General features: G+C 36.9%; 7 protein-coding genes and 1 non-coding gene across 15 annotated transcripts; 4 read left to right on the top strand and 4 right to left on the bottom strand.

The window, feature by feature from the left end:
- Nucleotides 1-4,178: 4,178 nt before the first annotated feature.
- LOC106156835 (metal-response element-binding transcription factor 2) lies at nt 4,179-15,197 on the bottom strand. 3 transcript variants are annotated; one of them, XM_013532260.2, is made up of 16 exons: nt 15,007-15,197; nt 14,450-14,583; nt 13,389-14,111; nt 12,765-12,967; nt 12,544-12,625; nt 12,080-12,172; nt 10,281-10,381; nt 9,813-9,872; nt 8,847-8,923; nt 8,558-8,610; nt 8,199-8,310; nt 7,733-7,856; nt 7,195-7,262; nt 6,510-6,683; nt 5,911-6,025; nt 4,179-5,721 (listed from the first exon to the last, which is right to left on the bottom strand). In XM_013532260.2, the coding sequence occupies exons 2-16, from the start codon at nt 14,580-14,582 to the stop codon at nt 4,912-4,914; spliced, it is 2,928 nt and encodes a 975-aa protein (XP_013387714.2). In that variant the 5' UTR covers nt 14,583; nt 15,007-15,197; the 3' UTR covers nt 4,179-4,911. The 3 variants fall into 3 exon arrangements, with proteins under 3 accessions (XP_013387714.2, XP_013387715.2, XP_086864956.1); XM_013532261.2 differs by having other exon boundaries at nt 14,450-14,595; nt 15,007-15,138; XM_087008830.1 differs by lacking the exon at nt 14,450-14,583 and having other exon boundaries at nt 15,007-15,149.
- Nucleotides 15,198-18,544: 3,347 nt separating this feature from the next.
- On the bottom strand, nt 18,545-25,184 carry LOC106174474 (uncharacterized). The gene is made up of 6 exons (XM_013556049.2): nt 25,036-25,184; nt 24,534-24,645; nt 22,631-24,121; nt 21,149-21,410; nt 20,679-20,808; nt 18,545-19,234 (listed from the first exon to the last, which is right to left on the bottom strand). The coding sequence occupies exons 2-6, from the start codon at nt 24,607-24,609 to the stop codon at nt 18,545-18,547; spliced, it is 2,649 nt and encodes an 882-aa protein (XP_013411503.2). The 5' UTR covers nt 24,610-24,645; nt 25,036-25,184.
- Nucleotides 21,858-21,939, bottom strand: Trnal-aag (transfer RNA leucine (anticodon AAG)). The gene has a single exon. It is a non-coding gene; the product is annotated as a tRNA-Leu (tRNA).
- A 1,440-nt stretch (nt 25,185-26,624) lies between the features above and the next one.
- On the bottom strand, nt 26,625-46,679 carry LOC106156837 (cubilin-like). 4 transcript variants are annotated; one of them, XM_087007499.1, is made up of 19 exons: nt 46,438-46,679; nt 40,954-40,998; nt 40,443-40,655; nt 39,873-39,971; nt 39,268-39,489; nt 38,804-38,923; nt 38,173-38,418; nt 37,746-37,844; nt 37,210-37,322; nt 36,825-36,922; nt 36,412-36,527; nt 35,987-36,097; nt 35,361-35,529; nt 35,096-35,202; nt 31,984-32,340; nt 31,368-31,542; nt 29,672-29,859; nt 29,168-29,302; nt 26,625-28,851 (listed from the first exon to the last, which is right to left on the bottom strand). In XM_087007499.1, the coding sequence occupies exons 1-19, from the start codon at nt 46,469-46,471 to the stop codon at nt 28,715-28,717; spliced, it is 2,784 nt and encodes a 927-aa protein (XP_086863625.1). In that variant the 5' UTR covers nt 46,472-46,679; the 3' UTR covers nt 26,625-28,714. The 4 variants fall into 4 exon arrangements, with proteins under 4 accessions (XP_086863625.1, XP_086863624.1, XP_086863626.1 ...); XM_087007498.1 differs by having other exon boundaries at nt 40,443-40,658; nt 46,438-46,671; XM_087007500.1 differs by lacking the exon at nt 46,438-46,679 and adding an exon at nt 41,150-41,167 and having other exon boundaries at nt 40,443-40,658.
- A 36-nt stretch (nt 46,680-46,715) lies between these two features.
- LOC106174479 (kinesin-like protein KIF14) lies at nt 46,716-69,443 on the top strand. Of its 3 annotated transcripts, none has more exons than XM_013556055.2 (31): nt 46,716-46,882; nt 47,481-47,726; nt 48,083-48,335; nt 48,736-48,861; nt 50,154-50,408; nt 50,731-50,812; nt 51,419-51,523; nt 52,300-52,383; nt 52,701-52,808; nt 53,255-53,371; nt 53,725-53,852; nt 54,327-54,499; nt 54,979-55,117; nt 55,332-55,395; nt 55,645-55,829; nt 56,224-56,361; nt 56,612-56,719; nt 60,548-60,695; nt 61,102-61,188; nt 61,553-61,618; nt 61,787-62,023; nt 62,285-62,425; nt 62,647-62,744; nt 63,038-63,153; nt 63,466-63,588; nt 64,002-64,124; nt 64,636-64,829; nt 65,179-65,361; nt 65,969-66,109; nt 66,368-66,605; nt 67,202-69,443. In XM_013556055.2, the coding sequence occupies exons 2-31, from the start codon at nt 47,507-47,509 to the stop codon at nt 67,594-67,596; spliced, it is 4,575 nt and encodes a 1,524-aa protein (XP_013411509.2). In that variant the 5' UTR covers nt 46,716-46,882; nt 47,481-47,506; the 3' UTR covers nt 67,597-69,443. The 3 variants fall into 3 exon arrangements, with proteins under 3 accessions (XP_013411509.2, XP_086863623.1, XP_013411513.2); XM_087007497.1 differs by lacking the exon at nt 46,716-46,882 and adding an exon at nt 46,932-47,076; XM_013556059.2 differs by lacking the exons at nt 46,716-46,882; nt 47,481-47,726; nt 48,083-48,335; ... (12 more) ...; nt 56,224-56,361; nt 56,612-56,719 and adding an exon at nt 57,629-60,289.
- Nucleotides 69,444-72,678: 3,235 nt separating this feature from the next.
- Nucleotides 72,679-90,738, top strand: LOC106174476 (uncharacterized). Its single transcript, XM_013556051.2, has 11 exons — nt 72,679-73,265; nt 78,156-78,320; nt 78,867-80,036; nt 81,987-82,168; nt 82,471-82,615; nt 83,207-83,823; nt 84,053-84,120; nt 84,364-84,481; nt 84,738-84,817; nt 85,704-85,818; nt 85,942-90,738. The coding sequence occupies exons 2-11, from the start codon at nt 78,179-78,181 to the stop codon at nt 89,431-89,433; spliced, it is 6,129 nt and encodes a 2,042-aa protein (XP_013411505.2). The 5' UTR covers nt 72,679-73,265; nt 78,156-78,178; the 3' UTR covers nt 89,434-90,738.
- A 1,557-nt stretch (nt 90,739-92,295) lies between these two features.
- Nucleotides 92,296-95,126, top strand: LOC147762882 (uncharacterized). Its single transcript, XM_087007921.1, has 4 exons — nt 92,296-92,476; nt 92,760-93,962; nt 94,470-94,651; nt 94,959-95,126. The coding sequence occupies exons 1-4, from the start codon at nt 92,314-92,316 to the stop codon at nt 95,124-95,126; spliced, it is 1,716 nt and encodes a 571-aa protein (XP_086864047.1). The 5' UTR covers nt 92,296-92,313.
- Nucleotides 95,127-95,788: 662 nt separating this feature from the next.
- On the top strand, nt 95,789-103,894 carry LOC147762881 (uncharacterized). The gene is made up of 6 exons (XM_087009882.1): nt 95,789-96,421; nt 97,151-97,227; nt 97,439-97,556; nt 97,967-98,049; nt 98,243-98,357; nt 98,966-103,894. Exons 1-6 carry the CDS (start codon nt 95,882-95,884, stop codon nt 102,506-102,508), a joined length of 4,476 nt encoding a protein of 1,491 aa, XP_086866008.1. The 5' UTR covers nt 95,789-95,881; the 3' UTR covers nt 102,509-103,894.
- Nucleotides 103,895-107,108: the final 3,214 nt, after the last annotated feature.

Genomic DNA, 107,108 nt, shown 5'->3' with positions numbered 1-107,108 from the left:
AGCTTAATAAATATATATGATAAGAAGCCGCCGGTTTAATGGCATAGAAGTTTACGTGAAACCTAATTTCAATTACTGTAAACCATGTTCACCATACTTTCTATCTACATGTAACTTTTGTGTAGGGGTGATGTGTGTGTGTGTACTGAGCAGTGTTAAGGTTATTCCGCCTACATTCCGTCCATATATGGAAGGAGTTGATCAAAGTTAAAGGTAAATAGCACCCAACCAGTCTTATAACATATGCACGACTATTCATAAACATGGCATGAGGAACTCTTAAGGTAAAGGCCCTACTTTGGAAATGTCCCAAGGTCATATCTTTATGTCTAAGCGTACTTCTCCTGAAACTATGTAACTGTTTCACAATTCACAAAAATGTTAATAGTGTCAATATTTCCGTCTTTAATGTAAAGAAAAACATGGCAATAAAAGTCTGTCTAGAGCTTTATTAAACAATTTAATGAATGATATAAGAAATAGAATCAAAATGCAGACTCAAGGAATGATCTGATGCAAAAAAAAAAAAAAATGCTTCCTTTCTCAAGGAAAATTTGATTGGGAGTGAAACTACGGATAAGATAACTTGAACTTTTGCCAATAAGATTGGTAGCACGCCACCTACAGGGGGGGTACCATCACTTGAGAACGAGACTCGCGGTGCTTGCCGGCTAACTGGTAAGATAAGGTCGATATAGCCACCCCGTGTTTTTATTTACTCCTCAGAAAGACTACAGATAGACTTTTGACATCCCATTCGACATGAGGTAAGAAAGTGAGCATTAGGATCTCACGGTTACTTTATTAACGTCGTACTGTCACTCCAAATTTAAAGAGTATTAAGCGGAAACGAGCGTCCACAATTAGCATGCAGCTGTCCTTTCCATTAAGGGAAATTATCAATTTTACAAATAGTGCAAATAATGCTGATATTAACTACTGCTTTTTCAATTTCAGTGATCCATTCAGTGTTTTTTCCTAGTACTACTGATACTAAGGAACATCGCTTGCGTTTACCCTGTGCTACCCCGCATTACCCAAAGGTTTAATCGGCAACAGAAAGATGACCATTTCCTTGAACATATTAGCTAAAACTAGACAAGGAGATTGCATGACGTAACAGACGAGAATTGGACCTAGATCTGGGCAACAAAAACGGCAAACTAATTTGGAAGATTGAAAACTTCGTAGAGACATCGAGAAAAGGCGTGGTCATAGAGTCCTCTTTGCTGAAGACAAGCGGCCAAGGCTATGTAGTTCGCCTGAATGTTTCGACCCTTTATCCTCGCATCATTTGACCAACCATTGACATTTGAAAAGGAACTTCATTTCAAAAATGCTGATATGAGTCAGGTCGTGTGGCAACAGCAGCCAATTTCAGAGGTAAACCCCAAAATAGATTTTGACACCATACAGACCAGCCACGTTGATGGTTAGTTGAAGGGACACTGTACGTAAAGTGGACTATCCAATGCTAAAAGAGCACTTATTATTGGCATTCTGTCCAGGACGGTTTTATCAACGCTAGGCCAATAGTTAACTGTACTTTACTGCGACTACTTTGATATTTGTATAATGGAGTTTGACGTGCCCTGCTAATCCCAAGAAATGTTAGTGAATCCGATTGACGTATTTTGAATGTATTGTGTGATAAATCGAGATATTCTCATTGCAGCAGTATTTTACTTTTCAGTTGTGAAATATAAGGTAACTAGAAAAGCACTCCGAGAGCGCATACCTCCGCCAAGGCAGCATTTTTTTATTATTATTGATTATTGATTGGGTATTGATCCAGATCACCACCAAAATCACTTCTAGGTTAACCCATTTCTGACCTACATACCCTGAAAATTTCATCAAAATCGGTCCATAACTTTTTGAGTTGTATTGATGATTGATTTTTGATTATTGATTTTTGATTGATTATTGATCCGGATCACCACCAAAAACTAATCATCTCTCCCTTGGTCCACTTCTAACAACTTCTAAAAAATTATATCAAAATCGGTCCATAACTTTTTGAGTTATGTTGATGACAAACAGAAAAACAGGAGTGAAAACAACATCCTTGGCGGAGGTAATTAATTTGAACTGGTAAAAAGGTATTTGTTCCTGATCTTAGAGATACTGGTATATTAGCCCTTGAGGTCTGCATATGTTAATAATCTTAAAAGAAGTTGCCGAAAAAAAAACACATGCCACCAATTTATACAATCTTGGACGTGTATAGATACTGTATACTTGGATCGATCAAGGTAAAGTGAAATCTATAACATTTGTGTCACTTCTTAAATACCTTTATACAACTGTTACTTTTCAATTTCTATTTAAAAAGTTATAATAATTATATTACAGTTCCTACCTTATGCGTTCATATGGCTTAAATATCCAATTTTGGAAGGGTCTTAAAAGCGCAAATTAAGGTCCTTTAGCGAGGCAAAATGTTCACGCAGTCTCTATTTATCACTATGCATCGCATGACGTAAGAAAAACCTTGTTCGACGTTAGTGACATATCCATGCAACGAAAAAAGCTCCTTTACGTTTATTGATGGTTGTAAAAAGGTTTTTCCAATGATTGCTCCAAGTTTTTTAATAATAATCGATGCAGTGCACCTTCACTATTGACTTACGTTGGGATATTAACAAAGCATTCACCTGTGCGTCGACGTCGCCACTAAAGACGGGCTATAAGGTCATGAAAATTGTACACCTTCGGCTTGTTCAAAATAAGGCGCACTCGTAAGTCTTTATTTCCATTACATAAAATCTACCAGCAACATAATAGTTGGTTTAGTTCCCTCATTTTTAAGCATAGTAATGGTATAAAATTGAAATCATGTTTAGACTGAACTATTTCTTAATCCTTCACAAATTCGATATGACATTTACTTCTCAGAAATATCAATTCTGCTTTACCTACAATTCTCCCAATATACACGAGTAGCTCTTTAATATTTAATGAAAACAACATACACTTCTTATCGATTTGTGTAGAATGTAGTACATGCCCTGATTCTATGCTGCATTATAGTAATAACTAGAAAAGCACTCCGAGAGCGCAGACCTCCGCCAAGGCAGCGATTTTTGATTATTATTGATTATTGATCCAGATCACCACCAAAAACTAATCTCTTCTAAGGTAACCCATTCCCCACCTACCCTGAAAATTCCATCGAAATCGGTCCATAACTTTTTGAGTTATGTTGTTGACAAACAGACAGACAAACAAACAGGGGTAAAAACATAACTTCCTTGGCGGAGGTAATGATTATGATTCTAAGCAAGTAGATAAAATCCAGTAATGGACCACCAGCTTTCTGTACGTATGAAGTGAAAGCATTGGTTTAATGAATAAGTTACTTGTTTTATCGCTGTTATAAAGGATAAATTATTTAAGGTTTAATTATTTAAGAGAGAGCGTGGAAGGAAGCCCTGCTAAAGAGTCAAAATTGAGGGTCTACGGGAAATTAAAAGAAGTTGGAAGATAGAATGTGTATGTTTTGTAATGAAAAAGTAGAAGATGAGTATCACTTTTTTTTCACTGCTGAGTTTATGAAATTTCAGGCAAAAATGGTATCAAAAGGGAAAATGAGCGATTGCATCTTTCCTGATCTGGAGGTGGTTAAATAGAGACCTTGAGTGCTCTTCACAGACTTTCACAGGAGCACAACAAGTTTCTCGTTAACTTCTTCCAGGTCAGAAAAGCTCTGATATAACTCATGGTAAAGCTGGTGACTTTGTAAACCCACAGGGCTTTACCGATATATATTCTTAATCATATATTATGTATCATAAATATATATATATATAATCGATACTGCAAAGGATTAAAGCTTAATATTAAACTTTTTTATAACTTACTTCACTATTTTATAACTGAACACTGATACATCATTAAAGTGAAATACACCCGATTTTAGTAATAAACGTACAAAGTATGTTAAGTACTTTAAAATGACGCTGGCTTTTCTGTACGACTGTAAAAAAATTCATTAATATTTATCTACTATAAGAAAGATAAAAGCGAGAGCCACTTCACTAGACTCTGTAATGTAAATTTGTTTATAATTGATATTACTATGAAAAGTTTCGATTTCAAATATATGCAGTGATAAAAAAGTATTCGTTCTCATGTCAATTTCTGCCTCAACGAAAATACAAATCATACTCTAATCATAAACATCGTAACAATTTTATTTTTCATTTCTTTAAAATAAAACTGATTCATTACAAATTCCTAATGTTATGATAAAAAACTGACGAACATTTTGAATTGGGGAAGTCAATTAGTCTGATGCTACTTCTGTATGGAAACATTACATTTCAGAACCGTTCACACTTTAAGAAGTTATATGGGGAAAAAAGATACTATTGCAGCTGAAATTTTAAGTTATATATTCAACTTGTACTTCACTATCTATAACTGAATACTGATACTCCATGACAGAAGTGAAATACATCCGCCTTTAACAACAGACGTACAAATTATATTTAATACTTTAAAATGACGCTGGTTTTTCTGTATTACTGTAAGAAGATTATCAATATTTATATACCATAAGAAAAGTATAAACGAGTGCCATTTCACTAGACTCTGTAATGTAAATCTGTCTATAATTGATATAACTGTGAATAGTTTCGTTTTCAAATATATGCAGTTATACGAAGTGTTCGTTCTCATGGTGAATAAGAGATCGTCAGTCCCAACCAGGTTTAAGAACTGCCACATTTTGATGCAGTACCAGAAGGTATTGTAAAAAAAAAAATGTCTGCACAATTCGTTTGGCTGCGTTAAAACATCATTAATAACAACCTTCACGGTACTTGTTTTAAGTCACAGGTCTATAGCCACTACAAAAAATCTTTGTATTGTTTTTTTTTCCAGTTAACTGTTATGGCAGTTTTTCCTTTAAGGCGCCATGCCTTCCCACTCCACGAGGTATTGCACTCTCCCATCTGGCGTCACCCTTCTGGCCAGCACAGTGAAACGCTCCCCCTTTGCCAGTCTATCCACGGCACCAAAATAGTTCTTTACACTGTTCTTTAAGTGATTGAGATTCACCTCAGTTTTGCGCACGCCGTTGATTTGAGCTGGATCCACGGCGTTGGTGAATAGCTGAGTTTGTTGTTCTCGGACAGGTGGCTGTGATAAGCTACGACAACGCCCCCTGTTGGGAGACTGTGGCACCTCTTTTGCCTGCGCCTCAAGATGAGCCAGGGCCTCGAGGCGAAGCTTCTCAGCTCGAGATTTTCGCCCGCGTTTCTTCCTTGGGCTGCCGTTTATTGAGGTAGGGGGCGTGGCGACTAGTCCATTCGTCCTGCCAGTAGCAACATACGAAGCTGACGCCATGACGGTCTGCCCGGTTTGGAGATCTGAAAAAACGGACTCCCCTTCGTCTTCCTCTTCCTGCGACTGCTCGCTCTCAGTGGCCCCATTTTGGTACCAATCTAAAATCCTCGCCTTTAATTCTATCTGCTCTATTTCTTTATTTCTCTCCACAACAGTCTTAAAAGGGTGATTGTATCCCTCGTAGCTACTGGGGCGAGGAATGAAGTAATCAAGAGCACTCTGAGATGAAGTTTCCAAATATTCGCTCTCGTCATCGTCGTTGTTGTTGGTATCAACATCCGAGTCCTCGTCATGGAAATCATACACAGACATGTTTCCGTTGTAACCTTTGTAGGTAGTGTTGGCACTGATAAACCTGCGCATATTTCCCTGAAAGTAAATGAGAATTATTTATAATCTTCAGATTTCCAGCAGCGTATAATCGGTACATGAGCTTGTTGGGTGGCCTGATATGCCAACATATTATCAAAATTGAGAACTATTCTAGGTGAATAATAATAAATAACTACTGTAACAAACCTTGGTCTACCTATCACTTTGCCATGACCTTTCACTTACCTTTGCATATGCCTTCATCAACATATCCTTGGCTAGTTTAGTTCTTGCCTCTACATCTTCACTGTCACACTTTCTTTTAGGGTGCTTTGGGTGCTTTAGGGGTATGGGCGAGTTGCTAAAAAAGGAAGGGAATATAGTAAGAAAAATGCAATAAGTTTATCCTAGATCTTATCTATTTTTAAAGGGCAACTCCATGGGATTAAAGGTTAATTTATTTTTGAATGACTGGCCAGTCAATATATCAAGTGACCAGCTTCTCAAGCTCCAATGGTAATATCAACATCAGGTATGCTCCAGAAATAATTATTTAAGGGGTTAAATCGTTTTCATTTAGTGTATGCAAGGTTTTATAAGAAGCTGTGGATGGCAAAAATAAGCAGGGGATTTTCAAACCCATGGAGAGTACCTTTTAATTCTGAAGCTGGGGTTTCTATTTCAAGTTTTGGCAAATATGTAGAGACTGTACAGAACACAAAAGAGTAATCATACAAATCTGAAAATTCAGAACATGGCTGTTTGTACATAAAATATAGAGTGTAAAGATAAAGAAATATATTTCACCATCGTCTTCTGCCAAATTTCTGATTGATTTATCATACCTTTCAATTGGCACAAAAGTTTTTGTTTTTCTGCCTTTCATTTGCAAGTTATTCATAACTTCATCTGTTATTTGTCCATCTTCTGGGAGAATAACGGTGGGAGCTGGGGGAGGGAGGCGCACCCTCAGACCCCATAAAGTCACTTTCTTCTTGATTTCACGCCCCCACGCAAACCTGAAAAAACGACAACAGCTGTATTGAATATATGGACACAGATAATTTGCCAAAATCAATGCACAGAGTACTATTAATAAAGTAAAATGGGGTTAGATTTCAAAATGGAAATTTTTATATAAAATCTACTCCTTTAATAACGTTAACACCAATTGTGAAGACAGACAACAAGAACATGTTGGCATCACCTTCTGCCCAGCAGAGTGAAACACTCCTTTTGCCAGTCTATCCAAGGCACTAAAATAGTTTTTTTTTCACTGTTTTTCAAGAGATTGAGATTCACCTCAGTTTTCAGCAAATTTTGGGTAATTCAAAAGAAAACAATCAGAGCTTGATAAAAAACTTATTCAATCCATGCCCAAATTCTAAGTTTTCACATTCAGAGAAGCTAATTATACCAATGAAAAAAAATGTTACACCAAAGTAATTCTTTAAATAAGAATTTTTAGGTAATTCTTAAAGGAGGCAATAAGCTAAATGCTCATTTTGACACCTGGTATAACTACAATACCTTGTTTTATTCCCCTGCAGTGTTTCCAGCAAGGTTCTGGCCCTCTCACCACGGGTGGTACTGTCCAGCTGGGAAGTTAATAATATAAATATAATGAGAATTTTGGATTTCTTATTTGCAGAATATTTGCCCAAAAAAATAAACCAAATGCCTATTTCTTAAGAACCATTTTTTCTTCCTATCAAGCTTACAGCATTCATAACTGCCTCAATAAATCCACAGAAACCAACATGCAAAGTGAAAGACACTGTAACAAAGACAATCATCAAACAGCAATAATTAGTCCTGAGAAAACAAAGTCACATCAACCATCACAGCATCATAATGCTATATTTTTATCAATATGTTTTTGGAATAACATATAAATATTTATTGTTTAGAAGAATTGCAAAATCTGGTTTCAAAGAGCCAATAAAAATTTCACAAAAAGCTGAAATTAATTCAATGTGGCCACCCCAATATGTTAAATCCGATACTAATATATATTATTCTTCTACAAAAGCAAGCCAAATTTTTTTAAAAATAATATCACACTCACATGGTTGACCTGTAGTCTCTCCCAGTTCTGGTTTATCCAGGGCATAAAATTCTCATCAAAGTCATAATACTTCTTATTGTGCTGCAGTGTAAGGTTGAACAAGGCAAGCTGGGCCACATCCATCCTAAAATGAGGGCAAGGTCAAAGGGTCAAGGTCAGCACTCTGATAAGTCACAGTTGAATAAAAATTAGTCAACAAATACCTTACTTTATCAAATGTTTTATCTAGATACACTAATGTACATTCATAAAACAGATGAAAAACAACACAGGCCATTTCACAAAAATAGTTATAATCTAATATATATAAATTATTATAACATATAGGCTGATGGCAGCCCATACAGTTTTCTACATAAGCTAAAATGTTCTACCTTGTCTTTAGAGAGAGAAATGTTTTATTTTACTCTAATTTGATGATTATTTTGTCTTATCACCACAAAATGGTATCAAAAGTTTTCAATACCATTTGAGTTCCAGTCTTTTGACATACTCAATGCCTCCATTACACATAGTGCAAACAAAGATGTAGAACCTGTCCCCATACAGCAAGGTGTAGCTCAAACACTGGGTACATGCTGGAATAACACAGGAATTGTGAACATAATAATAATAACAATAATAAATTTAATAATAATTTCTATAGAACTGCACCGCACAATTTGTTTCAGTGCCAACTATGTTCATCTAAAATGATCAATTTGTCAGAAAGCTTTTTTTCCAATTTATATATAACTTGCAACACCCTAGCAAAATCTATAATAAGTTACTTCAAAAGGTATTCTGAGATTTGGTTACTGCTTCACAGATGAGGTGAGCACTCACCCTCGTGGAACCACTGCCGACAACGACAGCACTGCAACATTTTCATGTACCAACTGAAAGAGAAAACATCCATTTTAATACTAATTTCGATTATTTTTGGTAACATCATTTCAACACAGACCATTATTATTTTTTCCTTGCAGGATTGTTTTCACTCATTAATAAATACAATGCCTCTTTACATTATTGTGTTGAAAAAGCTAAATCATTTTATACTTTCACATCTGACTGAAACATTCAGTGTTGCAGCATCCCAAGATACTGAAAGAAGTTTTGAGAGCAAACTTACTCCCCAGGCCCCCCACAATAACAGTATCGCTGGTCACTGTTGGTCTTGTGCTGGGTGTCCCAGTTTAATGTACTCATCTGAAAAACAACAGCATTTTCAATGACAATGTCAACAATGACAACAATATCACCCTGTGCTGGCTGTTTGACAGAGACTATATTGTCAATAAACAAGGATGACAGAGCTGGTGTGGGAAGTGGTCTTTTTAACCTTTTTTATCCCAGCAGTCTGTGATGTTAACCACTGGTCCTACACCCCCGGCCAGTAACATTTTGTTTGGACCAGTTGTTTTTTCAGAATATGTGAATTCAGTGGTTCAACATGGTCATTAGATCTTTTCTATATTTTTCAAAAGAGCTTTAGATCTGATTTAATTTATTTCTAAAACATAACTGTTACATGACTATTCTTAATGATAATAATATTATTATGTTATTGCTAAAATTAATGCAACAGGGGGTAATGACCAGTCTTATGGACAATTTTATTCAGACCAGTGAATCCTGATTGGCACTAATAGATTTTACTATACTAGTGGTTAGAATGGGTAGTAAGCTGACAAGTTTATGGCACAGACTGTTGTAGGAACTTGCTATTCGTCATCTCCTGAGAAGAGTTTTTTTTAGGTTGGCTGCCAACGGTAACAGAAATGAGGGATCAAAAATTATTGCTTCAGCTTGCAATTTGATGAATGATCTGAATATGTTCTGCAAGCCATGTTAAACTTGTTGCCAAGATAATAATGTACATCTATACTTAACTTAGGCCATCATTAGCTGATCAGCATAAAAATACAAATTCTTAAAATCAAATTGGAGATAATGACACACATTTATCCCTTAAACCTTTTTTTTATTTAAACAGTTGTCATCAAAAGCTGCTACCACAAAAACTCGAATTACCAAGTCATCAAGTCCACATTTAATGATATAGGAAACATAAGACCAAATACTATAGCCTACTTACAGCATATGGCAAAACTCTTTTCACTGGTTTCAAGGGACCTTTTCTTTGATACGTTCCTTTCTGAAATACAACCATATTGTACTTTTAACTAATAATCATATTATACTACTAAATATTTCTGTATTAGACTTACCAAAAATGCACAACAAAAACTATTTTACTTCAGAAACAGGTAAAGGAAGACATAAAAAAAAACTTTATTAAAATGTACTAGAAATATATATATATTTTTTAATTGGAAATCCTATTTTTTTTTCTTGGCATTTTTCCACCAGAAGCAACCCCCCCCCCTTCCATGATCCTTGTTTGTAAGGTTACCTTGCCACTTCTAAATACATTTTCTTATCACTCTAAATCATGCCTGAGACAAATTCATCAGAATTGTCAAGTTGTCAACAAAGTATTCATTAGATTGTTACAATTTACCAAACCAACCAAATAAAATCAGAGCCCAGTGATTTCATTTACCTTGTAACTGGTAGCAAATACGCACTGCCTACACAGCCAGGGGACATCAGGCTTCAGAATATCACTCTCTATTGGTGGGATGTGGCACTCCTGGTGATAACCTAAACAAGTCAAGAACTTCAGTACTAAAACAATTTGCAGTTAAGATCATACCGCAGAAACATCTTAAAGTGTAAATAAAAATATTTCTTAAATTTTCACTTGCATTCACTGTTATTCAAATAAATTAAGTTTTTAAGACTCATCATTTTCACTTTCTGATAAAGCAGACAAGCTCAATCTGTTCATCTGGACTATTCAATTACCTTCTAATATTATCAACAACACTAATTTAGGCAATTTTAACTTACCAATTTTCTCTACACCTGTTCATGATTAGAGAGTAATTACCTTACATACATTTCATCTAAATCACACCATTAATTCACCAGAGAATCACACCAACATAGACTAACTAGAGACACCTACCCAGATCACAGTTGTCACACAACACTAGGGACGCCTACCCAGACCACAGTTGTCACACAACACTAGAGACACCTGTTGCCGACCCATGCAGCAAAATAAGTTGAAAAGTAAAACAAGTGTATTTAGATAATAATTGTTATTATTATTACTATTTGCAATTAGGATATTATTATCAGTATTTATCATTGTTTGTTTCATTTAGGGAACAGTAGTATTGTATAAGTTTTGAGATTATATTACCAGTGACCCATTGTTATGGGCCAATTATTTTTGGGAGTAATGAGCAGATCATACTGGGGTGGAGACCACTCGTGATTTAGCAGCGGATGTGCATGGGGGCTAGCCCATCGTATGATTTTATCACAGATACGCATGGGGGCAAGCCCATCGTATATGTATACATTTTTTTTTATTTTGAATAACAGGATTTTCTCCAAGTTTATGTAGCTGCAATTCGAGTAAGTTATTATTATTTAATTATTTATTTGTTCATTATAGTATCATAAATTGTGCCTTTACTTTGCTCATGTTCACCATTAATTGTACTCCATTGTTAGCACTATCATTTTGATTTTTATTCATTGTGTTTATTTTCATTATTTTTTAGTTTCACCATTTGTCTTATGTATGATGTGATGATGTGAAATAAAGGCTACTGAGATATGAATCCCGAGTTGTTCAACAACACCTACCCAGACCACAGTTGTCACACAACACTAGAGACACCTACCCAGACCACAGCTGTCACACAGCACTAGAGACACCTACCCAGACCACAGTTGTCACACAGCACTAGAGACACCTACCCAGACCACAGATGTCACACAACACTAGAGACACCTACCCAGACCACAGTTGTCACACAGCACTAGAGACACCTACCCAGACCACAGATGTCACACAACACTAGAGGCACCTACCCAGACCACAGTTGTCACACAACACTAGAGTACCTAGACCACAGTTGTCACACAGCACTAGAGACCTACCCAGACCACAGTTGTCACACAACACTAGAGACACCTACCCAGACCACAGTTGTCACACAGCACTAGAGAAACCTACCCAGACCACAGTTGTCACACAACACTAGAGACACCTACCCAGACCACAGTTGTCACACAGCACTAGAGACACCTACCCAGACCACAGTTGTCACACAACACTAGAGACACCTACCCAGACCACAGTTGTCACACAGCACTAGAGACACCTACCCAGACTACAGCTGTCACACAACACTAGAGACACCTACCTAGACCACAGTTGTCACACAGCACTAGAGACACCTACCCAGACTACAGCTGTCACACAACACTAGAGACACCTACCTAGACCACAGTTGTCACACAGCACTATCTCGTTGGGTTGTTCGGAGGTTTCACCTTGGCAAGTACAACAATGGATCTCTCCCTGGCTGGGCCCTGTGAATTTAACTGGAATTACTTTCTATTCATTATTGTAAAATAAGTGCTGATTTACCATGTCAGCATCTAGATCAGTTTTTTTTTAGGTTTTGGTTTAGCAAAACATCTAAAATATAAGTTCATCTACAGGAATTTGTAAGCAGTTATATTCTTGTGGTTACTTTTGATTGATAAATTACTCAGGATTTGTCCAAAATTAATTTTGAAATGGCCAAATGATAAATAATAGAACCTAAACAAAAATTATGCATGATGACACTCAACTTGTAACAGAATATCTTAAATTCCTATGGAAATATTCAAAGCAAGGTGAGTCATTATAGATATTCTGTCTTGAATACCTGTGTATATTGAAGTTAAAATATTACCTCTCTGTATGTGCCTAAACAATGCCCAATAACAGGAGTCATCCTCAAACTTCACAAAACATTTCTCTACTTTGGAGTCCACCTGAAGTCCAATTAAAAGAACATATATCACTCAAGTAACAAAAATTTTCAGTTCAAATTAGACTTCAAATAAATGTGATAGCATGGCTGTGGGGCTGCCATGGCAACTATTGCCTAACATATATTATGGCAACTATTACCTTCAGTAAAGTTCCCAGATACAACAGGCCGTCACTCCAAGTCACCAACACTTCCTGTCCTTCCCAGAAAGTCTTGTCGTCCTGGGGTTTGTCTGTACTGTGCGTAGACCCAGCCTTACTCCTCCTGCGACTTTCCGACTCATTTTCAGTATCAAGCTCAGTTTCTGTGCAAGTTGTGGAGTCACCACCAACATGTTTTCCATCTATGTTTGTAAACAATTAATGGAATTAAATAGCAAATCACAAGATCTTGTTTTTGGCCAAAATCAGAAATCACAAAGGAATCCAAATATATCAAAACCTAGTGACCAAGCTGAAACTTGTACGCTGTCAATGATGCACTCTTAAACCATCTAAAAGAACATTTGAGATGAAAATGCTCAAATACTAGTAAAAAAAAAGGCAATCACGTGACTTTGAAAAAAGTAAGGACATTTTTGTCTTAATGAAAAAAAAAAAAAAAAAACAATTGATAGAACACTTAATTTTAGGCAATGTATCTTTCAAGCTATATGTTCAATCTACAGAACACATACAGATATTTTTAAGGCCTATATCTCAACGATTTAATTGTTCTTCATGTTTAATTTATTCCATATGGAAAAGTTTAGATATATTACTTACTGCACACAGATGAAATGATTCTTCTCTTACGTATTTTCTTCATGCTTGCCGAGCGCGCCATGCCCTCCGTTTTGGCTCTTCTTGTTGGTGTAACCTTCACATTTTTATCCATGTCTGATGTTCTCAATCTCTTAGCCACTGGGGATTTTGGAGAACCCTTAGATGACTTCCGCTTTTTCACTTTCACCTGAGAACGGTCTGACTTCTCATCATCATAGACAGATTCCCCATCTGATGAAGAGGAGGAATAGCTAGAAGCATTGCCATTCAAAAGATGTTTGTCAGCTCTGGACTTTGGACTTCTCCTTATGCTAGTTTTAAAGTAGATTTCTGTGGTGTCAGTGTCAGTGGACTCATCATCTCGCTCACCAGCACTGGATGTATCGGTCTTGCCAGATTTTGCCTTCATTCTCACTGGAGTTTCTCCCACCATAGAAGAAATGCTACCACCACCCTGTTTCTCTTTAAGTTTATTTGCCTTTAATGGCATTGTCCCGTTACTAGATAAGGGTGATAGATCAGTACTAATTGTAGGTGGTGCCACCTGTCGAACTTTCTGTCTGGACTGACTTAGTGGGGAAACAGCAGCTCTGGTTTCTCTCCTAGGTGGAGCAGGTGGGCTGCCCATGTCCATTTGTTTGACAGGTTTATTCAAAGCAGCTTTCAACTCAGTAAAGTTTTGACTAGGTGGGATGCTTGCTCTCTTTGTCTCCGACTTCAAACCTGGAATTTATACAGCAGCCTTAAATGAAGTAAACACGTCAATGTACATAGTTTCAGTCAATTTTACACTTTTTCAAGTACTACATAAGTTTTTGTGGTAAATTAGACAAAGCAAGTACAATATCTTCAGATACTGAAATATGACTAAAATAACTTCACCTTAAAGCATTTAGAGTAAGTGATAAAAATTTTACTTCTTCACAATTAAGTTTTGACACTTTGTGAAAGGTACCCATAGCAGGAATAAGCCACTGCCATATAGCTTTATATGTCCATATTATTACTGCCTGCCTGTATGTAAACAAATGAGCGCATATGCACAGGCCATTATGACTAACCTTTGAGGGGTGTTGGGGTGCGTGACTTGGACTCACTCCGTCGACTACGTGTAGGACTGGGAGAACCCTTCTCCCCACCACCTCTCAACCCTCCCACTCTGGCAGGGCTTGTGCTACTTTCTCTGGAACTCATTCTGCAATGAAGCCTAATTATGACTCTCTAATGAACTGTCTTGATACAAAGTGATAGAATGGATATATTTCTGTGATATAACTTGATACCCCCCCCCCCCCTCCATCGCATTCCTGCGGCACCACAGAACGCGAATAATCAAGTACATTTAGTTTCCTGCTTATATATGATATCAATCTGAATAAAGCCCAGGTCTTCCTTTTCTCCCTCTCCATCTGTACCATAAACTCGGTCCACGCTAATACCAGGCACAGAAAGGATAATGTACCGACCAAGACAACATGAGGCATTTACTTCGACAGTCTTCGTTCACAAACACCTTGCCGCCCATATATCAAAACACTCTTTAGGAAGGTCACCTCAAAACATCTCACTTAATAAATGTCAGATGACGAAATTAATCCATAGTTTTTACAAAACTTACCCGTAATACAGTCTGTCAATACGGGAGGTAGATAAAATGCTGACTATTTTCTCAATCACGGATTGAGTCGCCGTTTTCTCCCGCCATCTTTAAACTTAAACTATTCCGCTTCACGAGGCGGATGAATATTTGTATATGTATTATATGAATTTGGATATATTCAATTGAAATGCAGCCATAATCGTATTCAGACGCTACATTTTCCGCCTTACTTTGGATTTGATTCATAAATACAAACATTTGCTTGGAAATTTAAGGACTAAATTCTCTGCCCAGATGATTGAAATCGAGGCAGCAGTTGTTCGACACTTCCGTCTTAGCAAATGTGACGTACTTCTGTTGTTTGTTTATAACGTGACGACTGCACTGAATTCCTACGACACCCCCGCATACGAAGAAGCACATTGAAAAATCTAAGAACCCAGCGCCTCAGCATTGCATAGACGAGCAATGACAAACCAAGGAAAGGGGGCACAGCGGGTCGCTTAACCCCCACACCAAACCACATGATTTTCCCTGTATACCCTCTTCTCAGCCAGTAGGCCCTATAGGCCCCCTATTCTTTCCATATTTTCTACAGTAAGGCCTAAAGCCAAATGCACATTTACGTCATGATACGGAGAATATTAATCATTTTGCTTAAGTTAACATACGGAAACAATGCGACCCGCATCGAAAATAGCTTAAGTCAATACACTAACAATTTCAACTCAGATTAGATTCAGATTCTTTATTTACAAACACCTTCACATAAAGGTACAATCAATTACAATACTAGTAACTATAACATAGAACAGACAAATAAATAGATAAATAAATAAATAAATATATATATATATATATATATATATATATATATATATATATATATATATATATATATATTAGCATATGGTTGACATCAATGACTATACAAATGGATACGTCCTGTAGGCCTAACTCTCATACATGAGCACATAAAATGGCGCAACTTAAAAGTTCGGTTGATGGGTAGGCCTAAATGTTCTTTTCTGGAAGAAAACAACTGTAACGCATAAAAAAATAATAATCTTACACTTCAACGGGGTTGCGTAGCTATGAGGCCTACACAGCGAACATACCAAGCTGTTTAAATCCTCTGTAGCAACCAAGTGAAGTTCTTACAATTATTAACATATGCCTACACCTGAAATAGCCTACGAACATATTCAGTGGTCTTAAAAATATTCAACCAACCAATTTCATTAGAATCTTACCTGCTCTCCTAGTTTAGAATTTGAAATTGACGCATTCCTCAGCCGTTTCTGGTCTGCCTGGTGTAGCAGATTATCATGAAACTCAAACCATAGTTCTCGGTGTATTATTTGGCATACATTCTGCGAGTAAATATCTGTAGGCCTACAAGTATTTTACCGAAAAAAAAATTAACAAAACATACATATCCTCGGTCATATGACTCGTGGCATAAATAGTGACTGACTGCAAAATGCTTGTTTGTAGCGCTATCAACTCTCGAATATCATTTGTTGTTTCAAAGTCGGGTTTCGACATCAGATTTGAACGTTTTTGTTTTTTTTTTTTGTTTGTTTGTTTGTTTTTTTTTTTTTTTTTCTTTTTTTTGTGTTGTTGTTGTCGTCGTCGTTTTTTTTCATTTTTATTTATTTATTTTTTTTCACGAAGCAGGATTTACATCACGATAAAAAACCTCTTAATTTACAAGTTTAAATAGACAGAAGTGTACGACATATAGACTATGCAAATCGTGACGCCGACAGTAGGCCTACTTATAATTACATGTAAATTACGTGATTACGATCGAGTACGTAGGGCCTATATATAATAATTATTCCGTAGGATTGAAGATATATATATATATATATATATATATATATATATATATATATATATATATATATATATATATATATATATATATATATATAATGACAATGTTGCTTGCAGAAAGTGGGCTACTTATCTATAGGCCTACTTATTTCCTTTAATTACAAAAGACTAGCCAACAGGAACACACAAAAGAACAAAATCAAGCACAAATATTTTGGCGTTAGCTCAACTACTTTTTTGTTTTTAATAAGTTTAGGAGTGAGATATAAGGATCATTCCGCTATTGAAAAAGTTATTTAAAAGCTGTACCCGAAGTAAAACGAATTACTTCTCTCTTACCCGGTCCAATGCCATCATGTTCTCCACAGTTTCAAATAGGCCTATTTTGGTCAAAATAAATTTTTCGTTACTTTTATGCAAAATACTGTACTAGATATTCACACCTGTCAACATTTATAATTGCCAGAAAGGAAGATTTCCTCGCGCGTCATACTTATCCCGCCTCGAGACACGCGCGTGCGTGCTCCTCTCTAATCAATCTTTTTAATATTTTAATTGAAAAAAAAAAAAAGAAAAGAACACCGCCCATTGTTTAAAAATATATAAACAGTTTGCCGTACATAAGTCATAAATTATTTAAGAAAAATCAAATCGCCCAGCAAGTAATTTATTAATTTTCAACTTTATGTCTTTTAATGTTTGAAGGAAGCCTTTCACAATACTCAGTAGCATTGTTTGTTGCTCTGTTAGTAGTGATTAAATATGCGTTTAAACGTTAATTTGAGGGAGATTTGTTTGAAATTGAAAACACAATTTACAACACAAAAATGTTACTGTTACTCAAACAGCTCAAATGAGCAAATTGATCCCAATGCATTAATAACGAGAGACGTTTTTCTCATATCATGGCAATGCGTATTTCTACGTTATCTAAGCGGATAAGGAAATACATGTAGATCGTAACACACAGTTCTGCCACTACGTTATTTACCGAAAAAATATATTTATTGTAAGGTAACTTCTGCTTACCTTCTGAAGTAGAATAAATTAAAATCAGAAATTGGGAGAAGGTTTAGTTATCAAGCCTTTTCTGATGCCCAAGAGTTTCGTAGGATTCTTCAATCCTACAAAACAAGTTCGATTGTTTTTCTTTAGTATGTGGAATAAAGCAGACATGCATGCCACATATAAACCTATGTGAAGGAGATTTTTAACACGAGTAGTTTCTCTCGTAAAACAGACAGCAAATGTCCCCCTACAGTCACTTGTCCATGACTTCGCCCACTTTGCCTTAAGCAAAAAAAAAAAAATAAAATAAATAAAAATAAATAAATAAATAAATAAATAAATAATAAAATGAATAAATTTTTTTGTTTCTTTGTATTATATCGATGTCGTAGAAGTCTATTTACATATCTTTATTTTATTTCAATTGGTCAATTTTTCTTCCAGGTTGTTGATCTGAAATAGACTTGAAGCCTTGACATTATAAGAGTAAAAAAGCTAACTGAACTCTTCTTCGTAGAGGCACAATTGTCATAAATACATATAATTTGACACTGTTTCGTATTTATACTGTTCTTATAAGCATGGTTAATGCTACAGAAAGCTTAATGATATGACGTTTTCGTTATCCACTGTAATTGTTTTTGAAATTTGCTTTTCTAAAGTCTAGCTGAAAATACTGCACATATAATGTCATAAATAGTTTGGGCTATGGTCCATATCTGTGAGGTGCGCACGACAACGGCGGGAGGAGTCTACACGTGCCTGATTTACACATTGAAGCACGAGTGCAAAACCCAGTGCTCTTCTTCTCCACACATTGGTTTGCTATGAACGGGTTCAGCAGGGAAGTACAATACTGATGGAGCGTGCAGTCGGAATCGTCCTGGCAGTCAACACACCGATTTGGAAAACCGAAACATTTGTCGCTCTGGCACATCCTTCCGCGATTACACAGGGCTGTTCTGGGAAGTTTTTCGGCGCAGACGTTACACTGAAAAGCGCTGTCATTTTTACAGTACTGGTCTACCGCGCACGCTGAATCTAACGTGCACTCGACGCACACCAGCTCGTGGCATTGGTCTGTTTTGCACATGCCGTCACGTGTGCAACTGTCGCACGTTTCCTTTTTCAAAGCACACGTGCCTGAGGCAACCCTACAGTAATATCCGTCGGAACAATCTCCGTCGCTTTCACAACTCACACACCTAAAGCCCGAGCATTTGCCGCTCAAGCAGTCGCTATCACCAGTACACTGGCCCCCTACTGGTAATTTATCGGCGCAGTAATTTATATTGAATGGAGCAGCTTTGTTCTTGCAAAACTGGTGAGCCAGACAGTGGTAGTCTTCTTTGCACTCAACGCAGTGAAGTCCGTCGCACAACCCTTTCTTGCACATCTGGTAATGAAAATTATTACTGTAGAAAGATATCAACAAGAGTATTTGTATTTTTTCTTCTTGTTTTTTTCTTTTTTTTTTTTCTTTAATGTTGATGCCAGATTAATTCGGGTCTCAATTGAGCCCCATTTTCCCTTGAAGTATTTCAAACTTTTGATAATGAAATGTAAAATGCTTTTACCAGAACTCAAATAGTAAAGAAAATATTTTAAAATCACTTCTTATGATTTCTATATATGATATATATTCATACTTTTTATTTATTCTTTGCTTCATTCGTTTACACTCATTCTCAATATATAGCTCCATTTAGCTTTTTTTATTTTATTAAAAGTAAGCGAACGGAAGAATTGTTTTCCAGGTTAAACTATGCTTACATCAGTGTAGCATGTTAAAAATTAAAAAATTATTCAACAAAAACTCAATAAATAGCTTGGGTCTACTCTTGCGGTGTCGCTTTGTTTTTAAAAATTGAAGAAACCTTCGTTACGATTTGTTTGATGTTTTAAAAATATTTAAGCCATTCAATAAAATCTTCAGTTCAGTTACATCCATGATTAGATAAACGCTATAGTGGCATACTTAAATGTTTTACATGAAACACGACAAATCAGCATTCTCATTGAAAGTAATTCGCAAAACCCTCGTTACCAGGCGTTGTGACAATATGTACTTGAGGTGGAATGGAAATGTGTCAGTAAAATAAACGTACATCTCGTAATACCCTTTTAGCGCAGTCTCATTTTTGTTAGTATGAATAACGCGCAAATATTATCCAAAATGGTTGTTATTTTAAAACTTTCTCTAATAAAACAGTTTAAAATCGTTACTAAATATGAACATTTCCCCCATACTAGCAAGGTATTTTTTTTTTAATTTTCCATGATTCACACAAAAGCTAGATTTATCACTTTCCGTCACCACAGATTTAGAAAAAGTAGAATTCGCGAATATATCAATATATCTTTCACTTCTATTTTCACTTCTCTGTTTTCTTCAGATGGAACTATACATTGAGAATGAGTGTCAATTAAAAACCCTTCACCAAGCAAAGGTCCCTTTAAGTAAGGCCGCTTTCACAATAGCGGACGTACGTATGCGCGGATCAAGTATGGCCCACCCACTTCAATGCTTGTGTAATTCACGCGGTATATCTATTGTCATTAACTAGGATTATGTGACCATATTTTACCAGCGGATCTGTTAGTCCGCTGTTGTGAATGCAGCCTTAGGCAATTATAGAGTACACAGAGAGCGCAGATCCCCGTGAAGACCAAATGTAAATAATTAGAAATTAACTGCTTTTATTCCAATGAACAATTCAATTGCTTATTTCCCTTCTGAAAAGCTGTCCTGAAAAATTCAAAAAAAAAAAAAAAAAAAAAAATCACATAATTTGCGGACGTATTCTATGGTTATTTCATAAGATAAAGTATTTGTCTACCTCATCTCTGGTGCAATATTCTCCTTCCACTTTGGTCGCCCTGCACTCGTTAACCACAAGGCTGTTATTCGCAGCGTGACAGTAGGTGTTGGGCGGAGAGCACTCGGAGTCCACGGAACATCCAGCACACCTGAAACATTATTTAACAGTTACTGATTGGTAAGTCGAGAGATACAGAGGAAATATGTTGTGAATATTTTTAATCATGTGCTTTATTTCTATTTTGACTAGTACTAAATCTATTTGACCAAGAGGCTTTTTTGTTCGCACCTACAAAATTCAAAATGCATAACTTAATGTCCAAGGATGCACATATAAATTAGCTCATTATGTAATAAATTGGCGTGAATGATTGCTAAGGCCGTTGGAATTTTTAAAAAATTATTTTAAAAACGTGAATAAAAATCAACGTTATACCATTTAGGGACATTGTGCATATAGCTAGCAACGTTAACGTTGACTGAACAAACCTGAAGTCCAAACATCTTTCTTCTGTGCAGTCTGAAGAGTTTTTACACGGACTCCCTACATCTCCAACACACCCAGAAAAGGGCAGTTTCAGCAGGGCTGAATGGACCAACTTCTTGACGTCATCCTCAGTTGCTATTGTACGAGCCAAGATGGCGGACAAGCTCTGCGTGTTTGGCAAAAAATACTGCATCAGGTCTATTTCACCTGTGATCGGGTACTGCTGGGCGTTGGAGTTGAAATTACCGAATATGGTGGAGGTACCTGCAACAATTTTTATACTTTTATATGACATGACTTATTTCGCGATTTATTGAATTTCAAATTCAGCATTCATTCATTCAGTTACACATTCTGAAATTTCAAGCATTAAGCATGTTCTGTTTAAAGTAAAGCACAAAAACGGCTTATTTTTTTACCTTCGCCAAGGAGGTTATGTTTTGGTTCCGTTAGTTTGTCTGTCTGTCTGTCTATATGTCTGTCTGTTAGCAACATTACAGAAAAAGTTATGGACGGATTTTTTGGAACTGTCAGCAGTGGGCCAAGGAAGAGATTATTTTTGGTGGTGATCAGGATCATTACTAATCAATAATCAAATACTAAATCATTCTAGAATGAAAATATAGGAGAGGAGTGAAACGGCATTGGGTGGAGACTTTTCTGCCTTGGCGGAGGTCTGCGCTCTCGGAGTGCTTTTCTAGTTTAAAAATGTGGCAGCGGTGGGATTCGAACCCACGCCTCCGAAGAGACTGGTGCCTTAAACCAGCGCCTTAGACCGCTCGGCCACGCTACCTCTTGGAATGATTTCGTCAGAATAATTTTTCTGCCCAAAATCCCCGAGCCTTGCGTGACGAAGATAATATTTCAGTTCACTCACAAAACATTAATAATTATAATTCTATTTAATAGAGCTATTGTTTCATTTTGATAAGAAATCCCAAAGGCAACATCTTGCGACTGGTAAGAGACAAAAGATGTGAGAATTTTTAATTTTATTTTAAGTTATGTAAGTGGATAACTGAAACCCATGTTATCAGTAAATAGGACAGGTGATAAGTAGATGCGCCTTACACCTAGAACCCACCGAACCCTAGATTCTTCAAGTTAAAAAATAGAATAAAAATAACTGACTTAATAAATTACACAAATATGAATAAAATTTAATTACATATGGTAAAATAAATACCTAAATTGAGCAAATATTTTTTCTTTTCTAGTAGGTCTCTCTTGGCAGCGTCAGGGCAAAGACATACGGGGGAGGGGGAGATTTACATACTACATGTCCCGTAATAATGTAGAACTTCGCCTTAAAAGTAATCAACCTTTATTGCCGTAATTTAAACATGGGTTTGTCTATATTTTATGGAAAATATATACATGTTATACAAAAATAAAACATTTTGTCCATCTGCAAACCCAAATGTTGCTCCAAAAGCTGCACGTACTGACATAAACAGCATATCTTGCATTTTTTTTCTTCTTACCTTTATGGCTCCAGCTTTCAATGAACCCATCCACAGCCGAGAGAATCGCGTGGCCAAACTGATGCGCGGCAGCACGGGCAAACACTTCTTTGGCGTTATCCAAGAATGCGTACATTCTCACTGTCATCGGGAGGTTGTCCGCATGCTGTGCCGTCACCGTAAGTCTCGGGGTGTCGTAGAACTTTATCACTACTGGTTTGGAGAGGAACGGAGTCACGTGAGTATGAACCTTGACTGACCAGGACAGACCGCTGATGGTCACTGCTCTTGACCAATATTTTTCGATACCCTCCCTGGCCAACTCACAAAACTGCTCGAGGTACCCTGCTGGCGGAGGGTGAAATGTGGCAGCGATGCAGTTCAAGCGCACGTGCACGTCTACATGCCTGCAACCTTCGTAGATGACGGCGTGGATCCAGTTCAGATGGCTATAACGCAAACCGAAGTCGCACGCAGCGACGCTCCGTCTACGTCGTCTGCGCCCACTGTCACCGTCTGTGGGTGGATCAGTTGTAGAGTCGGAGGTTGAGTCTTCTTGGTCAGATAACCTCCACCATGGATCAGCTGGATCAGGACTTGTTGTTGGATTTGGAGGAGGCGTTCCGGTATACTTATATGTCTCGTTGTCTATAGTTTTAGCGTGAATAATGTTGTCTAGTTCGATCACATCCGCAGCCAGTCGGGTGGCGACCGAATTAGCCGATCTTGACTGATCACAAAGAGGATGCCAGTCAAAAAGGCTAGTCTCCGCCACCCCAAACACTTTTTCAACCACACCTGCAAAGTCTTTATTGTTATCTGGTTTGGTGCTGTCTGAGAGTGTTAAAATACTGTCACTGAAATTTGGTATATGTTTCTCGAATTCAGTACAGAATGTCTGAATTGCCAAGTCCAAATTTTCGGGATTTGAAAGCTGTCGTTTCGTTCTGGCGTGAGCACGGGTTTGGAACACTGTTTGAATTTCCCGCCTCTTGCGACCTCCGTCACTTGCATTTGCACAACTTTGGACAACGGCCAGGCATTCTGCCGTCGTTTCGTACACGTTGGGAAGACCCCCGCACTGGTCATAGCTTATGCCCTTGCAGAGGCCAGTGTCTGGATCCACGTAAAACAAGTCACCGTCCTCTGTTTTCGGACAGGCGTTCACGGCGTTCCGACTCGTGCACGGGCTCTCACACCACAGCTGACACTCGACCATCGACTCAAATAGGTTGCCGCTCTGGTCGCACCCGTCCCATTCGAAATATTCACAGGCCTTCTTCACGGAGTTGTACCCGAAGCGGGCGATGCCACCCTTGCATTTACGCACCGTGGGCACCCTCTCTGTGCATCTGTCGTTAGTTTTAACGCGCAGCTGTTCCGGGGTTGGAACAGGGGGGAACCGGTCCTGAAGATTCTGCGACAGACACTGGGTTAGATAGGTGTGGATTAGGAGACTGGTACGCGATGAGCTCTCGGCTTTCACATCGATGTCCTCCAGGCCCAGGTCAGCTGAAACACACCAGAGGAATGCCTTTAGTCGTTGTATTGGGTTGATATATTTACGAGCGCCCTTAATAGAGGCACCGGTCGTTAAAAATTTACTCATATTGTACGTTAAGCATCCCTGTTTATTAATGCCAATATGGTTCTCACCATTGTCTTAGACTAATGAGATTAAATGCAGGCAAGGATATTATCAAACAGTTACATTATTTTTGTGAAATACACATTTCATACAAATTTTGTATTGTGGAATTCAAAAGTCATCTATAGTCTGAATGGCCTAGTGTCTATACGTTAATAAATAAATAAATAAAAATTAGTTTTAAAATACATCGCATCATTTTTGTTTTCATGTGGTCTGTGAAAATTTTACAATATTTTCCACTCACAGCGTACAAAATAAGTTCTTCTGTCTTACCGTCAAAGCGAATGCCTCGCGTGACTTGAATCCAGATAATTAGTCCGATCAATAGAAGGACGTTTTTCACAGCCATTGGTAAAGTGATCGCTAATGTACGGCACACCTTTGGCTGGAATTTAAACCAATAACGGATTAATCAACGGAATAAACGTGAATTTTTGGACCTAATATATATACTGTGCATCAATGTCGACGGCATAGAGCACCTGTGTTGGGCTTTAGTTTTCCTCAGAAAAATAGGGTGAGGGCGAGCGGTTAATGATATATGTACTGGTAAAGCACAAATAAAAATTTAGAAGGATGATTATTGAAGTTCGGCTAAACCATCCATTTTCAAATAATATATTTTCAAAAGGTGGCGGTCAGAAAAATTGTGCTGTAAGTTCAGCTCAATTGTTAGAGAAGATTGCTTTAACTCTAAATAGGCAATGCTTGGTAAGTAATATTTTTACACCAAGTTTTTACTAATTTAGAGTGAAATTATCATTTTGTTTCTTACCTTTTCTATGAATGTCTGTATTGAGCACCAAAGGTCTGCTGTTGCAGTTTTAGTTATAAAATAACGTCACGACAATTTCTTTTATAAGTCAGTATCTGAAGTATTTTTAACTTTCCGCCAATAAGAGCTCTCTCCTCCACGAGCAATTTTTAACGACCGTTTAATTTTCATTTTAATGGAATTAGTGCTGAACACACTAGTTTTCCGTTTACACATTTCACTTGAGGCTCAGGTAATTTTAATATCTGAAAAGCAGTTTAACGATTTTCGTTCCGTTTCGGTGAACTGAGATGCTGCCTCTCCCATTCGACGGCGTGGATTTTGTCAGCGAGAAACCATTCTCCCACCGCGACAGTGTCGTAAATGACAACAAAATACAAAACTGCCGTGGGAATTGTAATTTTAAAAAGAAAGGTTCTCCAAAAATTGTGCATTATGTTGAAATAATCAAAAGGACATCTTAAAATCAAATTCGTGATTGCATTGAAAACAGTAGGGACTAATTATAACTTTACGATAGATGCTCTTTTTTTTTTTTTAATAATTTTTGACTTTCCGCTAACTGGGTCACAAAAAAAATACTAACTGATTTTTGGAAGACACTGTATCTTGGCAACTGAAGGGAAGCATTATGCTAATTGTGGAAAATGAAAATGAAGAAAGCAGGTAAAATCTGTCTCGGAAATGACACGCGCTTCGGAACGCTTACACCGTCTTTTACCATTTCCGTGCCCGCAACGAATTTCATTTTTACATGAAATAAAAAATTAAAATAAAAACCCAGTATATACCAGTGAGTGATGAACATCGTTATGATGATATAACGTCATAAACAGGAAACGGGACCGCATTTTACTCGATTGTCTTGTACTGTAAGTACGGTTTGGTACCGTCATTTAATTTTCCATTTTAACTGCCATTTCCTGGTATTATCCTGGCGTAATAATCTCAACTGCACCCGACGACCTCCTATTATTACGAGGACCTACTGTTTTTCTTAGGCCCCATTCAGAATAGGGGACTAACTAGTCCGAGGGTCAAATATAGCGACCCACTACAAAGCTTGCCGTCTTATCCGCTAATAGACACGGTGTAGGTATCCCGTGGGGAAGTATTCAAGTTGGTCGGCCATAATTGACCCTCGGACTAGTTAGTCCCCAATTCTGAATGAGGCCTTAGATTAAATTTCAAATTCTATTGAATCAAATTTATGAGAGGGTATCGTGTGTTCGTCTTATTAACTGACCTTTGCATATGTGTGAGACATTTTCTATTAGTTTTAAATTGTGAAAGCTTTAAATTTCATTGAACTTACGAAATTGTGTGTGAAAGTACTCTTAACATGTAGTTCGGCATAGGCAGATGTAAGTGCGACAAAGGCAGATGTGGGTCCGACAAAGGCAAATGTAGGATCTGGCATACGGAAGTGTAAGTGCAACATATTCAGATATTGGTCCGACAAAGGCAAATGTAGGATCTGGCATACGAAAGTGTAAGTGCAACATATTCAGATATTGGTCCGACAAAGGCAAGTGTGGGATCGGCATAAGGAGGTGTCGGTGCACAGCAAAACTAACATCAACCAGCAATAAAGAAATTATCCTTTATTTCCAACGACTCATTAAGAACACGTAACAATAACTGTAGGCACTATGAAAGCGCTATCTGGCAAGTGTCTGGAATGCATCGAAATTAATTTTAATCACTGCGGAATCCATTATTCCCAATCTTTAAAACGTCCCTCTAATGTAATCTCTAGCCCTGTCTTCAGAAGATTCCTCTGCTCTATTTCTTACTCTATACCTAACTCCTAATCTCTGGCCTGTTTCTTGACGAAATTTTATTTCCCTGGAAATATGAGCACTTTTCCTTTAATCACCACGGCACACTGTGGATGTCTACCGTTGACAAATTACGACATATAACCTTGCTTTTGTCTCCCAGGTATACAAATTTTGACTCACTCTTGTTATGAGGATGAAGACGGGTGAACATCAACTGAACTTCTAAAGGTAAAAATAGCAATTTAAAATTCAAAAAGGGGGTTCCAATTTAATTTTTTTCCCCTCAACTCTTTATATAGGATATAACTTGGTCATTATCGGAAAATACTAGACAATTTCAGGGAAATAAATTTTCTTGCTATATAAAGGTCTAACGAACGCCGTATTCCATCAGTAAATTAACACAAAAGCTGATGAAATACCAAATAATTCCTTAAACACTGGTAAGAAATAGACCTCTATTCATTCATTCATGGCACTGCCCCGATATGCGTCTCTATAATATCACTGACAAACGCTTCCGTAACATTCTGAAATGTCAGCTTCCATTTTATCGCCACACTTCGTATGGTTTACACGTATAAATGATGAGTTTACTGCCAGTTATAGACTAAAACAGACCAAAATTCTGTCTGGGGTAATATAGTACACGCATTCACAATAATGAAATAAAATGCATTTTCTTTTGAACATCTTACTTCATATTTATAGACCTACGAATTAGCAATTAACATTAAATTCTAAAACCTTAACAATGAAAATCAGCTTGCTAAATGGGGAAATACCAAAAATGTAAATGCCTAATATTAAACACCAAACTTGGACCTTAAAAGCATTAACAAAACGTTCAAAAATGCACCTTCATGATAATTTCTATAAGAAATACAAATCATGAACAAAAATTATGTAAAGAGCATTAATAACCTATTCAAACTTGAAAATGCAATTGTTGAGAGTAAATGATTTACATAAGTATTGCAATAACTCACAGAGAAATAAAAGTTAAAAAGTAAAATGTGAAGTTTTAAAACCCATTTCTTCTAAGCTTTAAACATATGACCACATATTTCAAACTAATTAATGATTTGAAAGGTTTGTACACATATTAAGCATAGTGCAATGATAATTGCAACAGTTGAAATTATAAATACATAAATTCAAAGTTGAAAAAAGGACTTCAGATAAAAGAAAGAATTATTTTTTAACTATTAAACTGTATCTCCTACTTGTTTCTGAGCCAAAACCATTTGTCAAATTGGATAAAGTAAATATTTTTTATAACTTAAAACATTAAGCAAATGGTTTAAACACTTTTATAGCTGCCCATGTTTATAACTCTTCATTTCACAAAGTTTTAAGTCTCAGCTGTTATCTTTTAGGAATCTACTTGGGATACAGTTATATGTCTACAGTTACAATTATAAGTGTATGTGTTGTCTGTAAATTGCAGATCTACATGTTGTCTGTATAATCCAAAAAAATCTACCTGATCTTAGAATAGATGTTTGAGTCCCCATAACTGGGGCAATGATGAATTGGAAATTTTGATTCAGTTATGCAAAAACTCTGGTCAGGTAATACCCACTCAAGTTTTGAATAATGTGAAAAAAAATGTTCCACAAAATATGTTTGTAATATACAATAATTCACACAATAGGATAATGTGCTATGTGGAGTCTGTCATCTCTTTTAATATTATCTTGTTTATATTTTCTCGTTTAAATAGCAACAGCTTGAACAAACAATCTCATTTCAGCAAATTTGAAATGTTGAAGAAAAAAATCCTTCTTTCACTCTCATCAGATCCTCTCTTCTTCATGTGCGCTACAATAAAATCTCACTCCAAGCAATTGAAAATCATGCAAATTTTCATAGTCTTCAGATCTTTCTTTTGATTAGGTGGGGACTGGTGACAACAACTCACTGTATCGAGCAAACCTGTAGCGCTTGTAGCAGTAAGGAATGAGGCAAGCTATCAGGAATCCAGCCACCAGTGACCCAAGGATGGACAAGGCCAGAGCCAGGTAGGACACTGTAATGGACATGACAAGATACATGGTCAGCATTCGATTTCATATTAATTTTATCAGTTCTGATTGTTCAGGGTACAAAGGGGGTTGCATCAGGTTTTCAGATGGAGAACCATTATATAAAATTAAAGTGCAATGCTTAAAGATAATAAGTCAATGAGGTAATAAGAGCAGTGACAAATTTTTAAATAGCATCTTTTAGTTTACATCTTATATTGATGACAAGGTTACTCCTAATTCTTTTCCAATATCAATCCACCTACTCTCAAACCCCTTATTCATGCGCGCGCACACACACACACAGAAACTTTCACATACCTGCTCCTGAGCTGAGTGTGCCAGGTTTGGCACAGCCTTTCTCGTCTGATCTGTCCTGACACTGGTAGATGCCGTCACACTTCCAGTCAGCATGAATACATTTACCATTGTCACACTGATCTGACAGGGGACATTCTGAAAGAGACATTTGAATGAGGGGTAGTGAGAATGTTATGACAGCCAAAAGACTGTTCACCTCTTTGATCACTGGAACATAAGTATATGGACTTACAATGTAAGGTAATATCAATATCTTACTATCTACTACATGCACTGACTAACACTGTAATTACAAATATCCAGATGAATCAAGGAAAAAAAATTCCAGAATATCTAATCACCAAAGGATAAGTGCATTTTGATTTTATCATTGTTTCTTTGCAAAATGATTCTTTTTTTTATTTCCAGAATATCTAATCACCAAAGAATAAGTGCATTTTGATTTTATCATTGTTACTTTGCAAAATGATTCTTTTCTTTTTTAAAGTTTTTAGAACAACTTACCTTTTATTTTATAATCCATCCTGAAGGCAAATCCTGCTGGTACTTCTGGGCCACTTAAATGCTGATATCTGTACTTAATCCACAGTACATTACTAGTGGACAGGATAGATGGACTTTTGCCATTCTTGTAATTCATCTGGACCAGTGGAGACTGGGAGGAACCACCATCACGGATTTCAAACAGGTTTCTGCATACAGTATTCAATTATTGGTTAAGATGAATGTTTAGAAAAATAATCACAGTCATGACCTCAATAAAGGGAACCGGAGAAGATCAGCATTGGTCAGAATTGTGCCGGAAGTGACGTGCAGTGGTGTTAGAAATGAAGCTGAGTGGTCATTTTAACATAGAGGTGAACGGCAGTGAAGACGGGTTGTCGGAGGAAAAAGAAGTTTTCTAAACAACATGGTAAGATAACTCTCTTTTTTTACGCATTTTGGGCAGAGAAAACTTGTAGAAATAATAAATGCATGATATGAAAACGTGACACGGAACTTGAAGGTGCAAAATCGTGACGAATTTTTAGATCTTTATATGTCCATCTGGCATGAAATTCCACACACATGATCACACTGATATACCTTTTACACTGGGGAAGGCGCTAATCAGAAACAAATGCCAAGACAAAGGTGACATTCTGACAGCCTCTTATCTGAGTTAAAAATCACTGACAAAAGAGACTGGCAATCAATTTCCTCAGGCTGGCAATCATTAGCCTATAGAAATTGGTCATGTTACATCTTATCTACCTGTGAGAATCGTTTTACCAACTGAGTATTGCGTAATAATGTCAATTATTAGTACTTTGAGCTAGTCTTAATTACCTGTCAGCTCACCTGAATTCTCTTTTTGTCTTTTTGGGAAGATCCAGTCGGAGATCGGTACATTTCACTTGTTAGTTACGAACTACTTCCTGGTTTTCACAAGGTCCTTCAAGACCTCTAAAACATCGTTGTAATTGCAGCCCATACCATAAAACACCCAAAAATACTTAGATATGGACATATCGGATTATATTAATGCCAAATTTCCACATGACAACGATTTATAGACTCCCGGGAATTATTTCCCCTTTACGCTTTTTGTCGCGCTGGCGGTCGACGCAGCATTTATTTCTAAACAAGTTGACCGCAAATTAAGCACGATTTTGCACCTTCAAGTTCCGTGTCACGTTTTCATATCATGCATTTATTATTTCTACAAGTTTTCTCTGCCCAAAATGCTTAAAAAAAGAGAGTTATCTTACCATGTTGTTTAGAAAACTTCTTTTTCCTCCGACAACCCGTCTTCACTGCCGTTCACCTCTATGTTAAAATGACCACTCAGCTTCGTTTCTAACACCACTGCACGTCACTTCCGGCACAATTCTGACCAATGCTGATCTTCTCCGGTTCCCTTTATTGAATGCTGTCTATTATCATTATGTGGACAGATTTTAATGTCCTGAGTATGTATGTATGTGTCTTAGGGGTTGTTGTATCCAGGATTTTGATAAGAGGGGTCAGGGGCACATACACAGAGATATTGCTGGTTTTGTCTTGTTATCCTTGGTATACCTTTTTTTGATCTTAGCTAAGACAAGTGTATAAGGCTACTGTACCCCCATCCTAGACCAGTCATTGCTCGAAAAAAAAAAAAAAAATTACTGAAGAAAAAGATATCACTTAGATATTCAAAGAGTTGACTGTTACTCACCCAGTCGCATTCATAAAGTTATGAATCTCATAGTCAAAGGAGATGATGTTCACTGTGGAGTTCCCAGTTTTTGGAGGCAGAGTAACAATCCACACACATGTGGTATTCTTCGAGACTGGTTTTGGATAACCAGGTGTTGCAATTTCTGAGATCTTTGTTATATTTCCACCGCAATCTGAAATGGAGCATGATTATAATCCAGTAAAACTTTGAGTCTTAAATTACTTTGTTTCACTTAAAAAATATTTGTGTGAATGCAATGTCAAATGTTTATTTTAAGTCATATCTGTTAAAGCAAAAATGTTCATTGGCTTGGTAGTTGGATCATATAGTAGTTATTATTTAGCACAGGCTGGGATTTTTCCTCACAGTTAGCCTACTGCAAACCTGGTCAGAGACTGACTGATGAGAGTACATGTTGTTACTCACAAGGTGACATTTATTGTACAGTCCTGGCTACAATACAACCCAGTGATTTGACTAGCCATTAATAAAGTTTATGTAATCTTCCCAATACTATCTGCATGGATTGAACTTGGGGGTTTAAAAATGACTGAGTATAAATTTACAATCCCCCCCCCCCAAAAAAAAAAACCAGTTTGAAGTCAATACTCACCAATCAATTCATAAGAAACATTCACTCCTTGCTTTACTGATGTACTCTTACTCTTTGACAAAAACCACACCCACAACTCTTCTCCCGAACTGATCACATCATTGGGTATGACATCACCATTATATTGACCAATCGTATCAGGTTCGCTTCCATTGGTGCCGTTCTGATGTACGGCTCTCATGACCTTCACATAATGGGGAGTAGCCAGGTGAAAGGTATCAAAGCTGAGGTGGACAAGCTTTTCTTTCTGGTCAGTTAACTTAATGACCCACAGACACCAGGCATTGAGAGGATAGGAGTCAGGAAAGTTTGGACTGGTGAAAGTTCCACTTTTGCCATCTAAGACTGCATTACAGGCTAAGATAATAATAATAATAATAGATTTATATATACTGTACTTGTCTGTTACTTGAAAATTATACAATTTTGTTCATTATTAAATAATACTTTCCATTACAAATTTATTTGCCTAAAGTTGGTTAATAATTGCATTTATTTGTTAAGCCATGTAATACTTCTAACTATTTCATTTACTTGTCATTCCCATTTTTTGTATGGCCATCAAAGCAAAGGCTTGGTATGACGGAAAATTAATAGTAACTAGAGGATCAGAGAGGCGATACCGCCTCCGAATATTGTACCACCAGCTGGAGCAAGCGCATTCGTATAGACCCCCACATACACAAAATAAGGGACACAGCCACCAGTTTTGTGCTTGACAAGCTGTAAAAATGCAATCAACAAGAATTTTTAAACTATTGCAAAAAATATATATGGTACAATCAAATTTAAGTTCTTCGTAAGGTAGGTCAAGGGTCAATTTCAAGGTCACAGTAAATTGCCAGTATATGACTTCCTATTCAAGTTCAAGAGTATTTATGGACCTATCTCTGTCAAGTTTGAAGTTAAAAGAGAAAGAAATTAGCAGAGTTCAGTTCATGATAAAAAGTAGGTCAAAGGTCAATTTCAAGGTCACATTTAGATTGCCAGTATATGACTTCCTATTCAAGTTCAATAGTAACTATGGACCTATCTCTGCCAGTTTTGGAGATAAAAGGGAAGCAAAATTTGCAAAGTTCAGTTTATGGTGAAAAGTAGGACAAAGGTCAATTTTAATGTCACATTTATAATGCCAGTATATGACTTCCTATTCAAGTTCAATAGTAACTACGGACCTATCTCAGCCAGGTTTGGAGATAAAAGGAAAGCAAAATTTGCAAAATTCAGTTCATGGTGTAAAGTAGGTCAAAGGTCAATTTCAAGGTCACATTTAGATTGCCAGTATATGACTTCCTATTCAAGTTCAATAGTAACTATGGACCTATCTCTGCCAGTTTTGGAGATAAAAGGGAAGCAAAATTTGCAAAGTTCAGTTTATGGTGAAAAGTAGGTCAAAGGTCAATTTTGAGGTCACATTTAGATTGCCAGTATATGACTTCCTATTCAAGTTCAATAGTAACTACGGACCTATCTCAGCCAGTTTTGGAGATAAAAGGAAAGCAAAATTTGCAAAATTCAGTTCATGGTGTAAAGTAGGTCAAAGGTCAATTTTAAGGTCACATTTAGATTGCCAGTATATGACTTCCTATTCAAGTTAAATAGTAACTATGGACCTATCTCTGCCAGTTTTGGAGAGAAAAGGAAAGCAAAATTTGCAAAATTCAGTTCATGGTGTAAAGTAGGTCAAAGGTCAATTTTAAGGTCACATTTTGATTGCCAGTATATGACTTCCTATTCAAGTTCAATAGTAACTATGGACCTATCTCTGCCAGTTTTGGAGATAAAAGGGAAGCAAATTTTGCAAAATTCAGTTTATGGTGAAAAGTAGGTCAAAGGTCAATTTTAAGGTCACATTTAGATTGCCAGTATATGACTTCCTATTCAACTTCAATAGTAACTATGGACCTATCTCTGCCAGTTTTGGAGATAAAAGGGAAGAAAAATTTGCAAAGTTCAGTTCATGGTGAAAAGTAGGTCAAAGGTCACTTTCAAGGTCATAGTAAGATTGCCAGTATATGACTTCCTATTCAACTTCAATAGTAACTATGGACCTATCTCTGCCAGTTTTGGAGATATAAGGGACTAAATGTTATAATTTTGGAGTTACCATAATGTGCCTTAAATTTCGTACAGAAAAAATTAATTAAAATAAAGAAAATGTCATTTTGGTCAAAATTCTTGAAATAGGAGGTGCTCTGAAGTTTCAGAAGTTCAAATTTGATGAAATAATGTCATTTTTGAACACAAGTTGTCTGCTTTGCCAAGCCTTATGTTTTATTTTTCCAGAGTTCAAAATTTATTATCCATTACCGTACTGCACATTTTGCTTTTACCACCAATATGTACTTTTTGATACAGCGTAACTCGAAAACCGTATGGAATACAAAAAAACCGAGACCACCTCCAGTGTTGGGCTTTCCATGCTCCACAAAATGCAAAAAAGAATGGGTCTCTAGCATTAACGGTTCCCGAATTAGAGACAGTTTTCAGTTTCGGTATCTTATGGCCGCTACTCCCGTGAAAATGCACCGATTGACCCCAAATTCATGGAGATGAAAGATGACCTGAAGGGTAACACCTTCCAATAATATTATTGGTTAAGTCTGTGTGGTGTCTGAATAACAGGGCAAAAAAAATTTTTTTCGTAAAAAATTTCATTTTTTTGAAAATTTTGGCCCATTTGACCTTGAAGTAAAGGTCAAAGGTCAAATCCAAGGGTATTTTTGAAATCTACACATATGACTTTTGGAAAGCCGTCTATAGAAATTTTTCCCATAACTCCTTCCGTAGGGTAGATAATTAGCATTTAATTTTGCCATTTTTAGACAAGGGTGCATTGCAATGAGTGCCACACCCAGACCCCAATACCGACAAAGCCCAAATTTTACGTGGAACGAGTTGAGATTATAGATGACCTAAATCCATGAGATGGGTACGGGGGCCCTTACCGTCTAGGAGGAGAAGCGGTAACGGTAGCCGTCCGGCGGAGCCAACGGAGCCGGCGGAGCCGGCGGAGCCGGCGGAGCCGGCGGAACGATCCGGATGGGACCGAAACCATGTGTACCGCCAGCGCTAACGCTGGTGGTACAATAACCAAAACAATACAAAGTACCTGGTGCAGTTCTGTAAGAGGCAGTAAAAAGGAGTTGTGGGGTAACAGAGGTGTCTTCATCTGTTGAATTCACACTCGAGTTGGTCGCCATCTGCATGTAATCTAACCTGAAAGATATACCAATAAAGAGAATTTTTAACAAGATCAGGAAAAAAATATTACACCACAATAAAAAATATTAATGCTATTATGAGTTAAGCATTTCATCAATTCTCTTTTGATTTTTGAGTTACAATAAACGTATCTCATTCATATAAAATCTCACCTTGCTCCATCAGAAGATGAGACAGCAATCTCAGGTGCCCACTGTTGGTCCTCCCCTCTCAGTGTAAACAGTACTGGACTCTCATCTGAGATTCCCCGTCTGACGGTCAACACACTGTCCCGAGGCAAGGACAGACTGGACAGCTTTATGGTCTTAATCATGGTGACATCTGCCAAAATAATAATCATTTGACTAATGATATTGGATCTGAACTCCATCATGTTAGCTTTAAGGTTAGGACCATATTCTTCCAGAGAAAAATTTTATCAAATTTACTAATTTAAAATAAAAAGAAAACCTTCAACTAACTATTAAGTCAAGATAAAAAATCTTTTTATGTTTAACTAACTTTATATCTTATATTTAAGGGTCAAATACACATTTGTAATGTGGCCATAAAGGATTCCTTAGTTTTTCCAAAATATATTTTGGCATGGCAGTTATTTCTTAGAAAATCTGCAGGTCCTTCATTTAAACACAAAAAGATACGAAAACATAAATAACTTCAAATTAATGAAAAAATAATGATGACAATAATAATAATTATTATTATGAAATACAAAATATTATTTAAATCAATTTATTCTAAAACAAGAAGACCACTGATAGTATTATATTATCCTTACTTCCACTGTCAGGTATTGGGTGGATGAGCCAGGTGGCGTTCATAGAGGCGTTGGTGGCTGGTGCCTGAAGTTGATAAGTGTCATCAGCACTAGTGGAGTGTTTGTTGGTGCCTGAAACAAGTCAGTTGGAAAGCACCTTAAACACAAATGACAGAAACAAGGGTAAACATTAATTGAAAGGTAAGATTTTATGAATTTATGTAGTTGAACAATAGATAATCTCACATTAAAAAATAAAAAATAGATTCTACCAAATATTCATTTTCTTCCAAAAAGCAAAATAGCTTGTCCATTTTCTCTTGTAATTTATTATAACAGGTTGAAAAACATTAACTGAAACACCAACATTTGAATGTAAAACTCTGGAAATTTTGAGGTTATGAGATCTAACAAATTTATAATGGATATATGTCTCCACTTCTCACCAGCAGGTGCAGAGGTGAAATTAGCCATCAAGAACTGCCGGGGCCCCTCAACATTCTGTATAACTACAAACAGATTTTGTCCACTTGAAAACACTGGATGGAACTCCACATGGGAACTATAAAAAAGCAAGGCAACTCTAGACATAAATTGCTGCCTTTCATGTACTTTGCTTTCTATAATCCTGTTTTTTTTTTTTTTTTTGCTAACATTCATACACATCAACCATTGTTGAGAAATTTTGGTCATAAGTCTACAGCTGAAAAAATCAAACTTTATTTCTTTTATGAATTAGATCAAGATTATAAATTTAATTTCAGTAAAACAAGAGGTAAAACCACTTTTGTATGATGCTAGCATCATAAAGTGAAAGTTTCTTTTTTAATAGTTTTTCTATCTTTACATTATTCTTTACCTAAAATTCCCTACCACAGGGTCAGTAGTCTGTGTGCCATCATGACAAATGATTGATGCAGCTGGGAAGAGATACTTTTCAGTAATCTTAAACACAACCTAAAATGATTAACAAAGAAGAAACTGCAAACAAATTTGCATCGATTATAGTTTTAAAATCTGCCCATGTTTTGTAATGTATCATACTATCTGCCAATAAATCTACAAATTAAAAGAATAGAGGGCCCACTGACAGGGAGAGTTCAAAACAGTGACCTTGAGGATAATGTCAAAAATTACTTAAAGTGACCTAATCTGATCATTGATGTAGTGGCTGGAGAGAGAGAAAGAGAGAGAGAGGAGCATTCAGCATTGTAAAAAACAGATACAATACTATCCAATACTACCTGTTTGCCTTCCTCTACTGAGAGCAAATAATAAATTGGGTTTGTTGTGTTGACAGTCATGGAGTAATTCTGTACTTTAATGTGGCCAGATCCTCTCAGGACACCTCCAACAGCTAAAACACAAAGAACATGCTAACAAATGAAGATTAACATATTTCTATAATACAGTGCACACATATTTTATTGTCACTTAATTGTACTAAAAAAAGTCTGCCGTGGGCTATATTGGCCTAGTTCTGCAAGATTAAGATTAATTTTAAGACTTAAGTCCTGCTTTACTGAATAGCAGGTTTAAAGATACGTGTATGCCCTTGCAAATGTTACAGACAATTTAATTCCTTATTAGATTTGACTACCATTCAAATATTTGCTATGAGTTGATTTATGAAAGTCTATATTATTTTTGAAATAATTCCTTTGATGATGACAATATTCCAACAATCAAATAGGCTGAACATATGCCAGTGCTAATAAGTCACAAAAGGAATCCGCACAAAATATCCATAAATTTGCAGTTCTGCCAACATGCGGTTTACCTTGTGGTCTTACTGTAAAATGTACACCTCTGCCTGTTTGTGTTTCATCAGTTTTAAACATCATCCACAATTTTCCCGTACTGCTCACCAACACAGAACCTAGAAAAATTACAAATATGAATGGCAAATGGTTGTAATTAAACATCATCTAATCAGCAAGTTGTTTTAGTGAATAAGCAAAAATTAACCTTACGTTTCCAACTGAAAGAATGAATTTGAAGATTCTCTTAATCTGAAATGAATTCTAGTCTATTTTAGCTGGACCCCAGCTCTGAGATCACCAGCTGTTCAGTATTCTACTCAATGCCAGGAAGAGGTGCATATATCTGTTTATCTGATTGCATTCTGCGAGATTCCCTGCAGAGTTGGATCAATCTACATTGAAAGATTGGGAATGAGCCCTAAAAATTTATCTACCACTACAAACCTGCTGTTGTTCCTCTCTTCCATGTTGTAAGTGTTGGGGAAAACCTTGAACCACCATCATTCACAACAATGGTGTCATAGTCATCACCTAGATCAAGACTATTCAATATCAAGGTCAATGAAAAGCGTTGTTTCATCGTGTCGTTCAGGTAGGCCATTCCTCTGCAGTCAAGATTATTAGAGTAGTTTCCAAATGGCGGGATGAAAAATGGTGTTTCTTCACCAATTTCATAAATACCACTGCAACCTGAAAATTAAAATATAAATTATGAAGAATGCTATTCAGAAAACATTCAATTTAACTCATTGTAATAAGGATATATACTAAATTAATTTATGATCTTCCTCCTTTTTCCTTTTCATCGGGCTGATTGGAAAATCCACCAGCAAAATATCAAAATTTAATTGAACAATTGACTCATTGGTACATACTAGAAAGTGAGCTTTTCAAGTCCGTTCAATAAAATGGATATCTTGCAAAAATAAATTATATAAATATATAAATATAAATAAATAAATAAATATATATATATATATAAATATATATATATATATATATATATATATATATATATATATATATATCGAAGCAGATGAGGTGCTTAAAACTAAACAGAAAATGCCATACTCACTCTGACTGACAGAGGCATAGCTTGCAACAAAGCCAGTCTGCTTCTGTGCAAGAGGGAGAGTTAGTTGAATGGTCATAGTATTGGCAAAGCTCATGATGTCATCAGGCCTGCTAGACTGTCCTGGAGGAAATAACAATCTTTAAAATACCATAAACATTGTTGATATCTAACTTAATTTTTTCTCAACTTGTGTATGTGTACCAAACACGGTGAAGGGATGTGACTTTAAAATATAACAATTTTTTTACTAGTAGTTAAGCATTTAATTGGAAGAAAAACGTTTTATATAATATAATCATTTAAAATTGTTTACAAGTAAAATATAGACATTTTTAGAAGAAAATTATGTCTTTTCTTTTGTAAATTTTAATGAGTAGTTTTCATGTCAAGTATGGAAAACCAACATCATTAACTCTAAAATTGTAATTCCAGCTGTGAAATTCTAAATTCTAAACCATTATCACCTGTCAAATTTTTCAGAAGATCATCAGAGCTACTTGACGCAGGACTCTTTTTCCCAAAAACCTCCATGGTCATCTTGGTGAAGTCAAAAACAGAGAATGATAAGAATGGAAAGCTAGCATTGTCTGTTTTTATGGTATACTGACAAGATACTGAACCACTATCAACTGGAACATATGGAGATCGTATGGTGGCTGCATCCCAGCTGACTGTCTGACTGCATTCTATACATGAAAATTAGAATGAAAAAAATAAATAGTGTGAAATTTAGTACTACTAAGTTCTATAAAACATATGGTTACTTTGTCTTTCTGAATTTTCACAAAATTATTCTGTGTCTTTTGAAACAGAGAAAAAATAATGCAATTACTCTACTGATTACAAAAATTAATTCAAACTTCAATGCTTCCAAACATAAGTAAAGATTTTTGACATACTGTTGATTCAGAGCTTCAGAATAGAACATTGAAGTTTTTTATTCCATGTTATGCACCCAAGAAGTGTAAAATACCACAACAATTAAAAAATTGCAATCCACAGTCAATTTTTCAAAATAGTAACATTTTAAAAAAATGCTAACAATGCTATTCACAACTTGTTGTCTTACTTGTGGTTGAGTAGGTCATCCCAAAATAGGAGGGTGAATTGCCATTTTGAAACATGATGGTCGCGTTGTCTGGTTTTGTTATTACAGCCAAAAATTCATCTGAATTACAACAACAGACAATATTAACAACTGGTAATTCTAGATTAATTTATATTGTCAATAGTAAACAACCTGATTCTTTATAAGATTAATGATAAACTCAAAAGTTCAATTCTAAAAAAAAATAAATAAAATAAAAAAATTTTAAAAAAAGGAAAAGATTTAAACTCAGTTAATTCTATTCTAGTCAGGAACTCATCTAAAATATCTCATATTAATTATAACAATAGACTTACACCTGAACCAGGAAGTCCCCAGTGAAATATTTTACACATTCATTAGAACACCTATGCATTTAAGGCTTAAATAAGGAGGAACCATACTAAGATAATGCCAACAGTAGATTTTCAATAAATAACATAAATTCAAATACTCCCATGCCTGTACATGGCAGAACCCACTGTGTCAAATACATGCCAGAAATGATAACAAATCCAAGATAATTCATTCAAAAGAAAAGAAAAGACTTGCCTTGTGGTCCAGTAAGAGTAGCAATGGGTTTATTGTCTCCATTCAGAATTTGCAGAGCGGCACCTAGGCCGATTGAAAAAGTGTGCTTAAAATTGATATAAATGCTGGCATTTGAAGTCCGGTTGAATCTCCATGTACAGTTGATTCCAGGTTGAAATTTTGTTACTGGGATGCTACCAGTGGAGTTACTGAAAGTCGTCGTGCAAGCATCTGCTTCTGAAAAAATGCAAAACTTTTAAAACATCCTCTCTACTGTTATGATTCATCTGGTACATACACAATACCCAAGTACTTTATTGATATTAGACTGTAGATAAGGTAGTAACACTGAAGGGATTTAATTTAAGTGGTTTATCACTGTAAGGTAGACTAAATCTTTGCATAATGTTATCCATTTGCAGTGAAAATAGTCAATATGTACAAATGAAAAGAGAGAAAAAATCCAATGACAAAATATACAGTACTTGGTTACTCTAAATGTTTATTTTATTAATCTAAAAGGGGACCATACCTTCAGCATTTATCAATCTGGACGCACACAGTATCAGAAACACCACTAGAAAATAAAAATAAAACTATCAGCTGAATTTAAAAAAAACACTGCCCGAGTTACATTTATCAATACATGTTTATTTATAACTTTGTTTTACTTCCTGTTAGTCATCTGGTATCGTTGTGCACACAGCTATTGTTCAAGCCTCACTAACTTCCAAAAGATGTTCACCTCCAGTAACTTCTGACAGGTCAAGGTTCAGTACTAGAAAGTCAAGTGACTATGAGTATTTCTTCAGTCAGGCTGAGGTCACACGTCTTAGCAAAAGGCAAGTCCAGTCGCTGGAAGTTGGGGTAAAGCCACAGAAAAAACATGATGGATAGCATTTATTCTACGTTGAAGTCATCAGATTTGTCAGATTGTATCATACTTTACAGGGTTATGTGTAGATGACTTGCGTCAGGGAGATTGAGCCGTTAACCTGGGTGATTTTCTTCATAGGCCCCTGTAATAAGACGCTGCTTACCTTGTTAACAAATAAAATCGCCCCTAACTTCCAATCGTTATTTGCATCTGAGAATCTTAAAGCAGACTCTTTGCTTACCTGGATGAGCCTGACATGATAGACACAATACAAAGCCCAGAGCTATACCTGAAATATTATGAGTGCGAGACAATACATGAGTAATTTTCACGTACAGCTCCGTGACGAGTGTTGTATCTGAATTAAACCACGGCCTCTGATTGGCTACTACACTAGTGAGTAACAGGAGTGCAACAGACTGTGGAACGCACTCGTACATGACGTGCTTGTATGTCGAATACAGCACGACCGAGTCATTTGTTCTACATTGGTTTAAATTCATATCTCCTCAAAGAGAACATCCTCAGAAAGTTATTGATTTCATCAAGTATGGTGTCAATTGTATCAATGTATGCATGTTGATATTGCACTGCTAGTTAAAGTTATATGAACGTATGTACTGCTTTCCAGGATTTCATACCAGAAAATTGCATATTAATTAAACTGAGCTCACAAATATCATGTAGAGCTGCTAATATTTAAAATAAAATACTTGTAACACCATCTTCTCTTCAAAAGTCAGCAAGCAAGTGCTCATGCTCTCTTCTCAAGCTTGTATTAAAACACAGACCAAATAAAGCCATAAAGCCTTGATAACATTGCCCTCACCCGGCCCACTCCCTAGCACCAGGTGATTTACTCACAGTTTGGGGTGACCTTGTAATAATAGTTATTGTAATAACCTCTCAGTGTTATGCATTTTACAGGTCTTCTTAATGTTCTACTGTACATTTGAAAAAAAATTGCAATTTTGATTTCATCACCTCATATACTTAGGATACTTAGAGTTGGTGCACTTGTGTAAGCCATTGGCAGTTAAGGTCAATTTTTTTGTAAGCAGTTGCACAGTGACTCATTACAAAGGGCCTGTAAAGAAATCGCACAGGTAAATGGCTCAACCTCCCTGGCACAAGTGATGAAACCCTGTAAATTATGACATAATATGACAAAGTCTGACGACTCTCACATAAAAGTCAATGCCATCCACCTCGTTTTTTTCTGTAGAGTAACCCCAACTTCCACCATGGATTTGCCGGTTGCTTCTAAAGGCAAACGCAAAGTGCTCGGACGACCGACTGTAGAATATATAATTAGTCAATAATCACAAAATCTAAATCTGAGACCTTCCTGCAACAAAATTTCGGAAACGCTCTTTATATCTTTGAATACTGAAAATTAAGATCAAATCATAAAGACACTTGTCAAGTGTGGAAAGGTACATATTAAAGTTGTTTACATTTACAGCCTACAGTAAAATTTCCCACCCACTTTCACTTCTTTGATTTCTAAGATTGAGCTAACTGAATTCACTCAGGCCATCTCACAAATGGACATATTCTGCCTGGTAGAAACCCACTGCAAACAATCCGATAATATTTACTTAGATGGGTTTCATATCGAAATGAATGTGAGACCTAAATCCCCCAAGGCTCCTAAGGCATTTGGGGGTTTAGCAGTGGGAGTCAGAAATAATCTATTAAAAGGAATCAGCTTCCTAAAGCCCTCCAATAGTGAATTCATGTGGCTCAAACTTAACAAATCATTCTTTAATTTCCAAGATATTGCCAAATTTGACACTTTAGGTAAATGCCTCATCCTTGGTGACTTCAATGCAAAAACAAACACCAGGGCAGATTTCTTAGTAGATGATAGTTCTGATCACATTAGTGTAGGCTGTAATTATATAAGTGATGTATATTTGCCAAGGAATAGTATGGATTGTCATGAAGTAGACACATATGGAAAAAAACTTTTAGACTTGTGTAAAAGTAGTGGATTACGTATTGTTAACAGTAGAAAGTTAGGGGACACAGCTGGCTATTATACTTGTTATAATCATAGGGGTCTACCTAGTGTCATTGATTATATGTTGTGTCACTATAGTTTGCTAGATCAAGTAGAATATTTTAGGGTACACAACTTATCCCCCTTCTCGATCCACTGTATGATCTCTTGTGTCCTCAGAATCCGCATACCTATGCACCCTGCTCCCACACTTGATAACGATGTCTCTATGAATGCTCCTGGGAGGTTTTATTGGAACAGTCACTCACGTAATCTCTGATTAAAATGCCTGGCTCTGCCCCACAGTATTGATAGGATCAACAAACTCCTTTCAGTAGACTTCCAAACAGATAATAACGGAATACAGCAGTGTGTCTCAGATCTAAACCATCTCATAACTGACCTAGGCATAAAAGCAGGAATTAAACACAAGCCCCCCACCAAACCTAAGAAATCCACCAAACCCAGTAAACCTTGGTATGATAACAATTGCAGGGAACTTGGTAGGCAACTAAAACACATGTCACGACAGATAAGTAAAAACCCATCTAATGTCTCCCTACTTCATAACCTAAACAGAATAAGAAAACAATACAAAAAGATGCTGAACAAAAAGTGTAATGACTTTAGGGATAAAATCTATAATTCTATTGAAAAACTTGAAAGTGAAAACCCACAATCTTTCTGGAAATTATTTGATCAATTATGTACCAAAAAACAGCCGTCCTCTAATCCCATTGACCCCAAGCAATGGTGGGACCACTTTAACACACTTATGAATCGACACATCCCCCACAAAGACCCTAACTTTGAGAACAGCATTGAAAACTCTTTCAAATCAAATAGAGAAGTTATATTTAATGAGGTCGACTTCTCTTTCACTGTACAAGAAATCACTACTGCCGCCAAGAAGCTTAAAAATAACAAAACCCCAGGTATGGATGGTATCCCAAACGAACTACTCAGAGAGGGAATAGACTACTTGGCTCCAGTTTTATGTAAAGTTTTCAATGCCATATACATAAGCGGTTGTTTCCCAGAAGCTTGGCGGCTTAGTACCCTAACAATGCTCCACAAAAAGGGAGATAGGACAGACCCCAAAAACTATAGAGGCATTGCTATCTCAAGTAATGTTTGTAAACTTTTTTGTCAAATTCTTAACAGTAGGATCAACAAATTTATTTATAAGAACCGCATTATACCTGAAAACCAAATTGGCTTTACAAAAGGCGCCCGTACCAGTGACCATCTACTAACTCTAAAGACCCTCATAGACAAATACATAAACAAGGCCTCCAAATCCAAATTTTATGTTTGTTTTGTTGACTTCTCTTCAGCATTTGACACGGTCTGGAGAAATGCCCTACTCCACAAACTTATCCTTTCCAATTTTAGTTCTAAATTTATAAATATAATCCATAGCATGTACAGCTCTACTCAATTCTCTATTATCTGCAACAACAAACTAACCAAACCCATAAATTCCACGGTAGGCGTGAAACAAGGCTGTGTATTAAGTCCCTCCCTTTTCAATCTCTTCCTAAGCGACCTACCTAATATTTTCGATGTTAATAAAGAAAACGACCCTGCCTATTTAAATAACAAACCTGTAAGCTGCCTCATGTATGCTGATGACCTGGTACTCATCTCACAAAGTGCCCAAGGACTTCAACACTCTCTAAACCTACTCCACAATTACTGCACCAAATGGAAACTTATCATCAATATAGCAAAAACCAAAATCATGATATTTAATAAGGCTGGCCATCTCCTAAAAACCAACCAATTTATGTTAGGCACAAATCCAGTAGAAAACACCTCCGAATATTGTTACCTCGGCCTGACCTTCACTCCATCCGGCAAATTTACCAAGGCCATGGAGGATGTAAAAAATAAAGCACTCAAAGTATTTTTCAAATTAAGAAATCAGCTATTTTCAGCGCCCACAAAAATTGCCTTAAAGTTATTCAAATCACTCCTACTTCCAATCCTTAGCTATGGGTGCGAAATTTGGGCCCCTTACCTACTACGTAATTTGACCATTGAAAAGTTTTTAAATATATGCGAAAAGCCCCCTGCTGAACTCGTCCACCTAAAAACCTGTAAAACCATACTAGGGATTAACAAAAACTCTACTAATCATGCCGCACGTGGTGAGCTAGGCAGCTTCCCCATTCTCATCCAATTACTGTCACTGTCCATCAAATATTGGTGCCACCTGTACAAAACCATATACAATGGTCAGTCTACCTTAGTCACCGATGCTCTGATTGAGAACAGATCCCTATCCTCATCCGGTGTGTTTACATGGTCCTCTGGTATAAAAACTGTACTTAACATGAACAACCTGGGGAATTTATGGTCTAATCCAGTCTCAGTATCTGGTAAGATAGCTCAGACCTTGACCAAAAAGTCTCTGCACTCTGTATATCAGGACCAGTGGGCCACATTGATGAGCAAAACGGGCAGTGATAATAAACTAAGAACCTATGTTAAATTTAAGAAGGAATTTGTGTGTGAAAATTACACCCACATGGCCCCAAAAAATATTACGGCTAACTTCTGCAAATTACGTGTGAGCGCCCACAACCTCTCTATTGAACGGGGCAGGTACTGCAAGCCAAAAATCCCCGCAGAGTTAAGATTGTGCAAACTTTGTGATTCCAATAAAGTAGAAGATGAGTTCCACCTCCTACTAGAGTGTAAAGCGTATGACTCACTACGTGATTCCTTCAGAGGGCAGCTGTCAGATTTCCTACCCCTGGGCGACCTCAGCAATAATAAACTGTTTAATCTTCTTATGGGTGCCCAAGACATAGACATTCTTAGAATGGTTATGTGTTTTGTAAATAGATGCTTAAAACAAAGAGAACAGGCCCTCTATTAATGCATTGTACTCTCTCCAATGTACTCATTCTAATTCATCACCTTCATGTATAGATTGCCATCATACATTCCTTATATAACTTATTATAAAGTAACTTATTGATATTATGCTACATGTAAACATTGAAATCATGTATATTTATATTTATTTATATACCTGTTTGTACTGTTGTAGTTAGATGTAATTGTCTTTGTCTTTGATTGTACCTTATTTGTAAAGGTGTATCAATAAAGAATCCATTTCTTACCAGTTATCGATCTAAATTTTTCGTAGCCGGCCATGGTAACACAGATACACCAGACGTTGCAAAATATTCCTCAGATATGAAAAAAACTTGAATGCACTTGTCTGAAAACGATTGGTAAAATCAAACTCTCAAAAAGATCGACTTTGTGCGAAATATTTTCTTCACACTTCCTGTACTTTCACCCCTTGTCCACCATGTTGATATATGACGTCACCACTTTCACAGGTGCTCGTTTTTTGGTTCAGTAAAACTTTGCTGATTAAACACGTCTCTCGAATCGTTCGGCCGCAAATTACAAATTGTTGTCCTAAATTGATAAAGTGTACTACATTACCACGCAAAAGACGGAAATAGCCACAATCGTATCAAAATTAGGTCAAATATTTCTGTCAGCCAATCAAATGTCAACCCACTTGGTTCGAAATCTGTGTGATGAAAATGGAGGGTAAGGAGGCAAGGTTTTGTTGACATCCATTACTTTCACGATGACTGCTCTGCTTAGTTGCAGTTAAACTGCTTAATGACTTTGCCAACTCGAAAAAGCACCGAAAACGCATTTGTTTGCACGCTTTATGGCTTAAAGTTTGGAGTTGGTATTGATTTATCAAATTCCAAATTTGGTATTTATAACACATAACAGTAAGTTAACATGTAAAAGAGAAAAATTCTGCAGCCTAAAATATGTACGATCGAGTGCATAGTATATTTATGTATGTATGTTGGGTGTTTTGATAGAAAACAGACAGAAAGATACGTGGTATTCCCTCTGTCACAGTGTTAATTTGTAAATTGGGACCCCCCCCCCCACACACACACACACACACACACGCTGTTTGCAAATGTGCAATGCACACATCAGGTATTCTACGCTGTAGTGCATCATTCAACTTTCCATGTTGCATATCTGGTTGGTAGATGTGTTAAAAGTTGACTTAGTAGTCAACACTGGAGATATATTTTGTTGATAATTAGAAATAGAAGCTACACGTACATGCAATTATTAAATTGCATGGTTCTTGCATGCTATTGATTGTTTTTTTCAGGTATGCCAATAATGTAGAAAATAACAATGTCACATACACCACTGAGAAAAGCAGTATCTAAGAGATTCCTGGAAACCTTCAGTGAATCTGACAGTGAAACCATGGACAAACCATCACCAAAGACTGTGAAATTCAGTGACCACGCAGTAGAGACTTCCTTTGGTGGAACACAAACTCTAGCCAAGCTGAAAGGCCCAGATGGGCAGAAATCTTCATCATCAAAAAAGAAAACTGGAATAACTCCAGGTGAGTGGGGTTATAAACTGACTTTTTTTTGTAATTTTGTGAATTTGTGAGCTAAACACACATACATTTAACTAGCCTGCAAGTTGGATACAAGTACTAGTACAGTAGTTATTTCTCTATCAGTTGTCTATATTATCATGAATTTAATTTTTTGCTCAAGATTTCTCATATGAATTGAGATATGTTATTACATGATTACTAGCTAAACATCCAGTCAGTCAAAGCACCTGAAAGCATGTGCATATTTCATTTTCTAGTACTCAGTAGATGGTCTCATTCAATTTTGTATTCTAAAGTCCATGCCTTATATGCTTGCCACTGGTTACTAGTAATATGTGCATATTTTGTCTCATAAGCACGCACCTCTGCGAGCAGTCTTGCATCCACCCTGGCCCCCCAAGGGACTGGCAGGGGTCCATTACCAACAACAGCATTTTTGAAAACATCGCGGTCACGCAGCTCCTTTGACTCAGCCACGGAGTCTTCTTCTCAAAAAGTGCTGACACCTACCAAGAAGACATCTTTGCCAGAGACCTTCAAGACTCCACTGAGAAGAATAACTTTAGAGAACAGAGTTGTTGGAACTCCAGATGTTCTTATGAGCTCTAGGTAAAGAGACTTTAATCCCAGGATTCATATATGTATTATGTATAATATGAGTATTATATTTTTGCTGATGGGGGAAAGAGCTGCTCTCTATCCTGTTGAGGTGTTTATCCTGCTATTTAATACATAACATGTTTTTTTAGATCTTTTTCTATTTATCTTTAAGCCAATTTCTATTAATTTGAATAGTGTAACAAAACTGAAATTCTTTTTTTTTTTTCTAAAAAAAAATAACCACTGTCCTTTTTCTGCCTTTTCAATTAGAATATATGAAAAGAATATTCTCATATAGAAAAAAATCAGTAGAATATATGAAAAGAATATTCTCATATAGAAAAAAATCAGTAACCACTCACAAAAGAAAAATAAATAAAATAAATAAAAAGTTGAGGACCATTTTCAGGAAGGATGACCTGCAGGTACCTGCCACAAAGTTACCCCGTAGATCCAGCCTGTCTGCCCTAGAGAACTCTGGCGAGGATAGCTGTGGGGTCACTGTGGCCGTCAGGGTGAGGCCATTTAACGCCAGGTGAGAGTCTGAGATTACACATATTAAGATTGCGTAGCATATTGGGAAGTTAAAGCCCTGGTGTTAGAAAGAATTTTGATTTAAGTCTTTTTTCCTTGAATATTAGTTGAGAAATTGTTAAAAGTGACTTGAAATTTTCATGCTTGTAACTAAAGAAGAAAAATTGAAAGAGAGATAGAAGGAAAAATGAAATTATTACCCTTATAAGTTTTTACGAAAAGTTTTTGTTGCAAGTTTTGAAATTTTAGTGTAGATGTTTCATTTGATTGCCACAAAAAAAACTGTGAAGTAGTAAAGATTTAAATTTTGAAATCTTGCCAGATCTATTAATAATTACTGATGAGAAATAATTTGATACACACCTAAGAATAAAAAGAATGACTTAGAAATTTTGTTAATAATATGTAAGACCTTTAATCATTAAAGAATTATTTAGATGATTTGTTATGTTTGCTATGTAAATGATTATAATTTATGGCCCATACCTGAAAATAAGCATAATTGTTATTACTATCAGTTATTATTGTCTTGCAAATTTCTGAAATACACTTTAATGTCAGAATATCAAGTACCCACAGCTGCACTGTGGACACCTTGACTTTGCAACTATTGATTGGTCTGAGCCAAAAGGAGAAACCAGGTTAAACAGTTACTATTGTGCTTACATGCTGTATTGTGTACCAACCTTTGGTCACACTGGCATTGATTTTATTCTGGATACAGACCAAACTCTGCTCTTTACAAGTCTGTTTATACATCAGAAGGGCAACTGTTATTGATATTTCTACCTTGATTTTTTTTTTAGTTTTGCTTTGACTGAATGGTATTTCAGTTTTTACACATCTGATTCAATAAAATATTAATGAGAAGGTTACAAGTAGACTTTTGAACATCCATTTTGAAGACAAATCTGATAAATCAAAGTAAATCTTAAATCAAAGTTTGATTATAAACCAAACTCAAAAACTAGTTAGAAGGTGATTTAGAGTTTTAAGCTATGGATTTTTTGTTTACGAGGAAATCATCAGCTAATATAAGCTGCTTTTGGAGGATTGAGCAATGACTTTTGTTTAGATAAGATATTTTGCTGTAAGTTTTAGTTTTTAAAAATTTTTTTAGAGTAATGAAATCATGAGAATAGTAAATCCTTCTGTTCTTACAGTATGAAGCCGATCATTTCTGAAACAATTAAGATATATGTTTTCAGAGAGGTATATGAAAAATACTTTCTCTTACCAATTTTGCATAGAATTGACCAACCTTACAATTTTTCTTTAATTGATTATTTTCAGAGAACTTGCAGATGATAAGGTACGATGTGTAGTCAAAATGGACGAAAACGAGACCATAGTGACCCAGGAGAACGGACAGGTCAACAATTTCACATACGACTTCTCATTCTGGTCCTTTGACCAAATTCAGGGAGAGTTTGCCAGTCAGGAGTACATATACAATGTCCTGGCCCAGCCCCTGCTGGGGAAGGCATTGGAGGGGTACAACACGTGCCTGTTTGCATACGGACAGACTGGCAGTGGGAAAAGCTACAGGTTTGTTTATTTCATGTGAAAGAGGGATTTTTTGATAAAAACTCCCAATAATATCTTTTATTATTAGACAAAAGGATTAAGTTGGGACTTAAGATGAAATTCAGTTTTCTTTTTTTTTTTTTTTTTTTGTTGATATTTAAATTTACATTTTTTAAAAGTTTTTGATAAAACTGGTTGTTGTGACATAGCTGAATTGTTTATTTTAAGTATTGTTTTCTGAAGAAAAAGATACAGGATGATCAATTGTATAAGACATAATGTAAATAAAAATGAACTTTTTAGATTGGTCTTTAAATTTATTAATAATTATTTTATTTCATAGCATCATGGGCCATGGTGAAGACATTGGAATCATCCCAAGATTTAGTGAAGAACTCTTTGTCAGAATGCAGGATATGAAAGAAGTAAGTATATTATACTCTTTCAATGTTAAATAGCATTTATTGTTAACACATTAATTGTAGTACTATATTCACCTGCCTTATGTTGGATTGTATATACCTTGCGGAAAGTAGACACAAACAGAATAATTTTAAATGTAAGATAAACCTATTTAGAGAAACCATAACATGCATTTTGCTGCACTCTATTTATAATGTCTTAGAAAAATAAGCTTTTCCATCTTAAATAGTCTGGTTAAATATGTAATGCAGCTTGCTGTTTGGTGTGAAAATAAAAAAGATAAAAGACAAGGTGTTGCAATAAGTTGATTGTGTTCAGTGTAACTGGATCTTAGTGGGTAGTTGGAATCGTTTCAGCTTTGCATAAAACAAGTTTGGGTGTTGTTCAGAATGATGGGAAGTTTTCCATCTTGAATGTGGTATACTGTATAAGTGTTTCAGATTGGTTGTGAATTACAAAAGTGAGTAACAGGGTGTGAAATTTAATTTTCATTTCTTCAAAAGTTCCAAGGTTTTATGTTTTCTTTTTGTGTAAGAATTGTGGCTGTCATGTTTATCGGGTTTAAAAGTGCCTAGCTAGATACTGAGTGAGATTTCTTGTCTAATTAGGTCAGCGTGAATGTGGAAATTGGTTTCTATGAGATCTACAACGAAAGAATTCATGATCTTCTGACATCACAAACTACCAAGGACATGGGAGAGAAAAGACCTGGTGTAAGTATGCATGTCATGGAATGAAAGTTAAGTGAATTTTTTGTACTTGGTTTGTTTTTAATTGGACATGATTGTTATTTTCTTCTGTAAACTGCATCTGCAATCTGCAGCATATAACAGGTCACAGGTCCCTATTTCACATTGTTTGAACTTTGTTACTTGTATTTGCAGGAGAAAAATATAACGTTGAGAAATAAAATGCCTGTGAGTGGAGAAATACAGCAGAGCATCCGATTCATGCTTTATTTGTATTATTGTGTACTGTTAAAATTGTATTTGATTTTGATAATATCAACTATGTTCATAACACACTTATGCTAATTTATCAAATTTTGTGTTAATTTAAAATGTGTTTCTATCAGCAAAAGGATTTGGAGATTGACATAGAGGAGATCTTGTTCAGTTTTTGCTTTTGTTTGTCAAGCACTGTTGAAAATTGTGTTGAGGTTTTTCATTGTTGAAGGTTTATGTATTGTAGATTTTTTATATGTGGTAATTCAAAAAAAGGGAAATTTTTGCATTTGTATGTATTATTAGTGTTAAATTATGGTTAAAATCCTGTAAGACATGATTAATATATGGCACTAGATAATGACAACACAAAAATATGGATGTGAATTTTCAACCTGGATGTCTGAAAAAACCTGGGAATTTTTAATAAGTTTGGACCAGTAATGTATCTTTGGTAATGTATGTTTTGATTTTTAAAAATTGTTTCAAATTTTTCACTGTGAAAGACATTAATTTGATATTTTTCTTTACTGTATCAATTTCAGTTGAAAGTTAGAGAACACCCTGTGTTAGGTCCTTATGTGGAGGGCCTCTCATCTCACGTGGTCAACTCCTATGAAGATATACAGGTAAGATTTATTATTGAAAATAATATTTTGTGACCTGGTAGAACAAATTAAGCTAAATTTGTTGTTTTTACCATCTCGCCCCTTTTTGTGTGGCAAGGGGAGGGGAGAATGGTTATATCAGCATAAGATTGTACTTCCTATCTTTCCATCCATTTGCATTTTTGAAAAAGAGACAGACTGGTGTTGGTATCTATTTTTTCACAAGAAGAATCCTGACATAATGGATCCTAGATGGATAAATGGTCTAAATAATATATGCAGCATTTTTTTCCCAAAGAAACATTTGTTCTACAAATCATCTGAATATGTGTTCACAGGGCTGGATTAACCTTGGCAACAAGCAGAGAGCCACTGCTGCCACGGGGATGAACGACAAGAGCAGCAGGTCTCATTCTGTGTTCACCATTGTCATGACACAAACCAGGGTGAGTATCAGAATAATGACATATTAATGCACTTTGCAATGCTGGCCACTTGTGTAGGGCAATTTAACCAGAGTAGGTTTGGTGTCAGACTAGTTTTTGAAAGGATTAGTTTTTAATTGTCATGTCTCATTAGTGGAAATTGAAGTAGTTGAAGTGTAGACTTATGATGTGGTGTTAGAAAGAGTATTTTGCCTGTCATATGTTTTCTTTATATAGACCACTGACCTTTTAAAATGATTATGATAAAGGTTTTCTTATCCAATAGTAGGCAGTAGGCAAGATTTCATCTGGTATGTCTCAAGATGTCATTTGAAGCAAAGGTTTAAAATTTTCAGCAGGAGAGACATTTTTAATTAGTTTATAAATTAAACTGTTGAAAATGTTGGGTTTACTGTTTTGTTTTGTATTAACTGCAGCATAATTTATTATTATTATTTTCTTTTTAGAGTGATACATTGGATGGTGAAGTCCATGAACACTCAACTACAAGTAAAATCAACCTGATAGACTTAGCTGGCAGTGAGAGACAGACTACAGCTAACACATCTGGAGACAGGCTGAGAGTAAGTAGCAAAGGGCTTGTACAAAAGCTCTTAACTTCTTGGGTTAAGCGACTAAACATAGGCTACTAAAAACGGATAGCTGATTATGTAGAATCAACTGCATTATTTATAATAAGAGCTTTTGGGAATGATGGGTCCATATTAATTGTACTTGACATATCCAAATGGGCTGCTATCACCACCTTGAGCAAAAGTCGTCATCAAGAAAGCACCACTTCATTAAAAGACTGATAAAAGGAGTAAAGCAACCTCTAGGTTCTTTGTGGACTACGAGTACTTCTCAGTAGTCTTAGGTTTGAGCACAAAAAATTACTGAATCTTAACTACATTTCATCTATGTGCTTTATTTCTAGGAAGGTGCAAACATCAACCGCTCACTGCATGCCCTGGGGAAGGTGATCTCCCTGTTGTCAGAGCAGTCTATGAGTTCCAAGAAGAAGAAAACACTGTTCATACCTTACAGGGACTCGGTGCTGACATGGTAGGTCCATTGAGATCACATTGTGACACCCTGGACCTGTTGAACAAGACGTCAGAAGATTTTGGACTGTTTTAAGACTACTTTGTAATTGGCATAATGAAGTTGGTCTTAAAGAATCTTGTGAATTCAGGGGTTGTGGTCATGGCAAAGGCAATGAAGAAATCAATGAGTGGAGATATTAGATCAACAGTTGTTGTTAATAAAAAAAATACAATGTTACTGCAAGCCTGATTGTATTGAAATAGATGATGGGAGGGGAAGGCTGGTTATCGTGATTGTTTTTTATCTGGTAAATTCCATCATTTAATTTATTTAGCTCATCAATTACATAGTGGAGAAATGAGAGTAAAGGTTACTTTCAGGTCACTCCAATAACAAGAATCCTCCATTTTCCACTCCGGGGGAAAAGCATCATGTTTTTGATTTTCTTTATATATAATTTCAAATAATCAGAAAGTCTTGCCACTATTTCAGGATGTTGAAGGAGAGCCTTGGTGGTAACTCTCAGACCGCCATGATAGCCACTATAAGCCCCACCAACTATTACGTAGAGGAGACACTGAGCACACTGCGCTATGCCAAGCAGGCCAGGAATATTGTCAATGTTGTCAAGGTCAATGAGGATCCTAAAGCAAGAATTATAAGAGGTTGGTATTAATTCTCATGATCTGTGTGTTGTTGTTGTTGGTGGTGGTGGTGTTGGTAGGGAGAGTATGACTGGGCATATCCTTGATATACTAGTAAATATAATAGTAAATATAAGAAACATAAATAAGTTTGCATTTTATTGTGACAGTTTAGATTGAAATCCAGGCAGGTATGAGTAATTTTGCATAGGGGTATTCAAACTGCCTGGATTTTCATCACTGTGAAATGTACAATTGCCATGACAAATGAAATAATATTTTATTTGTATATGAATATTTATTTTATGCAATGTCTTCCTGTAATAAGATATTTGTCACATAGATGTTTTAAAAGTTTCATCAGTTTGGTGAAATATAGAAGCAAAAATACTATTTGATTGAAATATCTCATGTGAGTAATTTTTCGGCAGTTTGTGACAAAAGGGTATTATTACTATAAAGATATTTGTAACTTGAAAAAAAATTAATTGTTTGTTCAGAATTGAGAGCAGAGATTGAGAAGCTACGTGCCAAGACAGGAGTGATGGGAGAGGAGGTGGTAGATGCCAGCCTGGCAGAGGTAGCTGCACTGAAGGAACAACTGGTCATTAAGGAAAAAGAGATGGCAGAGGCTACAAAGTTAGTATTCACCAGGTTCATGCTTCTGCTAATTTTTTCAGCAGTTGCTTACGATGACTTTATTTTACTTTCAATTAAGTTGTATTATGTCACATTTTATTATGTTTCGCTACTGCTTTCTTGGTAGTTGGAAAAGGCTAGATTTGTAGTTGAAGAATTCATACTGCATTATAGCTTTGTTTCAGTAATATTTGTTTTGTCTTTGTACTTGCAGGTCTTGGCAGGAAAGGTTAAAGAGGTCTGAAGAGAAAAAGCTAGAGGAATCCAGACTGCTGGAGGTATGGTTGATATCTGATTATATTTTAGGATTTCAGTTGAGTCTTCATAATTTCAAAATAGATCTTTAACTGCAATGGGGTTGTGATGATTAAGTTGTCAGGTTTTGAAAGAAATAATCAATCAGCACTCTTTTTTGGTCGGTGTTATGTCATAAAAACAGTTTTGAAATGGCAATTCATGGAGAGTTGGTGAGTTTTTCCAAAATGATGGTAAAATCTCTCTTAAAGTCATGCACTGTTTATTTATAGAAATCTGGTGTGGCATTGAAAATAGACAACAGCATGCCTAACCTTGTTAACCTGAGCGAGGATGCGCAGCTGTCTGAACTGCTGCTCTATGTCATAAAGGAAGGTCAGACCAAGGTGGGGCGACAGAAGGAGAAGTCTAAGCATGACATTCAACTCCAGGGGGCGCTGATAGCAGATGATCACTGGTAATTTATTAACTGTTTGATAGCCTAAGTTCCACTCGACCTCGATAATGCAATTTCTCTCTATATGAAAATCTTATTCTAGACTTTGCAAAATAAGACTTTTTTTTTAATGAACCTTCTTTAATTCTCATGCCAATCCTTAAAAACAGTAAGATACAAACAAAAGAAGAAGAAACGGGAATACAACATCTTTGATATAACACTATATAATCATATATGATCATTATGTTCAGTCATTTGAATAGTTGAAGAAAAACAATGGAAGTCAAAATGAATAGTCACACTATTTCTAAATTCAGTCATCTTGATATGATTCAGTATTAGAAGTCTTCTGGGTATAGATTAATAGAAGATTTTATTTGTTGCTAAATCACAGTTTGTTTGTTACTTTCAGCACCATCAATAACGTGGAGTCTGTTATCAGCATCACTCCACATCAGGATGCCCAGACATTTGTCAATGGTGAATTAATAACGGGTCCGACCATTCTCCACCATGGGGATAGGGTTATCATGGGGGATCACTACTTCAGGTTGGTATGAAGATGGCTGTGGTTTAATTTACATATTGTACCACCAGTGCCAGCACTGGCAGTACACATGGTTTTAGTCCAGACCCGTCCTGTCTGCTAGTGCATAGTTGAAAAAATATAAAATTTTATTCAAAAGATTACAGAATTTCACTGTTTCTGTTTTTGAAATTATCGGGACATTGATGTTTCATTGTTACAGTTTGCTTTTGTGTTCAATAAAATTTCTCAAACAAAATTTTTGTGTCTACAGATTCAACCACCCCCTAGAAGTCCAGAGAGGAAGAAAAACTGCCACCTCTGGACAAATACGAGATTTTGAATTTGCCCGACAGGAGTTGATAAAAGTTCAGAATGCAAGGTAGGTTATACTGGTGTGGTTTTAAGAGGTGAGAGAGATGATGTGGAAGCTTTGTTAGTTTTAATGTATTGGCAACAAAAACATTCTCTTTCTTCCCCATCCTTCCCTCAAACAAAATAGTCCATTTAAAATGCACATTGAATGGTGACAGAAGAAAGAATATTCCAATTCTGCCATACCTGTGCAAGGTGTGGTTTCGTCACATCATGCTGGCATATTTTTACCTCCAGTGCCTTATTTATTATGCCATTAATCAGCTATCGATCCATTAATCTTACTACCTTTTAATCAGACAGCTGATTCTGTGTATAAACGTGCATTAACAATGGCTTGTATTGGAACAGTGGAGAAAATTATTGATTTCCTTCCGTAATGACATCAAAGTATTATAGTGACATAGAAGGATCTTGTATGAAACCAGAGACCACATGAAGAGTGCCTTTACCAAAATAAATAAAAAAATATATAAAAAAAGTAAAATAAATAAATTATAGATAAATAACAAATCTATGAAAAATATTAAAAGACCCAATTTTAGTTAAATTTTCAATTACTTATTTCCCTCTTAATCAATTATATATCCTGTAAATATCTTGTTGGCAAAGATAATGATTTAAATTGGTTGGCATTCATTATGTTTTGATATAACTCCATTTCGGATGCAGCAATTACATGCTTCTTGGGAATAATGAAAAACTTCTAATCTGGTGAAGTTCAGTTTTCTTTCTTACTGTGATTATCAGGCATGTAATGCTCTGCACAAGACCTGTAAACTCATTCACTGAAAAAGTTGTCTTGTTAGATACTAAACTATTGGTCCAGGAGTAAAAATAGCTTTAAATTTAGATGTATAAAAAAACTATTATTAATATTATATTTATACTGTTGTTACAAAATAAGGCTACTTACCATTGTATTTCACCTTGTGTTTTAAGAAAATGTTGATCAGGTTTATATAATAAGGCAGAATTATGAAGAATTATCTGTTTTTCTCTGTAAAAGGTTAAAAAAATCAATGTTGACTAGGTCATTAACGTTTGTGATTGTTGCTTCAAGTAATCAATTTGTCAGAAGTAAATAATATGTCTACAAGCACCCAATCTATTATGAATATGGTTTATTAATGATCGTATTGTCCAATTCTCATTAAAAATTCGACAAACAAATAAAAATCATGCATGTCTAATTTAACACATTTGATTTGCAAGATTACATCTGGTTATATCAATATGAACTATTGATTGACATATTGGTTAATCTCCCTTAGCCATATCATAGCAGGCTTTTTTTCATTACAAGCCCAGTTTATTATTGGATGAAGTATTTTATAACAGATGCCTGAAAAGTCTTTCCATGCTTGTAACAGGCTGAAGCTTGGAGCAGTTTTGGCAACTTGTTGTTTGCCAGTTAATGCATGTTGTAACCTATTCCTGTAAGTGGATATGCCAAGGAGAGCTTAATACATTGAAAATGGTCAACAGTGAAAATAGACGAGACATATTTTTAATGGTTTGAGCACTCATATTGCTTTCAACAGAGACGGCAAAAAAGAACATGAAACTGAGGAGAAGTAGGAGTGCGTCAGATATTTTCAAATCGCTCATAGGAGGGAAAGATGAGCCAGTATCAAGAACAAGTTGTCAGGGTAACAAGAGAAAGGGAGCGGGATTTCTTCAGTGGGTTCCAAGAAAAAGACAGTCTTGCTGTCAGAGTTCTGAGAATCTGGATGAAGGCAACGCTAAAGTTATTGTTAAACAAACCCTTGCAGATGAAGTGGCAGAAATCGAGAATCGTAACCAGGAAAATGAAGGAATGCTTAGCAAAGAAAGCAACGGGTTAGATATTGTGGAGTGGCATCAAGGGAGTGACAGAATTAATGATGAAGTTATTAATTTTGTGAGTGGTATCTGGGAACCTGAAGCTGAATTGTGCTGTTGCCAGGCAAAAGAAAATTTGTTGATTTTGAAATCAAATAGTTCTGGAAAGATGTGTGCGTGTACTAATCAGGTGAAACGAAGTTGGTCATTTAACTTTTAAGGAGGGCACATGTGGCATTGGCATTTTTCCTTCCATGGGAATAGAACAGTTAAAAAGGAAGACTTACCAGTCAGAGGAGGGTAGCTCTAACCAGGACAGTCCAACTCATGTTTTATTTTCAGGTGATAGATCACCTGAAAAAAAAATTGGTGAACGTTGCAGTGACTTTAATACTGCAAAATGTGTTCGTGATGAGGAAAAAGATTTAGAAGTGGAACAAATATCATCAAAATATTCTCACTGCTTCATGAAATCTTTGTCCTTTCCTGGAGAACTCCCTGCAGTTGATACACCTAACTCTCCTTTATTAATTAATCAGAAACAACCCCGGAAATTGAAAAACGGGGAAACGGATTTAATCAGTTGTGTAGCAGGTAAAAACATATTGGAAATAAAAGCTGTAACACAAAAAGGCAATAACAGCAAGCTTGTTAACGGTGAAGTAAAGGAGGATTGCCTGACAGTGTCTAAATTGGAAAAACAGAAATTCAAATTGGCCAATGGCCACCAGCTTGGTGCCAGTAGTCCTAAATGTGTGTCCAAAGATTCATTTTATTTAGAGTCAGATAGAGGGGAAGACGTTCCTGTTATTCAGATGAAAAAGAGAAATTGTCCAGACAGTCCCTCTTTAGACATGGATGATGACCTAGATTTACCCCCACTTATTTTATCAGATGGAGAAGATGCATTGAACAACTATCTTCATGGCAAAGGTACAGTTAACTACTTTACTGGATTAGGAGATGGTAATGAGAATCCTGAGTGGTGTAACAAGAACAAAGGTAAAATTTCAACCAGACGACCAAAGCATCCTGTCAAAAGATCATCCATGAATAAAATACATGTTGATGAAAGTGTGCCAGGAAACCTTGTGCTAAGTGCCCAAAGTACCTGTTTTTGTGATACGATGGAAAATGGTGATTCATCATCCAGTAGAGTGATGTCAGTGGTAAGAAGGGCAGCAGACGCTTTTCTTCGGCTCAGGAAAGGAAAGAAAACAGAAGTAGAGAGCATGATTTGTGGGAAGAAAAAACAAAGGTCTTCTTTTCGTAGTCCCAGGATATTGCCTGTAGTTGGTACAGATGCTGGTGAAAATGATGATGAAACCTCGTGTGTGTCGAAGGTCAAAGTGTTTGATATGTCATTATTTCAAGGAGATACAGAAAAACAGATCTGCCATAAAGCTGTGACTCCCTCTGGTGAGATGCAAACAAATACAGATGACATTGTGTGTGGAAAAGGTGCCAGTGAAACCAGTAGTCCTGATACGCCAGCATTAGAGTCTGGCACTATTTCGAAATCGAAAAAAAGATGCAGGAAGTCAGCTCGAAGTCCTCGCGTTTTACCATTACTGGATTTGGTTTCTCATAATAGCAATATTGAGCCCATAGCTGCTGTGTACAAAGTTTCTCAGAACGAAATTCCTATAAGTGGGAATAATATGACCAAAGACCCAGAAGAGGTTGAAGATACTGTTTGTAAAATGTGCCAAAGAGGTCAGCTTACGGAAACAGATAAAAAATGGCCTTCAAGGTGCTCTTTAACTTTTGTGATTATACTATGACAAAAATTGATAATCTGAAACTGAATGACATTTTATTGAATGAAAAGGATTATTATATATTATTTCATTAATTGTCAAAAGTTCTAGCATCTAAAAGATTGCATTTGTGTCATGCTTATGCTTTTAAGATAATGATCATAAAACCCTTTTATCTCTTATCTTTTTCGTGTTTACATAAATTCAGTGAAGAATAGGAATATTATTTAACTCCACATAATCATTCTCAGGCTACAGAAGGAGTTGGAAGAGGCCCGTAAGGAAGCTCAACAGGAGATGCAGGAAGAGCTGGCTAAGACCCGTAAGGAAGCTGAAAAGGAGCTGAACAAACAGAAACATGGTTATGAAGATAGGCTAGCAGAGCTGGAAAAGGCTTTAGTGAGTATATGGATGGATAGGTGGAGCATGTGTAGACATAGAGTGACATTATTTGTGAAATTTACCAGGTGATGTTTTCACCTCTGTTTGGCTGTTTGATTATTTGTTTGATTTTCAGCAGCCTAACTCAAAATGTTATGGGTAGGGTTTAATGAATTTTTTTGGAGTGGTCAGAAATGGGTTAACTTAAAAATGCTGGTGATCTAGATTTTGATGGTGATTTGGATCCCTGAAATTTTAAAAAGATTCTTCACCATTTTGAGATAGGGCTGATTTGGTAATTTTTGCTTATAACTCCACAAATTATTATTGGCAGAGGCCTGTGATCTCTGAGTGCTTTTCTAGTATTTTTTATTGATTAATTTTCCTTCTTAATCTCATAGTCTTGCATGAATAATTTTTTCAGTATGAGCAGAAAACGGGCAAAGCTCAGGCTGAGAGAGATCACTTGATGGCTAAGGGTGTGATTGATAGACTGGAAGAACAAAAGAGGGTATGTATTGTTGTATTAATTGTTTAATGTGTGCAGGGGAGGGGGGTAGACCTTAATGTAGCAAAATAATTTTGGATAGGGTGCATCTTTTTGGTTAAAAGATATTATTGTGGAAATTTACAGGACAATTATTATTGTTATACATGAAGCTAAGGAGAAAGGTAGATACTTAGTAGGAATAATGGGCTATCAAGCATTGTACAACTTGAATGAAGTGCCATTTTAAGGATGTGTGGATGCATGTCTGCATGTTTGTTATATATGTTTTCTGTTTGTGCACTGATGAAAAGTTGGTCATTATTGCTCTGGTTAAAACACTTTATAACTGGTACAATGGCAAACAAGACTCTACTTAATGTTTTAGCTGCTGGAATCTGAGGTCATCTCTAATAAAAGGAGACAGGAAATGGAAGAAGCTGCCAAGCAAAAGGTAGATATGGGAAACTCGCTGAATGCAGTACAATTAAATTCTCTTTCTAAGCAGTAAAGTAATGTCATTTTCTCACTTTTGTGGAATATTGAACATAGTGATTTTGTTATTTACTATTTATACTTGCCACCTAAGGATTCAAATATATTGCTCAATATCTCTCTATAGCCTGTAGAACCACTTCCTATGGAAAGGTGCAAAATTTTGGATGAACTAGAAAAGGAGAAAAAGAAAATTACCGAAGAGGTGCAACGCCTTGTGGCCATTAGACAGGAGAGAGAGGTTCCAACAGCTCTCTTCACAAAACCTCGTGTTGAGGTCCAGAGTGGACGTGTGGACTTGTATCGAGTTGCCTTACTTCTGAGAGAGGCTAATAAAATTGCACAGTTCTTGAAGAAGAACACAGTAAGTTTTTGATATCATGATGTTCAAATTTTTTTTCATTATTTTGCTATTAAAGGATTAAAAAGTGAACAAAAAAGATTTTTCAATTTTTGTGATGAAAAAGGCTTGGTTAGAACATTTGCTTGTTTTGTTTCAGTCAGTAATGCTGCAAGATTAATTTTTTTATTTTGAAACTTAAAGCCACCTTTTTTATCAGCATTACCTTTTCCATTTGAACATATTGAATGTAAGATATGTGTTAAAAATTTCCAATCCTTTTAGGTGTTCAACAGAGAAGACATCACCAAAGATGGTGAAAACCAGATTCTGGTGAAAGTCAGCAACAAGAAGTTGAGCATCAGTACCTTTTGGACATTGCAGAAGTTTGAGGCTAAGTTAGTACAGATGAGAGAATTGTATCAGGTATGCTGTGGCCCTGGAATAAATTGTGTACAGACCAAAGACATTACTTTTGTTTATGGATAAATGTCTTAGACTTCGTATTTCAAAGTTGTTAAGACTCTGTGTAATAGGTGCTTATTTTGATTATTTTAAACAAGAATGTTTGTTAAATTACAAGATGATACATATTATTATTTTTAATTTTATAAAATGATGATAGTTTTATTCTTAACTTGACACAGGGTGAATCTGAAAGTGCAGCAGAAGATGTTTTCTATGACCCCAATGACTGCTGGGAAAAAGATACCAGACTCAATTCAACCTCTGACTCTCCAAGGGTGTAAGATATATAATTATGCATTTTGTCAAACACTACAGTCTTCTTCTTTTCGTTTGTGATAGATTTAATTTGAAAAGCAGCACACAAATGTGCAGTCTTTTTTGTCAGTGTTTTTACTTTTATAATCTATATGTATCGGACAGACTGGAAATGTTTCTAAACCAAACAGTAATTTATTGGACTGGTAGATTTATTATACATAATTATGTAAAATAAATTTTGAATATAAATTTTGTCTGATAACAGAAACTGTGTTAAGCACAGTGTTAATGATTTTCTCCCTTTGTTGACAGGTTAGACTGTTTAAATACCAGCATGAGACAGAGGATGTCTTCCCGGGACAGTATACGCCAGTCTTTAGCCTCCTTCTCTGGTAATACAAGTCTCCTGAATACTACGCTCAAATCAGGTATTAGAGCTGTGTCTTGATAATGTCTTTTTTAACTGATTATTTTTGTTTTATTTGCATTCATTGTGTATCTTATCTTTGCCAGATGTTTTGAACCATATGTGAACCCTTGCGTTTGAGCTCAAATTTAATTTATTTCATTTAGCACAATTTGTAATGAAATTGTGATTCATTTCTTTAATATCTCTTGGAAAAATTGATAAACTTAGAATGCTATCTCCCCAAAAATTGCATCTTTAAGAAGTAGAGAGATTGCTGCTGTATATGGTTCTTTACATTATTTTTTCATTGTGATGATTCTGTTGGTTTTAGTGTCAGTTTCCAGTGCTAAGAGTTCCAGTACTTCCAGTGTGGATCCACTCCTAAACCCCCCACCCCCTACCACCTTTGCTGTCATCAGAGATTTCATCTCAATGGACATGGAGAAATTACAGGGTAAAACTTTCCTTTTCTTTCCCATAATCTTGCCTTAATTTATAACTTAATCATCACCATTGCATTTAGTGTAGATAGTGAATCAGCAGTACCTCTGGTTTAACCACTGTGAGTTTTTCAATCATGTAAAGAAATACCCTGGGTGTTAGAGTTGTCAGATAGTAGATTGGTCAAGTTCTTGTGATACTGAGTCCTATTTAAAATAAGTCTCAAGGAGATTTTGACCATAAGCTACAGTAACAAGTTGCTGATTTATTTCCCCCTCTCTGTGATTTTTACATAACATAGTTTATTTTCCTTTATTTCTTATTATTTTGTTAAATATGAAGTATGCTCCACTTCTGTGTCTTGGTTTTGATTAGTCTTTGTGTAACCTTAAAATTTATGAAAAGAAATATTGTCTTCCCATTCAGATTGGTCTGTAGTTGAGACTCACCCTGACAAAATATTGCGAGACTGTGACTGTCTCAAGGTTGCCGTCGCAACGTTACTAGAGGCCTATAACAAACTTAGTGAAAGTGAAGACATCAGCAAAGGTATGCTTAAGGTTTCTTACAGGACTAAGGTATATCTCAAAAGAACAGGTTCAGTATATTGCATCTGCCAGGTGATAAAGATTTTTTTCTTTGTGCTCCATTTTCTTACTGTTACTATAATGAAATAAGGTTTTAATTCTTCAGGATTGTTGGATTTACATTTTTTCAAAGATTTAGAGTGCTAGTACCTCTCTTTTCATATTTTAATCATCAAGACATATTATGACTGTATTTAACATCTGATTTTTTTAGAAGAGTAGAATGAAATTTGTAACATCTGTGTTTTTGGTCAATTTTCACATTAATGTTATTTTAATGTTGTTAGAGTATTCATGAATTTAAGCTTTCAGAAGACTTATATTGTACCACATATCAAAGCAATATTCAGATAAAGTCTGCCATGGATGGTGGATAAGACATTTAACTCTTCTTCTGTTCATTCCAAGAGCATTGTGATTTATTTTCATTAAAAGAATCCGTTGATATGCTTCTTCTTTATGTCATCTTCCAGACGACTTTGTGAAGTCAGAAGTTGCCTGTCTCAGCAGCATCCAGATCAAGTCGGCCATGGATCGTCTGGTGGCCACCAGTACCATGTGGTTCGCCATGTACCAGCAGATAGGGTCATCGCTGATACAAGAGACTACCAAGAGAATGATGACACTGATACGGAGCTTGGGGAATAACATGGTGCTTTTTCTGCAGGTGAGTGTTTTATAACCTCCACTATTTTGACTTTGAAAGAAATTTCACTGAATTTGATGAAGGTAGTTACCCTGAATTTTATTTTATTTCAATTTTTTTATTATAGTATATATAAAGGTGTTTGAATTCTGGCCTGTAATTCTTTGATATACAAAATGCATATCGCATAGAAGTAATATATCATTTGTATATACCGTAATTTTGTATCATTTTTATGTGTAACAACTTCATCTCTTTTCGCTTTGATGAATATAATCTATTTAACATTTTTACATTTTCAACATAAATACATTGTAATGAGAATCAACATGATAAAGTCTATAGATGAAAGAAAAATGTGGTTTTCCAGGGATGTGAGTTTGACATAGACACTATGGTGCAGCAGTCTTCAGCCCAGATCCTGGAGGTCATTTTCTCCATTTGTAAACTCTGTGGAGAGCTGTCGCTGGCCACGGATACCAGCCTCGTGACCCTCACTGATTACGAGGAGAGAAGTGGTGACTTGGAAGAGGAGCCGACTTCGGAGAATAAAGTAAGAATAAGACAATGAATTTATTGACCTTTGCTGAATGCAATCAGATTAAAAGAGTGACACACCTCTTGTTTTCCACGTACTCTTAAAATCACCAACGTTTCTTTATTTTACGGTAAAGTGCCATGAATTTCGAACGGCTCTTGAATTTCGAATGATCTTAAAATCGGCCGTCTGGAGTTTTTTCTGGACCATGAATTTCGGCCAGAATGATCTTTTCCCAAATTTAATTATTTTCTACTGTTCGAAATTCATGGCACATTACCGTACTCAACACTAGGAGAGGATGTGTTAAATTATAAATCTGACTGCATTCAGTGAGTATCCCTGTTGATGTGGTGTGCAGTAGCTAGGTCAATAAATTCATTGTGAATGGCCCCATATTTGTTTGGCCACAGTCAGTTATTATATTTCTAACAAAAAAGGTGAGGAATAATGCTTTTCATATTTTTCAAAGAAAATTTGGCAAATATTTTCTTGTAATGTAGTTGTGTTAGCTAGATTTCAGTCATAATTTGTATGGGTTATGTGTGTGAGTGTGTTTGTGAGAAAGGTAATGTGCTAAGTGCTTGTTTTAAAATCTAATAATTTATTTTCAATGTTGCAGCTTGGACATGACATTCGTCAAGTCTTCCTAACTGGTTGTGATGTGTTCCTGGACAAGACTATCCAGGGGGGTCTGCGTAGTCTGGAGGAGTGCGAGATTAATGTGCAGACTTTGGCTGAAAACCAGAACACAAACCAACAGGTAACTTTGTTGAACAAGTGAAACTTAATTTGTTAAACAGGAAACCTGCTATGTACAGACATTCTTGTTAACCATGTACCTATGATTTCCTTGATTCTCAAAATTAATTTACAAAAATTATACTTATTTTTATCACCCCCACACACACACACACACACACACACACACACACGCACACACACACTTCAAAAATGAAAATGATCAGCTTGGAATATGAAATATGCTTCCTTACTTATATTTCATTCATTTTGTTTTCAGCTAAGTGGAGACATACTAAAGCATGTGGAAATAGTTGCTGCATCTGCCAAAATTCTACTACAGAAAGGTCAAGAGGTTCAGGTAGAACTGGACTCCACCTTGAGAGAAAGTGTCAACAACAAGGCAGAAAACTTTTATCATCTCAGCTACAAGCGTTCCCAAAAACTCATAGCCAATGTTAGCAGTTTGGTGGATGGTGTATCACTCATGGTGCAGGCTACAGATGCTCTGGCAAAGGGTGAGTTTTTTTTTTTTTAATTGAACATTATGTTAGTTTGTCAGCTTGACTATTGATTTGACTTTGAAAAAGACTGACTATGATACCACTAATAAACTGTCAAATTTTGTTAACCTTTTTTTTTTTTTTTTTTTTGAGTTGACTCACTTGGTACGTAAATTTTATGCCCTCCCCCATAAAAAAAAAGAAAAAAAAAAGGTGAAATCTGTCAGTCTTTATAATGTTATTGGTTGTCTAACATGCCCCATGCCCTAGGCCTGCAGACTGAACATACTGCAACTGCCCGAGTCCATCAGCTTTAGCTGGCTCATAATGAGATGTCGTGGATTTTGCCAACATTGTTGTAAATAACCAAATCAAAATTTAGCTCTTTGACATCAATGATTTAAATGTGTGTGCACCGTATCATGAGAAATTATACAAGGGATTATAGAAATGCAATGAGATATTTCATTTAAATAATAGAAAAGCCATGCATTAACATTTTGTCATAGATTAAATTTTTTACACGTAGTTCATAATAACAGAATGCCAAAGATGAATAAACCATAGAAATTGTAATTATTAGAGTCACTCATTGTGAAATATTTCTCCAGGTTCTGATGGAGATTTAAGGAAAATCCAAAGAATTGCAGACCTGATCCAGAAATCTACCAACAGACTTGTGGCCTGTTCTTCCTCAACTGCCGAATCTCCTGCCTCCGCCATGACTGACAACCAATCAGAAACTTCAGATTTTTCAGTGCTGAGTGACTCTCAGAATGAACAGATGGAGATTGCAGCACAAGAAGTGAAACTAGCAACAACCGCTCTAGCAGATTACATACAGAAAACTCTGAAAAATGACACCTCTTTTGGGACTCCCAGTAAAGTTAAACGAATGCTCCCTGTGTCGCCAGAGAAATTGGTCAGACCTTCTTCCTCTCCAAACCTGCAAAACAAGACAGCATATATACGGAAAAATCTTTCATTAGTGGATATGAATAAGTAGGCTTTGTTTAAGTGTAAGGTGTGTTTCTGGAGCTTTCTCATAGAAAATTTGATATTAAAATATTTACGGTTAGAGGTTGCTGGTATCAATTCAAATACTGAACTGTGTCATCACTCTCAGTTTGGGGTACTTGAACACTTTTGTAAACAAGTTGTGTATATATTTCATCAAACATAGATGTAAGAAGTCATTTTGTAATTTAATAACCATGGAGTGAAAGGCAGTATAGTGTGTAAGGAAATTTCTGTGATAGGAATGCCTGAATGTGACTTTGTTGTCTGAAGATTGTCAATAGTTCAGATGTATTTTTACCGTCTTTGTTCTCTTAGGCATTTAGAGAGTTGATTGATAATGATTCTGGTATCCACTTCCTGGAGTGAGAAAAAGACTGACATAGATGATGAAAGATTTTAAATGATACTAAATGGAGTGACAGCACCATGGTAGCAGATAATACCAAAATTACATAATCAGATTGTTAATGGAAAACATGGTGTCTTCCTGAATGACAGAAAAAGAAAAATATTCTCCTCTTCTATAATCTTAAATTGTATCATTATATTTGTGTTAAAGGTTTGTATCCTGACTCATAGTTGCAGATGATTTTGTTATTGTCTAGTGCTTGATGAAAAATGTATTCATTCATTAATTTATTCAGCTAAATCATTACATCATTTTCTGGTCTGCCAAATACAGAAGTGACTCAGACGGATGCTTTGACTGATTCTAAAGGTGGATAATGACAATATCTATTTTATTATGTGCCATTCTTCCTGTTATTGACAAACGCCATACCTTTATAACTAACATAATTATGACATACAGCGTAAGTGCTTGATTCATTGTACTGTTTGCTAGATATGTCTGTAAATCGAGGCTCACACTTAGGCCCCATTCAGAATGGGGAACTAACTAGTCCGAGGGTCAAATATGGCTGGCCCACTTGAATACTTCGGGGTATCTATTTAGTGTCTATTAGTGGATTAGACTGCGAACTTTGTAGTGGATCGACATATTTAACCCTCGGACTAGTCGGTCCCCTATTCTGGATGGAGCTTTAGTCATGAGTTAAATCTGTCGAAACTAGTGTTGGTCAGCATGTTGCTGTCACTTGCATTTATACATCAAAAAGATAATTAAATACTCACAAAAAACAGGGCATTACTTTCTCAGTGCCACACTTAAGACGAAGAAGGCCGAAATAGGTTTTCCCTCTGTACGTAAATTTTGAGTTTAATTATTGTCTTTGCATACGCAAGGGGGTTGAACTTACACGAGGTGGAAGTACGGCGAGTAGATTTGGTGACCATTTCAATGCACTATAAAATCGGGACATAGGTTTACTCGTCATATTATGGGCACGTTTGGGGGGAAGAAAGGCATACAGGTAAGGAACATGTGCAGGCACTTGGTGCAATTGCCATTTTAAGCTTACTGTGTGTTTAAGAAACACAATTCTATTATCAATCTACCCTACGCTTGGGAGTCTAACCCCTTTGATACGTAAGAGGACACAATGTAAGCACTCGCCTGGCTACTCGACGTACTTTCGGTTTGGGAGTTTACCCCCAAGTTTGAATTCAACATGAGTACATTCGTACTACTTTCTCTTACATTCATCTTACTTTGAGACAAAATGGTATGTTATTTTGATATTCTGAAAAGTGTAATCTCACAACATAAAAATGTATGATGTTTGTTATTTGTGCTGCTTACATGTCGATTCATCATTCCGTATATTTCATTATAACGTACTACGCTTCGTGCATTACAATGTAAAGCTAATTCGATTTGCAAATGAAGGTTAAGGTAATATCATAGAAATAATTTTTATATGTTAAAATGCATTCTCTGTGTTTAATTATGCTCATAAAGGTATGCTACCCACGTCAAGTTTTACAATTCGTTTATTTCTTCGTCTTAATTTCTCCGTACCATGTACATGTCCTGCAACGCCATTTCCCTATTCAAACCTTAACACGAATAAACATCCTCAAAATGAGGGTTCCTCATTGTCGATATGTCCTTATGAAATGTACAAAAAGTCATGCTGGCCAGTCATTTAAAAGTAAGAACTAAATTATTTAAAGCATGTAATCCGTGTGCATAGACGGGTCAAGTACGAGGAAATAGCTTTATTGTTTTTACGGGTAAAATCTTTTTTTAGGTTAAGCGGCAACGACACATATGCGGCAAAGTAACCATTGGATGGTCAAAGCAAATTGCTGTTAGCAACACGACGGGTTTTCCCATAGGACATACAACACGAGTTCAGTTCTTTTTTCGACTGCTTGCTGCATTCCTCGTCAATCCCAAAGATTGGTTTATTGGGAACTCGGAGTAATACGTGTAATACCAATACCAACTTGTTTACGAGCATTATTTTTCTGATTTTGACAAAAAGTTTTGCTTGTTTCAGGTATCACGCGACAAACAATTCATGCAATCATTTGAGCACTACTGTGCAATGGTGGTTGTCGTATTTTACTACAAATATAAGCTTCCGCTAATGTCTGACTCGATTTGGCAAGCCGGTATATTTATCGATTCGTCCGCACCTGTTTGTTTCAGGAACGACTTGCAGACATTGCGCCTTGAGTCCAGAATCCTATTAATATCCGGTTATTTATTTGTATGTCTGATGAAAAAAGAACCCTTTCCTAGTTAGTTAGGGCGAGAACCTTTGTGTTAAACATTATGGCTCGGTCTGTCATTTGTGCCATTTGTTGTTGCAAATTGCCACAACATTATTATTGGGAGGTGGTGTAACACATTTGCGCGTGCGCGGCATTCCATCAACACCTGTTCGATGTACATGTAGCTGGAATGGATGGATGTGGTTAAGGATGGTCGGTGTGTATGTGCGTGTGTGTGAGGGGGTAGGCTTCAAGTTTGCTTAATAAAATATTCGTTGGTTTGGAATCTGAGAGCACCATGAGCGCACGTAATGGTCCGGATTTTATGTAAGAACGCCGAGTCTTGAACAGACCAAACTTATACATGATCGAAGATGATGCAAAACAAAAACATATTGAAAAAAAGCGTTTGATGTTTGACTTACGCCATATCCTCTTCATGATGGGAGAAAAATACATTATTCTACCCACTTGTCCCTCTAAAGTGCCATTAAGTTAGCAACACGACGGGTTTTCCCATAGGACTAGCAGTAATGGATGAGGTTCATGCGCTCTAAAAGCGGCTGAGATAATGAAAGTACTACATCATGTGGCACATTTCAAAGCTGCAGTTCACCAAGGCATCGTGCTTAATGCATGATTGAGTATGTTGCTTTGATCCATAAGCAAAGCATGTAGTAGCATTATGCAAAGGTGGGGCAATTAATATTGCTTTGTCTGTTAAGTATTTAGAACCGGTAACAGCCGAGGGGGAGGGGGGGGGATGCCACGTCTTGTCTTTTGCAAAAGTTAAATAAATCAATAGAACAGAATAAAATAAAAATGATAATGAAATACGAAAAAGATGATGAAAATTAAAGGCAAATGCAAAAAACAAAACACAATTAAGAAAAAAAACATTTGAAAACATTTACGAACAAAACTCTATATGTTACAACAACACAAAACTTATTTCATGAAGTTGGAGCAATGAACGATCGTTTCTTGTAAAAGACCATAAAAAGCATTGGTCCGCTGTTACATACCACTGCCATTATACAAAACACGATATAAAAGCAATATAACGATGACTATGGCTTTCCGAATGGGAAAAGATTGATTGCAGCCTTGCGTTACCAAGGCACATTGTTCTGTATTTTGTACGTGCATGTAAGTGAAAGCAGCTGAATCTTACACTGAGTCGTTCATAAAGTTAAATGCAGTCTTGAGGGCCACTTTGCCATTGTTCTACTGCGAACACTATTTCATTTGCTCAGAATTTGACGCTGCCGTTATATAGTTATCTAAACCCACGGCTCTTCCTCCGAAGTAGTATTTTAAAATACGGAGAAATTATAGGTACGATTTGCACTACTTCTGTAGGTCTTGTACCAGTTGTTCTTTTCAGTAAAGTTTTACCATTTCGCCAAAAAATGGTGGTGGGGGATGTGTGTGTGTGTGTGTGTGTGGGGGGGGGGGGGGGGGGGGGTGAACGCAACCTTTTGGTTAGAAATTGTGCCTCCTATTTTAATCTGTGGGTTATGGAATCTTACAATGGATCACAAAAAGGAGTTGCTGTAGTAATTCAGCGCAGTGATTTCACTATAAATTTTGAATGGAATTGATGAAGGGGTTTTTTGAAACACATGAGTAGAGATTAGAAATAAAAAGTTAGAAATAAATGCCAAATATTTAAGCAATAGACAATTCTCACTTAAGATTTTGAAAAGAATTATAGCCTGGCAAATGAAATATAATTTTATATTCATAAACTTTTTGAGACTACATGCTGTCTTTTATGTCGTTTCCGGTTTAGTGGTTTCACATTTACCAGTGCACTTCTATTTACATGTTCAATTAGCCTATATCATATGACGGAGGACTACAGAAAGTTTATTCAAAATTTGCCAAAATTGCGTGTTTCAGATTCTATGTGTCAAAAGATAATATAACTGTCAATGCTTCTCTGCCTTTTGGGGCTCGTGGCTTTAAAGTAAAACCTTATCGAAAATATGAATATTAGTTTTCTTCCCCATGTATTTCTCAGTCACTGATAACGGGCGATGGTATCTTGGATTTTATTTTAGCTAACTACCTAAAGGAAAGCGCACTTTGTACATGAACGTAATTGCGTTCTAGGTTCAAGAGTTCCTAGAACAAGCATCAAACATGCTCCCTTCCCTTGTGGATTGCAAGGATCCAATCCGCCTAACGATTTTCTTTGAAAAAATCTGAAGGTTAGTAAGAATGATATACGTACTACATCCATATCTTGCCTATCTTTAACATTCTGTAATACTACTTTTTTTAGTGCTTTGCTTTTAATACAAGGGAAGTGCCGTTTTCTTCACTTTCGCACTGTACATGTTATTTACAATACTATATATTCTGTCGTATACGTCCTCATTTCTCAAACTGGACGTTTTGGTTAATTGCCACAAGCACTAGTTCATGCACAGGGCGTAATTTGAGTATTATTGTAATCAACACGAGCCGAGTTAATGGGCACAGAAAAACACTGTACGGTTGATGAATCAGGCGTAGAAGAACGATACCAACAAGAAAGCTGAAAGCTCGTTAGGTACCTAAGTAGGATAACAGCGAAATAAATACATAATCGGGACTCACGACCTCAGCTACTCCATCCGGGATGACTGATTAGAAACCATTAGTGAGTGTTAATGCCGCTGACAATGCAGCTTAAACAATACAGCGCTGGCGCCATATTCGTTTGCAGTACATCCTTCAATCCGTGCTGGTATCGTCGTTTTAACAAAAGGCGTGTCAGTCCCAATCAACGAAGCAGCATACATTATTTGTTTGACGGAAAGAGTCAACATCTACATATGGAAATCCCAACGACGTATTAGTACGTTACACCGACCTTACTGCAGAACAAGACTTGGGTGAGCCTTTTGTGGACGTTATTTTACCAAATCAGTGGGACTCTTCTTCATTGGTACTTTTCTTCTATCAATAGCTGTAAACTGCAATAAGGTGCGTGGACGAAAAAGTAGGGAAGAATGTAGACTCTAGTGCATATTAGTTTAAAAGGTAAGTTAAACATGAATTGATGGCAGATGACGAGAGAGAGAAAGAGAAACCATTGTAGCATTCAAAAAGTATGCGCTTTTTTACCCACCTAGAATAGGAAAATAGTGCTGTGCTATCTAACGTTGCTTTATTTCCCTTCCCTTGTGTGTCGTACGTTAGTTCTATAAAATCCACGCAGGGTCTCATGCATAGCAAGTCAGAGGCTGGGTATTACCCATTAATTATTCTGTGAGAAACCTGGATATTAACTAGCTTGTCTATGAGAGCATTAACACCGAGAAGAACCGAGCTCTAGCAAGGCCGAGGCCTAAATATGGCAGACCTACATGAAAGGAAGAACGTGTAATCCTTTAATAGTCTCTCAATGACATTCACTCTCTATGTCCATATGGAACATGGGATTATATGGAAAGCTAGCGACTCGATATCATCCCATTTGTTCTGGTAGAAACAAGAATTCAGAAGATTGATACCTTTCAAAGAGGAAAAAAATTTGGATGAGAGTGCCATTTCACGTACCTTCGAACCAGCCATTTGCTTGGGTGCTTGTTTTCAAAATGTAGACTGGCAAGCGTATGCTAAAGTACCATTTGTATATCTATTCCGAGTGAAACAGTATTCAGTTTCGAGTGTGTGAACAGATAATCAACGGGATATTGGAGGCGATGAAAACCGGCGTCGTTTTTGTTTCAAGAGATCTAATTGGTACATCCAGTACTGTGGGCACAGTGAGATTGCTTACAGTGTAACGATATATTGATAGCGTTTGTTACGCGTACCTCATATTCAACTGATATGCCTGCTCTTTGAATGGTTGATTGATTTCTACATAAAACGTTCTTCAAACTTTGCTCTTCCTTTTTTGCGTTGTATGATGTTTCCGAGAAGTGTGGATGACTTTTAAGTAAACAAATATTTGATACATGTTACTTTGTATAGAAAAAAAGCATATTCTGATATTTATGCAAGTTTACCTTTAAAACATTTCCGTGGCAAGATATTTTCATTGGGCATTTACAGTTGGGTATGGATTTAAATAAACAATTAGATTTCCTTAAGTAAAATTCATATTGATCGCTTTATCAAAAAGTGTTCTTCTAAGCGTCTGGTGTTTGAATCCTTACCGTTCATCGAAATCTACTTCTTTAGCAATTAAAACAAGACAAAAGCCATGTGATATCAAAGACCGGTCGTTGATGCCACTGTTTAAACTAATCCATTACGCCAGACCGTAGAAATCGATTTACTTGCATATTTGATAATGATGAATTGGCGAAATCGAAAGCAAGTCCTATGATTTGTAGCAAGGTATTTGACAGAGATCTTTATTTCCTGACACTCTTCTTCAAAGGCTAAAACCCACGAGGCCACAGAAATGCAAAAATGGATCATAATAAATTGTGGTGCTTTTTAGAGGCTCTGGTGAAGTGAATGGACAATGCGGCTCCTGAAATATGTAGGAGTGATTTCTTCGTTTATGTTTTTTTTATCACAACATGTTAAGACGCGAATTAAAACCGCTAGTATTCAAGTTTCATCCTTTTTTGTCCTGTTAATGTCTGTTCGCAAGCAATATGATATATGTATGTACATATATTTTACTTTTTTTTTTAGAAATTTGGTCATTTTTTTCTGATGCACATGAATGCTCTACTGTTATGCCATTGCAAATTATTTTTTGGGGGGGGTAGGGGAATCTTAAAAATAGTTTGCAATTTTGTCCCTTGTGAGACAAATGATACGCATACGTGCATGCATCATGAGGGGGGACGTAACATTTTATTGCGTATATACTGTTTAGACAAAAGTAATCCATGTTTGCGGATTTCACACAAAAAAGTAAGACAGTAAGTTTGGGAAATAAATTGCAAATGGAAGGCTGTCTCGTTTGGTGTAAGCTATACTGTTGTCATCCTTGCTAGTGTTTGGATCCTTGCTGTTCATAGAAATCTACTTGTTTAGCAAATAAAACAAGACAAAAGCCATGTGGTATCAAAGCCCAGTTGGTTATGACACTGTTTAAACTAATCCATTACGCCAGACCGTGGAAATCGATTTACTTGCATATTTGATAATGATGAATTGGGGAAATTGAAAGCAAGGCTCATGATTTGTAGCGAGGTACAGAGGTCTTTTTTCCTTATTCTATTCTTCAAGCCCTAAAACCCATGAGGCGAAAAATGCAAAGAATGGACCATAATCGATTTACTTGCATATTTGATAATGATGAATTGGGGAAATTGAAAGCAAGGCTCGTGATTTGTAGAAAAGTATTTGACAGAGGTCTTATTTCCTTGTCCTATTATTCAAGCGCTAAGACCCTCCAGGGGATATATACATTATATCTGTAGAAACGCAAAGATTGGAACATAATAAATTATGGTGCTTTTGTAGACTCTCTAGCTGATGCATGAATGTGAAAAAAGAGTCATTTGGAAAGATTATGTCTGTTAGAATACATATGCCCTGCCTAATTAACTCGAATTCAAATCAATTTTAACAAAAGAGATTTTAATCCAGATTTTTAGCAGGCACCAGGAATGCAGTGATTTAACACGTAGGCTACATTGGTGAGGTTCAATCGACAGTGCGAATATATCGTTAGTTAGTATCTTGAGAATTATGCCTTTTTTTCGGGGGGGGGGGGGGGGGGGGGGGGGGGTTAGGGGGGTACTTAAAGTAGTGCGAATTTGACCTTCCTTGAGATAAGTTAAACGCATGCTTCAGGGTCTTCCGGAAGACTGCCAGATTTACATCGACGGGTATCTATATTTTTTTGTCGGATGACGGTCAAGAATGGCGGATGGACGAACAAAGATAATTTGCAAGACTGTCAGAAAATACAGACTTGACATTTAATATGGAATATTTTTTCCAAATCATTTTTCATCAGTTTTTTCCTATTTTGCTGACTTATAAATGAAAATAAGGATTAAAATCCTGTTTTAATAACTTTTAGTTATCTTTTTGATGTCATTGTGTCATCAGTTCATTAACTGAATTCGCCAGAGAAGCAAACAAAAATACATTGCCTTTTCTATGCCATACGACAACCATTAAAAGAGATATTTTGGATCTCTATATTTTCCAAATTATCGTCTGTAAAAGAGTTTCACTCTCCACAAAGGACCCTCATATCAGTGGCTAGTCACAGTAACGGTCACTGTTACGCCTTACATCTTCTGGCTGCTACCAGCGCTCTCAAGCGGCAAGGCATTCCTTGGGTTAGGTTTTTAGAGTTCAATCTGGAATGATATTCCAGGCATCGGTCAAAATCTGCCCAATTTGGTCCAGTTTTGTTGTAGGACATGTAGGCCGTTGGATCGGCGAGTAATGGCCTACCCACATATTGTCTGTGTGGTTCAAATATGGCGATTTTGATGACCAAGGACCTGCTCATTCCCTTGGTTCTGTAAGTTATCTGCTACTAAAAGTGCTCTGTGTGAACCGGCATTCTCACCGTGCAACCTAAAATTGTTCCTAAGGTGCCCCCTAGATTAAATGATAGTCAAGTGGTTCCCAGATTATTCCTTTATTTGATCTGGTTCAGGTTTTCGTTGATGACTATCATTAGTGTTTTGGCACCAATGTGGTATCCACTACAAATACTGACGCTGTTAATGACCTTAGTCACTTTAGACGCGGCACACGCTTGTCGTAGGCCTCCTCTGGATGTCTGTAAACTCTTTGTGGACTAGTCGAGCGGTACAGGTGAAATCTGACCTCAATAAGGAGAGCCATGCGGTTTCAGTGTTCAACCCAGAAACATTCAAGGTCCCCAATGCATTAGAGAAACAGACAACGATGTTTTGCTGTTTACAGTGAGATTCCTCGGAGGTCGTCTGGTATTCTAACCTGCTACAACCACTTTGGTGTTCGCTTAGGGCCTTGAAAAACGCGTTTTGGTAGCAATTTACCCCTCGTTCTGAGCGGACTGGGTGGTTTTTGTTTAGTTGCAGCACCATATGCCGAAATACAGTGGGTCCCGTACCTTGGCGGTGAGATTTGGATACATTGGGTGTGGCCTCTGTGTAGGTACATCAGTCTGGGCATTACTGTATAAAACTTTGCGGACCGTTTCTTTTGGCACAATTATCTGTCTGGCAATGTCTGTCTTTTCGCGCCATTCTGCCACAGATTAACAAATTTGTAAAGCAGTGCTAAGCTCATTTTCCTTACTGCAAAACCGACCGCTTGCATGCAAAATTTCAAATACTTCTATGCAGTAGTTGCCGACATATGGATACTTTTTTGACAGAACCATGCTTTGCCAAAGCCAAGCTTTGGCCTGTCCAAAGGAGCACTACCCAACTACATCACTGCATATTACACAGCAGCGCAACAGACCTGGTAGTCAGTTAATTGGTAGCGACACACTAATGAGATCGGAGTTTTTGGAAAAAAGAACGCATTTTTACCTAGGCATACCTTCGAAACTGAAATATTCCATATTAAATGTCAAGTCTGTATCTCTGGAACCACCCCTGCATGCGTGCTAGAAACCAGGGATATGCACTACATATTTTATTATATACAAGTTATTTAGACAAAAAATAAACAGCATTTACGTTTTCGGGTACTTTTTTTTCTGAGCAGATTTGACTTAACAAGCATTTTTTTTTTTTTTGGAACATTTATTGCATGTCATTCAAACACAGATGAACAGACATTTCGTTTCCAACAAACCGAATGGTGTGTAAAATGCCTCTAGATTGACATATACTTTTAATAAATACTATTTGTTTTGATTTTTAAACGCACTGAATACAGAATGCGAGCAAGTCAAAAATATTGCACAGACGTTGCATTCATGATAAGACCAATTTAAATGATCTCAATACATTTCTGGTTGGCTGCATGCTAATAGCACTTACATGTTATCATTTATAGTTTCAGATATTGTGGAAACAGTCATGAAACTATACGTGATGGCGTTCCTTGCCTTCTCATTTCTGGCGTTTGTCTCGTGGTCTGAGGCCGGGACGTTAACGAGCGGCACGGATCTTCCTGACACTCCTCTCGTGCGCCATGCCGACGCTTGTTATGAAGATATTCGTAAGTGTGGACTTATCTTTTCCGTTCAGTACACTCAACACTCATGCTAGTTTAGTCCAAATATTGAGAAATTTTCGTTAATTTGTTGTAAATAGAATGTGAGAGAATTTGAGTCATGTGCCTTCTCCGAGAGAAGGCACTATAAGAGACCTGATGTTAAATGAGTCTGTAATTAGGCTTCTTCATTATTTTAATGAACAGTAATTGGTTAATGGTGGACTGGTCAATAAAAAATCGCTTAAAATATCTTGCTTCGGTTTCAACTAGTAATTTATTTATTTATTTATTTGTTTATTTTCCAATTCATTCATTTACTCACGTATTCATTCATTCACTTACTCACGTATTTATTCATTCAGTTATCAGGATGATTGTTCGGTTTGCGCACTTCTATTTGAATCAGTTTGTTAGTTGAAATTTGATTAGATAATCAATGGACATATTCATTTGTATTCATTGTTCATCTTCTTGTTCATTCAATTAACCTTTCATTCATTTTACACAACTCGAGAACATCTCCATTTTAAAACTTGGATGTTTTTGCAGTGTCAGAACCAACGTTCGTGAGCGCTCTGGATAAATTCAGCAATTGTTTGGACAAATTTTGTGGCCAGAAAAACTCACAGGGAGAATTCACTTCTCGTTGTGGACGCATCAACGGACAGAAAGGGCAGGCTTCCTCGACCATACGCCTTAAGCCCGGTATTATCGAGACCCTTAACTTTACCTTCGAAGACTTCGATGTAGAGTATAGTCCAGGGTGCATTAACGACTTCGTGGCAGTCTACGACGAAAATTCGGTAGAAATTGGCCGCTACTGCGGACGGCATCCGCCTTTTAGCGTCTACTCTACCGGTAACTTCATGCGACTATCTCTTAAAACAGACCGTTCTATAGAGGGTCGGGGGTTTGACGGTTTTTATGATACTTTCGCCAAGGACAAATATTTGAGGACGAGGTCGACATTCGAAAGGTTTGACGATGACTCAGTGGAAGCTCATACTTTTTCTGTGGATAACTCTACGCTGGTGGCAGTGGCGGCAGGACGGCGGTATCATGAGTGGCTCATACGGACCAAGGTTGGAAAAAGGCTCCGTCTTTCATGGAACCTAAACTCAACGTTTTTGAACGGGACGGATATAATCATCCACAGAGGTCCCTCAGAGTATGGGGAGATAGTGTTCCCAATGTTGGATATCAGTTCTAATAACAGCTTCAGCGAAAACAACAGCATGCCTGGTAACTCCATCCTGGTTGACTCGTTTCAGGTTTTTGTTAAAGTGTTCGAACCGGTTGACAGCTCTGGTGACTTTGCCATGAATTTTACATACAAAAGTCTGCCCGTTTTGATAGATTGTGAGGAGAGCCACAGTGAGGAACAAGGCCCACCTCAGTGTAGGAAGGTCGGAGATAGATCCCAGCTAGGCCAAAGAGACCGGTATCTGTCAACAGATGACGTCGCGGCACGCACTGTCACAGTCAGAGACGATCCTAAAGAATACGCGTTTGAATCTAAAAACGATTCTACCTACCTGGTATTCCGGTTTGGACTGGGTGATCGTAACGGCTATCGTGTTTTGAGCGTAACAATCAACCAAATAGATTTTTCTCCGTACTCGTTTGATTACTGTGGATATGGCGGAATTGTTATTATTGACAGCGATGATGTTGACAGTAGGGAATACTTGTTTGGGGAGGCACCACTGTGTGGAACAGGTAGGAAATGTAACTTTTATTACTTGAAAAGCCCATATTAAAGGGAAAAACTAACAAACGGGGGAAGTGGGTCCTGACATCAACAGCTGTTTACTGGTTATTACCGGCCCTATGTCCATCTCACTGAATATTTGACAAGACACGGTATTAAGTAAGTGAAATGAATCAGACACCCTATATGATGGCTGTCAGCTTGTTCCTTCGGTGTGTGCGCATGCTGTACCGTCGGGAAGATTTTATATTTAACAATATTCGCCTACGTTATTTTGTACTTAAACATCAGTTTTTTGTTTTGTTTTGTTTTGTTTATTTATTTATTTATTTATTTATTATTTTTTTTTTTTGTGAGGCATATGCAAAATTGATGTTCAGGAAGTGCAAATAACAGCAGTCATGAATGTGGTTCCCTGAAATAATCTTATATTTGTATCATGTCCATTCTACCTCAGTTTTCGGTCATTATTTAGTTACGTCATAGCTGAATTAAGGGAGACCGGGGCTAGTTGGCCCAGTTAGACACGTTTGGCCTTGTAGAGCCAACTACATGTAGGAATGAGTTAGAGTAACAAAACCGGTTTTAAAGTAAGGCCCATGAACTAAGCTACGTATGCAACATCATTATTTTTCAAATATAATGCCAGATGGCTCACAATTTGACAAAAAACGCAGTCGACGTCAAGGGGGCCAACTTGCCCTACGGGGCAAGTTGGCTCCATGGTCGGGGCAAGTTGGCCCCCCTATACGAAAATGAAGTATATATCCCATGTAAACGCCTTAAAATACATTTTTATACATTTTTAATTTATTAAATTGATTTTTGAGAGTCTTTGATGAATAAATAGTTCAAATGAGGCAGATTTTTGAGGTTTCCGTACGTCACATTGTAGGGGGGGGGGGATGTGTTACAAGAATCAAAATATCTATCAATAAAATTTGTTTTGTTTTAATTAAGAATATATTAATAAATCAGGTTTTTAATGAATGAAAACGAATAATAAATTTTCGTTTTAAAAGAAATTAACAAGTTCAGTTTTAAACCATTGAGTTTGTTTCAACAATGGTCTCTAGCTAGGGAGGGGTGAAAAATCCCCTATATAACACTATAAATACAAAGGGAATCCCCTTAAAATGAATTAAGGCAAAATTTGTTTTTCTCAGGAAAGTCCAATGGATTTGCTTTTTAATACATACAATCAACAGAACATTTCTAATATAAATTTTCGAAAAGACACCAGATAGCAAATTAAATAAAACCAATCAGACGGTAAACACCGGCAAGCTTTGTCAATTTCACCAACTTGTTTATTTCAAACAGCGTTGCGCGCAAAGTATTGTGGGTAATATAAGGGTCCAACTTGCCCCGAGTCTACGGGGCCAACTGGCTCCGGGTGCACCTTTTTTATTTTAAAGGATGACAGCCATTTATGATGCTAGAATGAGCAACGAAGATATATCTCTATGAAACTTGAAACAATGAGCTTCAGTTTGATGCCCTATACATATCTTATATTCGATTAAAAGCCTATGAAAATAGATTCTAATTCTCTTTAACAAAATTACTTTTAGGTGCAAAAATCGTTTATTTGGACTCACCGCTTAAGTTAAACTTTTTAACGTCCGACACTTCCTAATTATTGTAGGCTACGGTCACTTTACAGGAGTATGTGGCCAATTTTTTTTACCTCGTAATTACTTTTTCATAAATTGACGGGGGGCCAACTTACCCCGGGGTCCAACTAGCCCCGGTCTCCCCTACAATAATGGCTGTAAGTAGTTAAGTTGTGTATATATTGCCCAAGGATTTGTCCTGGGCAGCAGGTATAATCAGGCTCCAAATAAATGATTTTAACATCGTAACCGCCAAATTGCGACATTATATAGTGACTATTAGTCGGACATAATTTTTGTAACAAGAATATCAACAAAATGCAAAGTCGTATTCCATTTTAGCTAAGGAGAACAGTGCACTACTTAATCAAAAGCTGCAGTCGAGAAGCAGGTCCTTAATCATCATCATCTACCACGAGCCAGTAGGCGTCCTCACAAAAGACTTTACTCTTAAATTCACTGTAGCGGCTTCAAAAACTGACGGTCCGCAACACAAGATTCATCCTCTGAGTGCTGACAACCAGGTAGTGCTATTGCATTCATCTAATTTGTTCTTTGCAGTTTAATGGTTTGTTAATGGATTCAATTACTAAATTGATAACTAAATCCTTCACCTGATTTAATGGCCAATTACTGAATTAATTAATTGTTTATTCAATTAACGTACTCATTTATTTATCTATAATGGCTATCTATAGTAATCTATTAGGTAATCATTATTCCTGTAGCTCAGTGAATTTGAAAGTTTTAATACTATACTGGCTTTAAGTTTGGAACGCACTTCAGCTTATTATATTGTTTTTTCTTACCTCTGTTTACTTCAAAGAATCCCACCCCGACACAGTACCAAATAGAATATGTTGAACACAGAGAGAAAGGAAAAGGGATCACTATATCGCTTGTCATCAATGAGAAGACGTTCAATTATTCCTACGTTGAGATCTATGACGTTGGAATGAGGATGGGGCAAGGTAAGCCAGCAGGGAATATTCGGGAATTTCGATTTTTTTTTCTTTTTTGTAGAATGATCACATAAACACACACGTGCATAAAAAACTGATGTAGCATGCATTTCCGATCTGGTAAATGACGTCTGTCAACTTTTGCTGCATTAGATTTTGATTATAGCCAGGGGCGGATCCAGAGATATTTTCTGACAGTCTTCCAAATTATCTTTGTTGATCCAACCTCCATTTTTGACCGTCTTCCGACAGAAAAAAATAGATACCCATCAATGTAAACTTGAAAATCTGACCGTCTTCCGGAAGACCCACAAGACGGCCTAAATCCGCCCCTGTATAGCTGTTTATGTTTGATGTATTTGTCATTAATGATTTATACTTTTTATAAAGCAACTGATACTTAATTAATGAATTACATTTGCAAATGATAGGCCTATATCTTATAAGGTCTCTACTGCTAACCATTTATTCTGAGCCAAAATTTTACCAGTAGGCCTATTTTCTATATCTTCTGGTTGGATACTTTGTACAATTTTGATAGTTTATAATTTCTTTTCATAATGTACCGTTATTTTCACAAAAAATTGAATTTTTCCTCAGCTGACAATTTTACAATTGTGATCTCGGCCAAAGAAAGCATAGATCGTCTGATAATAACCTCTGAATTTATCGACGCAGACGACCGAAAGGACTGCGCCAGCGCCCTCTTTCTTCTTGAAGGCGAAACAATCGTCATGCCGAAGAGAATGGTCGCATACAATGTTACCATAAATTACTTCAACAATAGACAGTGCGGGTTTAGCAAACACTTCATCAAAATCCGAGCAAGAGTTAGCAATATATCGAAATCTGTTTGTAACTTAAAACCAGAAATATACAGAGAGAGGACGCAGAGCTTCATCTTTCTCCCCCTTATTTGTGGCGCCGTCTCCCACTGCAGTTACTCGGGTAAACTCAACGGAGTATATTACCAAATGGTCATTGGGATGGGGGATGATTCTCAAGAGGGAGAATATTATGAGATGTACTTCAGAGACCGTTCTGCGATGCAGACATGTGACGATGACACGGCTGGTGGAAGCAGCGTCTCTCTCCTAGAACCCAGATATAATATAACGGAGTTCTGTAGGTTAGACGTGCCCGTGTGCAGGCGAGGGATTGCCGCTGTGAGCAGAAACGATACTCCCTATACTCACCGCACCATTGGGAGTTATAAGGTAACGGATGTAGTTGAATTTTCAAAAAAAAAAAAAAAAAAGTCACATTGACCATCACCCGTCATCAACGTCACAACCGTTTAGTTATTAGGATGACGTCACCACTTTTCTTTTAGAGAAAAAAGAGGAAAATGTGAGTAAATCTAAAGTACTTGTAGATGTGTTATGAAGTAGCGTTGCTCCTGTTACAATTTGAAGAGTATTTCTTTGATATTCCGTTCTTCTCTAGATCCGCGTTGAGATGATACCAAGTGCATCAAGACACAAGGATATCAGTTTTTCATTTAACTTATTCACGTAAGTGGTTTTGACACTTCAAATAATAAAGCGTTTGCAATTCTTCCGTTGCTTCTCTCTAAGCTAAATCTTACTAACCTTAGGTTACAAAACCTATTTACAGTCTCAATGAAGATAGTGTGTACTGAAACGCAAACTTATGCGCACTCATGAAAGAAAGCAACGGCTTAATCCACCCCTACTCCCCCACCTGCCTCTTTCTACAAATCCAAATTGATGTAGCCTAATATCTTTATTTTTCAGCTACAAATCACCACCTCTACTGGACAATGAAGAGAGGAAAGAGAACAAAAGCTGTGCTCCAAACTGGCAGCTCTGGAATGACAAGTGCTACAAAGTTTTTCCAAATGATAATTCGACGGTAAATCAAGTAAACAAAAGAATGCTGGACAGCAAGCTCTTCAGTAAACAAAAAAGTCAACACCTTGTCATCTGGCTGCAAAAAGCCTATTCCCTCTCTATCTCATACTTGCTTGCTGATTGTTGGTAAAATTAATACTTCATGACGCGTTATTATAATGTCAGTAAGTGTTTACAGTTTTCGTAGAAAAGAAAGACCACAGAAAAATGTTTGAATGAACGTTTATATAAAAATTTTTCTTGTCCGATTTTCTTAGTTAACGTGGATACCGGGTAATCGCACCACGTGGAATGCAGCAAATGAGCAATGTGAACTTATAGGAGCAACGCTTGTAAGGTATGGTACGCATACTGGTAGATAGGCCTATCTGTCCGTCGCTCCCCTCTCTCTCTCTCTCTCTCTCTCTCTCCAGTGTATCTATTCGGATTTGTAAGTTATATATGTCGCAGGTCAGATCCCAATTGAGTCTTTGCATTGTTAAAACCATAACGAGCCAATGAGTTAATTGACCAAGTAATTTGCAGGTGAACTGCCGGTTTGTTTGTATATATGTCACGTGTAGTCAAATTGTGGATGGTATACTGTACATCAGGGTATATCATATTAAACTGAAGGTCTGGCAAATGGAATTTTGTTGTATTCATTTTAAGTTGTTAAAAAAACATTTGATGGTGAAGAAAAAAAGCATTTACATGTAGATCAGTTGAAGTATTTAGTAAAGGAATGTCAATTTTATTAAAGGTGTGGCAAGGAAAGTTATCAATATTTCATTTATATAATAACATCCAAGAATTAAACTGGCAGCCCACCTGTAAATTACGTGGCTATTTAACATGCTCATTATGGTGTCAATAATGCAAAGATCCAACTGAGATTTTGCCTAATCCAGTTAGTAACTGGACTAGATTGGGATCTGGCCTGTGGCATCTCTCTCTCTCTCTCTCTCTCTCTGCAGAGTATCTATTTGGATTTATAAGTTATATTTCGACATACACGCAAGTAGCCATAAATTCATACACTTATCACATTGTATTCAAAGCTCAGTCCAGTGTTTCAAACCGTAACCTACAATGCAAAGTTGCTACATCTTTTTAAATTGAACCTTGAATTAATTTATAAACTGATTATGTGTTTATGAAAAATAAAGCAAGAGTGGTTTTTAGTCAAAATGTGACTTAATGTTTTGCCACACAACAAAATAATAAATGTTTCTACTATTTAGCATTCGGAGCTCAGATGAATTGGATTTTCTGATGTATATGATGGCTACGAAGTGGAAAGACGATATTATTCATGCGGATAAATACATAATATTCATTGGGATAAACGACAACAAGGTATGGTATGTTAAGTTAAATGTATAAATTCCTCATAAACATCAATTATTTACTATCTTTGCCTATAGTACATGTACATCTATGTTTGCATTGTGATGGCGAATTATCTTATGTCTTTTGCAGATAAACAAAAAGTACACGTGGCTTGACCAAAGCGTGATGGGGTTTGCAGATTGGTACAACTACCAAGAAAACCGGTATCTTTTGGAAGGGCGATTGCTTTTAGAAGAAAATCAGCCTATCTGCGACGGGAAGAAGAACACTGTGGCAACCGCTATTAGCGACCGCGCCCTCGTAGACATGGATAAACTGCAGCCATTTAGCCACGAGGCTACACGGTGCACGGCTATGGTCTTTACAGACACACACACTTCTACAAACTGGATCAAGATACCCTGCGAGTTTCCATTCTGCAAGGCCAGTTTCATATGCCAGAAAGACACCAATGATAGGAACATTATTAATAGATTTCCTGAGATGAAAAGTAAAACAGCTTACACCAGCGTGTCGCATGGGTCTCGGAGCAGGCTTGTATGGGCTGAATTTAAGTGTCCCGCAGGTTGGGTTGCGATCAATCTGCCCTCTACCGATGGCTTTAAGTGTTATAGGCTGATAAGTCTACGCAACCAGGCCGCAGATATTGATGTCATGTGTGCAGTAAACAGGACCATGATGATGTCACCCGACTGTCGTGAGCGTACCAAAGTGTTGCACAGTGTTGCAAGTGCCTCGTGTCAGGACAACCAAGCGACCCTGGCTACCGTAAACCAGTCTGATATACCCCTAATTGAGCAACATCTTAAACTATGGCGTCGCCCTTACGGGCCTGGGGTAAAGATCAACGTTGAGGAAGACAACAATCAAGGTTGTATATCTCTTCAGTATGTCCCAGAGATTATAGCTTGGGACAAGACCGACAAGGTAACAAACGAAAGGTGGGCGTTCGTTAACTCTTGTGAAGGGGAACTGTACGAGATGAAGTACAGCTTCTTCCTTCGTGATTTACAAGATGCCCTCTGCGTACAAGAGGTCGGGGAACCTCCACAGAAGCCGTCATGTAACCCGAATCTTACTTTTGCGTGTAACGATGGGTGTATTTTGCACCACTACAGATGTAACGGAATACGAGACTGCTTGGACGGAGAAGACGAAAAGAACTGCGATGCTTGTGTGAAACCAGAACCCGAAGAGGGTCCTAAAGCTTACTTCTACTGTGAGACTTATGACGATTCTTCCCCAATGTGCATACCATGGGCAAAATTTTGCGACTTTGTAGAAGATTGCCACGATGGCTCCGATGAAAAATGGTGCACGCAACACCTGTGCTTGCCGGGCGAGCGGGAGTGCGATAAGGGACAGTGTATTGAGGAAACTAAGTGGTGTGATGGAATTGTGGACTGCTTAGATGAAAGTGACGAGCTGACATGTAATGAAATAATCACGGACGTCAACTCCAACACTTCTTACCAATGTTTTTCGGGAAATATCATCCCCATTAATCAAACTTTTGATGACGTGGTGGACTGTGTTGGGTTCACCTCAGAGGACGAGATGAAAGACGGGGAATACACCATCTCGGGTGTGAATGTCACTTGCGACGAAGGCTCCTTTTCCTGTCTTGGAAGATATGGATGTTTTCAGGCCGAAAGCCTGTGTCTCTTTGATCTTGACAGTTTTGGGCATCTCGATCATTGCAGAACAGGGCCGCATTTGAAGAACTGCGAAACTTTCATCTGTCCACCCCAAACACATTACAAATGCTCAAACTCGTTCTGTATACCTTTACATAGACTCTGTGACGGTACAAAGGACTGTCCAGGAGGAGACGACGAAGGAGATTACTGCAAAAGATTTGAATGTAAAGGTATGTTCAAGTGTCCCACAGAGAGAAATTGCCTTCCTTGGGAGAAGGTATGTGACGGCGTCATCCACTGCAACAAGACTCATGACGATGAGCGATTTTGCGGGATGGAGGAGGCTTGTAGGCTGTGTAAATGTTCAGGTAGTCACGTGGACTGCTCCAAAGGCGAGAGACTTACGTCAATCCCATGGGCGACACGAGAACTGCGCGCACTCACGTTTCGCGGGAACAACATATCATTGACAAATGAGACCTTTGTGCAGTACAGACGCCTTGGTGCCTTGGATCTGGCGAATAACAACATAAAGACTATACCTAAGGGCACTTTTGACCCTCTCGTTAACTTAATCGAACTTGACCTGCGAAATAACTTGTTAACTGTAATTACATCCAAAGTGTTCAGCAAATTGTTCGCCCTACGCAAGCTCATACTCTTTGGCAATCCTATAATGTTTGTCCAGGAAGGCGCCATCGCTCTCTGTACCAATCTGACATACATGAACTTGTCTCATTTAGATATACGAAATGTATCTGAAAACGCTTTTAAGTTTGATGCTGGTATAAAACCTAGACTCCGGTACCTCAACCTCAGTAATAACAACTTGAAAACTTTAAGGAAAGAGTCATTTTCTGGTCTTAATGTCTTGGAGGAGCTATACTTGTATTTGGAAGAAAATGATTTGAGTCAAGTGAAAATTGATGTGTTTTCAACACTTCCCAACACTACCATTCTTAAAACTGACGACTTTAAGTTTTGCTGCATAGCTAAAGGGTATGTAGAAAGTTGTGAACCAAGGACGGACCCCTTCTCAACCTGCGAGGATTTAATGGCCAATATTGGTTTGCGAATTGCTATATGGGTTTTGGGGATTTTGTCTATCTTGGGCAATGCGTTGGTAATAATTTGGCGCTTTCGCTCGGAGAGGGGAAAGGTGGTTTCTTTTCTTATTCAATCCTTAGGAATGTCAGATTTCTTTATGGGTTTGTATTTGCTAATTATAGCAGGGGCTGATGTGTACTACAGAAATAGATACGCCATTGAGTCGGACTACTGGCGAAACTCTGGGCTGTGTAAGTTTGCAGGGGTGATGTCCATGGTATCTAGTGAAATGTCTGTCTTTATGCTAGTAATTATCACTTACGAGCGATTCATTGTTGTGTTGTTTCCATTTAAAATCGAGCGCCGAATGAATATGAAGACTGCTAGAATAGTTGTCGGAGTTGGATTTGTGGTCATAGTGATTCTGTCAGTTATCCCAGTTTTGGGGATGCAGTATTTTGGCACCGAAGATTACATCAAAAACGGAGTCTGTTTGCTATACAATTTTACCGCTGGGAAGGTGAAAGGTTGGGAATATGCTGCCGCTATATACCTTGTGGCTAATTTTGTCGCTTTTCTTTTCATCGCTATTGCCTATATCATCATCTACTGGACCGTCCGAAGCACTCGAAAACAAGCTGGTAAGGCTTTTGAAGAGGAAGCCAAACTGGTTCGGCGTATAACATTCGTAATTGCCACGGATTTCTGTTGCTGGATGCCTATCATTATAACAGGCGTGGTGTCCCTTTTGAATGATACCCCTCTCGACCCTACTGTCACAGCCTGGATGGTGGTCTTTGTAATGCCACTCAACTCCGCCATAAACCCGATATTATATACCTTTTCAACCATAGGGCGTGATAACAAGGCTTCAAAAACACAGGTTTACATGCACCAGGCTCAGCTTAAAAAACTGGAAGACAAGGACAATTAAGATTATTGGATCTTCAAACGTCATTGCTGACTTGCGTAGAGAAGCAAAAATCCTAACAGAAAAAAGTTCCCTTCTTAAATGATGATGATGTAACGAAGGCAATAGAATATGTAGATTAAAAAGAATCACTTACAATGTTTATTGTTGCCTAAAATAAGAACTAGGATCGACAAGTGCTTGAAAATGAGAAGTTTGCCCTAAGACATTTGTTGAAAACGACTTTGAAAATTAATCTGATCTGGAACATAGGAAGGACGAACATGCTTTTTTAAGTAAGGAGCATTAAAAGGCTTGTGAATAGAAATGTATTTTTTATTTTTCTTGTTCGTTGTAAAACAGGCATACAGTGTAGTCGGCTAATTTTGTAAATGGCAGTCAAAATATGAAACATTCCGTTTTATATCCCAGAAAAATATAAGTTTTGAAGTTGTGGTTTGTTAAACGAACTATTTGGCATTTTATGGAGATCGTTATGTTATGATGCAATAGGTAAATGTAATTCTAATAACATTTCAATTGTGTCCTTGAGAGCATGCCATCACATCTCTTTTAAGTCAGCTGGTCCAATGGAATGCAATATGGTACAAAATGAAAACCGATCAATGGAATCAACTGATAATTTAAAAAAGGAATTAAAGCATATCTTATAAGTAAATTTCATTATTGATTGATTGAATTGTAATTGATTTTATGCGAGAATAAGGCTGTTTTTATCTGGAATCTTAATCTTTCTTTATAATATTTTATTACTCTTGGTAATTATTTTAAAGTACTTGTGTACTTAATACTTGTATTTTTGTAAAGTCTATTGAACATTTAGATGGACATTAGACTTAAAATTAATGTATTATTATATAATTATTACAATATTAAGATGATTGGTTAAATTTCATTTATATACAATAACAATGCTATTTATGATGGAATTGTAAATATGCACTTAGCGGTGAAGTCCTATTTAATATTTATATACAATATCATTGCTATTTATGCTGGACTGTAAATATGCACTTAGTGTTAAAGTCCTATTTAATTTTTGTATTTGAATTACATTAATATTTTTATTTTAAATGTTGTATGTGTAATCTTTTGGGTTTTTTATTTTTTCTGTGTATTAATACTGTATCAAGGAAAAGAAAGGAAAGAAATAGGACTGAAAGTTTTTAAAGAAAGGGAAAATTATATACTTATATTTTCTCATAAATTTTCCTATTTGTTGTATTAAAGTGTTTTTCGTGCAAATCCTCTAGTGTCACTCACTATAGTACAGTGCAGTGAACCTTAAAAAATAAAAATTCTGTCGGAATACTATGTATTGTTCAGTGTCCGTCCAAAAACGAAGAAATGATAGTTTTGTGGGACAAGACTGACGTAAGTTCCATTATAAGAAAGCAAAATTTATAACTTATATTCCAACAACACGTATCACCCTTATCTATGCTTCAGATTGTTTGCCCCTTCTTTAACGACGTTTTTTCTTCAAAGGTCTGACGTTAGTGAAAAGTAAACGTATTGATCCCTTTTTTTTTCAAGCGCACGGTACAGTCAATTAGTATTGAATTGCCTTTTTCGTGCTTTGGCGCAGGTGTCACCTCCTTTTCATTAATGGTATTTTCCTGCCTCTAACACCTCTACTTGAAGCCATTTCTCTGCTTTTTGGACTCCATAATGGAAACTGAAGATGACTTCAAATGTGAACGAACGCCTCGAGCAGTGTTCGTGTCTAAAGCAAGTATTTTAGTTTAAGCATGAGCTTCATGTCTTTTAAGAGATAAAAAAGAAACTAGAAGCTTCTGAGGACTTGCTTTAATACAAAACAAAAAGATTAAAAAGTAAATAAACAACATAAATGGAAAAAAATCGGGAGATTCATATACATACATGTATGATGTAGGGAGCAGATTAAGTTAATCAGGTAAATTCATGCAATAAGAATATAGAGAATGATGACAATATATCCTGACATGGGATTCCGAGGAAAAGAGAAGGAGAAGAACAACCTTGGAGAGGGGGCCTGAAGCTGAGTGAAAAAAAATTAGGGTGGCAGACACGGGGTGAAGCTGGCACAGCAGCAAAAGATAGAGGGAGATAGCGAAGATTGCTGACAAGCCTAATGAGCCGACCATGGCTCGAAGAGGATAATTAAGTATGTATCAATTGATTAATTAACAAATAAAAACATGAATACATAAAAATTCGTGTTCAGTGGTAAACTTACTACATTGATGGCCTTTTTTAAGCATAAACAAAAAAACTTGTTAATAGGGTTTCTTATTTTCTTATCCCCTATCTAATGCCATACGACTTTGCTAATTAAATTGGTCACTCGCGGTTGAAATTTTCCTAAAACAGCCAGTTGACAGTGCGTGCTAAGTTAGGCCGAGCCAACTCCAGTGGAGTTTGCGTAGTGAGAGCTGGAGGAATTGATAATGCTCTTGGATATAAAACTTTTGCTAAAACTTCCAAGGTATTCAAATCTTGTTTTGTTCTGTGCAAATGCAATAATCTACCCGCGGCGCTATTTTTCGTGACAAAACGCCTTTGCGTATAGCTCTTAAAAGACAGAACGGGTGTTGAGGGTTTAGCAGAAGACAGGAGGATGGCGAACAAGCAGCAGGTTGGTTCCGTATAGCACGATCATTTCAAACCTTATAATTGTTTCACGGGCAGAGGATAAAAAACGTTTTTGTCAGCTTTGAGTCACCTAAGATTTATTTGTTTTCAAAAAATCTTCGTTTTAATAATTGAAATCAGAACAATTTTCATTATCATAGGAGAAGTAGATATGCGTGCGATGCACTGGCTAAACCACATTCACATTATACCATGAATCCTTTCATTCTTCCAGTGGTAAAACTTGAGTGGTAAACTTGATGCAAGATGCTCCTGTCTGACAAGTCTCTAGAGTTCTCCCTGTCCTTGCTGTTCCAAGTAATAGTGTACAGTTTGGTGGTCCTTACAAGCGGCTCACTGCTGGTCGAAAATGTAGACGAGGAGCACGAGCAGTTTGTTCGCATAGCCCAGGAGTGTTACGACAAACAAGGTAAATTTGTCCTTTACATTACAATCATTTGATAGTTCTTATTTGCTATATTGAAGGGATCAGTTGCTGTCTGCAAACTTGCTGTCAAGATTATGCATTGTTAGTTTCTAAGCGCAAATGAGAAATATATAATTTGTTTTTTATTGCTTTAAGGATACGTCACGTCACGTCACTTAACAAAAGAAAGGTTTGTCGTCTTGTTGATGTTCATTGTAAGTAAGTGTATCAGAGGAACACCCGTCTTTTTATTATAAGGGAAAAATGTTACTCATTGAAATTCCAGTGAATCAGACCACCCTGATCTACGCGATAGAGTCGTTTGCCGCCTGTGTCACCAATGTTTGTGACAAGAAATCCGGACCGGATAATCAGTGTGGTGATATGCAACGATACACATCAATCTGCGGGCGAATCTCTAGTAACACATCGTCAACGTACCAAACACGAAGTAATGTCACATACCAGTCGGGGAAAGTGTGTGACTGGACAATAAGAGTGGACAGAGAATTGAACGCTAACATCAAGATTTCCCTTCAACATATAGATATTGAATACAGCCCCAACTGCGTTAATGACTATCTCGCTATCTATGACAGTGCCAACAGATTAAATGAAATTGGCCGATTTTGTGGGAATACGTTTCCGGTCACATTGTACTCCACCGGTCGGTTTGTTCGTATTATATTCCAAACCGATTTATCTGCTGTGAAATCGGGGTTTGTCTTATACTACGATGCTTGGAGCAAAGACAAGTACGAACGAATACGATCCACGGAACCTGGTACTGCCTACCGACGAATTAGCCACGACTCCGGCACATTTAATATAGATGATACCTTTTTGGTGGGGCGAAGTGAGCAGATCCAACACTATGAGTGGCTTGTACGAGTGGAAGTCGGTAGAAAATTATGGGTGTCTTGGACAATGGAATCACCCATGAACAATGGTACTTTGTTACGCATATATGAAAACCCATCAGTGTACAGTTACGTGCTTTTCTCATCTACTGACACAGGAGGAAACTCCTTTGGCGGCAACAACTCCATAACCAACGGAACCCTGTTCGCAGACCATTTTCAAATGTTTGTTCATTTTGAATGGGCTCTTTCGCATAGTCAGAACCTTTCCTTTCATTTCACTTACGATAGTTACCTTCCTTCGCATTGCGAGAAGGGTCTGACAGCTTCGTGTCTGGAACTGAACCCAGAACATCCACCAAAGACCTTTCTTATTGAGACAGTTGTTGTCAACGAAAATGGTTATACATTTTACGCAACGGGCGCCGAATCCATGTATCGCGTCATTCGTTTTATAATGACCGAAGACCTGAGATTGGACAACAAAGTCCTTGGCGTAAGGTTTACCCATTTCGATTTTTCGGTATACTCCTTTGACGATTGCTCCACTGGCGGGATATTGTTTTTTGACAACGACAATGTAGAGGGCAAGGACTATCTTCTTGGAGAACACGTAATATGCGGATCAGGTAAAGATTAACGCACATGCTATCATGAATACAAGTAGATTCGCTATAATACTTATTTCATAGTGTACTTTCTAAGATGTTTTTTTCAACATGTAACGGATAGTAAGTCGTGGAAAATTATTCAAACAATTTTGTAATTTATGGCATATTAGTTTTTTCGCATAGCAGAGTCGTAGCCCAGAATATATGACGCCTGTAATGTTGATAAGGGTGACGAATTGTTCAAGTCTGCAGTAAGGTTTTGGATCGTATTGTTTTTCTTTCCTTGTTTTAAAATATCACAAATGTTCATAAAGCCTTTCGTTTTATGAAGCGTATCACTCGTGGGACTAGTTAAGAGTATCATGTGCATTTTATTATGCTTCAGCAAAACAGTTTATTCCAAATAATTTCAATTTTATGATTTCACTTATTTACAAGGTACAATTCTTTATGAACACTTAAAGGTAATTACCAATCAATTACACATATCTTATTATAAAAATTAAAAATGTGGATATTTTGTAGCCGAAGAAAACATTGGGATACTTTCTTCGAGGTTAACAATGTCCAATGGGTCCATGTCAATCATCATGTATCACGTGCCATTAAAAGGCGTGGTTAAAAACTATACAGTTGGCTTCATTTTGGAGCCAAAAGGAACTGAAAATCCTGATGTTAGCCTTCATGCAGATGACCACAGTCCTCAGGTGTAGTATAAGCAGTATAAGAAGTGACTTGAATAATATGGTTTTTTGACTTTTTGTAATGCAATGATTGTGAATCCAACCACATTTTCATTAGTTGAAATCGTTTCAGTCTTAACTCTGTCGGTTAGTACTATTAAAGAATCGACTAATGTCCAAGTTTTGAATAAAAAGGAGTAACATGTGGCAACATACTAAAAAATGTTTTGTGGCAACTCCTTATTACAAATTTCACAGTAGCTACTTTTCTATTCATTATTATAATTTTTTTTTTTTACAATTTTCATTCGTTTTTCTATTTTGTTTTCAGGTAGCTCGTTTAAGAAAACGTGGTCTTAATTATAACATAACCAAAAAGCAAGACGGGTCAATCGAAAAGATTTCTCTCTTCATTGATAAGGCCACTGCCAACGTTACAGGTGTACAGTATGTTGACCTCTATGACGTAGGCATGAACATGAAAAAGGGCAAGTATTGACCATAGATATAAATGATCGATATTCAAACGTAAAACTGGTAAATTTGGTGGATTTAAAATGTTACAACGATTATCAAATATATGTACTAGCTGGGGATACAGTAGCATATCAAACCCTGAACAATTATCATTTTGAGGAGTTTTTGGAGTTTGTCAAATATTTAAGTATTATCCTATGGTTTATGATGGTTATTTTTCACTTTTTTGTCCCAATATTTATTTATTTATTTATTTATTTATTTATTGCATATATAATGATTCTTCACCAATTATTTTTTCGATATCATTTCTTTTTTCGAATTTTGGAAATATTAGTGCAGGCACGCGTAGTGATCTACATTAAAGGGATAATAACTCTTCGTTTCGACCAAAAAATGATTTTCCTGGAGTAAACAACAATTTTCCCATACTTACCAATGGTTAATGAATCCATTTTTACATTCAAAGTTTTTTTGTTTTTTTTTTCTAAAAAGTTTGGTTTTTTGTTAAAATCTCTTAAGAGAGTATCAGAGTATGGTCTAAAGACAAGCTCAGATATCAGAATAATAGCTATAACTGCCGTTTTTGTGGTAAAACAGAATATATTATATTTCTATGAGTTATTCACAATATTTTTATTGTGAAATATAGATCTCATACGAAGAGTTACTATCCCTTTAATCTAACAACAATGTGGATTAATTTTTTCTCGATTTTCCATTCAAGGTGAAGACTTCCTTATTGATATAGCTTCTCAGGAACACGGACAACGCTTAATGATATCGACCCAAGCTATTGAACACAAAAGTTGCGTCAATGCGTCTTTGGTACTTATCAGCGACCGCATTAAAATGCCAACACAGATGCACGCCTATGCTGTCACAATCCAGTACAAGAACGATTTGTGCAATTACGGCAAACATTTCCTTCATATACGCGTCGCCGTGAGTAAGGACTCGGCAGACATATGCCGTATAGAACCCATTACGGGTATCCAGCGTGTACAAAACTATACCTTTCTTCCACTTCGCTGTGGCTCCTTGGCTTTTTGCAAGTACTCCGTTTCTAATCCTAGGTATTACGAGGTGAACATTGGCATGTCGGACGACTCCCAAGAAAATGAATATTACGAACTGTATATCAGACACAGGTCAGACATGATTGAGGGCTGCGAGAAACACGATGTCCCCGGTATCCTTGACCCACTTTTCGACATTTATGAATTTGAAATTTTCAAAGGAGAGATATTGCTAATTGCATCGCTCAGGGAACTGCAGATATTGCCTTTTACGTGGAAGACTATAGGTAGTTATAAGGTATGACACAGATATATTTTATTTTATACGCTTTAACTTTTCAATTTCTATTCTTACTTGAGCTGTATCTACCAGAGGTTTTGATCACTACTATGTCCTGCCTCACTGCCTGTTGGTCTGAGACTGAGCACTATTCACTACATGTAGTGCCTCAGTAATAGTGCTGTTCCATATGTCAGGGGCGGATTTAGGCCGTCTTCTGGGTGTTCCGCAAGACGGTCAGATTTTCAAGTTTACATTGATGGGTATCTAATTTTTTTTCTGTCGGAAGACGTTCAAAATTGGAGGATGAATCAACAGAGATAATTTTGAAGACTGTCAGTAAATTGCTCTGGATCCGCCCCTGTATATGGTGCATTTTATTTACACATATATTAATATACATTATAATATACTGGATCAACATATGTTGCATTAGGTCTTACGTACACGTGCATTTATAAATCTCATGTGTCTTTACGTAGCTCATGTGACTGTTTGGCCAGTGGACTCTCATTGTGTGCGGGCAATTTTTCATCAGTCCTTAATATACTAGTACGAATAATAATCAATGACAAAAAGACACTCTTTATCAAGAACCCCTCAGAACCGAGTAATAAATCAAAACCTTTTTCTGAGTTGGCGTGCAATTTTGTGAGCGTTCACCCAAAGAAACATGAGTCAAAAGGTTACTAGTATGTATTAATTCCTCTTTGACATTGACCTTATTAGCATATTATTTCGTTTTAGACCACCGTGCGCCTGTACGATAGAATTGGTGGAGCTTCAGCCCGTAGAGACATCAGTATCTCCTTCGGTCTGTATAGGTAAAAGAAAGAGAAATAGAGAGTGTATGATAGTTCGGGTCTATCATATATATATGATATCTCCCACCACCAAAATAATGCTCATAGGTTCTGATAATGCAACCCAATGAAAGTCAGCAAAGAAATCACTAATTCATTTTTTTCATCCCTTTTTAACAATATATGTTAGTTAACCGATGTCTTGTATCAATAAAAACTTTCGTATTGCCAGATATCGTAGCCCACTTGCAGAGGAGGAGGAAAGCATAGGGGAATGCGAACCACACTGGCAATTGTGGAGAGCCAACTGTTATAATATCTTCCCGCGGAAGAGAGGGGCAGTAACTCACGTAAGAGCGTTAAATTATGAGCGGAATCAACATAACCACATAACATAACTAGAAGAAGTAGGGTACTAAGCTAATACCCATGATACATTACTGAAATATAAATGCTAGAGTTCATAGAAGCGAGATTCCCACTCTTTTCTCTAACGTATGTTTTAAACTTAAACAACTAAAGTTTATACAGAATTTGATAGTTATTTGAAGTGAATGTAAGAGAATAGACGAGTTTAATTGTTATTAATGAGCAAACTGTGGCGGAAATTCTACGAGAGCAGATATGGATAAAACTAGGAAGAGTAATAGGTCTAGTTTAACAATCTTTGACTGTTTTCCATTTGTACATTTTGGTCCTATGTCAACAATTGTTGATGGCCTGTGGGGATGTGACAGCTAATGCTTTTATCGTTTATCAGGAAATGTGGAAGCCGGGATTTAGAAACATCACTTGGACCAATGCCGTAAAGGTTTGCAAAGACGTCGGGGGCGAATTAACCAGGTTCGTGGGGGCAGTAGTGTCTTTTTATGTATTTTTCGTCAGAACTTACTAGTAGATCAAGACGTCTTGCGTGTATTTCCTTAAAACGATCAAATTAAGTCATTAACAAAAGAATGGCACTAATATGTGTGTGTGTCGCCAATGACAGCGATAAGATATTTTGATAACTATATTGTTGATTTTCCCCTTTAAGTGTCCTTAATGACGACGAAGCCAACTTCCTAAAGTATATGATCGCCACACGCTGGAAGGACGACACGACTGCTAAAGACAAATACATTATATATATTGGGCTCAGCGATAAAGACGTAGGTTGGCTTCATTATTCGATAAGACCACTTCTCTTTTCTACTTTTTTTATTAACTTCAAATTTACAACTTATAATCTTTTACGTTTAAGAAAAAAGTTCAACACTCTAATGATGTAATTCCTTATTTTTCTTATCGAATCTCATATAGATTAGACATTTATCACTTTTATACGTGTAGCAAAGTTTAATGTATTTTTCGAATACGGGTTGGCTACGATGTATAAATCTGAACGCAAATTTAAAAACCTAGTAGGAGGGACATAGGCAGAGAAGAAGGCTTGGGGGAACCTGTTGAAGGCCTGGAGTATACTGGTTATTTTTCACGTTAGTGGTACTTATGTAGGAGATGTTTGAAGTAAAAAAATAAGAGACTTTTGATAGACTGGTAGAAAGAATAAAACCTTATATAACTGCCCTCACTCTGGCAGCCTACGGGCCCTCTAGGGGTATGATAATAATCTAAATGGAGGTCTAAAAAATTGTTTAAAAACTGTAAGTTATTATTATTATTATTTTTTTTTTTTTTGCTATATATTGAAAGAACACAGGCTTCTTCATTATCTTTGAAAATCAATATTATATAACCGCTTCTTTTCTGACTTTAGACACCAAAAACCTACAAATGGTTGGACAACACAGTTATGGCCTATGCGGACTGGTATAACTATGGAAAAGATCAACACCTGTTGAGGGGCCGGTTTTCTACTGAGTCGTCTGAACTTTGCATGAGTTCAGTCGATGAAGCAACTTTTATCGATCTAGAAAAACTTCAGCCATTCAGTCACTCCGCTACCCGCTGCAGCGCAATGGTCTTCGTCAACTCGCACACCACTACAAACTGGGTTAAGGTGCCTTGTCAGTTTCCTTTTTGCAAGAGCAGTTTTATCTGCAAGAAACGCCCTTCGTTAAGAGCAGGTGGCTCTTCCGTCAGAGTTAAACTTGGTCCAGCACCACCCGTTCCCGCCACAGGTCATGAAGGTTATACCTACATCAACCCTGGTCTTAACTCGTCCAATCTTATATGGGCTCATTTCACTTGTCCTTTTGGGTGGCATATGCTCTATCTCCCTTCAGCGGGGAGATACAAATGTTACAGGTTGTTGAATATCACCCATCTTATTCCAAACTCAGTTAGCCAACAGCCATGCGGGACAGATGGGACTGAATTAGTGGATTCATGCAGGGCATTCGCAGTTGACTTTTATGACGCCGCCCAGAGCGCTTGTGGTGCCATATCAGGGGTACTTGCACCGATGGATTCACCAGATACCTCGATAATGGTGGGGTATCTGCGCTTGTTACGTCTTGAGGACGGCCATGGAATATGGATAGACAACAGCAACATTCCACCAGGGGAAGCAGTCAAGATGCGAGGGTGTCGCACTTTCCAGTATCTCCCGAAAATTTTACCTTGGAATAAAGAGCAAAATATCCTCATGAAATCTTGGGAAGTAATTGATATATGTGACAGTTTTGATGAGTACAAGATCCTCTTTGATCGAGCGATGTACGGAATCAGCCATGCATTTTGTTCACAAGAAGTTGGCGATCCCCCCGTAAAACCGTCTTGTGGTAACCTCACCTTCGCCTGTGATGATGGAACGTGTCTTCTGCGACAATACAGATGTGATGGTAAGCCAGATTGTAACGGCGGTGAAGATGAATCAGACTGCGTGCCATGTGACACATACGAAGGCCGTGGACCTGACAATTACTTCCGATGCAGTGGCGGTACCAGGTCCGCACAATGCATCCCATGGGCAAAGTATTGTGACTTTATCCAAGACTGTGACGATGGGTCTGACGAGTCGTCCTGCTCTCCACCACCCTGTAATATCAGCGAGTCCAAGTGCGATAACGGACAATGCATAGACATAGTAAGTTGGTGCGACGGCGTTACAGATTGCTTAGATGGTAGTGACGAAGTAGACGGGTGCCAAGGTCTCTCTACCATATGCGGAGAACATAGTTTCCAGTGCTTCACGGGAGTCTGTCTACCCAAGGAACAGCGCTTTGATGACATGGTAGACTGCCCTGGTCTTATAGCCGAAGATGAGGTAGTCCTTCCCAGCACGGACACCAATGTGACAGGCGTGATCGCTTCATGTAAGGAGGGCGAGTTCAAGTGCAGCGTGGGACAACGCACCTGTTTTAATACCGAGAAGCTTTGCCTGTTCGACAATAACCAGCTGGGGAAATTGGACTATTGCAGAAACGGTGGACACCTTAAGAACTGCGACGTCTTCATGTGCCCACCTCAGACCCATTTTAAGTGTCCACACGCATACTGCGTCCCGTTCCATCGCCTTTGTGATGGCATCAATGACTGTCCCGATGCCCAAGACGAGCACGACGACATCTGTACAAATTACGCATGTCCAGGGCTCTTTAAATGTAAAGATGAAAGGCATTGTCTTACCTGGGACAAGGTGTGTGACGGCACCATCGACTGTCGCTTGTCGCAAGCCGATGAACGCTTCTGTGAGTTAAACGACACATGCCAGCAGTGCGATTGCATAGGAAACAAAATCGATTGCTCTGGAAAGTCCTGGGTCGAAATTCCTAACATAGCACGCGATGTTAGGGCACTGTTCCTCAGAGGGAATCGCCTTCAGTTGACGAACCAAACCTTCCTAAGATACACGTGGCTTGGAGCATTGGATATATCTGACAATGGCATATCTGATATCCCAATCAACACTTTTGATACCCTTGTTAACCTAGCTGAGTTAGACCTCAGAGATAATCTTCTAACTAAAATAGCAAATTACATGTTTGCCTCCATGTCATCTCTTCGTAGGCTTATTTTGTATAATAACCCTATAACAACAATAGAAGCAAACTCTTTTTTTCACTGCACAAACCTGACGGCACTCAATCTTTCTGGGCTGCAAATATCAGAGGTAAGCGCTGGGGCCTTCAGAATTGAGAATGCATCTGTTGTTGAACCTAAGCTTAAGTCCATAAACCTCAGCCTAAACAATCTTGAGTACATCGAAAAGGATATGTTTGACGGCTTGAATGAACTCTCCGAACTCAACATGTTTCTTGACCATAATCGCCTGAGCACTGTGGACAAGGATGTTTTTAGTAAACTCCCCAGAAACACTTCTCTTAAAACTGACGACTTTAAATTTTGTTGTATCGCCGAGGTCAATGATTGCCACCCTCGCACGGATCCTTTCTCGGACTGTAGCGATCTCATGGCCCAGTTTGCTCTTAGATTGTGTATCTGGGTTTTAGGTCTCATAGCCATCGTTGGCAACTGCGTGGTGATTGTCTGGCGTATGAAGTCGGAACAGGATAAAGTCGTTTCTCAATTGATTCAAGCTTTAGGGTTGTCTGATATGATCATGGGAGTTTATCTTCTTATTATAGCGGGTGCAGACATTTATTATCGCGATAATTATGCCATTAATTCTGATTTTTGGCGCAATTCGTGGGTTTGCAAATTTGCAGGATTTCTGGCCATGCTATCCAATGAAATGTCGGTATTCATGCTCTTGTTAATAACCTACGAGAGGTTTATTATCGTGGTTTATCCATTCAAGTTAGAATTGAGGGTCAACCATAAAATGGCGAAAATTCTTATCCTGTCCGGTTTTCTGTCTATCAGTCTGTTTTCCGCTCTCCCAATTTTGGGCATCCCATATTTTGGCACAAAAGACTATATCAAGAACGGTGTCTGTTTGCTGTATAATTTTACTGCAGGAAGGGTGAAAGGCTGGGAGTACTCCGCAATGATATACTTGATCATGAATCTTTTGGCATTCATTTCGATTTTCGTGGGTTATATCGCCATCTATCGAACGGTGCGCATAACTCGTCAACAGGCAGGGAAGGAGTTTGAGGATGAGGCGAAATTCGTGCGTCGAATCACGTACGTCATCGCCAGCAATTTCTTGTGCTGGATGCCAATAATTTTTATTGGATTTGTGTCTGTCATCATAGACACGCCTCTTGATCCCAACGTTTCGGCGTGGATGGCAGTTTTTATAATGCCTCTCAATTCTGCCATCAACCCCCTTCTGTATACATTCTCCGTTTTCACACGCGAGAGGAAAAGTCAGAAGGCCAAGCCTCAGTTGAGAGGGGCTTCTAAGCGTCCAGTATCCAAAAAGATCCAAGAAGCAAGAAAAATTAAATAATTTCACAAATAGCGTTCGAGCTGGATCGCCTTTACAATATTAAATCTTAAATTTCGTGGGGCGTTCTGGAACCCTTTGGATGTTTTGTTTTTGTGAAATTCTTGTTTGAAACAGTTATGTTGAACATAGTAAATGAAAATGGATGAGAAAAGTACCTTAATATTTGGTCAAAAATAGGTCTTTAATTTCTGACAAATTTTTCCTTATGTACAGAAAATTGTCCACACTTTAGGAAGAGGCTACACACCAAAGTAGTTACTGTGGCCTTGATAATGACTGCATACGGCTTACGTGCTTGTGCCGAGCAATTGTGCTTGTTTATTATTCAAGAAAAATAAATAACCAGATATATTTAATGACTTGAAAAGAAACTCACTTGTTTGATTTATTCAAGAAAAATGTTAGTCTATAGTGACTTGTAAGGTAATTATATTATTCAAGATTCGGCGTTGTCAGCTGTAATTATGGTAAGATTTCCACAGTATCGTGCCTATTTGTCTATTTATAAAGGCTGGTAATTGTTCATAATTTATATTCTTATCCCCGATTCTTTTGCAATATATCTGATCCATTAATTTGAAAAGTAAACGTAAATCCGTATATGACAGTTTTAAGAAACCTTTTATGTTACAACTACAGTGTAGTACGGGTTGGGGAGTTGGCCATGTTTAACTAGTGCTTGTGGCTAGAATATTTATTTTTGTTGTGTTAAGAAGTGGTAAAATGAAGTATACGGATCAAGTTCAGGTCCAGAAATCGCCAATTTAGTACACTGGCAATACTACTTGTACCATGGGATTACAGATATTATCAACAAGAAAGGCACTCAAAAAACCTTAACATTTGGTTATACCAGCAAGAAGATATCTGGTTAACACTTCTAAAATTAAGAAATGTTTAGTGTCAAATGAAAATGAGTACACGCATTTATAAGAATAAATCACATTTGTAAAGCATGGTTGTAAATTTAAATTGTGCTACTTAACCACGCTGTATGTTGCTTTCAGTATCAGAAGGAGGAGGTATCTTGTCGATGATTGATTTCCTTCCTTATTCCAGCCAACATTCTGTTACTCAATTCTTGGTCATGCTCACCCCTGAAAATAAATATTTTAAGAACTGTTGGTGGATTTGCCTTATAACATTTTGACTGCCATCTTGTATCTATTTTATTTTATTCGTGCAGTAATAAACTATTTAATTGAAAATTTGTTCAATTTTCATGAAAGTCATTAAATTTTTAATCTTCAGTAAGTACTGTGTTTAAATTACGTGCGTTGGAAATAAAAAGGGCAGTTTGTTGTGGACGGTCGTAATGATGCATTTTTCTTTGTTTTCTTTTATATCCTTTGAAGAGCCTCGTTGTCTCCTCTGGTTGTACTTTGACAAGCCTGATCTTTTGCTCAGTATTTACTTCAATGAATAATGAATGATTGAATAAAAATGAAATAGAATAAAATTCTTTGTAAACAACCCAAAGAGTGCCGCAGTTCATAACACAACGAATATCTGTGCTTCTCTGACGCAATGAAGAAACTCACCTATATCAATGATAAAACCCTGTGTATCACTTTTGCTTCATCGGCGGATCAAAAGAGTAACTTCTAATGCAATATTTAAGACGCTGTCTTATTTCATTGAAATGAAAATAAAGATATGAAAATACCGAAAAATACGATCAACATATTGTTATTCTCGTATTAAAATAACATACTATACCATCCAGTATATGGCTATAGTTTGGCAGTGAATGCATGAGGTTGATGACGTCTTTATGCGCTCGTGAACGCGTTTGTTTGTAATACCCAATGTAAAACATTTTATATGAAAAGTAACTATAGAAAACTGGTTTCATTTCGCCTTGATTTCTAATTTAACCTAAATGATGGTAGTGGCATACTACACGTTTTCATGCAGGTGAAAGACCCAAAGTTTCCATTATAAAGTCGACCCATGTTAACAGCACTCGAAGATGATTCCAGTGGATGGATCAACAGAAAAAGAGGTGTTTGAAACGTACACGACCGCGATAAAGTATCCGCGTCGACGTCCACAGTGGCGGATTTAGGGGGAAGGGTCAAGGAGGTCCTATCCCCCCTTTGGGTTTCTGGGAAAAAATCAAGTCAATATTCTCCTCTTGATATTGGAAGTTTGAAAAGCTGAATCATAGTTCTAAACTGCAGCAAATGGCACCGTTTGCCCTCCAAAACACCAACGATTTCACCAAATGTTCTGCTTATAACCACCCAATAAAAGGTTAAGGCAAGGAGGCCAAGGGTCGGCTTTGCATCCAAGGCCTGTCATTCTTTAAAAATTGGATCCTCCTCTTCTAGTAATCCTGGATCCGCCCCTGGTCCATGTACTTTTGGATCCACCGACCTATTTATTTTTTTGGAATTTACTGAAAGAATATGGTGTGCTAAATGCAGGAAATGTGCTAAATAATCTCACTGTATGTCACAATCACAAGTTTATTTTTCAATAGAGCTTTAACGGCTTGGCTAATTTTGTTGATGAATATAATCTACAGTTTCGCCATTATGCCGTTACAGCTGAGGTCTCATTTCCGATCGAAACACTCCATACAACGAGATAAATGGTCCGTTATTAGGCTAGGCTTAAACAACTATTAGTATATCAAATATGATCCTATTTTCCTATTTTAGCAGCTTCTCTAAAAAATATGAGTTCCCTTTGCTACCGTTCAACACTTCTCACGCTGTTTTGATGTGCATCGCATGTTAAACAGTATTTTCTGAATTTTCAAAACCGTGCCCTTAACATTATAGCCCGTTTATAGCATAATTTCAATAATAATTTAAAAAAAACAAAAATGGTTCTGTCACATTAATTGGCATCTCACTTGGCTTAAGTTTCCTATTATTGGTACAGATATGTATATTTAGAATTATGGTGAATAATAGTTGGGTATTGTTTTGAATATTTGCATGTGATATAAATACAAATCTTAGTTTTCGAAGGTGTTATGCTTTAAAAAAAATCTCTTATTCTGACACACTTATTTATTTATTTATTATTAATGTATTTTGTTTGAGATTGCAAAAATAATTTTCAAAAATATGTCTTTAGCCATTTCACGACATCTTACAGCTGGCTACAGCTGGCAACACTTCAAAACCTATAAAATGAACAAGCAAATGCTGCGTTACATGTATTCCTCAATTGAACTACATGTACATGTACAAGGGAATTTTTATACCTCTTGATAACATGTTTTCTTTATCAGAGAATAAAATTCTGTCAAACATTTTGAATCCAATACATGTGAGTTTGCAAAGAATTTTAATTACCAATGTTTTATTAGACCAATAATTCCCTTCCGTGTTGTGTAGGTAAGATGGCTTAAAAGAAACAACCAGTTACATTCATTTTTTAAAATGTAATCAATGTTTTTTTTTATTTTACTCTTCGATTCGACACTTATCGGTTACGCGAGAGAAAACTGTTTACACTCCCCCACAGCTTGGAAACTAAACAGATGCTGAGCACTGATAATCCGTCTATTTTTTTCACAATTGTTTTTTGCAACCGAACACCTATTGGTTGATTGGCAAAATAGGCAAGTACTTTTAGGAAATGGAGGTGCAATCATTTTCGGAAATTGGATTTTGTTTTCATTCTTATGAGCGATTTATACAGACATTAGTTTCAAAATGCCAGCTTTCGACGGTTATGCTCAGTGTACTGCCACATGCTGAAAAAATGACCAGAAGAGCGATTGCGTGTTCGCGCACGCGCGCGCGCACACAAACACACACACACACACGCACGCACAAACGGGGGTTAACGATGGAAAGAATGCTTTTGACTTCCTTTTTGAACATGATTTTTACAAATGCACTCAACTCTTCTCCTACGACAGGTGTTTTACTAAGAATTTCAAACAGAAATTTCTGTCCAAGAATCATTAATTTTTCCTGATGAAGTAAAAATCTTTAATTTTTCCTGATGAAGTAAAAAAATCGTTGCATTAGAGTTGGATAAATTTGGATAACTTTTAAAATCATCGATAAGAAACGACTTAAACTTAATGGCCCCGTGACTTCCTGTCTGAGACGGCAAGTAAAATTTTAGATGTGTTGTATTTACCCCAGTAAGCCAATTGTTTTGTTTATCATATAAAAAATTGATGTAAACATTTCTAAGTTAACCACTTAAGTGAATGGTTACAGCCATAAATAATAAAGGTATACATAGATAGTTAAATAGATATACAGGCTTATAAAAAAATAGAAAGAAATATCGAATGAAAAGGGTATTTTCAAATAAAAATACAGAAAAAGATAAAAGTAAAATAATAAAGACCATGCCATTTTACCTAAGATCTTAAGGTGCATAACATTTTGCTGCGACTTGAAAAAGAAAAAAATTGTGTCATATCAACCGTAAATAGCCAGACTGGGAAGCCACCGGTATGATAACCTTTTTTTGTGAATAAAACTTCTGATAAACCGTCATGCGTTTGTTGGACCTAAATACGGGACTAAGTTCATGTACATTCTGAACTTGAAATAGTCGAATATAAAGTTATGTTGCCGAATTTTGTTTCTGGCAAATTACATTTCAATATTTTCTGTCA

This window comes from Lingula anatina, chromosome 3 (assembly GCF_051362555.1).
Source record: "Lingula anatina isolate TDL-2025a chromosome 3, LinAna3.0, whole genome shotgun sequence".
NCBI lineage: Eukaryota > Metazoa > Brachiopoda > Lingulata > Lingulida > Lingulidae > Lingula > Lingula anatina.
This window is presented reverse-complemented; position numbering and strand designations above follow the sequence as displayed.

What these genes read in the sequence shown, in the direction of transcription:
- LOC106156835 (XM_013532260.2), bottom strand. Translation starts at nt 14,582, where the DNA reads ATGAGTTCCAGAGAAAGTAGCACAAGCCCTGCCAGAGTGGGAGGGTTG. An exon ending in GTGTGACAACTGTGGTCTAG is followed by an intron (nt 10,382 to 12,079) that starts GTAGGTGTCTCT and finishes TGACTTGTTTAG; the next exon opens with GTTATCACCAGGAGTGCCAC. An exon ending in TCGGCAGTGGTTCCACGAGG is followed by an intron (nt 8,311 to 8,557) that starts GTGAGTGCTCAC and finishes GTGTTATTCCAG; the next exon opens with CATGTACCCAGTGTTTGAGC.
- LOC106174474 (XM_013556049.2), bottom strand. Translation starts at nt 24,609, where the DNA reads ATGGCTGTGAAAAACGTCCTTCTATTGATCGGACTAATTATCTGGATT. An exon ending in TGAAAGCTGGAGCCATAAAG is followed by an intron (nt 21,411 to 22,630) that starts GTAAGAAGAAAA and finishes AAATTGTTGCAG; the next exon opens with GTACCTCCACCATATTCGGT. An exon ending in GAAAGATGTTTGGACTTCAG is followed by an intron (nt 20,809 to 21,148) that starts GTTTGTTCAGTC and finishes ATAATGTTTCAG; the next exon opens with GTGTGCTGGATGTTCCGTGG.
- LOC106156837 (XM_087007498.1), bottom strand. Translation starts at nt 46,471, where the DNA reads ATGGCCGGCTACGAAAAATTTAGATCGATAACTG. An exon ending in CTATGCCTCTGTCAGTCAGA is followed by an intron (nt 38,419 to 38,803) that starts GTGAGTATGGCA and finishes TTTAATTTTCAG; the next exon opens with GTTGCAGTGGTATTTATGAA. An exon ending in TTTTACAGTAAGACCACAAG is followed by an intron (nt 37,323 to 37,745) that starts GTAAACCGCATG and finishes TTTGTGTTTTAG; the next exon opens with CTGTTGGAGGTGTCCTGAGA.
- LOC106174479 (XM_013556055.2), top strand. Translation starts at nt 47,507, where the DNA reads ATGTCACATACACCACTGAGAAAAGCAGTATCTAAGAGATTCCTGGAA. An exon ending in TGGGAGAGAAAAGACCTGGT is followed by an intron (nt 51,524 to 52,299) that starts GTAAGTATGCAT and finishes TATCAATTTCAG; the next exon opens with TTGAAAGTTAGAGAACACCC. An exon ending in GACTGGAAGAACAAAAGAGG is followed by an intron (nt 61,189 to 61,552) that starts GTATGTATTGTT and finishes TTAATGTTTTAG; the next exon opens with CTGCTGGAATCTGAGGTCAT.
- LOC106174476 (XM_013556051.2), top strand. Translation starts at nt 78,179, where the DNA reads ATGAAACTATACGTGATGGCGTTCCTTGCCTTCTCATTTCTGGCGTTT. An exon ending in CTCTGAGTGCTGACAACCAG is followed by an intron (nt 82,169 to 82,470) that starts GTAGTGCTATTG and finishes TTTACTTCAAAG; the next exon opens with AATCCCACCCCGACACAGTA. An exon ending in ATAGGAGCAACGCTTGTAAG is followed by an intron (nt 84,818 to 85,703) that starts GTATGGTACGCA and finishes TCTACTATTTAG; the next exon opens with CATTCGGAGCTCAGATGAAT.
- LOC147762882 (XM_087007921.1), top strand. Translation starts at nt 92,314, where the DNA reads ATGCTCCTGTCTGACAAGTCTCTAGAGTTCTCCCTGTCCTTGCTGTTC. An exon ending in ACACGTAATATGCGGATCAG is followed by an intron (nt 93,963 to 94,469) that starts GTAAAGATTAAC and finishes GATATTTTGTAG; the next exon opens with CCGAAGAAAACATTGGGATA. An exon ending in CAGATGACCACAGTCCTCAG is followed by an intron (nt 94,652 to 94,958) that starts GTGTAGTATAAG and finishes TTTTGTTTTCAG; the next exon opens with GTAGCTCGTTTAAGAAAACG.
- LOC147762881 (XM_087009882.1), top strand. Translation starts at nt 95,882, where the DNA reads ATGATATCGACCCAAGCTATTGAACACAAAAGTTGCGTCAATGCGTCT. An exon ending in AGACTATAGGTAGTTATAAG is followed by an intron (nt 96,422 to 97,150) that starts GTATGACACAGA and finishes ATTTCGTTTTAG; the next exon opens with ACCACCGTGCGCCTGTACGA. An exon ending in GTCGGGGGCGAATTAACCAG is followed by an intron (nt 98,050 to 98,242) that starts GTTCGTGGGGGC and finishes TTCCCCTTTAAG; the next exon opens with TGTCCTTAATGACGACGAAG.